The sequence below is a fragment of the Mya arenaria genome, chromosome 3 (genome assembly GCF_026914265.1).
Source record: "Mya arenaria isolate MELC-2E11 chromosome 3, ASM2691426v1".
Lineage (NCBI taxonomy): Eukaryota > Metazoa > Mollusca > Bivalvia > Myida > Myidae > Mya > Mya arenaria.
In genome coordinates this window covers 51,498,722-51,642,900 of record NC_069124.1, presented here as the reverse complement: position 1 = coordinate 51,642,900, position 144,179 = coordinate 51,498,722, and the positions used below count along the sequence as shown (strand labels likewise).

The 144,179-nt window shown below is 35.3% G+C and overlaps 10 protein-coding genes across 16 annotated transcripts in view; 7 read left to right on the top strand and 3 right to left on the bottom strand.

Moving 5' to 3' along the window:
- LOC128227109 (ATP-binding cassette sub-family A member 9-like) overlaps positions 1-17,547 on the bottom strand; it is a 29,911-nt gene extending 12,364 nt beyond the window's left edge. The window contains exons 1-22 of one of the 2 annotated variants that reach the window (XM_052937319.1): positions 17,180-17,547; positions 16,878-16,987; positions 15,493-16,241; positions 15,162-15,348; positions 14,667-14,837; positions 12,301-12,448; positions 11,900-12,080; positions 10,652-10,710; positions 10,273-10,406; positions 9,775-9,921; positions 8,462-8,581; positions 7,724-7,862; positions 6,926-7,016; positions 6,173-6,312; positions 5,617-5,727; positions 4,762-4,926; positions 4,350-4,507; positions 3,681-3,798; positions 3,099-3,232; positions 2,178-2,453; positions 1,617-1,748; positions 281-433 (exon numbers count right to left, since the gene is read on the bottom strand). In XM_052937319.1, coding sequence (XP_052793279.1) covers positions 281-433; positions 1,617-1,748; positions 2,178-2,453; positions 3,099-3,232; positions 3,681-3,798; positions 4,350-4,507; positions 4,762-4,926; positions 5,617-5,727; positions 6,173-6,312; positions 6,926-7,016; positions 7,724-7,862; positions 8,462-8,581; positions 9,775-9,921; positions 10,273-10,406; positions 10,652-10,710; positions 11,900-12,080; positions 12,301-12,448; positions 14,667-14,837; positions 15,162-15,348; positions 15,493-16,241; positions 16,878-16,987; positions 17,180-17,183 — 3,627 coding nt within the window. In that variant the 5' untranslated portion in view covers positions 17,184-17,547. Of the gene's footprint in view, positions 1-280; positions 434-1,616; positions 1,749-2,177; positions 2,454-3,098; positions 3,233-3,680; positions 3,799-4,349; positions 4,508-4,761; positions 4,927-5,616; positions 5,728-6,172; positions 6,313-6,925; positions 7,017-7,723; positions 7,863-8,461; positions 8,582-9,774; positions 9,922-10,272; positions 10,407-10,651; positions 10,711-11,899; positions 12,081-12,300; positions 12,449-14,666; positions 14,838-15,161; positions 15,349-15,492; positions 16,242-16,877; positions 16,988-17,179 lie in introns of those variants that run through there. The other variant, XM_052937320.1, reaches the window with a different exon arrangement.
- Positions 17,548-19,525: 1,978 nt separating this feature from the next.
- LOC128227116 (G2/mitotic-specific cyclin-A-like) lies at positions 19,526-25,612 on the bottom strand. 2 transcript variants are annotated; one of them, XM_052937336.1, is made up of 9 exons: positions 25,537-25,612; positions 25,186-25,380; positions 23,962-24,184; positions 23,688-23,806; positions 23,213-23,436; positions 22,786-22,990; positions 22,130-22,243; positions 21,534-21,667; positions 19,526-20,710 (listed from the first exon to the last, which is right to left on the bottom strand). In XM_052937336.1, the coding sequence occupies exons 2-9, from the start codon at positions 25,348-25,350 to the stop codon at positions 20,644-20,646; spliced, it is 1,251 nt and encodes a 416-aa protein (XP_052793296.1). In that variant the 5' UTR covers positions 25,351-25,380; positions 25,537-25,612; the 3' UTR covers positions 19,526-20,643. The 2 variants fall into 2 exon arrangements, with proteins under 2 accessions (XP_052793296.1, XP_052793295.1); XM_052937335.1 differs by lacking the exon at positions 25,537-25,612 and having other exon boundaries at positions 25,186-25,516.
- A 5,277-nt stretch (positions 25,613-30,889) lies between these two features.
- Positions 30,890-55,460, bottom strand: LOC128226112 (ankyrin-2-like). The gene is made up of 6 exons (XM_052936004.1): positions 55,355-55,460; positions 53,759-54,786; positions 44,933-45,949; positions 36,151-36,416; positions 34,924-35,032; positions 30,890-34,142 (listed from the first exon to the last, which is right to left on the bottom strand). Exons 2-6 carry the CDS (start codon positions 54,776-54,778, stop codon positions 33,135-33,137), a joined length of 3,420 nt encoding a protein of 1,139 aa, XP_052791964.1. The 5' UTR covers positions 54,779-54,786; positions 55,355-55,460; the 3' UTR covers positions 30,890-33,134.
- A 2,042-nt stretch (positions 55,461-57,502) lies between these two features.
- On the top strand, positions 57,503-73,226 carry LOC128227110 (heat shock 70 kDa protein 12A-like). Of its 3 annotated transcripts, none has more exons than XM_052937323.1 (14): positions 57,503-57,572; positions 58,062-58,133; positions 59,010-59,063; positions 59,465-59,509; positions 66,848-66,937; positions 67,484-67,573; positions 67,853-67,891; positions 68,416-68,457; positions 69,462-69,523; positions 69,884-70,027; positions 70,341-70,493; positions 70,851-71,084; positions 71,746-71,872; positions 71,999-73,226. In XM_052937323.1, the coding sequence occupies exons 2-14, from the start codon at positions 58,094-58,096 to the stop codon at positions 73,042-73,044; spliced, it is 2,166 nt and encodes a 721-aa protein (XP_052793283.1). In that variant the 5' UTR covers positions 57,503-57,572; positions 58,062-58,093; the 3' UTR covers positions 73,045-73,226. The 3 variants fall into 3 exon arrangements, with proteins under 3 accessions (XP_052793283.1, XP_052793282.1, XP_052793281.1); XM_052937322.1 differs by having other exon boundaries at positions 57,523-57,599; XM_052937321.1 differs by lacking the exon at positions 57,503-57,572 and adding an exon at positions 57,596-57,662.
- A 1,378-nt stretch (positions 73,227-74,604) lies between these two features.
- Positions 74,605-83,770, top strand: LOC128227114 (heat shock 70 kDa protein 12A-like). Its single transcript, XM_052937331.1, has 11 exons — positions 74,605-74,816; positions 76,521-76,569; positions 77,264-77,290; positions 77,446-77,499; positions 77,882-77,941; positions 78,479-78,510; positions 78,780-78,926; positions 79,219-79,371; positions 79,802-80,020; positions 81,799-81,922; positions 82,410-83,770. Exons 2-11 carry the CDS (start codon positions 76,539-76,541, stop codon positions 83,438-83,440), a joined length of 1,878 nt encoding a protein of 625 aa, XP_052793291.1. The 5' UTR covers positions 74,605-74,816; positions 76,521-76,538; the 3' UTR covers positions 83,441-83,770.
- Positions 83,771-85,838: 2,068 nt separating this feature from the next.
- On the top strand, positions 85,839-94,787 carry LOC128227113 (heat shock 70 kDa protein 12B-like). 3 transcript variants are annotated; one of them, XM_052937327.1, is made up of 12 exons: positions 85,839-85,905; positions 87,398-87,444; positions 87,671-87,697; positions 89,145-89,189; positions 89,425-89,463; positions 89,861-89,923; positions 91,190-91,221; positions 91,791-91,937; positions 92,078-92,230; positions 92,435-92,653; positions 92,780-92,903; positions 93,378-94,787. In XM_052937327.1, the coding sequence occupies exons 2-12, from the start codon at positions 87,417-87,419 to the stop codon at positions 94,409-94,411; spliced, it is 1,911 nt and encodes a 636-aa protein (XP_052793287.1). In that variant the 5' UTR covers positions 85,839-85,905; positions 87,398-87,416; the 3' UTR covers positions 94,412-94,787. The 3 variants fall into 3 exon arrangements, with proteins under 3 accessions (XP_052793287.1, XP_052793290.1, XP_052793288.1); XM_052937330.1 differs by lacking the exon at positions 85,839-85,905 and adding an exon at positions 86,262-86,361 and having other exon boundaries at positions 89,428-89,463; XM_052937328.1 differs by lacking the exon at positions 85,839-85,905 and adding an exon at positions 86,262-86,361.
- Positions 94,788-103,858: 9,071 nt separating this feature from the next.
- LOC128226111 (heat shock 70 kDa protein 12A-like) lies at positions 103,859-104,704 on the top strand. Its single transcript, XM_052936003.1, has one exon. It carries the CDS (start codon positions 103,859-103,861, stop codon positions 104,702-104,704), a length of 846 nt encoding a protein of 281 aa, XP_052791963.1.
- Positions 104,705-114,228: 9,524 nt separating this feature from the next.
- Positions 114,229-114,759, top strand: LOC128226110 (heat shock 70 kDa protein 12B-like). Its single transcript, XM_052936002.1, has one exon. The coding sequence runs from the start codon at positions 114,229-114,231 to the stop codon at positions 114,757-114,759; it is 531 nt and encodes a 176-aa protein (XP_052791962.1).
- A 2,737-nt stretch (positions 114,760-117,496) lies between these two features.
- On the top strand, positions 117,497-123,390 carry LOC128227119 (circumsporozoite protein-like). Its single transcript, XM_052937338.1, has 2 exons — positions 117,497-117,525; positions 122,832-123,390. The coding sequence occupies exon 2, from the start codon at positions 122,837-122,839 to the stop codon at positions 123,341-123,343; it is 507 nt and encodes a 168-aa protein (XP_052793298.1). The 5' UTR covers positions 117,497-117,525; positions 122,832-122,836; the 3' UTR covers positions 123,344-123,390.
- Positions 123,391-124,671: 1,281 nt separating this feature from the next.
- On the top strand, positions 124,672-126,231 carry LOC128227117 (heat shock 70 kDa protein 12A-like). The gene is made up of 2 exons (XM_052937337.1): positions 124,672-124,781; positions 124,956-126,231. Exons 1-2 carry the CDS (start codon positions 124,676-124,678, stop codon positions 125,987-125,989), a joined length of 1,140 nt encoding a protein of 379 aa, XP_052793297.1. The 5' UTR covers positions 124,672-124,675; the 3' UTR covers positions 125,990-126,231.
- The last annotated feature ends 17,948 nt before the right edge of the window (positions 126,232-144,179 follow it).

Genomic DNA, 144,179 nt, shown 5'->3' with positions numbered 1-144,179 from the left:
GTAATGTTAAAATATGATGTTGGTTGATGCCGTGTAATTTTGGTATAAGAAACAGTATTACTTACTTATAAGTAAAATAAATGGTCAAATTGCATTTTGTATTTTTGTGTAAAGTACTTTTAATATATAGGCCCTAAGGCACATGTATCTTATTCTTATGTACATCTATGTGAACTTTGGAGGTCTGGTAATCCCATATATATTTTCTTAGCATTTCAAATGGGTTTATGAAAAGTAGAGGCTTTTTGGCATTGAAGTATTGCAAAGTATACAAACTTACCATAATTATCATAAGAGGATGAAGAACCTGTGCCATTACCCACTTCTTAAAGATGAACGAGGTCACATAGACAAATAGTACACTGGCTGGCATATATGTGAGGCATATCAGGAGTAGGGTTAAAATGGCTCCTCCATGGCTTAGGCTGGGCACCTGTAAATTGAAGTACGGAATATATGTGAGGCATATCAGGAGTAGGGTTAAAATGGCTTCTCCATGGCTTAGGCTGGGCACCTGTTCATTGAAGTATATATGTGAGGCATATCAGGATAGGGTTAAAAATGGCTCCACCATGGCTAAGGCTGGGCACCTGTTCATTGAAGTATATATGTGAGGCATATCAGGATAGGGATAAAAATGGCTCCACCATGGCTAAGGCTGGGCACCTGTTCATTGAAGTATATATGTGAGGCATATCAGGATAGGGTTAAAAATGGCTTCACCATGGCTAAGGCTGGGCACCTGTAAATTGAAGTACGGAATATATGTGAGGCATATCAGGAGTAGGGTTAAAATGGCTTCTCCATGGCTTAGGCTGGGCACCTGTTCATTGAAGAATATATGTGAGGCATATCAGGATAGGGTTAAAAATGGCTCCACCATGGCTAAGGCTGGGCACCTGTTCATTGAAGTATATATGTGAGGTATATCAGGATAGGGTTAAAAATGGCTTCACCATGGTTAGGCTGGGCACCTGTTCATTGAAGTATATATGTGAGGCATATCAGGAGTAGGGTTAAAATGGCTTCACCATTGCTTATGTTGGGCACCTGTAAATTGAAGTATATATGTGAGGCATATCAGGAGTAGGGTTAAAATGGCTTCACCATTGCTTAGGTTGGGCACCTGTAAATTGAAGTATATATGTGAGGCATATCAGGAGTAGGGTTAAAATGGCTTCACCATTGCTTAGGTTGGGCACCTGTTAATTGAAGTATATATGTGAGGTGTATCAGGAGTAGGGTTAAAATGGCTTCACGACCGCTTATGCTGGGCACCTGTAAATTGAAGTACAGTCAAAACTTGTTATGTCAAAGTCGTGGCGACCTAGGAAAAAGGTTTAGAGATAAACATCTGACACATCCGAAATACATAAAAATAGCACCAAACCCAACACATTTGAGTCCGATTTATGACTGATGTTTACATCCTTCATGAGCCTTACCTGAAATGCCACTGATAGGATTGTAGCTTCACACCAATTCTTCTATGAGCCGTACCTGAAATGCTACTGCTCGGGTTGTAAGTTCACAACATTCCTTCAGAAGGAATGAGCCCTACCTGAAATGCCGCCACCATGTTATTTAGTTCACACCAACACTTCCATGAGTCCTACCTGAAATGCCACTACCAGAATAGTGTACAGCAGGACTAGTACAGCAAACTTGATCATGTCCAATGTTGCGTAGCTAACCCAGTAAAGCCACCATGGTAACCCAGCAATGCGCAGCTGGCTTCGTATCTTATCCTGAAAAAGAAAATTACAAGACCTTTTGCAATTTTACTTGTCAGAATAAAAATTGTGTGTGTGTGACTGCCTACCTGTGTGTGTGTGCCTGCATGCATGCGTGAGTGTGTGTGTGTTTCTAAATGCTTGTGGGGTTGCATGTTACTGATTGTATGAATTACTAAGTGTTTCTGACAGGGATTAAACTGACCAAAAAAGACTCGCTGCTCCAGTAGACATATTACATGTATCTAAATTAGAAAGCTCAAAACATTCATGCAAGGGTGAGTATTTTGGAAATGAACTGTGCTTAATTTACATTTGGGACAACAAATCACAAAATCTGCCTGTTTCGGTCAGTATAGAATCCAAGATGTTAGTATATATGTGTGCATATATGTGATGTTAGACAATATTAATGCAGGGTTAGTTCACAAGCTGTCCTCTTACCTGTCTGTCTTTGACAATGTCCAATCCCATCCTTGTTTGTAAAAATACGAAGGCAAGAGCAAATGTATTCAGGCCAATAATGGACGTAATAGAGTATGGTGATAACGATGATGGCCACAGCATACTGCTAATGCTGACACTATAATCATGGTGTGAGATCCCCGACAGATGTGCTAGTCTCTTCAGTAGGCAGTTGCTCATGAGATTAATTAAAACGGGGATGGCGTGAATGGCACTATCATTATACAACAGAGTGAACTCAAGGCCTGAAACTCTCTGAAAAAAGGATTAGAACATTTCTTATTCTGCATCATCAGTGTGTGTATACTACATGATAAATTACGTCATATATGCTACGTCGGAAGGCAATATTTTGCTTAAAATGAAGACTTAAATCAAAGGTAACTTTTCTTTTACAACACTAAATGAAACAAAGGGCAGTCTATGCCGCTTAAAGAGTCCCGCATTTGTTTTATTACCGAAATTTGATAAAGTCATTAGTCTCATCAAACACTTCGACAAACCTTTTTCCAAAATCATGTTTTGACAGTGCTCCGTCAGACGGTTCTTATTGTGAACAGGTTTGTCGAAGTGTTTAAAGAAACTAAACTCTCAATTAAACTCTGGTAAAAGATCGAAGGCAGGGCTATGTAAGTGTGTAGACTGCGTGTTTCGTTTCAAGTGGTGAAAAATAGTGAGTTATCATTGTTTAAAGTTTTTTTCAAATCAAATATTGCCTTCCGACATAGCATTTATGATGCAATTTATCACATGGTATACACACACTGATCATAGATAAATGCCCAGTGTCAATAAAACTATGAAAGTATACTTTCCATGTGATGCAAATTCAAAATCGACATTCCTGTGTGTGAAATACAGGTACTCTTAATATTCATGAACATCTAAATGAAAGGGTACTTTATCATCCATCTGTAGTTTAGTTAAGTTGATGCCCAAGTAATGTGGTGCAAACTTTGTGTCCAAAAGATCGGTGGAATCATCAAAATTAGCTCTCACTGATGAAAGATCGCTCAGAAAGCCCCCTATGGATTCTGAATTTTACAGAAAAGTAAACATTCAATAACCTGACATGATACTCTCATCCATATATGCATATGGCCTGGAAATAGATGTTTTAAAACCTTCTTGAATAGGGTAAATAATCCCTCCCACCAACAATCTGAGGGACAATTACTCATTTTTTTCAAAATCATGTTTAAATTGGTCATATTACTCATATCAATAAGAATATCTTAAAAGAAAATAATTCTTATAATAACTTTCATAATCTAAAACACATCTAGGAGTATGTGTATAGAGAAAATCTCCATCTAACAGAAAATAAATATTCAATTAAAATTCTACTTGTATTTGTTTTGATTTGTTTAAAATAAAAAATCATTTTATTGGATCAAAGGATATGGCTATTGAAATAAAGGCAGACTAACAGCAAATCAATTAAGTAAGTGCTACACAAAAATCATTACTCAACGTACTAACCTGAAGTATCTGGAACAAGCGTACCAGGAGTTTTACCATACCTTCCCTCATACGGCATAAATCCCTTCATGGTTGTATAGTAAAATGCTTTCAAGGCAAATTCATTGGGATGCTCACCCTTGAAATGTAAATGACATGTATATGAGACGAAAACATAGTGTGGTAATTTTTCAGCATACAACTACAAAATGTTTCACTAATAAATAAGCAACAAAAGTTATACCTGTATTAATTTAACAAACCCTTGAGCCCCATAAAGATCGTAAGTTCAAAGACTGTGAATTTCTAGGCATTACCCCCATTTCGAAGTAAAATGATAACCATTACAAAAAATATCATTAGAACATTTGTATTATAGATTCTGCCCAGAACTGGGTGTACCTGAGCACTTTTAAGCAGCGTAAGATCTATGACTAGGCCTAAATTATAATTTTGTACTCAAATTAGTGCCTGGTTCCTGAATTTTTGACTCCACAAAACAATCAACTCTGTTATACAAATAATAAACATAAGTCCCTCTTGTGTCCATAGACCAGTTAATAGTATCAAACAAGCAATATTTCATTCCAAGTAACTATGGTTCAGATTTCCAGGAAGCGTTTTCACAAAAAAGCTGATTTTGTTGAGCTGAAAACCAGCAATAAAAAAAAGTAAAAACATTTAATTTACCCTAGGAACTTTTCCCAGCACCATTGAGAGTGAAAGGCCTGATATCATCAAAAACATTGGGATAAATACTTGGAGTAAGAGCTGGCCCTTGTTTCTTTTATCATTTAGTATCCTCATCCACAACACAGCTTTGAACTGCTCCCATTTGAGTTGTTTTCCTGTAAATTTTAGAGCAAATGAATAGCACTCACTGACACATACAAATTTTTCATTCAAACAAATATAAAATACAAGTAGACCAGGTGACAAAGTATCCACAATAACTCCAAGAAAATTTGTCATCTATAAACTGTCAAAGATATTTTATGATTTTTTCACATAATCCGAAAATACACTTTCCATTATCGTAAAAAATGTACCATACTTATTTATTTATTTATTTTCTAAATACCAGCTGATAGTTTTATAATACCTGATAGAAGTTTCCCACAATGAAGTTTTGAAAAGTCTGTCTCATTATAGTTGTCTTCATCCTCAACCTCCAATTGGCTACTGCTTAGCAACTGCTCGTCATCTTTGTACGGCACAGGGTGTTTATTTTTCAGATCCTTAAGCTTCGAGTTTTCACCTTCTTTCCCTAATGAAAAGACAAATTGAGATATACATTACTTTCTTATTTCATAAGTTATAACTGCAAAATGTCTCTTTTTAAAGACCAACCAGCTCTAATGACTCAATATGAAAAAATAAAGGAAATATATATTGGGATTACCCACATGGGAAAAATCTAAGATGTTCAAACATATATCCAGCACCTACAAGACGTATACGGGATAACTGCAAAGTTCAGATCCTACTGGCCACATTTGTAGTTTATAAATACAAACCAAACTTTCAAGGTAGGATATTTCAGTGAAAATGTCTATTAAGCCTTTATTTACTCCAATGGTTTACTGTTTTCAACCCTTCCAGGGGAACTTTTCCTCATGAACTCTCCAAACCAAAACCAGGGTTTATATTCATTAAGCTTCATAGTGAATATTTTAAACTTCAAAATTTTTGACAACAAATATTTTAAATACCCTCTATCTTTTTATCAAATGTATTCATATGCATTGAAAAAAAAAATCTTGCTTTTATCATACTTATGGCAGACATGTGAACTCTACCAGTAGTAGGCATAGCCTGAGGTTCACATGTCTTCTTTTGGTGTAAAATCATTATTTGTTTTCTTAGTAAATATGGCCGAAGAACCAAGAAAACAGACTCAACGAATCAGCTTTTGTCACAATTGGGTCAAAATTAATAAGAGGTGATATAAACAAACCAATTTGTAGGAAGACTTCCTCCAGTGTTGTCATGGAGATACCATAGTTGATCACACCGAGGCTCTTCCAGACTGGCATGGCCATCTCCTCCTCCAGCCCAGCAAAAAGTGCTTAAATTATGAAACACAAAATAAGGATTATTTTTTTGCAATATCTGACAACATTATTATGTCAAAGAAAGACATTATGTTAAATAAGAAAATATGCATACTCATTCGTATTCAGAAACAATGGAAATTGTAAAGCTTGGATGGAAACGCTAACAATGACACAAAAGTTGACAATGTCAGGGGACTTACTAACGGACTTATGTATGCGTAAGTCCAATATTTTCGTAAGTTATTGCGTAAGCAAGTTTTTTCTCTCCGTAACTTGGTTTTACTAAAGATATACCTATGAACGTAAGAATTTGCGTAAAATTATGCCAGAAAAAGGTTTCCATAACTTTTTTCCAAATAGCTTAAATATGGCCAACAGAAGGCATCCTACATGTGGTCAACAATGCAAGCAAATCTAAGCATCAATGAGATTAAACACCGTATTACACCGTATTACCTGGAAACTTGCTGACCTGTGTCAACGGTAACACAAAATCCACTTCCTTTTTATGCACCTTGCCAATCTTAAGTCCGGGAATGAACTTCGATACATAGCTATGAACATCTTCATGGGTTGTGTCTGCTCTCAAAACTACGCTGTAAATGATATTGAAATAATTACAAAAAAAACAACAACCTATTTTTATGTATTTACATAAATGTTTAAATGAAAGAAATATAAATTGGATAAGATTTATTTTTATTTTTGACCTTAATAAAACAAACTCTTAGACCTCAAAGACTTCTAACATAAATAAATGGCAAATGTTTGACATTCAGAATAAACACAAAATCTAAAAGCAGCTTTACTCCCAAATTAGATTTACCACAATTGATACAATTGTTTTAGTATGGCAAAATGGATGAATTAATGTCAAAAACAATGGTGCTTATGAAGGATACAGAGTTTTATTTGAAAGTATTGTGCAGAAAACACCTTATGAGACGATAGAAGATAAAAGTAAATATTTTAGCACTCACAAATCCTTTAATATATTTGCATCTTCAGCTATCAAATAACAATCTTGTTTATCAGTACCAGTAATAAATATTTTCCATAAACCCATTATTTATTAAGTAGTTTAAGGTTTATCACTCAAAATTATGTTTGTTATACATGTGTATGTATTGGTTTTGAATAAGAGTGACACTTTAATGTATGGATTATTATCAAATTTTGTTTAAGCGTAAATTAATTTTCAAAACTTACTTTAAATGATACCCAATGCCAAATCTATTCTTCAGAAAAACAGAAGAACCACAGCATTTGAGGGTTCCCTTGGTTATAATAGCCTTCCTGTCTGAAATTATACATGATTGCATCTTAAGTATAAAGGAATTGGCAAATATGAAAAATGCTGTTTTTCTTCAAATAAAGAAACTGAGTCTCTACTCAATTATTTACTCAATTGGTTTTACCACATAACAATCTGGTATAGTTCAAAATCTTTAATATTTTGACTCTATTACAGGCAAATTACCATATCCCATAATATTTGGTCAATATTTTGAAGAAATTTGTTTTTACAGAAAGAAATTTGTCTGAGTTACTGGGTATTACTCAATGTTTATAAGTTGTACTCAATTGTTTTATGCAAAATTGAGGACCTTCTTGAGATGGGAAACGACCCATTTTTCTTTTTAAAATTTGGCGAAAAGAAATCAGAATTCAAAACAGGCCAAATAAATCCTTTTCTTTTATATCATATATAGGATTGAAATAATGTACACAGTCAGTTGAATACTAGGGAAGATTTGAGAAAATAGGCCAAGGTTTGTAGATAAAATTTTTTCCTATGCCTGAATTTTTTTCATCACATAAGAATCATCTTATTTTGACATCAAATTATTGAAAAAATCATTTGTTCATTTATATCAAAATTGTCATCATCATAATAAACCTTAATAGATATTTTTAATACATAATTTGTGCAATTACTTTTGAGGTCAATGCAAGCTAGTAGAACTCAATCTTTTTTTTCACTAGGGTGACACGTTCATGCCCTACCTGCCAGTATATCAGCCTCCTCCATAACATGGGTGTTAAGGACAATGATTCTGCCCTTCTTTAAGCCCTTGAGAACTGACCAAATATGTCTACGTGAGTCAGTGTCAACCCCTGCAGTTGGCTCATCCAAAAAGAGTAGCTGAAATAGAGGAGAGACTATCATGTTGAGTGTCATTTATATTTAAAGTCTGTTTTACCTTATTGAATTATAAAATATGAATCAACAAGTTTATTCCGTACAAATTTTATTTTAAAGGGACTAGACTTCAGATGTTGCAAGAAAAAAAGAAAATTGTCAAAAAACTTCTTGTGTACCACACATTGAATATTACTTAGTAAAGTATCACATCAGTTACGATACATGAATCTTCCGTAGTTTTTGCATATTTTTACATTCCAAAATTTACTGGGGTTGTCTACCATGCAAATCCAGTTAATTTAAAAATAGTGTTGTTGTATGTATCTGTACTAACCACTTGACTTGCACATGCTAAATATACATTACCATAAACTGGAAAATCATTATACGCTTATTTTAAACAGGTTAACATAGATGAGATGGTAACAAAATATTATTTTAATCATGTAATATCATGTAGTATTTTCGGCCTCATACTAGCTTGTATTGTCTTGTGGAAAAAATGTCTTTGCCGATATAGTGGATCATCTGGTGTCTAGCCCCTTTAAATAGCTAACTGTAAGTTATAATGTGTAAATGGAAGTTAAACATAATGTTACCTTTGAATCTCCTATGAGAGCAATTGTCAAACACAGTTTCCTCTTCTGTCCCCCACTCAATGCTGATGATAGAGTGTCCTTCTGATCAGTCAATTTTACCCTCTCTAGTGCCAATTTAACCTTAAATTAAATCAGAACACGGTACAAACACAGTAATGACACAAATCATTAAGTTAATTTATAATCAATTTTTCATTTAAAGGTTATAATGATTTCATGACCTTCCCTTCAAATTTTCATCATAACACAGAAAATCTTACAACAAGCAAATAAATATCATATTATTAATCAAAGCATATTCCAAAATAGTCTTTCATAATTAAATAGTCTTTCACAATGAAGCCATCATAAACATTAACTTACACATACGTATAGTACAGTAAGATTATGAAATCGAACCAATGTGTAGAAACTTATGTATGCATTCATCAGGTTTATTTACAGCCAATTATTGCCAATGCTGAAAAATAGCAGGGAGTCTGGAAGTTGCATGCCCCCTTAGGATAAAGGAGCAGACCCCTGGATAAAAGAGGTTTTGGGCACTTTATAGACCTTCCAAAATAAATCTCAGCAACACATTTAGGCTTTTAAGAGACCTTTAGAGACCCCCCTTTCTCCCCACTGAAAATAATCATAGGATTAACATCAACCTCAAAGATACCCTAGAGCCTCTAAATCCAGATTTCCAGATGAATCCAGAATCTTGGAACCCCTGATTCGTATGTGGTATTGAAACAGTGTGTGTATACCACGTGATAAATTACATCATATATGCTACGTCAGAAGGCAACATTTTTCTTAAAATGAAGACTTAAAACAAAGATAACTTTTCTTTTACTACACCATTTTAAATGAAACAAAGGGCAGTCTATGCCTCTTAAGGAGCCCCGCCTTCGTTTTATTACCAGAGTTTGCTAAGGTGATTAGTTTCATCAAACAATTTGACAAACCTGTTTCCAAAATAATGTTTTCACAGTGCTCCGTCAGACGGCTGTATTGAGAAAAGGTTTGTTGAAGTGTTTTAAGGAACTAAACTCTCAATCAAACTCTGGTAAAAGACCAAAGGCATGGCTCCGTAAGCGGCGTGGACTGCGCTATGTTTCATTTAAAATGGTGAAGAAATAGTGAAGTTATCTTTATTTAAAAATTGCCTTCTGGCGTAGCATTTATGAAGCAATTTATTATGTGGTATACACACACTGTTGAAAATTAATAATAATAAGCTATATATACTGATTGGCATTAAAAAAGTGAAATGCTACAACATGAAGTTTCCCTTGAATTTATCCAATAGCCAACAATATTCTGCTTACCTCTTGTTCAATCTGCTTCACTCCTTTGATGGCGGCAAATAATGTCAGGTGTTCAGCACAGGTGAGATCATCAAACAAAATGTTTTCCTGGGGACAAACACCCATCATGCTGCGAATCTTCACCATGTTTGAGGGCTGGGACACATCCTGAGTAAATGACATACACACAAAAATTAACTAATATTTCAGTACCTATAACTATGCAAATTTGAGGAAACGATAATCATTTACAGAAAGTATGCCCTAAAACAAGGTTTTTGAAATAGAAGTGTGTACAGTTTTCATATCACATAAAACATTCGACACATTGATAAAGGGAAATGTTTACAATCCCAAAAAATTAACTTCATTTTTGCTCAAATCTTTAAGACATTACACATAATCTACATTTGCCTTCGACTGAACTAGACAGTATACCCCTGTAGTTGTTGACACTATTTATTTCTGGTTTTGAACGTGCAGAACAAAATAACTTGAAACAAACAGTATCCATCTTACCAGTCCTAAAATATGTGCGGTGCCAGAGGTTGCCTTGCTAAGCCCTGTTAGAATGTTGAGAGTGGTGGTTTTACCGGCTCCATTGTGTCCTAGTATCGCTGTCACTTGGTCCTCGTATATGTCCAGGCTTAATCCTACATATAAAGTATCAGTTTAGGTAGAGAAAGGACATCCCAAACAATTTTTACTGTTTTTGTTGTTGTTTATTAAATTGAAATAGCTTTACAGTCAATTTGAGCATATTTAACATACCAAAATATTATTGCCACTCTGTTGCAGAAAGCAAGAGAAGGCATATGTCTTAAAAACAATTTTAAAGAAATTCCTAAATTCTGTTCAGTCAAATTTGTGTATAAAAATGAATAGGAAAATGTATTACCATTTACTGCCATAACTTTTTCCTTGCCTTTCCCAAAAACCGTTGTCATGTTGTTGATGCTGAAATCAAACCCCAAAACCTATACATGACAGAACTGCTTGTTTTCAGTCTAACAGTTACCTCACACTAAGGTATAAATTAGAATTATATAAATATATACATAATTATTAATCCCAGATGTTATAACAATTTGTTAGCACAACAGCTCATGACCAAGGCCACAATTAATAAATACTTTGTTTAGAGTTTCTCGACTGACTCACCATTTTTTAACCGTTGACCCAGGCATTTTTGTAGCCTTTCTGTAGTCATAAATGTTCCTTTTTTCTACCATAAAGTTAATTTTAGGTAAGGAAATGCCAAACAAACAATTTATTATTTTGGCTTTAGCAACTGTTATTAGAAAATGAACACATGAAATATATTTGATAGAAAGCACAAGATTATGTTTTCACTTCTCTTTCACCACAGTAAATCACCAACATTCTCACTCATGTAATTCCTAGTTTCTGTCTGATTTCATTGCTCACAATTTTTGCTATCTCAGTATCATCCCCAGCTCTTACCTATCCATATATAGCATGACCAGCTCTTTGAGCTCGTCCATCCCACCCACCTTATTCCCAGTTTCTGCCTGATTTACTTGCCCACTGCTTCAACCATTTCAGTATCATCCCCAGCTCTCACCTATTCATATATAGCATGACCAGCTCTTTAAGCTTGTCCATCCCACCCACCTTATTCCCAGTTTCTGCCTGATTTACTTGCCCACTGGTTCAACCATCTCAGTATCATCCCCAGCTCTCACCTATCCACATAAAGAATTACCAGCTCTTTGAGCTCGTCCATCTCAGGATCATCCCCAGCTCTCACCTATCCATATAAAGAATTACCAGCTCTTTGAGCTCGTCCATCTCAGGATCATCCCCAGCTCTCACCTATCCATATAAAGAATGACCAGCTCATTGAGCTCGTCCATCTCAGTATCATCCCCAGCTCTCACCTATCCAAATATAGAATGACCAGCTCATTGAGCTCGTCCATCTCAGTATCATCCCCAGCTCTCACCTATCCATATATAGAATGACCAGCTCTTTGAGCTCGTCCATCATAGTATTATCCCCAGCTCTCACCTATCCAAATAAAGAATTACCAGCTCTTTGAGCTCGTCCATCTCAGGATCATCCCCAGTTCTCACCTACCCATATATAGAGTGACCAGCTCTGTGAGCTAGTCCATCTTACCCACCTTATTCCCAGTTTCTGCCTGATTTCATTGCTCACAGGTTCAACCATCTCTTCATCAACCCCCGTATCCTCTTCTGTTTCTCTCGCCATATCCACAATCTCCCGTAAAGCTTTCCGTACGGAAGTGTGCAGGGAAGATGACCGGAACATGAAACAGGGGGGTTGCCCAGTGCCGTTATCTTCTGGTTGAAAGAGAGAAATAAGTCATTAAATCAAATTTCTCATAATTTCTACCAATGTTAATCTATACCTTTTTTATTTTTTAATAATCCTTTGCTCATTATTAGGACCTGTTGTTGATCTATTAGTCATATTAAAAAAAATTAAAACCCCTTTTCATCAGGGGTATAAAAGTCTTCACAATCAAGCTTAAATTAATTATTATCTTTGTGTGTTCCTTACTTGGCAATATCCTGTCAAAGACCAGTGCTAGTAGAAAATAGAGCCCAGTGTCCAGGATCAAAAACGCAAGTGGTACCAGTACCGGGAACTCTCCAGATGTAAGAGTAGAAAATGTCAGCCCAGAGCCCCCCAAGTCGAGGAAAACAGTCTGAAATATCAAGATATAAAATATGCTAATGACATTCGTTCTGCATTTCACAATAACCTGTGTGATATTTCTTTTTCTGTAAAATCCAAATAGTTACAATCAAAACAAGTACAACAAGAGCTGTCACAGAGACAGCGCGCTCGACTATTCCACCGCATTTCAGTGTAAGGATTGAAATGTTTTGGCTAAACATGCATGGATCACTGTTAGATTAGATTTCAATGCAATACATGATGTGCTGAGATATTAACATAAATGTTTTTACATGAACATTTTAACCAGATTTTTTTAGTCTAATAATAAAGGGCCATTATTTGCAAAATACAGTTATCTAACTTGGTTATTCATTTACGTTGGAAAGTTGAATACCATTGTATATAGTCTCAATGCAATACATCAAGTAATTGCTGGGATATTATCCTGTGTGCTAACATGCAAGACCTTAATCAGAATTTAGTCGCATAATAAAGAGGCAAAAATTATATAATCTAAAAGATTATTTGAATATAATGCAAACTAGAGTTATCTAACATGGTTAATTAAGTAGGTTGGATGGTTGAGTACCATTGTATAAAGTCTAAATGCAATACCTCAAGTAGTTGTTGAAATATTAACCTATGTGTGCTTGCATGCAAAAACTTAACCAGAATATCTTAGTTGAATAAAAATGGGCAATTATTTACATTAATTGCAAACTAGAGTTATCTTACTTGGTCAATTAAGTAGGCTGGATTGTTGAGTACCATTGTATCAAGTCTCAATGCAATACCTCAAGTCGTTGCTGAGATATTAACCTATGTGTGCTTGCACGCAAAACCTAAACCAGAATTTCTAAGTCGAATAATAAAGGCCTATTATTTGCATTAAATGCAAACTAGAGTTATCCAACATGGTTAATTAAGTAGGTTGGATGGTTGAGTACCATTGTATAAAGTCTTAATGCAATACCTCAAGTAGTTGCTGAGATATTAACCTATGTGTGCTTGCACGCAAAACCTTAACCAGGATTTCCAAGTTGAATAATAAAGGGCAATTATTTGCATTAAATGCAAACAAGAGTTATCTTACTTGGTTAATTAAGTAGGTTGGATGGTTGAGTACCATTGTATCAAGTCTTAATGCAATACCTCAAGTAGTTGCTGAGATATTAACCTATGTGTGCTTGCACGCAAAACTTTAACCAGAATATCTTAGTTGAATAAAAAAGGGCAATTATTTACATTAATTGCAAACTAGAGTTATCTTACTTGGTCAATTAAGTAGGCTGGATTGTTGAGTACCATTGTATCAAGTCTCAATGCAATACCTCAAGTCGTTGCTGAGATATTAACCTATGTGTGCTTGCACGCAAAACCTAAACCAGAATTTCTAAGTCGAATAATAAAGGCCTATTATTTGCATTAAATGCAAACTAGAGTTATCCAACTTGGTTAATTAAGTAGGTTGGATGGTTGAGTGCCACTGTATAAAGTCTTAATGCAATACCTCAAGTAGTTGCTGAGATATTAACCTATGTGTGCTTGCACGCAAAACCTTAACCAGGATTTCTAAGTTGAATAATAAAGGGCAATTATTTGCATTAAATGCAAACAAGAGTTATCTTACTTGGTTAATTAAGTAGGTTGGACAGTTGAGTACCATTGTATCAAGTCTCAATGCAAGAGAGTAAGACAGCATCTTTAAACATTTTAACCAAACCAAAGAATTAATCATTTTTATGCAATTGGCTGCCACAAAAAAACATCCTATCTATCCACTAGGCCTTTTTCTATGCATCCCTGGCATGAGTAAGATATTCTGTGTAAGACGTTGTCTGGTTAAAGTGTGGTTAGCATGCTTGCTTTTTATCTAGGCATCCTGGGTTCGATTCCTGGCCTTGGTGCATGTGAGTTTGGTTTGTGGTCACCAAGCCGGACAAGTGGATTTCCTCCACAACACAAGACCACACTCTCGCATATAATCACGCCAACAAGGGTAATTAATATAATGTTGTAATAACTAGTTTCGCAATCGTCGTAAAATATATAAGTTTAACTTATATTTTGGCCCTTTAATAACAGAATTGTTTTTCAATATTACAGAGCTCCTAATGTTGGTAAGCTTCTTCTTCAACTTTAAATTTCCCATTTTTGGTGGAACATTTCCATCCCCAAAATGGCTAGAAAAAGACCTACCCACTAGACTCAACTCACTTTTTGAAGTACCTATGCAAACTTACCTGGTCAATGGCAATTGCCAGGCTAAAGGGTGAAAGGAGACACAGCAGGCATCGAGCCGAGAAGGGTATAGAGTAACTCAACCCTGTAGCTGTCGGTGTCTGCGTGAATGCCACCGCGAAATACAGTATGCCAATCAGAATGGTCAAAATGTTGGTTACTGCTCCTGCAATCTGATAATAAACAAACTGTTTTTATTTTAGCATTACAGACTTGTTTACAATTGCAATTATGTGGGCAGTTGGACTAGTAACTATTGCTTAGTTACATTTTTGTTCCGACACTTGTAAAACATAACACCCATACATTATGAACTCAGTAATAGACAGGTATGTTGATTACACAGTTACACAATAACTTATCAATCATATGATTAAAAATGACAAACACATTTTTTAAACCACAAATGCCAAGACAAGCAGAAGGAACAGACAAGTAAATAATTATGAAACAGACCCCAAGTAAATAATAATAAGTAAAAAAACTATTAATCTTACCACAGTCTTGTTGAGGAAAGTTGTAATGGTAAATGAGGCAGTAATAATTGACAGCCCATACATGTATAGCATTAAAAACAGAATCAGCATGTTACTGTTGACAAATATCTGTGCCACCCAGGCAATAAAAGTTACTAACAAAGTTACTATGGCAATCAACACAGCATATACAGCAGCCCAAGAAGACCTGAAATAATATAAATGTATACAGTGTACAGAACAATCAATCAAATACTAATAATTATAAGTAAATGCATCATTGTATTAAAATTAACTTTTGAAGCACATTTCTTTAATTTTCTGAACACTTAAGATTGTCTGACTTTCTTACCAGAGTGCTACTTCCCGAAGACCCATCATTGTCATGATTTCCTTCAATTTCTTCTCTTTTTCAGCAACCAGAGTAATAACTAATACGTTAAGTAATGGAGAATAAGCTAATACAAAAAAAACTGCAGATCTTATTTGTGTGGCTTTGGTATCAGGCTGAAAGCTTGGTTTTGGCATCATCTTAACCTTTACCCGTGGAAAAATTGGTGTTTTTTTCATAATTTGCCCGACTAAGGCTGAATCAACTGCTGTTTGCAGAGCCGCAAATCCAGTATGTAGATATATGTTGGCGTCACATTTATCTTTGTTATTACTACCATCCAAAGTTCGACATTGAGACTGATCTCTGTACAGGAAATTGGCAACATCTATATCAGTGAAAGGAAACCGTATGACATAGTGAAAGTCCCCAAAACTTTGATTTCGGCCAAATTTAAAAATTATTCCAGCAAAAACATTTTCTTCACCTGATTGGTAAAAGTTTGCTGCCTTCTCTTCTGTTGAAAAGAATTTCAGTTCAATATTTTCAGCATCAAACTGTGCCTCTAAAATGTTGACTGTTGTATTCATAATATCTCGAACTCGTACATTATCAGGTACAACTAAAATATGCCCTGACAAAGGTCTATGAAGTGACTTGTTCGCTATGTTATATTCAGGGAAGCTGTGCAATTCTGGAGATGAGCGACTCTGAACCAAGGCGTTCACACTCACCATCAGTAACAGCATGTAGAGAGGTGTTAAGATTTCCTGAAAATTTAAAATTAATTAACTACATATGATTGTTGTTTGTTGTTGTTTTTATATGCTTTTGGTGGTTAACCATTGTAGTTTTATCAGTGACCTAACCAGTGAAATAAAAATAATATTTCACTGTTTCAAACAGTGAAAATATAAATTTGATATTTTTCAGTTTGAAATTTTAGCTGTTGTGTTACAAAAATCAACACACTCAGTGCTGGGACACAATTTCAATGGACAATTTTCGAAATGATGTTGCTTGTGCATACTGCTTGGCACATTTTCTCTTATAAAATGCAATAAATGTCTTTTAATACAAACTTATATAATAAAAAGACAAATTGGTTAATTCAGTGCAAGATCGGAATAAATTTCACCTCTTATACACTATTAATAATTATTTCACTCGTGGTTGGATTGAAATATAGCTTTTGGTCCTCACTTTTTGGAATATATTAGGATCTTACATAGAACCAAAAAATTATCCTTTACAGTGTATCTTCTGCCGTAAATGCAGTTTTGTTTTTTTAATCAGTCCAACTTAACAAGACTGAGATACAGTTTAATGAAGCGAAATTCAAATTACTAGTAATAATATTTTTTTTATAAAAGACCTTTTTACATATAAAAAAACAACACACAAACCTGCAGTGTATACTTCTTGTTCCTTTTCTTCAACAGGTAATTTTTCCAAACCAGAATCTTCCACTGTCTAAAAAGACTCGCTCTCTCCATCTTCATTTCAATCTTCATTTCTGAAAGTCAAATCAGTTGACTAGTGGTGTTAAGGGAACTTAATGAATGTCTGAATGTTAGAATTGTTCCCTAAACACACATTATTATGGCTATTCTTACTATATAGGTGTTCATTGTAACCATATATAAACAAATATTTATCTTTCCATTAAATATATATCCATTATGCTATAGGTTTAGAGATCACTTACTCATATTCCCATAGCCTCAAAGACGAAGTACTTGTTAATAAGACTTTGAGCATACGATTTGTAGTACTTTGCCGTGTAGTTCAATTGATCCGAATATGTGCCTATCCGAAGATGATTCTAATAAAATGATAACATGTCGTAAGGTACAGAAGATTGAAAGTGTCAAAACAATTGCTTGATAGAAATATTGATTCAATGGTTCATTATTTGATATGCATAAACTAGAGTGTCATAACATGGTTTGTGGTCAATTTCATCAATATCGTCTTCGTCTCAATAACTTCCGGTAGAACTCGTTCACCAGTAAATGTCAACAAATAAAGTCTCAAAGGTGGTACATTTGTTTTAGTGACATCACATTGCGAAGTTATCAGTTTGAAAACCGTTTCGTCGCCAAATGTTGAAATATACTGTACATATCTCTGGTTTGGCATGTTTGATGGTTACATCAATGTATTAAACCGGTTTATAACAAGTATAGGATTTGTTTGACGCAGTATGGATGCAGTCCGAAGAAAGCAATATTTTAATTGTAACGCAAAAAGAAATACCGTATCGTAAAAAGAAACACACAATGGCCCACACTTTAAGTACTGAACCATAGCAAACTATTTAAGATTTCCTAGCCTATATATAGTAATTTGTTGCCAAAATATGACCGGTGGACAACTTGTCCCAAGATTTACACGATTGGATGCAGATTTTACAAATTGGTTGCCGCAAGTTTTGATTCAATCAGGTTGAAACGATTGGCTCTTGGTTTCTTGATAAGGACTAGGGGCGGATCCAGGATTTTGGGTTAGGGGGGGCGTAACTTTTAATCACTCTAAAGGTTGCACAAGCAGATCCAGGGGCATACCTATAGTTCTAATATCATAACGAGGTTTCTATTAGGACGACTAAATGGCTTATAAAATTTGTATATTTTCGTCAAGCGGGAAAAACGAGGGAAGATACATGTATAATTGTGAACCCATGTTTAGATACTTTTACTATTCAACATATTCTAAGTGCATAGCTATCTATGTGTATCTATCAGTAGCATGCGCCTAGGATATTTCCTGGCGTAGATGTTCACAATTTGCCAAATTATTACAGTAAGGGAAGGCGGGAACGTTTAAATTGCGTGCACTCTGTGTTGTGTACGAGTACATCTCAAAAGGTAATGTTGTATAAAGATACGCAAGCGAAGAAAAAGTAGGAAAATATAGTATATTTTATTGTTTCCATACCAAAGAACATGTAAGCTCCGGGAATTTTAGGGGGGGCGTGCACGGGGTGCGCTCCCCCCCCCTGGATCCGCTAGTGAGGACTGATATTAAAAGATGCACTATTACTCCCAAACAAGATTCACCAAAATTAAAACAATTGTATAAATAAACCAGAAAGGATAAATAAATGTCGAAAATAATGGTTCTTATGAAGGATTCAGAGTTTAATTTGAAAGAAATGAGCAGAAAACACGGTATTTCTACCTTATGAGACTATAGTAGACCGCAGTTAATCTTTCAGCTTTCACCAATCATTAAATAATTATGGGTTTTCAGCTATTAAATACAAGGATACAATTTAGATATCAGTCATTAATATTTTCCATAGATGCATTATTTAGTATTTAAAGATTCATCACTCAAAATTTATGTTTGTTATACGCGTACATGGGTATGTTTCGATTTTGAATAAGTGTGTCACTATTTTTTTGCCAGATTCCTTGTGCAGAAATCTAATGTGTAGTCCTAATAAGTGTACGTTGTAAGTTGACGGATTTTTTTTACGTTTTTGATATGGCAAATCCTCACAGAATCCCGTATAACCCGACTATAATTTTAGACTACCTAATGTGATACCCTTAAAAGGCCCAGTACCAGAAATGTTCTATTTAAATCCTACAGTGTGAAATATGTGCTTGATGTAACTTGCTAAAATCATAAGATTTTATTTCACCGATAATTCACTGGATATTACTGCGCCAACAAAGAAAACTGCTCAGGTGCTATCCCTTAATGTGATAAGTCGAATTATATAAAAAGAATTTCAGTATGAAATTTTAGACCGTCTTTTTGCTAATGTTCCTATCTGGTACAGGATTTTTTTCTGGGAGTGGGATTTGTGAACCTTTTCGCGCGAATCAGCTCATTAAAATCTTTAAGATGCATATCTATATATTAAAGGCAGTTGACCTATTTATTTAAGCTTTGGAATTGATTTCCGTTCTTAAGGGATAGGGTGCTTGCTGTCCAATAACCCACCATCCAACCGGTATTTCAACGTAATACCTTAGACCCATTTTACAACTGTCATGGTCAAGGAATTTTCTATAACATAAAGTGACTTAAAAAGAAATCATAAAATTTATTAACCTTTATTGCATATAATTTCATAAATAAGTTAAAAGATAAAATCTAAGTCTTGATAAAAACTAACATACATTTGCAAGATTTAAAACTTATTTGAATTACGGTTACAGAATTTATGTTATATTATACTACAGATCACATATGGCAAGGGAAAGGAAATGTGAACAAATTTTATGAAGGTAAAATGTTCTTTACATAATATGGTAAAAGTTTTTGTCAAGACAAAGATTAAGAAGTTAAGACAGAAAAGGACACATGTAAAAACAAGCATACTATACAAATAGAAAACATGACATGCACTGATTGTAAAAATACTTGGGTTTGCCATTTTAATAAAAAAGAAGTTGTATTCAGTTTTTTAAAATAGAAATCATGATTTTGGTTATTGAATATGCATGACATTGTATTAGGAAGACACTTATATACATATTTACAAAACACTATCATTTTTTCACCACTTCATAAAAGATCTAAAAGATCCTCAGGGCATACTGTACACTCGCTAAAACATGGATCACACACAACCAAGTTGTATACCAAAATAAGCCACGAATAAAATCTGCTGTTTTCTATTGCACAGTTAAAAGCATCTGGTAATTTCCACGTCTGTTGTTCATACAAAAAGCTATGACTAAGTTTTTGACCCGAAATATCCCGTGAAGGGACTATTGAACACATTTGGGTGGCATCTTTAACCAAGTTGTACGACGCTGCAAGCCCGGGGATGGTTGGGCGGCCTGCAAACTGCCATCCAGAGTATGGCTCCTTTCACTCACCACTCTGCTCAACCTGAACATGGCCAGCACATGAATACTAGTTCATCACACAATTACATAAAAACATTATATTTAACATTTACTGTGACCATTGTTTAAAATTCAAAAAAGATTTGATATTGATAAGATTTTTGAAAGAAAAGAGCTTTGTGTTATTCATGATGTGGCCATGGGGACTGGGAGTTGTACTATAGAGGACTATTGCTGCTCCCCAACACTCCATGTGTGGCAGTCTACAGGCGGGGCCCTGACTCTACACAGTTCATTCTGCTGCTGAAAGACCTTTGGTATAAGCTTCTGTACTGGCGTAGCTGCCTCTGGGATGAGACTGCTAGACTGAGAGCAAAGTTAAACTGTGGGGGACTGGGTTCTTTGTGAAGTCAAACACCTGCTGGAATCTGAAATGTAAAAGAATACATTAATAAACATTGTAACAACCTTTTTCTGAAACTTAAACATAGTACCCCTTATGTGTGAGAAAATCAGATGTTTAACCAGAACACTGAAGTGAATAAGTCAGAAGAAAGCATAACCAACATAATAATCAAGCAGGGCTTTTTCTATAGAACCAACGGGTCCGACTATCGTCCACACATTCCCAAAGCAAAATATACTATATTTTTCCCAATCCTCAGAAAAAATTCCAAGGTGAAAAAAAAATTCTTACCAATTTTTTTATGAAAGTCTTACCTGTACTGGTTCATTCAACATCCTAATAAATTTTGTGAGGTGAAGTTCATGAGAAAATTGAATTCAGAAATCTTTGATTTTCATCACCTTCAGAGCTCAGTATGAAATATCTGACATGATTTATTGCAATAAATATTTACACCCCAAACAGGGATGTGATTGACTTGGCAGCTGGAGGGCTGAAACTTTTTCGGCCATGGGTTTATGGGGTGCTCTTTGGGTCAAAAGCGCACTGCTGTAGAAAAAAAAAAAGGCTTTTGAGGGCTCTCCTGACTTAAAACAAACTGGAAAATTAACTTAAACTGAAAGCAACCAATTTTTTTGTGTGTGTGTGTGTGTGTGTGTGTGTGTGTGTGTGTGTCTTTAGGGCCATTAGATCCACGGAATTCCGCGGACAAATCACATCCCTGCCAAAGGATATTTTTGGGGTCTTTTAAGGGAAAAATCTTATATTTTGCTTTGGGAATGGGTCCAATAGTCGGACCCTTGGGAACTAAAGAAAAAAAACCTGAAATTAATGTTTGTTCTTACTTGTCCTGCTTGTATTTCTCCTGGATGGCCTGCTGGGGGTGGGACTCGGCTGCCTGATACATTCTGTGGATATCCCTCAGACAGTCCACGAAGTGGCCAACCTCGTAACTAGTCTTCTTCACAAGGCTCTGAGGCTGAAGGCATCAGTTTACAAGTTTTATGTATACAGTTGTAATTTGAACTTGTTTCACATGAACTAGGCAAAAAAGAGTACCAGGCTGGTATTCAATCTTAACTCACTTGCTTACTTAAGTAATTTTCTTAAGTTAAATATCTCGCTGGTCAGTAAATATAAAAGCTTGATAATATTAAAAATGCTTTATTTTTTATTGATGTTATTGAATAAACATACTTTTATTCTCATATCACTTCTATTTTACTTTTAATTTGACCATGAACATTTTAAGAATTCCACTAAAGGTTAAAACATGAGTTAAGATGTTTTATGAATAGGGCCCAGATGGTAAGACCGTGCTAAGGAATGACAAAACTAAATACATAAAGGGATCAGAAGAACAGAAGGGATAAATATTAAGTCTGCTTAAAATATTGTGCACTATATACAAGCATGCTAATGAACAACTATATTTCCTCACCCATGGCTCCATGCCTAGAGAGTATCTGGCCATACACAAGCATGCAGAGGCTGTAATGCTGGGGACGTACTTAAGGAAGGAGTCCATCTCAATCAAAGTCAGCTCTGCCAGACACTGAAATTTTAACACTTGTAAGAAGGCTGCAAACAAAGTGGCTGATGCAATACAAGGTTAGGCAAAAAAATGCCTCACCTATATCTAAGAACTAAAAGTATATTGACACTTACTCTGGTTTTGAAAACATACTAGCCAATGAGGTTTTTTGATTTTCTAGGCAAAAACATAGCATACATGAGACTGCAGGTTCGAAACAAACTAGTCGTGATGTAATATTGTCTGTTAATGAAAGTGACTTTAAGAAAATTATGCAGCATCTCTTGTGAGATGAATGCAAGATGAAAATGAATTGAAATCACTGAATTTTAGATAGAATTCCGATAAATTCCCGGGATCCCAATTGTTCACTCTTAAATGTCTTCATTATGATGACATTGCTTTAATGGTTATATGATTATATGCAATACGTAATCCCATTTATATAATTGCTGGTCTTCATTTGTGAAACATGCATGTACTTATTATGTAATTCTCTCTGAATATGTTGGAGTTTACTTAAATATTTAAATTTTGAATTAATACAACTACTGAAATTATACCATGGTCAAAGACTGGAGTCTATCATCAGCATCACAGGATTTCAGGAATGCTTCACAGAACCAATTGGTTGTTGGCACAGCTACATCAAAGGCTAGAACTTTGAGGATGAGGTGTTCCATGCGCAGGATCTGTTTGGTGTCGTATGTGTCATCAGTGATGTAGACAAACTCAGACACATCTGGTGGGTAGATTTCCTCGTATTTACTGAAAAAGACCAACATCATTCAGAACATTGTCAATGGCTAGTTTTAGTAATTTGAGGATATTATTCAAGAGACATGTTCAAAGGCCCACAACCTATTCAAAAATCAAGGTGATGACAACTATAAAATAAGCCCAACATGGTTCGGATTATATAAGACTTTTAAATGTAAACTAAATAGCTGTTAAATTACTGAAGACAATAAATATTAGGAAATTCCTTACGCAGCAAGGAACATGCTTGCAGCTCCAACCAGCTGGAGTTTGCCACGGAGGACTGAGATCTTGGAGAGGAATCTGTCCACATAGTTGACAGCCAGGAAGAGTGTTTCCCGATGCAGCTTGTATTCCTCAGACACCTCAACCAGCCAGTCCACCAGGATGCTCCTCATTGATGAGGTGATGTCCTGTTGACGCTTCATGTAGCCCGGTTTGGCTCTGTTCTTTGTCTGAAGGAAAAATATGGATATGTAAAAGCAAGATAATATCAAGCCTAACATTTCATAGAAGTCTTGCTTAGTTGATGAATTACTATTTTTTTATACTCAGTGGTTCCTACGCATCTACCCAACTGCCAGCTAAAAGTATTGCTTTCCATTAGGACTACCAGCTAAAACAAATATTGCTCATTACTTGGTGAAATATAGATCAAGGTCTTAGATTTATGACTCCATATAATCTACCAAATATAGTTTCAAACCTCTGTCTCTCTGAGGTAGCGATATATGTCTGCCTCATATTCTGGAGCAGTAAGTATCACAGCTTCTCTGTCAAATGGCTTCTTTTCTTCCTCCGGGAGATCAAGGATCATAGGAGATTCTGAAAGAAATTTGTAAATATTCCGGTTTAAAGATCCATACACTCTTTAACCAGCATTCATCAATATGTCTGCACCACAGCATTTCAAGAGGTAAAAGAAACTGCAGACACATTGCAATTTCTCAGCATTACCTTTTTTAATTTTGTAAACTGACCTGATGTATCATCCAAACAGATGATCTCTGGAGAACCTGGTACAGTTGACAGAGGCAATCTTGTCTGGGCTGTGAGAGCAGCAGCGATTGCTGGGTTGATTGGTTTGGTAACTGCAGGCTTCGAAGCTTCATCAACAAAGACTGAGAACTGACTGCTCTGGCCAAACGTTTTGGATGATTTCTTTGAAAAGTTATTTTCATCTTGAAATCCATGGTCAGATGCCTGAAACAAGAAAAACTTAATTATGTAACCATATTTCACAGAAAAAAAAGGAAACTTCCCAAGTGCACAGGGGACAGAAGCATACTTAAGAAATCAATAAAAGAGTTTCTGTCCACTGTGCATTTAACTAGCTGGGTTTCATAATAAAGTGTGCCAGGCTAACAAGTCTCAACTCATTATTACATCAAATTGTTGACTTTGTGTTAACACATGGCCTAAGTATTGTGCACCAATCAGTTGCAACCACAGCCCCCAGGTCAGGGGGGATAACAGGGGAAATGGGCCGTGTTTTTACCTTACAGGGGTCCCTGTGGTGCCGGCCAATGCGGTCGTATTATCTTTATGCTTAAAAAAGCGGGGGATGGGCCTTACCAGGGTGCCTGTGTTGTGGGGGCATTTGGCGGGGATTTAACCAGCAGTTCATCTCCATATGACAGAGATTGTACCCGGGCTTTGCTGGACGGAAAGTCAAACTTTCCGCTATTCTCCGGACCGGGGGGCATGGTTACAATTGACTGGTGCATTATTTAAGTTATTGCACACATTCTTTTTGATATGCCATCAGTAGTTTATTAAAACTCAATTGGGGCATAATTGAGGAACAAATTCAGTCACATCCCCTACGTTAGTACACGTTAAGTTTTTCAGTTGACTTAACATTCATTTATAAATTTTTTTATAATGAAATCAGGCTATTCCGCAAGGGAACGGGAACAGAACCAAGATCAGCTTTTTTACATACAACTTAAAACCACAGTCTAGCTGTAGCTGTTATTTAACCAACTGCCTTGTCCACCTAGAGAACAAGAGCCAACTGTCCTTTATTCAATTCTCAGTGGGGTTACACTTTACACAGAACTTCATATAGCAAAAAATGTGAAATCAAAGCAAGTATTGATAACAAACCTGTAATGCATGCTTTTTCTTGTACAATTGGAATCAAAAGGCTTGTTTTGAACATTTTGGAATATCATTGAATTTAGAAGCATACAGAACACTACCTTTGGTTTTGCAGCTCGTGAAGGTTGAACTCTCAGATTTGCTTGGTTCGTTATGACGCCTAGCACAGCCCTTTTCTGACCATTCTGCCCGTTGCTCCTCGTGTTAACCGACTTTCCACGCCGAGAAACCTGGTTTTCGTCTTGGTGAATGACAAACTGTGACATTTTGCTTTCAACTGTATCGACCTTCAACAACTGAAAATTATTATGTAAATTAATTCTTATCAAGAAGCAAACTGCTGATGAAAACTTTACAGCAGTTAAATTGTATACAATATCACATGTCCGTAGCACTAATTTGTTTTTAAATTTTACAAACTTGGTTCTTCGAAGAAAAAATTCAAGTGTTACCTTTTGCCTTGTCTTCGCTTTGACACTCGTTGAAATCCCCGCTTGGCTCAAACTATCCAATCAAATGTTGTTTGGCACACCACGTGAATAAAACCGACCATTCAGAGCTAATGTGATGTTCGGTAAAGTCCGATAAACTTCGTGGCTTGGCAGGAAACGGAAGTCATTCACAGGTGCTCTATGGGACGTGATAGGATTATAATTGAAATTAAAATTTTACTTGTTGAAATAATCGTCTGAGAAATTAATATTCAGTTGCTAGACAAATTCAATGAATAAGACTTAACAATATAATAACTGTTATATTGAAAGATAGATTGACAATGGTCGAAACTACATACAATAATTTTGTATTATAATGGAATAAATAAGTTATTCTCCTAAAATCTGTTATGTTTGATTCGCGACCATGAGATAGTACCCGGCAAAGTAGGATCGAACCCATGACGTCTTCTAGATTACTTTCACTCTTAAATTTAAACAAACTTTTTTAGTTTCGTCAATTGCAACATAGCTTCACGTCCAACTTAAGTTGACTGAATAAAGAGAAAATATACAAACTGTAATAAGTTTATTCGGTTTATGTCATTTACATTTAAATTATCAGCAAAGAATACCCATTTAAACAATACCAACATTGTATGGGGCATTGATTCTGGCATCAAAATTTTACATTATGGTTTAATAGTGGAATAATCATCAGGTGGGTCGGCTAGTGTATTCCTATACCGTGACTTGTAGTAGCGCGAAATATATAATTTATTTTATTGGTGGTTCATAATGTCAAGGACAACATTTATTATTGAATAGTTACATTCGCTTAGTCCTAAAAATAGATGGATCTAGCGGGGGGGGGGGGTGCCTCCAGCCTGACCTGCAAATGATGTTTATGTTAACTTTAAATTGGTATCTCAACGAAAAACTGCGATCTTTAATATATTTCTTTTACTACTGTGCTCCTCCCGCCAATTCTGACTTTCTGGGGCCGCCACTGTTGTATACCACCCAAGGCGTTAAGACGTCATTGTTTATTTCAATATTGCTCTTCGATTGGATTAGCTCGACGGCATTTAACCAATGGTATACAACTTGTTAACAATTAGTATAAAGTATGTTATCTAAGAACAAATACTCAATTGCAGAATAAACTTATAATTTTAATCGTAAATGAAATGTAAATTCAAGTATTGATCACATATTAATGAGCCGCACCGCGCGATTATGGGCCTTTGGACATTCATTGGTTATTATTATCTGACTGGATATTTGAATGAAATACATTTCGGGAAGCAATACTGAAAATCTCATGATGTTATCACTTATATTTCGAAAGATATGTGTTTACAAATAACGTGCAACATTAAAGTGGCGGTCTTATTCAAAATCAATACATACATATGTATAACAAACATACATTTTGATTGATAAATCTTTAGCTTCTTACTAAATAATGCGCTTATGGAAAATATTAATTTCTGATAACAAGATTGTAACCATTTATGTTATAGCCGAAAAAGCGCATACATATATTAAATGATTGGTTAATGTAAAAAGATTTACTATTGTCTACTATAGTTGTATAAGGTAGATACATGTATACCATGTTTTATGCTCATTTCATTCAAATTAAACTCGGTGTCCTTCATAAGAACCATTGTTTTTGACATTTATTCATATTTTTTTGAATACTAAAACAGTATTATTAATTGTGTTAAATCTTATTTGGGAGTAAGAGTGCATCTTTAACGTATCAACATTACAATTAGCGTTTCGTCTTAGTTGCTTTCTTAATACGGAATCTTTCTGGAACATAAATAAAGAAACATTTGGTGATTCATTTTTGTATCGATAACCCATAGACTATGAATTCAGTCAAAATAGGTCGGGACGAAATATGTGATTGCTATGGAAACAAGAGTTAATTAATGGTCATAACTCGTCAAGAAATTGATGCGCCAATGACAATCCCTTAAAGGAAAGAAGTCTAGAAGAAACTAATATTCATTGTATGAGAAATCATTTGTTTTGGCATTTTTTTTATTGATGATTATTTCAGGTGTAATAATTTTGTCCGAAGGCCTATATAATCACGTGATTCGGCTCATTTTAATCCTGCATTTATGTCGTAGAGCAGTAGCGCACGCTAGCGCTACTTTCTGGTTGTTGGCCTGGCCATAAATCAGTCTTTAATACATTTGTACACTTACTTCACCCATTATCTGTCATGTTTGTTCAGGGTTTTTTTTACATATCAATAGTAATTATATGTAGCAAGCATTACTATTTCAAAGAATACCAAACTTATATTGAGTTTTAACAAGACATCAAAACTCCACGTACTGAACCATCCATAACCGTTTGTGATTATATTCTAGCTCGGATAGCTCAAACTATATTAAGATTCTGCATACCGAACAATGTCATAATTCTGCCGATTGAATACTGACACATTGTTTCACAAATACACCTTTTAAAACTCCCGAAAATCGTGCAACGGTAAATTTAACTATAAATCGCAGCGCTCCCAGTTCAGGGGGTATCTTATGTCAGGCTTTGTACCACTATTCGTAGATGATAAGTAAATATTTCATTATCGTAAGCAGGCAGAATGGTGCAAATGCTGGTCACGATGAGCGTAGAAGGGTGCTACCTAAACGGACAGGGTGAAGAACCCTTCCAATTCTCTTTAGCTAAAAACCTACGCACAAAACAAAATATGCACGACATAATTAGTGTGTGTGTACCACGTTAAGGGAGCAAAATTTTGCCTTCCGACGTAGTATTTATGACGCAATTTGTCACGTGGTATACACACACTGTTAAAGGGACTCGCTAAATGCTGCGTAAAATCAGACATGTGGATTTTACCGGTGGAAGACAAAAATTATCTACCGCTTTCAGACCCTTCTTTCACTCTACCCATATCCCGACATAATCTACTGCTTTTGAAAAAGAAATACATATAAATAAAAAATGCCTAAAATTTGCATTTTACGCCCAAACTTGTCATAATGTAACGTACTACAGTCGGCTGGTCACACATTGCTGGAGGGCAGAGATTAACACCATATGTGCCTGTCATGTTCCTACTAATTAGCATCATCGGCGATTATTGGTACATTAATTGTTTTCATAGCATCCATATAAGATGGACAATCAATGGCATAGAAATATAGGCTAATGTGTATACAGTGTTAACTTAATGTACCGGTAAAGTTCAAAGACATAGATCAATAAAACAGAAGTTCACACCTCGTAGATTCGATGGCCATGCAAACACGCTGAACGAATACACCACATGTTTACAAATGACAAATGGTTAATAGTTTGTTTCACAGGGGCAGGTTGAGTTGTTTTGACACACAACGCCCCCGCCCGTTTTTTTATCATTTTTAAGTAAGAATATGATGTGGTAACTGTAACTTGTGATAACTGGTAATATATATATGTATCTTTAATTTAATTCTAATAGATTAACATTTTTTTTTAAATGATTAAAACAACAACAACAAAAAACGGGCGGGGGCGTGGTGTGTCAAAACAACGCAACCTGCCAATATGATTTGTTTAAGAAACTTCATGAAAACAAACGTTTTTTAACCACAAAACCATTTACTATGCTATATGTAAGGTTCACTATCAGATTTCGATGTCAAGAAAATTGAATCTACGGCTGGTTTGTCATAAACGAATTTTTTCCAACTTTTTATTTAGTGTTAATACAATTTTCTACAAGGAAAGTGATTTTAAATGTCAGCATATAATTGTTATATATTAAGTATTATAATTAATTAATTATATAAGTGTTTTATCAAAGAAAAGTACAACACAACACAGCTAAATATGACATTCGTACCCTTTTGCGATCGTACCAGAATAAGATGCGACCCCTGCATTGATTTTTTTAACAATACATTTATTGAGGCCATACTGATGATTTCAAATGCTTAGCTGGCTTTGTTCGTTTTTTTTTGTTGTTGTGTTTTATGAGAATTGTGACAATACAAAAAGGACACATTTAAAAGTAATTTTCTGTATGAATATTTCTATATTTTTTTACGAAAATGCATTTTTATGACGAAATAATGTGTGGCAATCATTAGGAGTGTTAATCCTTTTATACTGAAGGCTGTAACCCTTTAAAAAAAGTTGATAAATGCTCAAATACTACTATTGTCTTTTAAGTCCACGATTTTGAATAGCGTAAGTAACGCATTATTAACGTGTTTTTCTTGACTGTACCAGCGTGGGTTCGCTGCCAACTAAAACCAGGTCTTTTATTCTTTAATTGTATTAGTTCTGCAATTTCGGTATCAGTGAGTATGAAAATAATAATGATATAGCTGTTTTCAGATGAATTACCGTGAAAAATAAAGATTCAAAAAAATGAGCGAGTCTATTAAAAGTTGGGCGTGAATGTCGATGAATGAATCACTAGTGAGTGACTCTTACATTTGGTAAAATGCAAAATGGCATGCATACTGATTATTAATATAGTAATTTGGAGGTGGCTTTGCACCACTACCTAACCTCACCCTAATGACGAATATAAAAAGTTTCGCCTACGACCGCTACTGACTTGTTATTTAAAGCTGCACTCTCAGAGATATACCATTTTCCAACTTCTTTATTTTTTGTCTCGGAAAGAGCAAATTTTTGCATAAATATCTGCAAACCATTGATAAAAGATTGCTGACAAAAAACAAACAATTTTTGTCAGCAGTCTTATATAACTCATTGGTTTTCGTGGATTTTCACTAAATTTGGCTCGTTCAAAGACATAAGTTGTCAAAAAGTTCTGTGAGAGTGCAGCATTAAAGGGGCTGTCTCACAGATGATAAAATAGCGGGAAAAAAAGAAAATTGTCGAATAATGACATAAACTTGGCATCGATGTGTACAATGCATTGAAACTTACTAACTGAAGTACCATGCACATAGTTTACAATTTATTTAAGTTCAGCAGTTATTCCGTAGTTTTCCATTAAAAAAGATTACTGGGTATGTCTACCAGGTAGAATTCATTCCTTATGCGTGATTGGCTAGTCGGTGTTATCACGTGATATTACCGAGGTAGGAGTATAGCTTAATTGTGTCACCCGATTAGTATAAGCCTTAATAGCTGTTAGTAAAACGTTGAACTTCAATTTTGGCGTAGCGGGTTCGAACCCGGTCACCGACACAATTTTTTTTTACATTTTGGTACTTTTTTTACAATTATGATATCAAAGCGTAACACATTCTATAAGATAATTGTCCTGAGATTTGTTACAGAAAAATACTTTTTTTGGTGCCAATCTGTGACACAGTACCTTTAAGGATAAGGTTTGCAATAATAAAAAAATAAATGCCTGTAATGATTCAAGCTTTATTGCCATTGAATATTTGTTCTTAAAAATATATAAGTTAACAGGTAACAAAATGCCAACCAGTAGCTCAATACACAGTATTTTATAAAGTTATCATGTAAATTGTCATTGTATCAAAAGGAAGTAAAAAATACTTAGGTTAAGGATATCTAAAGACGAAATAAAATATATTTAATATATAAAAACATAAAAAAAATCCAATTATACAAATTAGACCATGGCAAAGGAAAACACATGTAAACAGATTAGTGAAATGTATAAATGTTGTTAAGCATTGCACAGATGTCAGAAAAAACAAAATTCAATGTAATTTATTAATACAAAATGTCTAACAAATTGGATCTCACATTTTATAAAGTAAACCGATAGTACAATCACTATTAAACATGAAGTAAATAAAAGAAAGCCAGGAGTAACATTCATAGGAGTTCTGTAGAAAGATATTTAAAGAAAAAAACACAAATTGATTGCTCCCTGAAATACATATCTTGAATTATCAATAAGTATGACATTTATATATACAATAGAGATTTCACACAATATGTGTTGGTGTAACAGAAAATTGACCACCTTCCTGTTAATGTAGATTAACATTCAATTATCAGAACACATTGATTAGGTTTGATTTAAAATACAACAGATTATAAAAGCACAAAGTTTTCTTTTACTAAAGCATATATAGCTCAGGTTTTAACACAAATTTCACATGCAAGTAGAGTTTGAGAAACGGACAAAGACATAACATTATATCTAGCAGTGATTTTTGGAATTATATTAACCGCCAGTTCCTTCCAAATTGGGATTTTTTTTTTACTTTGGGGAAAATACAGTCCTGCTAAAATAGCAAATGCAATAGCAAATAAACATGTTATTACTTTCCGTTATGAATAAATTATGCTGTAAAAAGCTGGTCTTATCAAGATTTGTCGAAAATGAACAAGGGGAAAACAGCCTTAAGGAGGCAGTAAATTGCACCCAAAAAATCACTGTCTAGGAATATCAGCTTTATTTGCCAATGTACAATTTGACATACTTTAACAAAATGAAATTCACCTTCTATATCAATCAAATAACACATATATATGCAAACTACAATTGAGAACATTAATTGCACAAATATGGTTGGCAAGAAAATTCATAACAATAATCACAAGATCACATCTTAACACTTTAAATCTATGTAGCCAGAAATGGCACGATCTTGTAGGTAATTCACATGTAACACCCGTAATACCAATATGTTCATTTAAACTATATAATACATCAATGTAATATTATATGTTTGATAACATATATGATAGAAATATAAATTTCAAAGGATATGATATATCACAGAATAAATACAGACACCAGAAGATTTGCCTAATGGTGTGCCCTGAAAGTCAACACAAAAAAAGAAGATGAGATTTGTCTAATCAACAAACATTTAATGAATTTTTTTATATTTGATAACATACATATGATAGAAAATCAATGGAAAGGAAATGCTATATCACAGAATAAATACAGACACCAGAAGATTTGCCTAATGGTGTGCCGGAAAAGGTCAACACAAAAAAAGCAATACATATATGCACCAAATGATTATAGAGTTTTACATATAAAAGTAAGATATTGTAACCGGATATTTAATACGATATCACTCTACTCAACTTGCTTCGAAATCAATGCGGTGGTGTCAGCCAGCAGAGAAAAGGATCGATTCAACCCCTTTCAGTTGCACATTTACATTGGTCCAGGTTGTTACATTTGGCGCACAATGTCAGACAGTATATACCTGGTACAATACTTGCTCTAAAATAGTTAATATTGATCAAGAGGTTTCGAACAATGATATCATTTCATATCTACATATAGAACACAAATGAAAATATATGTAATATTTTAAGACATGTACTGTTGTAAAATCATAATGCCAATCAACATCTCAAAGTTTGTCTAAATCAAGCATTCTTTGGTTTAACTATATTGTTAGTTAACTGTTTACAAGTATAAAGTGCAGCAGTAACACAAATCATTTTTATAAACACAAGCAAAAAGATGTAAAAATATATATATATATATAATATTATATTAAGAAGTCATTTCAATCAGCTCTGATATACCTGCAGAACATAAAAAATATATAATGTAAATGAGCCCTAATCACTTTGCTTAAAATGCTACAAATAGCACAGAATGATTTGAAAATAAGTATATCTATTCAATGATTATTTAGAATAAATACTGTTTAATCGGAATCAATCTCATCATCTCCGTAACGTGCGCCTGCTGCAGCAAGAACCATGCAGATCTCCTCCTGGTTATGAGCACGTGCCAGATCAAAGGGTGTATGCCCGTCATAGGTCCTAGTATTGATGTTACAACTTTTATGTCTTAGAAGATCTCTAACCAAAGAAATGTCACCACTCATGCAAGCGTTATGAAGAATTGTCCTTCCAGCTTTGCCTTCGATCAGATTCAAATCTACTTCCTTTTCTACCAAGCACTGTATGATGTCGTTATGACCATACATTGCAGCTAAATGCAAACAAGTCAACCCTTCATAGTTCACAATGCTGAAATCTTGTGGTATCTCCTGATTTGGAATTTCGTACTTGTTATCTTTGGTTTCATGGTACCTGACAGGCTCTGTGAGGTTCTGAACAATTTTGTACAATCCATCTCTGCAAGCTATATGAAGAGGCGTATTGCCGTCTTTGTCGCGCAAGTCTACATCTGCCCCTGCACACACTAGCTTCCGAACAACGTCCTGTTGCTTCGTTAATACTGCAAGGTGCAAGGGTGTCTGAAAAAGCTTGTTTCTTGTCGATAGCAAAGTATACGATGCAGCCTTTTTAATAAAGTCCATAATTAAACTAATTTCTTGCAATATTATAACAAGGTGAAGCAGTGTGTCACCATCCGTGTCTTGTTTGTATATTCCGGAAGCCCTAAATCTGTCAGTGGCTTTGTTTGTCTCTTTTGAAAGACATTGTGCTCTGCTTTGTGAAATAAACCGATCCTGTGACATTTCCACCGACCCAAGATTCTCACATAGCTCGTCGATGTCCCCAGCCTCAGATTCTGACACTCTGACAAGGCTGTCACTATCCATCCGCATCAGCTCTCTAACACTGGATTGTCGCGGCGACTGGGGAATAGAACGCTCCTCACAGGAAACTCTCCGACTAGACATGCTGACAACATCAGGGGCCCCACCGTCGTACTCGCAGCCTGGCTCAAGTAGTGTCATTTTCTAAAAGAAACAACAATCACGTCAATGTTTATAATTCAGATTTTAATGAAAAAAAAATTTTAAAGTCTCGGAGCAGAATGAAATTTATACTTTTAAATGGATGGTTTCCTAGGCTAGTCCTTGGAAATATCTCAAATTTTAAAAACTTTAAAATATCACATCGAACAACAATCTATATATGAAACCACGGGGCAATATAGTTATCATACAGAATAGGATGAAACATGTGACTGGGCACACAGGGGCAGGGTGCCGCGGTTGTATTGACACACCTCTATGACCACGCCCCTCCCCCCATGTTAAAAAAGGCTTATTAATAATGATGGGGTAACACTTCCTTATCATTTTTTATAAGCCTGGGATTTAAAAAAAAACATGGGGGGGGGGGTAAGGGGCGTGGTCATAGGGGTGTGTCAAAACAACACACCCTGTTCCTGTGACTGGGCAAAGCTCTACATAATAAACGTGATCAAGGCTAAGTTGTAAAGATACTTATATATAATACCTACTACGATAAATAATCTCATGCTTTTCTGAAAAGAACATGATATTTTGAATAAACGATTGTTAACGTATTTCATAACTCTAGGACGTTCTAGAAATTGAACTGTACTCAATTAATATTTTTTAGTAATCATTATCTCAAAAAATGGCAAAATTCAACATTTTAGACACAGTGAGCCAAATGACAGTGAATGAGTGATTGTAATGACAACGTTTATGTGTCAATGTTTAAAGTATAGTACACAAACAAATATGATTATTTAATATAATTACATACCTTATTTTTCACTTGTTTTATGCCATGTGTACTGTATCCTTTGAACGCTACTGTGTTTATGACAATATTGTATACATCAGTACAGTAGTGTTTATAAATACACATGACTATGAGTCACAGATCCATATTTAGAATAGAACATTTTGATTGGCAGCCGTATATTCGGCACACAACCTTGATCATGCTGCGTTCATTCTTTTAGGACGTGAATAATGTGGCGCCTGTTTATGTAACACTTAGATGAAAACAAAATAGTTAGATGATATGAAGTGAAATCTTAATAATTAAGAACGGGCGGAGTGCGCGAAGCGAACAAGCCCTTCTTAATTATTATCGGATGAGTGGCAGGCAGTAGGCGTACCTTTATAAACACCCGCGAAAGTTGATTTTCTATTAAGCCTAGCACCTATTCATTACGCCCTCTGTTACGTTACGGTAAGTACTATATAATTGATGATTTCTGGAACCAATAACAATGTACTCCTACTCCTAGATGAGTTACAAAATATTTTGGAACTTACGTTCCTACGCGGCATTCTCGCTGAAAATGACATAATCATTAAAAAGAAAATATATTGATTATCATATAATGTTCAATTTGAAGTTGTGTTGAATGATGATCACATAACCATTCCAACAATACACTAGCTACCTAAAATGCACAAAAACACGTATACATCACGTTTTAAAATTGACTCTACTGCAGGTTTCAGTCTTGCTTTAATTAACTCAACATCCTGCGTAACTGCGATACAAATGCGTGTGAAAATAAAGTAATAAGTTTATTTACTATATATATATATCTTGTGGCCCATCAATAATTCTACAGATGTAGTTTATACTATTGATTAATAGTCACCGATTACATGGCCAGGCGAAGTTTTTGCCATACCAAAGCCCCCGAATTTGAAATAAAAACCGAAGGGGGTATGGGGTGAAGGGGTTAATATGCTGTCCATCGATCTGCGTAACCCCAAATTGGCCTGATGGTAGTGATAAAAAAGCGTTTTTACCAATGATCGCTCTGATAAATATATCTATTTAACTCGCCCAGATGTTATTGAAGTATTAACTTTTGTTCTGAGCCATTCTTTTTCTAAATTTTGGTAAATATGTATGTACTGTTATGTAAGATAATACATATTGAAAATCTGTAATACCCCGGTCACAGCCATGCTGCGACCAACCGATATTTTTTAAAATTCCGGACACGGGAACAGCTCTTACTCTTGGGCCCCAGTAGAGCTCGTATGACCCGATGGACGGGCATCGTACGATGTCCGTGCAAAATTGGACACCGCGAGGCCGGCTAGAGCTTGCCGGTGCTCCCACGAGTATTGCAGGGCAGTCGCACGGTCAACGTAGGATATCCGCACGATATAACGGACACCGGGCGAGTTACTTGCGATGCCGCACGGGGCCCGCAGAGCGTTACGTTCGTCGTACGGGCTCCGTCTGATGTCCCTGACACCATCTGCTGTACCCTCTGTTGCCTAATTTGTGTTCTCCAATTTAAAGCATATTCTTCTGCATCAGGCTCGTGCATTTTCTTGGAAGCCTCCTCCTTTCCTTTTCTATAAGTACCGCTCAGTCCTTTTGGAGGCATCATGATTTAATTTGATATTAAAGATGTACTCTTACTCCCAAATAAGATTTATCATAAAAAATAATATTGTTTTAATATTGCAAGAAGGATGAATGAATATTATATACCTTATGATACAATAGTAGACCACAGCAAACCATTTAGCACTCATCAATCATTTATTATCATTCGATCGGCATGGTATGGACGCTTTCTATGTGCGTCCCGGCTACGACACAGAGGGCTTGATCAGCAATGGGCGTGATGTTGGCGCTAACCAGGAGCGTATCGGCCGCGTAAACAGGGATGCTCATGTGAATAGGCCACCTACTGCACATGGGCATTCTACTATATCTGTCATAACAAGTTATAGAAGTGATAATGCTCGTGAAAATAGTGAAGGTTTTATTGTTCAACAAAACAAGCATCGTAGGAGTTACTGTGTGTTAGGTTTGAATAGCAAAGTAAATGTGGAGGCTTTGTCAAGTGTAGTGGAAAGTAAAGGACCAACAGTGACTAGTATTAAAGTGTTTCCTTTGAGAAGGAATCCGAACAAGTGCCTTTTAAAGTTAGTTTTAGTCGCGAATAACGAGGCGGATCTTGTGCTCGACTACAACTTTTGGCCAAACTATGTTTCTTGTCGTCCCTGGTCATCAAGCGGACATAGCAATGAACGATTTCGGAAACCACCAGTGGCCAAGGAACCCATATATGAACTTCCGCCGAGGTTCAAGCGCGGGGAAGTCAGCCGTACTGCTGTGGACTGTGAACGAAGGGCTGGAACCGAAGAACTGGACTTGCGCAACCAATTTCAGCTGTTGACATACACAGTGGATTAACAGTACTTTGAGTGGAGATGTTAGTTCATAAATATAATATGTAATACCATGGCATCTAATACTTTAAAACTTTTGACATGGAACGTCACTGGAATAATGTCTAGTGGCTCCTATGTGAGTGACATTCTTAATGAAGGCATTATAGACATATTTGGGGTTTCGGAACACTGGTTGTTTCCCCACAACGTTCATTTTTTTGATTCACTATCATCTCATTACAAATATAATGCTGTATGCGATAAAGACCTTGGTATGAAAAACCATAGAGTAGGCAAAGGAGGTGTCGCAATTATGTGGAATAGACGGCTTGATAACTACATTGTTCCATTAACTATAGATGATGACCGGATTGTAGGTGTGCAGTTAGAAATGGCACCGAAAAAGTTTATTTACATATTCCAAGTGTATCTTCCTTGTACTAATCATTGTGTAAACGTATTTAATGAGTATGTTGAAAAGCTTTTTGACTTGCATTACTCGTACTGCGATAAAGGCTTGACATTGTTTATGGGTGACTTTAACGCAAAATTGTTTTGCGGTAAACCAAGTTCAAGGGATAAATATTTTGCAAAATTTTTGTCTGACTGTAACTTACATGTTGTTAACAATGCATCTTGTTTTGGTCCTAAGAACACCTTTGTATCTTATGACGGTAGCTCTGAGTCTTTTATTGACTACGTATGTATACCAGTTGAATGTATAGATCTGATAGAATATTGTGAAATAGGTGATGATTTTTCGCTGAATGTTTCTAGGCACAGGCCTATTCTATGTGTTTTTAATATGTATTTAATGGTTGGTTCAGATAATGATAGTGTTACTAGAAATGTTGTTAATTGGAACAAAATAAGTAAGGAGAATGCGGATTGTTATCAAAAAATGATTGTAAATGACCAGAAAATGCAATCTTTTATGAATAATGAATTAAGCATATCTGAAATAGACAACGCGTATACAGTGCTAAGCGATACGATGATAAATAGTGGTTTAACGGCATTTCCAAAGAAACAATTTAGAGCATTCTTAAAACCGTATTGGTCTGAGCATTTGAGACAATATCATGATACAATGTGGAAATTATGTGAGGATTGGCGACGTGAGGGTCGACCGCGAGGCAATGATTCAGAGTTTCATGTACGTTACAAGGCGGCGAAACGGGACTTTAGACGTATTCACAGGCTCTGTGTTGAAGATTATCTCAAGACGTTAGATCTTAAACTAGAGCTTTCCGCAAAGACTGACAGTGTAAAATTTTGGAAATCTTTAAACATGCGAAAGAACTCTAATGCAAGTAGTGCTAGTGAAAGTATGATATTTAATGGGCAAACATACAGAGGTAGAGAAGATCTAGTTAAACAATGGGGCTTGTACTTTAAGGAGCTATACTCTCCGTCAGTCTCTGTAACTTTTGACCCTATCTTTGAAGAAATGGTAATGTCGACTATGAATGAAACTTTTGACAGAATTGAGCCTGATCAGAAGGCCATTGTTTCAGAAGAGGTTGTTGCGGGTGCAATTAAAAGTTTGCCGCGAGGTAAAGCCGGTGGACTTGACGAGTTGGTATATGAACATTTTATTTATGCCAATAACGCAGTTATTCCTGTGTTAACTAACCTTTTCACATGCATGTTAAGAAGAGGCCATATTCCAGACAGTATGAAAAGAGGAACTATATCGACTCTTCATAAAGGAGGTAAAAAGAGTAAGAACAACCCAAATAATTATAGGGCGATAACACTGTCCTCAGTTATCTTGAAATTGTATGAAGTTGTATTACTTGATTGTTGTAGTGACCAAATACTAGACTCGCTTAGTCGGCAACAGGGTGGTTTTCAGAAAAACCTTGGTTGTATGATGACTTCATTTGTTATGCGTGAGTGTTTATATTATGCCAAGGAGAACCAGTCTAATGTGTACATCTGTTATTTGGACGGCAAGCAGGCCTTTGACCATGTATGGCACCATGGGCTACTATATAAGCTTTTAAAGTGCAATATAGACAATACAACGTTGATAGCGTTTAGAGAAATGTACAAATCTGCCACTAGCTGTGTCAAATACAAAGGTTTAGTGTCAGATGAATTCCCTGTGCTACAAGGTACCCGACAAGGAGGGAAAAGTTCCCCGACCATGTATCTACTCTATATCGATGGACTTATTCGTGAACTAGAAGCGAGTGGTTTTGGACTTTGTATGTATGACTTTAATATATGTTCACCAACTGTCGCAGATGACATGGTTTTAATGTCCTTATCAAAATCTGGCATGGACAATATGCTTCAGATTTGTTCGAATTATTCAAGGAAATGGAGATATTTCTACAACGCAAATAAATGTGCTATTGTCGTATTTAATGATCGAATTCCAAAGGTTATATGTGATCGAAAATTTACGCTAGGAGCTGAAAGTATAGATAAATCAAAGTCTTATACGCATCTGGGAATACTGACTAATAATTGTTTAAGTTCAAAAGAATCGATGAAAAATGCGTGTATAACGTTGAGAGGTGTATATCTGAAGACAATCAATAGCGGTATCCATCCCAGATCAATATCACCAGTTACACTTAGGACAATATACGAATCTGTGGTCATACCGAAGGCGTTGTATGGATGCGAAACGTGGACACAATACTGTGAAGGTGATATGCTTGGCTTGGAGCGTGCTCATCGATTTTGCATAAAACACATACAGGGATTCCATCGCAACACAAATACAGAGATTGCTCTTAGTGCCCTTAATATTACTTCGGTAGAGACTATTGTTGATTACCGGAAGTTGCAGTATTTTGGACAACTATGTAGACTGCCATGTATGTATCACGCAAAACAGATATTTGTGTATAGACTCACGAAGTTTCAGTTTTATGACGGACAGATAGTGGGATTTATTCCAGATATATTTCGGTTGTTAAGGAAATATTCACTGGAACATATTCTTATTGAATACTTGGCGTCTGGAATTTTCCCATCAAAATTAAGTTGGAAAATAATTCTGAATACAAATGTGATAAAAATGGAGAAGACTAAAATAATGGATCATATTAGAGACAAACATGGTGATGTGACAAGAGATATTCTGCGAATTGACGACTGCTCAAATTTATGGATTATATGCAGGAACACTCCAAAATTAATAAATGTATGTGCACAACTTTTAAGATATTTTGCTTCTGTACTCTCAAGACAATACCGACAGATTTGCAAAAAATGTTCACTTTATGTCGAAAACCTTAATGTGCATTTAATGTTCATATGTCATGAGAATGAGGCAAACCAAGTGAAACTGTGTGAGTCTGTGCTGGATTCGTGTACCATTGATGCCTTTACTGAACTAATAAGGTATCCAATTGAGGAACAGTGTGTTCGCATATTTAAACTAGCGACTGAGAACGATGGTGAAAAATTAAATAATGTCAGGGTGGCATATTTCCTGAAACAAGCATTAAATAGAAACGTGGCGAGTGTGTTATAGCTTAAATAAAAAAAAATGACATTGTGTATTTAATGTCTACTGAGCATTAATTATTGCAGCTATTGTTCTGTTTCACTGCAGTATATACATGAGCTTGTTGATAAAATATGAATTCAGTTGCATGTACGTTATTTCTATGACATGCACACTCTAATTGTTTTTGTTGTTGCGTAAATGCTTTATTTATCATTGAAATGTGTGTTGTAAATACGTTCTGCTCTTCATTATTGGAGGAAATAAAAGTATATCTAATTTAACTAATGCAATTTAATTCATTGTCTTTTGTAGTGTTTAAAGGCCTAGTTTAAGGAATGTTTGGCATGATAATCCCCTGCTTATTGCACTGGTGTAACAGTACGAGCCAATTTCCTGTGTATTCGTTTATTGGCTCAGGGCCATTTAAGGTCTAATTCTATAATAAAACTTCCAAAACTGCACTGCAGGATACTCAGATCGGAGATCTCATGAGAGCTAGGGATGAAGGCAAGTAGATTAAGATCAATGGGAGGTACATAACAATCCTTGATGTGCACCCTAAGTATTAAATATTCTATAGTCGTGTGTTGTTTGTGGATGTTTAATATGTTGTTGTTTCGTGTTTCTGGTTTTTGTATGTTTATGATGGTGTGCTGCGCTTCTGGCCGCGTTTGACCCTGTGTCATTGAACGGGGATTAAGTTTAAGCTTTTAACCACTGGACTCGTTTCCGTAGTTTTTCACATAAATATTAATGATGGCATATCTGCAATTTCATTGACAGACAGTGTAGGTGGTATTCTAGATTGCAATGTTATAAACCGTGTCTAATTTGATTGGAAGTAATTATTGACAAAGACGGCAATAAAGACTACAGTTTAGACTTTGTTTCGAATTGTTTGGATAAAAAAATGTTCACGCAATACTCGACTTGACTGCAGTAGGTCAAGGACACATTTTGTAATCAAAATGTTTTTTTCTAACATACTGCCCAAGAAGGCAATCAAACGTCAAGGTCATTTCAATGAATGCATGAATGAACGAACGAACGAACGAACGAACGAAAGAATGAATGAATGAATACTGTGTATATTATTACAGTTAAGATGAAAGCGCACACAGCGCTGCCAGTTTGTAACTTGTGTCACACGGAGTACCACAATGCGTAAATATTGACCAATATAGGGCCTAGTTTTTTTATGTCATTACCGACGGTTGTATTTTTATGAATCAAACTTTTTTTGTTTTATTAATATAGCTGGATTAAACAATATTGATTTTAATTTAATATTTTTAATTTCCGGATATATAAAGGATTTACTGCGTCAACAATACCTGACAAGTAGACATGTTATATAAGTTATATATGCACAAAACAAATAAAACCCACGACAGAATTGAGATTTTGTTTGAAAGAAGTTCAAATAGTAAAGTAGTATACTGGTGCGTCGACCTTGAAGGCAACGGAAACATCCTTCAAATATCGTTCGTGTTTTTTTCTATCAAAGTTATTTAGCATGCAATAGGAACTTTGAAATAACCAAACATATTAATGTTCTGTCTTACTCGCCCGAACATGGTTTGAAGAAACACGTTAGTATATCTTACGTTCACTACTGTAGTGTAAACGCATTTATACAATAATTTCATAGTTTAATTTCAAGATTTTTGTAAGACATTTTTCCCTTTATTTGATTTTCATCATACCACATATCAACCCTAACCACTCTGTTGTTGCTACGGTCGCTATCTTAAAACGGGGCGTGAACGTCTACTCTATTGTTTGTGTAACATCGACGAAACACATATTATTAGTATTCCATTTTTTCAGTTATAAATTGTTGACCAATAAGTTGAAATAAATTTTAAATAAATTACTATGGCCGGACATTTATTTGATGCGGTTATGAAATTATGGAGTCTACATCCAATCTATTTTACAACGATTCTACTTTCGATACAAAAACACGCGGTTAAGGCAGTAAAACGTGTTTTTGAGGTCGTTGTGATTTGCACGTGCTCGCAACCATCATTTCCTAAAGGTCCTCAGCAAACAGTTACATATGAGGCTAGGCCTGTATTTATTAAACTTAGTTGTTTCACCGGACTGTATATTGGAATACCTTAGGATAAGGTTTGAAATGATAAACACAATTTAAATGTCTTAAATGTTAAACGATTCAAGCTTTATTGCCATCATTGAATAATTATTTTCAAAAATATATAACAAAAACAAATTGTCCATTAGCAGTTCAAAACACAGTAACATATCATGTTAAAAATATCATTGTATCAAAAAAGATAGAACAGGTTGTAATAATAAAAATAAAATAATGAACGAGTCATGACCAGTAAAATAACACATGTAAACATATAGTAAAATGTAAAAAATCTTGTAAAGAATTGCACAGATGTCAGAGGAAACTACAATGTAACTTCATAATACAGGATGTCTAACAAAAGGTATGTACCACTATATAATTAAACTATATGATATGAATCAAAAGAAAGATAGAAATAACATTCAACTTTCCCACTCCCCTATCAACTATTTGGATTTCTGTATAAAAAATGTAAAAACAAACAGCTCAATAAATGATATCCTGCAATTTGCTTTATTTGTTTGTATTTTTTTATTGTTTTTGAATTGCTTACTTGAATATCTATCTTGAATAATTAGTATAATATTTAGATATACAATATTGAGTTAAAATAATAATATTTGTGGGTTCAGAACTAATTTATTATAAGTTAACAATTGTCTCTGAGAATAGCACCAGAAAAAATAATAACCTTCCAATTGAAGTAAGTTGATCAGAACACTTTATTTCGTTTGTTTTGTTATAGAATAGATTTTAGAACGATCGATTTTTCGACATGATCTAAGAAACAAATCTATTTTCTAACATTCTATCTCGGAATATAAGCGTGTCGTATGTCATGATACATTGGACAATTAAAAATAAATATATTCCATTTTCGCTGTCGTTCAAATTACACAATTATACGCAAAACTGCCAAATTACAATAACAAGAACAACAGTATGCAAGCATATTTAAAAAATAAATGTATATCACAATATCACATCTTTGAAAATATATATACTAGTAGCCAGTTATGGCATGGTAATAAATGGAATTCACCTGTTAAATAATACTGGTATGTTAATTTGAGCCACAAAATACATCCGTGAAATATTATCGCGTTGATCACACATAGGGAATGTTAGAATTATCCATGGAAAAGTAATGGTATATGAGACAGTGTTAGTAATATACGGGTTTCACTTTTTAATGAAGAGATGCACGATGATAATATAAATTGAAAAAAAAGCAAAGGAACACTGGGTTTGTCCAGTTATTTTGGGAAAAATTACCTTCATCAAAATTTTGTGAATAAATCCCTACAATTTCATGTTGGAAATATTAATGTAAGCATAATATCATAAAATTATGTTAAAAATGAAATACATGGTCTAAAATAGTGTACATGTACATAATATAAATTGAAAAAAATACAAAGGAACCCGAGGTTTGTCCAGTTATTTCGGGAAAAATGACCTTTATCAAAATTTTGTGAATAAATCCCTACAATTTCATGTTTGAAATATAAATGTTTGCATACTATCATAAAATTATGTTAAAAAAGCAATACATGGTCTGAAATAGTGTACATGTAAATTATTTATCAAGAGAGTCATAACACTGATATCATGTCATATTTACACATGGAACACAACTGATTATGTATAACTAATTAACTACAATACAATACAATAAAATAAAACCTTATAATGCCAATCAACATCTCAGAGTGTGTCTGCATCAAACTTTCTTCTATATAATTTCTAGTGGTTGTATACTGTTTACTAATATAAGTTAATGAGATTGCAACAATTTCCCAAAACATTTCAATAAAAACAAAGATATACATATATATTCACAAATCATTTACAATAAGCCCTGATTTACCAAAACAACAAGAGTATTTTTTTTATAACTTAAGCCCTAAACATATCATTTGAAAACAAATGTATACGTTTTTATCAAACATAACACAAACTGACATGGCAATCAAATATCTCAAATATCAATATTATTATAAAATAAATATTTCGTATATCATATCTTGTTTAATCGGAGTCAATCTCATCATCTCCGTAACGTGCGCCTGCTGCAGCGAGAACCATGCAGATCTCCTCCTGGTTATGAGCACGGGCTAGATCAAAAGGTGTATGCCCGTCATAGGTCCTAGCATTGATGTTACAACTCTTATGTCTTAGAAGATCTCTAACCAAAGAAATGTCACCACTCATGCAAGCGTTATGAAGAATTGTCCTTCCAGCTTTGCCTTCGATCAGATTCAAATCTACTTCCTTTTCTACCAAGCACTGTATGATGTCGTTATGACCATACATTGCAGCTAAATGCAAACAAGTCAACCCTTCATAGTTCACAATGCTGAAATCTTGTGGTATCTCCTGATATGGAATTTCGTACTTGTTATCTTTGGTTTCATGGTACCTGACAGGCTCTGTGAGGTTCTGAACAATTTTGTACAATCCATCTCTGCAAGCTATATGAAGAGGCGTATTGCCGTCTTTATCGCGCAAGTCTACATCTGCTCCTGCACACACTAGCTTCCGAACAACGTCCTGTTGCTTCGTTAATACTGCAAGGTGCAAGGGTGTCTGAAAAAGCTTGTTTCTTGTCGATAGCAAAGTATACGATGCTGCCTTTTTAATAAAGTCCATTATTAAACTAATTTCTTGCAATATTATAACAAGGTGAAGCAGTGTGTCACCATCATTGTCTTGTTTGTATATTTTGGAAGCCCTAAATCTGTCCATTGCTTTGTTTGTCTCCTTTGAAAGGCATTGTGCTCTGCTTTGTGAAATAAACCGATCCTGTGACATGTCCACCAACCCCATATTCTCACATAGCTCATCGATGTCCCCAGCCTCAGATTCTGTCACTCTGACGAGGCTGTCACTGTCCATCCGCATCAGCTCTGTAACACTGGCGACCGGGCATGATTGTCGCGGCGACTGGGGAATAGAACGCTCCTCACAGGAAACCATCCGACTAGACATGCTGACAACATCAGGGACCTCACCGTCGTACTCGCACCCTGGCTCAAGTAGTGTCATTTTCTAAAAGAAACAACAATCACATCAATGTTTATAATTCAGATTTTTAAAAAAAGGATAAAAGTCTCGGAGCAGAATGGAAATAATACTTTTAAATGGATGGTTTCCTAGGCTAGTCCTTGGAAATATCTCAAATTTTAAAAACTTTAAAATATCCCATCGAACATCAATCTATATATGAAACCATAGGGCAATATAGTTATTATACAGTATAGGATGAAACATGTGACTGGGCACACAGGGGCAGGGTGCCGCGGTTGTATTGACACACCACGCCCCTCCCCATATTAAAAAGGCTTATTAATAATGATGGGGTAACACTTCCTTCGTCATTTTTTATAAGCCTGGGATTTTAAAAAAACATGGGGGGGTGGTCATAGGGGTGTGTCAAAACAACACACCCAGTCCCTGTGACTGGGCAAAGCTCTACATAATAAACGTGATCAAGGCTAAGTTGTATAGATACTTATAATATCTACGACGATAAATAATCTCATGCTTTTCTGAAAAGAACATGATATTTTGAATAAACGATTGTTAACGTATTTCATAACTCTAGAACGTTCTAGGAATTGAACTGTACTGTACTCAATTAATATCTGATTGTGTTCAAAGCATTTGGTTCACTTTTTTTTATAAAATGTACCTTTTTATATCAGTTTGGGGTCATACAGTGAGATAAAAACACAAATGAAGACATACATAAAAGTTTTTATAAATAACAGCCTCCAAAAAAATTGGCAAAACACCTACACAATCAGTGAGCCAAATGCCAGTAATTGTATTGACAAAGTTTAAGTGTCAATGTTTAAAGTATAGACTTAGCGAACACAAACAATTTAACATAATGACATACCTTATTTTTCACTTTTTTGCGCTATGTGTATCCTTTGAACGCTACTGTGTTTATAACCAATTTCAATCCACTGTACTGTAGTGTTTATAAATACACATGACTATGAGTCATGATCTATATTTAGAATACATATGTCTACAGGGTGGTGCTAAAAGCCGGTACCCGGTATCACTTCGATACCGGATTAAGTGCTGCGTACCGTGATGTTATCAGATGACTAATCTCATTATGACAAGTAACATTTTGATTGGCCGCCGTACCAGTATATTCGGCCCACAACCTTGATCATGCTGCGTTCATGTATTTAGGTCGTGGATAATGTGGCGCATGTTTATGTAACAGTTAGATGAAAACAATATAGTTAGATGATATGAAGTAAAATCTTTATGATTAAGAACAGGTGGAGTGCACGAAGCGAACAAGCCCTTCATAGGCAGTAGGCGGGTCTTTATTTATAAACACCCGCGAAAGATTTTTAAATTTTAATTTAATTAAGCCTAGCACCTATTCATTACGCTCTCCGTTACGTTCGTTACGTTCTGGGACCAATAGCAATGTACTCCTAGATGAGTGACAAAATATTTTAGAACTTACGTTCCTACGCGGCATACTCGCTGAATAATGACATACTCATTAAAAAGAAAACATATATATATTCCTATGTTCAATTTGAAGTTGTGTTGAATGACGATCTTTTAACGAGTCTTTAAATATTTGGTACACTTGACAGTATGTTATGTCTTTGAATACTCAATTTGAGCCTCTGAATTGTATTGTCTTTATCAATTACCTCAATTTTTTCATGTTGTGCATGAAAATGAGTGAATAAATGTGTCAGTGACTTGACTTGACTTGACTTGATCACAAAAACCATTCAAACAATACACTAGCTACCTAAAATGCATAAACAGCACCTATACATCACGATTTAAAGTTGACTCTACTGCAGGTTTCAGTCTTGCTTTAACTGAACATCCTGCTTTATAACTGCGATAAAAAAATAAAGTAATTAGTTTATTTATTAATCTCTTGTAGCCCATCAATAATTCTACAGATGTAGTTTATACTATTGATTAATAGTTACTGATTACATGGTCAGGCGCGTTCATGTAGCTGACTCTGTACACAAATACGCAGTTGCGTTATGCAATTTTGACAGTTCGAAGTTTCTGTCTTACCAAAGCCCCCGAATTTGAAACCGAAGGGGGTAAGGGGGTGAAGGGGATACCATGCTGTCCATCATCGATCTGCGTAACCCCAAATTGTCCTTAGCTACGCACCTGTTGGTAGTGATAAAAAATGCGTTTTTACCAATGATCGCTCTGATAAATATATCTATTGGACATGTCCAGATGTTATTGAAGTATTAAATTTTGTTCTTAACCATTCTTTTACTAAGATTTGGTAAATTTGTTTACTGCTATAAAAGATAATACATATTGAAAATCTGTAACAGCCATGCTACGGGCAGCCGATATTTTTCAAAATCGCTCTAAGCCCATAGAAAATTTTCGGACTCGGGAACAGCTCGCACTCTTGGGCCCCGAGAGAGCTCGTAAGAGCATCGAAGAGATATCCGTGCAAAATTAGACATCGCAAGGCCGGATAGAGCTTGCCGGTGCTCGCACGATTATTGCAGGGCAGTCCCACGGTCAACGTACGATATCCGCACGATATTACGGACACCGATGTCGCAGGGGGGCCACAGAGTGTTACGTTCGCCGTACGGGCTCCATATGTTGTCCTTGACACCATCCGTTGTATCCTCTGTAGCCTAATCCGTGTTCTCCAATTTTAGACCTACTTCTGCATCAGGCTCGTGCATTTTCTTGGAAGCCTCCTCCTTTCCTTTACTATAAGAACCGCTCAGTCCTTTTGGATGCATATTGATTTAATGTGATATTAAAGATGTACTCTTACTCCCAAATAAGATTTGCCATAATAAATAATATTGTTTTAATATTCCAAGAAAGATGACTAAATGCCGAAAACAATTGTTCTTATGAAAGATACCAAGTGTACTGATGATTTGAAATAAATGGGCAACGGGAGTTCTACCTTATGATACAAAAGTAGACCACAGCAAACCTTTTAGCACTCATCAATCATTTATTATTTTTGCGCTTTATAATAATAATAATAATAATAATAATAATAATAATAATAATAATAATAATAACTTTGTAACAAAATAAGAGTGTCACTTTAAGAGGTGTATTCTCATATGGTGTTTTTATTGCACAGTTGATTAGATTCGCTAGAATATACATATATGTCAAACGTTTCAGGTCTCGCAGAAACGTTTTGACAGATAAATTGCTTTAACAGGATTTCAAATACCATCAATTAAGGAAAAGTTTTTACGGTCATTGTACTATTATATCTAAGTACAATAGTACTCCTAAGTCGTTCATTGTAAACAGCATAGCTCATCCCGCTTCTACGGTGTTTTTTTTTTAAACAAAATATTCGAATATAAGCCTTAATTAAACTGATTTAAGCAGCGGGAAGGACAGATAGACTCAATGAACTTAGGGGATCAAATTTAAGCCGTGTATATAAAGGCAGTAAAAAAGAAGACTGTGTGGGATTGCATTCCATATCATATCAATGAAATACTTGAGGTTAACCTATTTATGATAGTTTCATTCATAAGTTTCCTCAAATGAATGCATACTTGGATAAGTTTCTACTTTCTACTTTATACGGGATTGTTGATATAAGGGTGAGGTTGTGGACATAAACTTAATGAAGTTTGAACTCCCAGTAAATATACATTTTGATGACGGTTCCACGGCGGTGTTGTATTCCTTAGGATGGGTGTGATATGTACAAAGACACAAAGTTTTGGTTACATGTTTACTGTGTGAAGTTTGATTAACAAGTGCTATTAAAGTGTACAGCAGAAGTATATAATAAACAATACATGCAATATGGTTTATGATTAAAGGGAAGCAATGCAATTTAACTCATTGTCTATTGTAGTGTTTTAGAGAGTTTATGATTAAAGGGAAGCAATGCAATTTAACTCATTGTCTATTGTAGTGTTTTAGAGAGTTTATGATTAAAGGGAAGCAATGCAATTTAATTCATTGTCTTTTGTAGTGTTTAAAGGCCTAGTTTAAGGCATGTTTGGCATGATAATCCACTGCTTATTGCACTGGTGTAACAGTACGAGCCAATTTCCTGTGTATTCGTTTATTGGCTCAGGGCCATTTAAGGTCCAATTCTATAATAAAACTTCCAAAACTGCACTGCAGGATACTCAGATCGGAGATCGCATAAGAGCTAGGGATCATGGAAAGTAGATTAAGATCAATAGGAGGTACATAACAATCCTTGATGTGCACCCTAAGTATTAAATATTCTATAGTCGTGTGTTGTTTGTGGATGTTTAATATGTTGCTGTTTCCTGTTTCTGGTTTTTGGATGTTTATGATGTTGTGCTGTGCTTCTGGCCGCGTTTGACCCTGTGTCATTGAACGGGGATTAAGTTTAAGCTTTTAACCACTGGACTCGTTTCCGTAGTTTTTCATATAAATATTAATGATGGTATATCTGCAATTTCAATTTGACAGAGTATGTAGTTGGTATTCTGGATTGCATTGCATATGTTATAAAACGTGTCCAATTTGATTGGAAGTAATTATTGACAAAGACGGCAATAAAGACTACAGTTTAGACTTCAAAGAATTGTTTCGATTAAAAAAAATGTTAATGCAATACTCGACTTGACTGCAGTAGGTCAAGGAAACATTTTGGAATCAAAATGCTTTTTCTAACATACTGCCCAATAAGGCAATCAAACGTCAAGGTCATTTCAATGAATGAATGAATGAACGAACGAACGAACGAACGAATGAATGAATACTGCGTATATTATTACAGTTAAGATCAAAGCGCTCACAGCGCTGCCAGTTTGTAACTAGTGTCACACGGAGTAACACAATGCGTAACTATTGACCAGTATATGGCCTAGTTTTTATGTCATTACTGACGATTGTATTTTTATGAATTAAACCTTTTTGTTTGATTAACATAGTTGGATTAAACAATATTGATTCTAATTTAATATTATTAATTATTAAAGGATTTACTGCGTCAACAATACCTGACAAGTATACATGTTATATATGTATTATATGCACAAAACAAATAAAACCCACGGCAGAACTGAGAATTTCTTGAAAGAATTTCAAATACTACAGTGGTATACTAGTGCGCCGACTTTGACGGCAACGAAAACATCCTCCAAATTGTGTTCGTGTTCATTTCTGTCAAAGTTATTTAGCATAAAATAGGAATTTTGAAATAACCAAACATATTCATTTTCTGTCTTACTCGTCCGAACATGGTTTGCAGAAACACGTAAGTATATCTTACACTACTGTAGTGTAAACACAATAATAAATAATTACATAGTTTAATCCCAAGATTCTTATAAGATTTTCATCATACCACATATCAACCCTAACCATTCTGTTGTTGCCACGGTCGCTATTTTAAAACTGGGCTTGAATGTCTACTCTAATGCTTGTGTAACATCGACGAGACACATATTGATAGTATAACCATTATTTCAGCTATTAATGGGTTCACCAATAAGTTATAATAAATTTCAAATATATAAATATCTACGGCCGGACATTCTGCATCCAATCAATTTCACAATGATTCTACTTTATGATACAAAAGCGCGCGGTTAAGGAGATTTGTGTGGTCGTTGTGATTTGCACGTGCTCGCAACCACCATTAACTAAAAATGCTCAGCGTGAGGCTAGGACTGTATTTATTAAACTAAGTTGTTTCATAGGACTGTATATTGGAATACCTAAGGATTAGGGTTTGAAATGATAAACACAATATAATGATTCAAGCGTTATTGTCAGCATTAAATAGTTGTTTTCAAAAATAGATAACAAAAACAAATTGCCCATTAGCAGTTCAAAACACAGTAACATATCATGTAAAAGATATCATTGTATCAAAAACGATAGAACAGGTTGTAATTAAAACATTATTATGCCACTGAAAGTTTTTAGATTCCGTTGATTTATCGTTTAGTAATGTATAAATGTATTACTCTTTTGTATACATAGTAGTTAATTTAAACATTAAAACGACAAATACAGACTAAAAACATAATAAGTATAATAAAAATAAAATAATCAACGTGTCATGACCAGCAATATAACAAATGTAAACATATAGTAAAATGTATAAATATTGTAAAGAATTGCACAAATGTCAAAAGAAACTACAATGTAACTTCATAATACAGGATGTCTAACAAATGGTATGTTACACCATACAGTTAAACTTTATGGTATGAATCAAAAGAAAGATAGAAGTAACATTCAACTCCCCTCTCCCCCTATCAACTATGAGGATTTCTGTATAAAAATGTAAAAATAAACAGCTCAATAAATGATAACCTGCATTTTGGTTTTATTTGTTTGTATTTTTTTTTAATTGCTTACTTGAATATCTATCTTGAATAATAAGTTTGACATTTATATATACAATATTGAGTTAAAATAATAATACTTGTGGGTTCCCGAGAACGAATTTATTATATATATAAATTAACAATTTTCTCTGAGAATAGCACCAGAACAAATAACCTTCCAATTGAAGTAAGTTAATCAGAACACTTTATTTCGTTTGATTTGTTATAGAATAGATTGTATAACGATCGATTTTTGGACATGATCTAAGAAACAAAAATATTTTTCTTACATTATATCTCGGAATATAAGCATGTCGTATGTCATGATACATTGGACAATTAAAGATAAATGAAACTTATTTTCTATGTCGTTCAAATTACACAATAATACACAAAACTGCCAATTACAATTACGAGAACAACAGTATGCAAGCATATTTAAAAAATAAATGTATATCACAATATCACATCTTTGAAAATATATATAGCCAGTTATGGCATGATAATAAATGGAATTCACCTGTTAAATGATACTGGTATGTTAATTTGAGCCACAAAATAATCCGTGAAATATTATCGCGTTGATCACACATACGGAATGTTAGAAAAATCCATGGAAAAGTAATGGTATATGAGACAGTGTAAGTAATATACGGGTTTCACTTTTTAATGTACAGATGCACGATGATAATATAAATTGAAAAAAAAAGCAAAGGAACCCTGTGTTTGTCCAGTTATTTTGGGAAAAATTACCTTCATCAAAATTTTGTGAATAAATCCCTACAATTTCATGTTTCAAATATTAATGTATGCATACTATTATAAAGTTATGTTAAAAAGGCAACACATGGTCTAAAATAGTGTACATTTAAATAATATAAATTGAAAAATACAGAGGAACCCGAGGTTTGTCCAGTTATTTTGGGAAAAATGACCTTCATCAAAATTTTGTGAATAAATCCCTACAATTTCATGTTTGAAATATAAATGTATGCATACTATCATAAACATATGTTAAAAAAGCAATACATGGTCTGAAATAGTGTACATGTAAATTATTTATCAAGAGAGTCATAACACTGATATCATGTCAGATTTACACATGGAACACAATTGATTATGTATAGCTACAATACAATACAATAAAATAAAACCTTATAATGCCAATCAACATCTCAGAGTGTGTCTGCATCAAACATTCTCTTATATAAGTCTAGTGGTTGTATACTGTGTACTAGTATAAGTTTATGAGATTGCAACAGTTACCCAAAACATTTTAATAAACACAAGCACAAAGATATACATATATATTCACAAATCATTTTAAATAAGCCCTGATTTACAGAAACAACAAGAGTATTTTTTTTATAACTTAAGCCCTAAACATTGCATTTAAAAACAAATGTATACGTTTTTATCAAACATAACACAAACTGACATGGCAATCAAATATCTCAAATATCAATATTATTATAAAATAAATATTTCGTATATCATATCTTGTTTAATCGGAGTCAATCTCATCATCTCCGTAACGTGCGCCTGCTGCAGCGAGAACCATGCAGATCTCCTCCTGGTTATGAGCACGGGCTAGATCAAATGGTGTATGCCCGTCATAGGTCCTAGCATTGATGTTACAACTTTTATGTCTTAGAAGACCTCTAACCAAAGAAATGTCACCACTCATGCAAGCGTTATGAAGTATTGTTCTTCCAGCTTTGCCTTCGATCAGATTCAGATCTACTTCCTTTTCTACCAAGCACTGTATGATGTCGTTATGACCATACATTGCAGCTAAATGCAAACAAGTCAACCCTTCATAGTTCACAATGCTGAAATCTTGTGGTATCTCCTGATATGGAATTTCGTACTCGTTATCTTTGGTTTCATGGTACCTGACAGGCTCTGTGAGATTCTGAACAATTTTGTACAATCCATCTCTGCAAGCTATATGAAGAGGCGTATTGCCGTCTTTGTCGCGCAAGTCTACATCTGCTCCTGCACACACTAGCTTCCGAACAACGTCCTGTTGCTTCGTTAATACTGCAAGGTGCAAGGGTGTCTGAAAAAGCTTGTTTCTTGTCGATAGCAAAGTATACGATGCAGCCTTTTTGATAAAGTCCATTATTAAACTAATTTCTTGCAATATAATAACAAGGTGAAGCAGTGTGTCACCATCCTTATCTTGTTTGTATATTCCCGAAGCCCTAAATCTTTCCGTTGCTTTGTTTTTCTCTTTTGAAAGACACTGTCCACTGCTTTGTGAAACAAGCCGATCCTGTGACATGTCCACCGACCCCATATTCTCACACAGATCATCGATGTCCCCAGCCTCAGATTCTGACACTCTGACAAGGCTGTCACTGTCCATACGCATCAGCTCTCTAAAACTAGTGACCGGACACGAGGTTCGGGGCGACTGTGGTATAGATAAGAGCCGCTCCTCGCAGGATGCTCTTCGACTTGACATACTGTCCACCTCGATGGCCTCATATTCATTCTCGCAACCTGGCTCAAGTAATGTCATCTTTAAGTCTACAACAGAAATGGAAGAACGATGTTAGTTAGTCATAACATTAGTGATAACACATGCCCATGATTCTTACACATGCATACTTTATATTAAGTCAGTATTACTTTGCAAAGTACATACACGTGTCAAGCAGTACAACCTCTAGGCTGTTCTGGTGTCAAGCACGTGATGCTGACTCACCACAAATACAACAAAACGATGACTAATCACAAAAAAAACACAACAAAAAACGTCAAGGTCAAAGGTCAAGTCAATTTCTCAATCATTTCGTAAATAAATGCAACGCGTTGTGTTATGATCAGGGTTACTAGTATTTATATGTTCAAAAGTTCGAAGAATACTTAGATATATACAGTACAGCATAATACTCAATGGAGACAATAATTGAAAAACAAGCTCCAAAACGTTCTCAATTTTGAACCGTATAAAATCATTAAAATACGTTATTGTTTTTTTAAATGTTATTTATAAGCAACAAGGATTAAAAAAAAACGATTCTGAAAATGAACATATTAATATAAGTATGTTATTAATAATATATAATCAAATATATTGTTTAATATCGCATACCTTAATTTCCAGATGTACAACCTTCTATAACTTTTGAGTTTATAAGTGGTAAACCATGTTATGTTCAAATATATATCTCTACTTTCGTCACGATCTATTTATAGCTTATACTGGTGACGCAATTGTATGCTATCTTTCTATATCAAGCCTGAACGTACTAGTACGGTTGGCAAAACAAAATAAATAAACACACGTACGCACGTACTTGTTTGGAATATTTTTAACCAATCATAATTAAATAATAATTGCAAACTCAGCATATCATTTGTATGTCCAGTAATAAATAGTTTGTTTACAAGTCACGAGCAGATTTAAATAGAGCCCCCATCCCCGACTGATTGTCTTAAGTCAAAAATTGTTTTTTAGAGTAAACCAAAATGCACCACTGCATGTATACTACAAATAGTCAGTATGTTCCTATGTAAGTGCCACTAACTCAATGACCAAAATTAAACTAAATAAATTAAGTCTTATTATATAAGTCGGGCACCGAAATGCGCCCCAAGCTGTAACGCCAAATCCAAACCGCCCCTGATATAGGCTATTCATTCGTCAAGCAAAATATCAATTCGGTGTGAATTATACCTTTTAATATTTATTTTCTATTCGCAATTATGTCGAGATGATTAAATTACCAGTTTTATAGAGTGTTGTTTGGTTCCTTGACTCAAATCTAGTTGGAGAGCTGAGTATATGTGTTGACACACACATGTAAAGGGCAGCTGATGGTCTTGCATCTCCAGTATATATATGACCTAAGATTTGGGTCAAAAGCAGCTTAATGCCGACAATTGAGCACAAACTTAGGTGCACCTCTTTATTTAGAGGTTCCCTTTTTCATGTATCCATCTATTTATGAGATAGAGGTGCAGTATGTGACTAAATATAGTGCACATTTATTGTATAAAATAAAGATGCACCTCCATATTTTGTCCTGCACCTCTAACTATAAAGGTATAAACTAGGGATGCAAACGAATATTCGAATATTCGAATATTCGATCAAACGTTTAGTATTCGAATGTCAAAATCGGTATTCGAATATTCGATGTTTTGTTCTTGAATAAATATAATAATAATTATTTTGCCAACACCTCGGTTGTAGTGTTTTAGATTCGTTTGTCTTGTTTTTACAACGATTGGCCCATAATGCCAGACGTGTGAATGTGATGACAATACACTAAACACGCGTCATGTGTCATTAAGGGACATATCGTCGGGTCCCGGCGATAAAAAGGCCCCGTAATTTTACAATAATTGGCTGAAAGACATGTGAGACAAAAAAATATTTTCGGTAGATTGCCTCTACCAATTAAGAATTTCTGAAATAAACTAGTTCCCAAGTTGGTTTGGTTGTTCCATTTTTTTGTAGTGGTCAATCCCAGAACGAGGCTGCTCGTCCTACGGAAAGACCCTCCATTGGCACATAACAACAATTGACCAAAAATCCATCCAAGTTCCCGTTGTTTACAAATATAAAGGCAGAGGATTATAAATTAAAAGTTTTTGTTTCTATTGTTGATCATAAAGTATTATTTTTTGTCTTTCTAAAATGAGGAATTTCAGAGGCTCATTTGGTGAAATTCAGTGTCCGCCGCGCGTAGTGGTTACGACACAGTAGAGCTTAAATGCACCGGCAATTACTTTAGCGAATATTGTAATAGTTTACTACAACTTTTAAAAGATGTATTTTGGTAATCGAATATTCGAATATTCGTTCGAAAGAATTACCGAATATTCGAATATCAATTTTGCCATTCGTTTGCATCCCTAGTATAAACCTCTTAATTTAGAGGTACACCTATAATCTATATAAGACAACTGGTAGACGGCGACCTTTGACCAAGCGTAGCTGCCTATACGCTAGTTCGCGGCTGATTTCACATGATTCTGACCAAAAAAAAACAACAACAAAAATCAGCCCAAGTTGAAGTATGCGTTCTTGACTATAATGTGATTATTAAACTGTCTATTTTTCAGTACTAAATAAAGCACCGCAGAATGCTCAAATGCACCAGATTGCACCATGGTTTTCAAAATTTTCCGAAGGGGCATACCCCGTACCCCGCCCCCAACACAATTATGAATCCACATGAAAAGAAAGCTAACTACGCCCCTTTAAGCATGCGCATTCTGTTAGGTAGCATAACTTTAAATTAACAAAAATCATTCAAGTTATAAAGCTTGTGATTCGCTAAAATGTTATCGTTATCGGAAATGTAAAGTCCATTTTATATACACTAAAGGTGTTTTAAAGTTGTTGTCTGTGTTCAATGGAAGATAGAGGACTTATATTAAGATCATATTCAGTATTACATAAGTCTACGGATATCATTTAATCATTTTTTTTTAAAAATATACGAAATTCATGTTTAACTGCATGTACTCAACTTAATCCACTATACGAATCTATCACTGTTTTGTCTCACAAGCGAGGGTGGGTGGAGGGGTTATCGGTGGGCACACCCTTGAGTGGATTTAGACAATGTGCAAAGGCTGTCGTCTTAATCACAACCCGAGTGGGCTAAAAAATGATAGATGCATTACTTTCAGCCAAATATAATCATCGACATTTGCATTTTTACTTCCTTGTTCTATTTCTATGGAAAATTACTTATACATGAGATCAGGTATTTTGTTGAATATAATAACAATCCTTGTACAATTTATATCCGTTTGAATCCGATTTCAATGTGCTATCACTCTAGTGCCAGCTGGCAAACCATAATGCGAGGCTAAGATGGGGGTAAGCCAGTCCAAAGCAGAAGAGCCTAAGGAAGGTGAGATTTTACTTATTCACTCTTAAAGCAAATCACTGACAGTAAAACTAGTGTAATTAACAAGTTGAAAAACTATCAAAGGATTAATTTTCTACAAAATTAAGCTTTAGTGTAAGGGTAATATATTTCGAAATAATGGAGGAAGTAGAATAAATTCAGACGTTGACATTTATACATATTATGCCAATAGAAAACGAAACTTGAAATGTAATAGATACAGTTGCCTGAAATGACATGGCATATAAAAGATAGGAAAACTGTCTTTCAATTAATCATTACAGCACTGTAAATATAGCAACTATCACCCTGTTATGCACCAGTCAATTGTAACCACGGCCCCCAAAGTCCGGGGGTATACCCGGGATAGCCGGGGAAATGGGCCGTGTTTTTACTTTTCAGGTGAAAACGAAACTTGAAATGTAATAAATACAGTTGCCTGAAATGATATAATGGCATATAAAAGACAGGAAAACTATCTTTCAATTAATCATTACAGCACTGTAAATATAGCAACTCTCACCCTGTTATGCACCAGTCAATTGTAACCAAGGCCCACCAGGTCCGGGGGTATACCCGGGATAGCCGGGGAAATGAGCAGTGTTTTTACTTTTCAGGTAGCCCCGCAGTGCCGGGTGGATGCGGTGGTTTTGTCTTCGCGCAAAAATATAGCGAGTTTTTACCCGGGGTTGGCTGGACCGAAAGTCAAAGTCCCCGCTATTCCCCGGACCTGGAGGGGGTGGGGGGGGGGGGCGTAGTTACAATTGACTGGTGCATTAGGATTGCAAGCATGGCTGTGGCTGGGGATGAGGACTGATTTTTTTTAGATTAAATTATTTTCAAACTTCAAATAATACCCCGTCTGTTGTTTTATTGCAGATCCACCGAGGCAAGCACCTGTTGTTAGACCAAGAAGTGTGTCCAGACCTCTTGGTAGGTGAAGAATATAATTATCTAGGAGTAAAATAACGGGCATTTTGAAGAAAACAAACCTCAAACATTTGCCTTTGACATTTCCTTCGGGCAAAACAAGATAGAAAGCTTACTTCTGATATACACCATTATATATTATTATATATAATACCATTATGTTATATTTTGGTTAATTTCTTAATGCATCCTTAGCTACTAGTAATTTCATTTGCAGAGATTAAGTTTTTGTTATTTTAGTATTTTCAAATTGGTACTAATTGAACAGAAGACATTAGTTTTAAATTTCTAGCGATCAAAAACGCCACATATCATAACATAATACTGCGCTTCTTAAAGGAACAATGCATCAACATGGTATGATATAATACTGCCTTTAATATGCTGAAATGTTATCTTTTCAGATAGGCCAGACACGGCAAGACTTGATTTTCGACATACGACATCAGGTGATTGTTTTCTTTATATTTACATCCCCAAAATCGCTTAAAAATAAACAATGCAGCTCATTCAATACAAAACAAAATGAAGCCATAAGTAAGGGCGTTTAATGCAACATCTAAAAACATTCGATGTATTCCATACCATGTAAGTCAAAGGCTTTTAGAGCCCTTTTATAAGGAAGACAAATCTACAGGAAATGAAGGACATGTATAGTCCCGTGGGTAAAACATTGAGCACACAGACCGGTACTATTAGAATAAGGAATTTCTTGACGGATAAATGAACACAATTTAGTGTTCCTGTCTACAACCTCTTTCAACTGAGTAGCAATTCGTGTGTCTAAACTTTATTTTCAAATGGCATGTTTTAAACAATAAAATATATTCAATGGTAACTACAGGAACAAAACCAGAAGCTCAAAAATGTTTTTTTTTATCACACTTAAGTGTATTTTACAGTATCCAAAAAGCTTCTAGACATTGTGACCTCCAATGATTTAGATGATTCTTCTTATGAACCACTATCTTCGGATAAATGGAAATCCCGACCCGTCACCATACATTGAATGAACGCCCCGACCCATCACCATACATTGAATGATTGCCCCGACCCCGACCCGTCACCATACATTGAATGATTGCCCCGACCTCACCCGTCACCATACATTGAATGATTGCCCCGACCCCGACCCGTCACCATACATTGAATGATTGCCCCGACCCCGACCCGTCACCATACATTGAATGATCGCCCCGACCCCGACCCGTCACTATACATTGAATGATTGCCCCGACCTCACCCGTCACCATACATTGAATGATTGCCCCGACCCCGACCCGTCACCATACATTGAATGATTGCCCCGATCCCGACCCGTCACCATACATTGAATGATTGCCCCGACCCCGACCCGTCACCATACATTGAATGATTGCCCCGACCTCACCCGTCACCATACTTTGAATGATTGCCCCGACCTCACCCGTCACCATACATTGAATGATTGCCCCGACCTCACCCGTCAGCAAGCATTGAATGAACGCCCCGACCTTACCCGTCACCATACATTGAATGATTGCCCCGACCTCACCCGTCAGCAAGCATTGAATGAACGCCCCGACCTTACCCGTCACAATACATTGAATGATTGCCCCCAACCTCACACGTCAGCATGCATTGAATGAACGCCCCGACCTGACCCGTCAGTATACTTTGAGTGATTGCCCCGATCTCACCCGTCAGCGTACATTGAAAAAAAAAACGCCTCGAACTCACCAGTCAGCATACAATAAATAGCGCCCCGACCTCACCAGTCATCATACATTGAATAAACGCACCGACCTCACCAGTCAGCATACATTGAATAAACGCCTCGACCTTACCAGTTAGCATACATTGAATAAACGCCTCGACCTTACCAGTCAACAAACATTGAACAAACGCCTCGACCTCACCAGTCAGCATCGATAAATAAACGCCTCGACCTTACCCGTCAGCATCGTTGAATAAACGTCTCGACCTAACCAGTCAATATACATTGAATGAACTACTCGGCCTCACCAGTCAGCATACATTGAATAAACGCCTCGACCTCACAGTCAGCATACATTGAATAAACGCACCGACCTCACCAGTCAGCATACATTGAATAAACGCCTCGACCTCACCAGTCAGCATACATTGAATAAACGAACCGACCTCACCAGCCAGCATACACTAAATAAACGCCTCGACCTTACCAGTCAGCATACATTGAATAAACGCCTCGACCTTACCAGTCAGCATACATTGAATAAACGCCTCGACCTTACCAGTCAGCATACATTGAATAAACGCCTCGACCTTACCAGTCAACAAACATTGAATAAACGCTCGACCTTACCAGTCAGCATACACTGAATAAACGCCTCGACCTCACCAGTCAGCATACATTGAATAAACGCCTCGACCTTACCAGTCAGCATACATTGAATAAACGCCTCGACCTTACCAGTCAACAAACATTGAATAAACGCCTCGACCTCACCAGTCAGCATACATTGAATAAACGCACCGACCTCACCAGTCAACAAACATTGAATAAACGCCTCGACTTTACCAGTCAGCATACACTGAATAAACGCCTCGACCTCACCAGTCAGCATACATTAAATAAACGCCTCGACCTTACCAGTCAGCATACATTGAATAAACGCCTCGATCTTACCAGTCAACAAACATTGAATAAACGCCTCGACCTTACCAGTCACCATACATTGAATGATTGCCCCGACCTCACCCGTCACCATACATTGAATGATTGCCCCGACCTCACCCGTCAGCAAGCATTGAATGAACGCCCCGACCTTACCCGTCACCATACATTGAATGATTGCCCCGACCTCACCCGTCAGCAAGCATTGAATGAACGCCCCGACCTTACCCGTCACAATACATTGAATGATTGCCCCCAACCTCACACGTCAGCATGCATTGAATGAACGCCCCGACCTGACCCGTCAGTATACTTTGAGTGATTGCCCCGATCTCACCCGTCAGCGTACATTGAAAAAAAAAAACGCCTCGAACTCACCAGTCAGCATACAATAAATAGCGTCCCGACCTCACCAGTCATCATACATTGAATAAACGCACCGACCTCACCAGTCAGCATACATTGAATAAACGCCTCGACCTTACCAGTTAGCATACATTGAATAAACGCCTCGACCTTACCAGTCAACAAACATTGAACAAACGCCTCGACCTCACCAGTCAGCATCGATAAATAAACGCCTCGACCTTACCCGTCAGCATCGTTGAATAAACGTCTCGACCTAACCAGTCAATATACATGGAATGAACTACTCGGCCTCACCAGTCAGCATACATTGAATAAACGCCTCGACCTCACAGTCAGCATACATTGAATAAACGCACCGACCTCACCAGTCAGCATACATTGAATAAACGCCTCGACCTCACCAGTCAGCATACATTGAATAAACGAACCGACCTCACCAGTCAGCATACATTAAATAAACGCCTCGACCTTACCAGTCAGCATACATTGAATAAACGCCTCGACCTTACCAGTCAGCATACATTGAATAAACGCCTCGACCTTACCAGTCAGCATACATTGAATAAACGCCTCGACCTTACCAGTCAACAAACATTGAATAAACGCTCGACCTTACCAGTCAGCATACACTGAATAAACGCCTCGACCTCACCAGTCAGCATACATTGAATAAACGCCTCGACCTTACCAGTCAGCATACATTGAATAAACGCCTCGACCTTACCAGTCAACAAACATTGAATAAACGCCTCGACCTCACCAGTCAGCATACATTGAATAAACGCACCGACCTCACCAGTCAACAAACATTGAATAAACGCCTCGACCTTACCAGTCAGCATACACTGAATAAACGCCTCGACCTCACCAGTCAGCATACATTAAATAAACGCCTCGACCTTACCAGTCAGCATACATTGAATAAACGCCTCGATCTTACCAGTCAACAAACATTGAATAAACGCCTCGACCTTACCAGTCAGCATACACTGAATAAACGCCTCGACCTCACCAGTCAGCATACATTAAATAAACGCCTCGACCTTACCAGTCAGCATACACTGAATAAACGCCTCGACCTCACCAGTCAGCATACATTGAATAAACGCTCGACCTTACCAGTCAGCATACATTGAATAAACGCCTCGATCTTACCAGTCAACAAACATTGAATAAACGCCTCGACCTTACCAGTCAGCATACACTGAATAAACGCCTCGACCTCACCAGTCAGCATACATTGAATAAACGCCTCGACCTTACCAGTCAGCATACATTAAATAAACGTCTCGACCTTACCAGTCAGCATGCATTGAATAAACGCCTCGACCTTACCAGTCAACAAACATTGAATAAACGCTCGACCTTACCAGTCAGCATACATTAAATAAACGTCTCGACCTTACCAGTCAGCATACATTGAATAAACGCACCGACATCACCAGTCAGCATACATTGAATAAACGCCTCGACCTCATCAGTCAGCATACATTGAATAAACGCCTCGACCTCACCAGTCAGCATACATTGAATAAACGCCTCGACCTTACCAGTCAACAAACATTGAATAAACGCTCGACCTTACCAGTCAGCATACATTAAATAAACGTCTCGACCTTACCAGTCAGCATACATTGAATAAACGCCTCGACCTTACCAGTCAACAAACATTGAAGAAACGCCTCGACCTTACCAGTCAGCATACATTAAATAAACGTCTCGACCTTACCAGTCAGCAAACATTGAATAAACGCCTCGACCTCACCAGTCAGCATACATTGAATAAACGCACCGACTTCACCAGTCAGCATACACTGAATACACGCCTCGACCTTACCAGTCAGCATACAATGAATAAACGCCTCGACCTCATCAGTCAGCATACATTGAATTAACGCCTCGACCTTACCCGTCAGCATACATTAAATAAACGCACCGACCTCACCAGTCAGCATACATTGAATAAACGCCTCGACCTCACCAGTCAGCATACATTGAATAAACGCCTCGACCTCACCAGCCAGCATACATCGAATAAACGCCTCGACCTCACCAGCCAGAATACATTGAATAAACGCCTCGACCTCACCAGTCAACAAACATTGAATAAACGCCTCGACCTTACCTGCCAGCATACATTGAATAAAAGCCTCGACCTTACCAGTCAGCATACATTGAATAAACGCCTCGACCTCACCAGCCAGCATACATTGAATAAACTACTCGACCTCACCAGTCAACAAACATTGAATAAACGCCTCGACCTCACCAGCCAGCAAACATTGAATAATAGCCTCGACCTCACCAGTCAGCATACATTGAATAAACGCCTCGACCTCACCAGTCAGCATACATTGAATAAACGCCTCGACCTCACCAGCCAGCATACACTAAATAAACGCATCGACCTTACCAGTCAGCATACATTGAATAAACGCCTCGACCTTACCAGTCAGCATACATTGAATAAACGCCTCGACCTTACCAGTCAGCATACATTGAATAAACGCCTCGACCTTACCAGTCAACAAACATTGAATAAACGCTCGACCTTACCAGTCAGCATACACTGAATAAACGCCTCGACCTCATCAGTCAGCATACATTGAATAAACGCCTCGACCTCACCAGTCAGCATACATTGAATAAACGCCTCGACCTTACCAGTCAACAAACATTGAATAAACGCCTCGACCTTACCAGTCAGCATACATTGAATAAACGCCTCGACCTTACCAGTCAACAAACATTGAATAAACGCCTCGACCTTACCAGTCAGCATACATTGAATAAACGCCTCGACCTCACCAGTCAGCATACATTGAATAAACGCCTCGACCTTACCAGTCAGCATACATTAAATAAACGTCTCGACCTTACCAGTCAGCATGCATTGAATAAACGCCTCGACCTTACCAGTCAACAAACATTGAATAAACGCTCGACCTTACCAGTCAGCATACATTAAATAAACGTCTCGACCTTACCAGTCAGCATACATTGAATAAACGCCTCGACCTCACCAGTCAGCATACATTGAATAAACGCCTCGACCTCATCAGTCAGCATACATTGAATAAACGCCTCGACCTTACCAGTCAGCATACATTGAATAAACGCCTCGACCTTACCAGTCAACAAACATTGAATAAACGCTCGACCTTACCAGTCAGCATACATTAAATAAACGCCTCGACCTTACCAGTCAGCATACATTGAATAAACGCCTCGACCTTACCAGTCAACAACTATTGAATAAACGCTCGACCTTACCAGTCAGCATACATTAAATAAACGTCTCGACCTTACCAGTCAGCATACATTGAATAAACGCCTCGACCTTACCAGTCAACAAACATTGAATAAACGCTCGACCTTACCAGTCAGCATACATTAAATAAACGTCTCGACCTTACCAGTCAGCAAACATTGAATAAACGCCTCGACCTCACCAGTCAGCATACATTGAATAAACGCACCGACCTCACCAGTCAGCATACACTGAATAAACGCCTCGACCTCATCAGTCAGCATACATTGAATTAACGCCTCGACCTTACCCGTCAGCATACATTGAATAGACGCACCGAGCTCACCAGTCAGCATACATTGAATAAACGAACCGACCTCACCAGTCAGCATACATTGAATAAACGCCTCGACCTCACCAGCCAGCATACATTGAATGAACGCCTCGACCTCACCAGCCAGCATACATTGAATAAACGCCTCGACCTCACCAGTCAACAAACATTGAATAAACGCCTCGACCTCACCAGCCAGCATACATTGAATAAACGCCTCGACCTCACCAGTCAGCATACATTGAATAAACGCCTCGACCTTACCAGTCAGCATACATTGAATAAACGCCTCGACCTCACCATCCAGCATACATTTAATAAACGCACCGACCTTACCAGTTAACAAACATTGAATAAACGCCTCGACCTCACCAGTCAGCATACATTGAATAAACGCCTCGACCTTACCAGTCAGCATACATTGAATAAACGCCTCGACCTCACCAGCCAGCATACATTGAATTAACGCCTCGACCTCACCAGCCAGCATACATTGAATAAACGCCTCGACCTCACCAGCCAGCATACATTGAATAAACGCCTCGACCTTACCAGTCAGCATACATTGAATAAACGCCTCGACCTTACCAGTCAACAAACATTGAATAAACGCCTCGACCTCACCAGCCAGCATACATTGAATAAACGCCTCGACCTCACCAGTCAGCATAAATTGAATAAACGCCTCGACCTTATCAGTCAGCACACATTGAATAAACGCACCGACCTCACCAGTCAGCATACATTGAATAAACGAACCGACCTCATCAGTCAGCATACATTGAATAAACGCCTCGACCTCACCAGTCAGCATACATTGAATAAACGCCTCGACCTCACCAGTCAGCATACATTGAATAAACGCCTCGACCTCACAAGTCATCATACATTGAATAAACGCCTCGACATTACCCGTCAGTATTAATTGATAAACGGTATTTTAGTATTTAATACTATTACTATTTATGTTAACTTTGTTTCCCTTTTTGTGTGCCTTTAAGTTGGTATGCTTTGGCTTTTGGTCCTTTATAACATTAAACTCACATTGAATATGTTTGACTGCTGAGCTTGGTCCCGTAGTTTCATTTGTATGTGTTTATATGTCGATATACCAAGAAGTTTTGAACGGTTGGAATTCATATGTGCATACATTTTGATCTCTAGTAAACACAACACGTACTTCTATCCAATCACAGGATCGTTTGATGGGGCGGTAGGTGGGAAAACATTGAAGAAGATAGAGAAAGATGACGATGCGAGCTCACTTCACAGTGTCTTGACACTGGGTGAGTTTCTTTCGTTTGAGCATTACAATTTCCATGATTATAATGATATTGTGCAACAAATGCTGGTATATGCACATGTAGTTATATAACAATAATTGTGTTGTGTGACTAGAAATATAAGTCTTAAATACTTGACACCATATACTAGTACTCAAGAAAATACTTTTTATTCTAATTCCAATTTTACCCACTGATTTTTTCAAAATGTACCATTTTATATTGATAGTGTCAAGAATTATACACATTTATGTATTTGTTAAAGAGGAATTAAGTATCTATTACGGATATCATTTGGCGTTCTGAACTAAAAGCGATGCTCCTATTTGTCAGATATGGCTTATGAACATTGTGCTCCTAAGAAACCATGTTCGGGTTTGGACTCTAATGCCTATATCTCCCATGGCCTTGTTTGGCATTAACTTGATAAAAGGGAACTTCTTTGTATTATTTAGCGAAAATCAACGATTCATTCTTATTTCATGAATTGAAAAATAAGTAAGGAACTAATGGCATTCTTGCGGTCCTCTTAAAATGTACCATTTACAGGGGAAACTGATGGGGCAGTGGGCGGGAGAACGATGAAGACAGAGGAAGAAAAGAATATCGCGCGCTTCCTACATAGTCGGTCCTCGCCAGGTAAGGCCCGCGAACGATATATAATAAATAATAATAATATAATGACCATCGGCAATTGTATCTCCTTGTTTCAAATTACGTCTATTGCAAATTGTAATATATATTTTACAAATAAATATTATCCACTTATACTGACCATATTTCAAAAATACAAATTTACGACATAGCCATGAACTTTACCGGTACTTACTAAAAACAGAAACATTTTCAGAAGATAAAAAGCCTTGTGGTTTAACATGTTCTTATTTTCATTTTGTGTGTTTCATTTTTTGTATTCAGATTTATCTTACGGTCGTCGAAACGTTACTGGATATGCAAGTGAGTTTTTGAAGAAATAAATGTTTTGGATAGATCTGTTATGATTACAATGTTTTAGCAGGGATTTAAAATACGTTGTATAAACTATAATAATAAATATACCTTATATATAAGTAACATACCTTAATATAATATATATAATTACTTTTCAATAACACATTTGATAAGTATAAATAAAAATCACAAACTGAAATATTTATAAAAGGTATTGATTGATATAAAATTAAAACACATGTTAACTCATAATGCAACACTTTTCACGATTGACGAGTTTGATGAACACTCGGAAATAGGATCAGGATAGGACCATTTGACATAAAAAGTATGAACACAGCAGCCGCGGTTTGAGTGAGAATGTTCAGTGTTCAACACTGTCAATCCCGCTTAGCACCAGATTAAGCATTATTCTATCTTCTTGGATTAAAGAGACATACTTAAAGAACCCGCATGGTAACACATAAAAACCTACACTGTGTACGAATTTTTGAGTGTCTAAATTGAAATATCCCTTGTGTGATTTTCAGGTCGCCTTACACAGAGTTTGGCTTTAGATGACGACAAAAGAGGTATAAGTTCAAAAGCCTTGACCATGACCAACTTGAATTTAGTACAATATTTTATATTTGTATACTGTGAAATCATAAATATTCGTGGGATATTAATTTTTGTGGGTTTCTTGGGTGCGTTTATCCACGAATTCAAGATCCGAACGAAAACTTGACCTTATATTCAGAAGTCGTAGTGTCTATGTCGAAAGGTACACATGGAGGTCATGTATTCACATGAATATACGTGGTCACAGTATACAATTTGTAAGTAACTAAATCATTTTACTGTTAAAATGGTTTATATTATATATAATTTAACCTCAATGATAACTTATGAAGTCATGTCAAGTTTCCTTTATTTCACTCATTCCAATACAATCATGGATAAATGAGGTAATATCAGATGATAAATGTCACAAAGGCAAACGAGTCAATGATTAGAACTTGCATTCAGTGTTGTGTATGACATTATCGGAACATTAAAACAAGCTAATTATCAATCTTCTGTGCGGCACATGTGAAACGTGCTGATTATTATTTGAGCATACCCTTGCTATATTTTTACAGTCTGCGAAAACACATTCGATGGCTTCACTATTTTATATAGTTGATGTGGGTGCATCTTTTTGATCCTTAAATTAAATGACATGCGTTTCTGCACTAATTGGCATATTGTTCCGTTGTAGTGTCATTAGCTGCAAGACGTATATGATACATAGCACGATATCGGCGAAGTTGTAGACAATTTAGGATCGCAATTCCCACAGAAAATCCACGAATTTAAGAACCCGCGAAACAGTCCTTTTTCGAAAAACCACGAAATTTCAAGCCAACGAAAATGAATGATTTCACAGTAAATTATACACTTATATGTAACAAACAGTTTGGTTGAGTTTAGTTTACACTAACCTTTGTCATTTTCTCATCTGGTTACAAACATACAATTCATATTAAATTATTTATTTTTCTATCGACAATTTACAATGTACAACATATAACGCGATAACTATTCATCTGTTTAGCTGGACGTCTATTGGAACGCCGCCGAAAGGCTAGACTTTCTTCAGAAGCTAAACTTACCAAGGTTGGTTGTTGACAGCTATTACTGTTATTTTCATGACGGCTGTAGTGGAATATTATCAAAACAAATTAATAATTCAAACATGACACAGATAACTTTGTCATACTGTTTGAATTGATACTGTCACAACATCTTTGATACAAAAATATATTTTTCAGTCTTTATTTTATGCAATTATAGTCGTAGCGTTAATACACATTTTCTCGGGCTTAAACATCTGCGAGCCCTTTAAATGTGTTTATGCCCGCGTTATCCGCACTCTGGCATTAACTTCCTTGTGGGCATCCGTAGATGTTTCATCCCTATTATATCTGTCTCGTATGTACAAAATGAAACCAACATTTTATATGCACTGTAATTCAGCAAATAGTTTACAAATCAAAGAAAGAATCGACCCTTGTCTGCGCTGCCATTGATTTTGGAACCTCTAACACCGGCTACGCGTACTCGTTTAGGGCAAAGCCGAAGGAGATCATTACCAACTATTGGTACGGACATGAAATTAAGGTACGTCTTTCATATTTTACATAATAAACTCATTTAAAAAAAGTGAAAGATCATGTTTCGTTGTGTCCGAAATTGAAATCGAATCTAACATACTTAAAATACAACACGACATGGTATACTATCGATAACAACATACTTACATTGTACAAGTACATCTAAAACTCACTGTCAAGGGCGAGCGACATGTACTTATAAATGAGCTTATGTCTTGTTTTGGAAAACATCATTTGTCTACTTCAGTGTCATTAAAATGTATTATTACTGATTGAGTACCATTCTATTTTCTACAACATCAATGTTGTTGCTTTTTCAGACTCCTACAGTGGTCCTACTACATCCAGACAAATCACTTTACTCATTTGGGAAGGAGGCTAGGGACAAGTACGAAGCATTGATGAAAACAAAGTCCCACGAACAATGGTACCTGTTCGAACGGTTCAAGATGAAGCTATACACCAAAGAAGGGGTCAGTTTAGCAAACATTTTTTTTAATTTAAGACTCATTATTTTACAGGGTACATTATTTATGTATTCTTTTTCAGCACTGCAGTATTCTTTCACTTTATAATACGTTTCTTCGGGAGCATTGAATGCGTCTTAATGACCCATGTAAATAGGGTGTCGCTAAGTCTGTGCTAGTGTATGGGCAGTGTTTCATTACTTGCAATGACTAGAGTCAGTCAAACTCCTGTTTTTATGCATTACATACACTTTGTGTTTCCGGTGGATGGCCCGTCAAGAATGTATCAACGCTCTTTCATGTCTTTTGCGACACAACAATTTTAAAAACAAATGTAATTATTTTATTTCTGTTTTTCGTTAGCCGCTCGATAAGGACATTGAAATTGAAGACATCCTTGGTAAACGTATGAAGGCGATCGATATCTTCACGATGGCGATTAGATATATAAAGGATCACTTAATGAAGGAGTTGTCGGATAGCGATCGGATGAAGGAGGTCAACATCAAAAGCGAGTCTGACATCCACTGGTTGCTCACGGTCCCCGCCATCTGGAATGACCTCTCCAAGCGCTTTATGAGAACGGCTGCAAACAATGTGAATATTAAATTATAAATACTTAAAATAATACAATGCTCGGACGATTTCTTGGCCTTTTTTATCGTCTTGGGCTCTTTCAAAAAAGGTCTTAATCGATATTAGTTGTAACTTGAAATGATCTAATAGTCATAGTTTCATTATTTTACAACATATAAGAGTGAATTATAATGAACGAACACAACGTTGAGGAAATAAAACATATTTATGTGTTGTCATTTTTGACGTTTTTTTATTTAAAATTATTGAAGTTACGTTTACAATATTTTATTGATACGGCTCCCAAATACAAAACCACAACAAAAAGAAAATGGTCTTATACAATGTTAAATGTTTCCAAATATAAGTTTTTGGCTGCAAATATTATATAAAGTTATAAGTACCCTTTTTTAACATGACACAATGTTGGCGCCACCATAAGAAACCGTGAAGATATATTAACTATATGACATATTTGTGCTTGACGCTATTTCACTCACCACTTTGTTTCAAATCCATGTAAAGACACAATGCTGTGAATCGGAGTGAATACAATATTACTGACATAGGCAAAACTGTATATACACATGTAGTATACTATTAAAGATTTATAACTCTAATATCTTTTATTAATACGACATCTCTCCAACATTATTTAGCTGACTTATTGTGCATGCTTCAGGCCGGCATTCCGGATGAGATGTTGAGCCTGGCACTTGAACCAGAAGCCGCATCAGTGTTTTGTAAGGAGGAGTTGGGATTGAAGATCGTTCCTGTTGGTTGTCGCTACATTGTTCTTGACCTAGGTGGTAAGTGATTGATCTGATTTAATCCATTATTTAATTCCTCCCAAACTACATTTTTGAATCTGGATTAATTTAACAACATACTTATTCCGTTGTCTAATACATGGGTGTTTGACTTTATGTTGACAGGTGGCACAGGAGATATAACGGTGCATGAGGTAAACCCGGATGAAAGGTTGAAAGAGCTTCACCAGCCAACTGGTGGAGATTTTGGAGGCACCAATGTTGACAACAAGTTCAAACTAATACTGGTAAGACTCTTTGGAGCAGAGGTTGTCAGCAAGTTTAAGTACAACCATATGCAGGAATACTGGGAACTGATGACTGATTTTGAAATAAAGAAAAAGAAGTTTGACGGAACCGGAAGAATGATTTTAAAGTTCCCGACTCGTTTGCTAGAGTTGTATGAAGACGAAGTTGGCTTTAAACTTGAAGCAAGCTTGCAGCAAACAGTGTTCGAAGGTAAAATTGAATTCAAACTCGGGAAAATGTTCATTACAGAGGCACAGGCCAAAGAGCTTTTTCAGGAAGCTGCAACCAAAGTCCGCGAATTCACGCAAGACATTTTGGACAAAGTTGAGAATATAAGTCACATTATTATGGTCGGTGGATTTTCAGAATCACCTTATCTACAAAGTGAAATGAGAAATAATTTTGATAACTTGATTGTTCTCCCCGAGGAACCTTCTGGAGCAGTGCTGAAAGGTGCTGTCCTTTACGGACAAGATTCCGGACAAATATCTGCTCGCGTATGCAAAAAAACATACGGCATTGCTCGGATGATGAAGTTCAAGCCGGATCATCCACTACACAAGAAGATTACAATCGGCAACAGGGACTATTGTGATGACCTCTTTAATAAGCACATAGAAATCGGGACGAAGGTAAGTATTGATAGCGAAAATGACGCGAAAGAACATGAATATTTTCCACCCACTGGTCACATGAAGCAAGCGGTGTTGGAAGTTTATGCAAGTTCAAAGCGAGATCCCAAATTTGTTGACGAAGATGATTGTGAATTTGTTGGCTTGATTAAGATTGATATTGACCCGCAGGGCGATATTTGGTCGAAAATTATGGTGAAAATGCTCTTTGGTGGTACTGAACTAAGAATCAAAGTGCGAGATGTTAAACAAGGTCATGTAACTACTGCGGCTGTTGACTTTCTTGGTTGAAGTGGCCCTGACTGGCTTGATCCGAATAAATGCATTAACATTTGCTACACGTATAGTTTGCTGTGGTATGTATTTGTCTTTGTATTGAATAAAACATTTTTGGCATAATTTGCCCAAATCAATTTATAATTATACACAGTATTTGAATAAAAAATGTTTCATATCATGGCTAACGTACTTTATGTTCAATGTTTGTGTTGTTTATTTGCTCCTTTTTTCAAATGTTAACTTTTACTTTTTTAAATTATGTACTGTTCATGTCATCTAAATCAATCTTAATCCTTGCGGTTAGTTTTATTCGCACAATATACACGTCCCTATCCAGGTAAAAATCATGCAAACATTGCATGGTCATGGGAAAATTTTGATGCGCAAATATAGGTATATATTGACTTAAAACTTGAAATGAAGACGTAGGAAGGCAATCTGTACCGACCTTGTGCACACGCTCTCAGTGTAAATGATTGCACTCAGCGCTTAGCTGAGCAACTCTTATCAACATCCGTTGCACGTGTCTTGCTTAGATACATTGTGGTATCTGGAACCAATAACTAATCCTACTCACAGGTCGTATTTAGTTTCAAAGGGGTACATAGACATGTCTGCAAAGACTGTAACCACTTGAAAAAGGCCGAGAAGTATACAAAGAGACACGATTAAAATATGTTTTGGACGAAATTGAAAAATCAGATGAACTTCGACGCGATCCTTGACCACCTATTAACTGTTCTCAATGAGGTGCACTCGAAATCATTATCGTATGCGTGTGACATAATTGTAAGTCTTCACAACAAAATGTCCATGCCACTCGATTTTTTCCAAATACAATGACTTGACCAAATGGAAACTGCCAAACAGATTGTCTCGTCCTGTGCTAGATCGTTAACAGATTTTGCATTAATTTACTTATGCAGGTTATTATCGCTTAGGGTTTTCTTATTCGCCGAAACTTTTTATGTGCAGGTCACCAAAGCATTGTCGAATTTTAAAGGGATGTGCTAGTTCTGAAAAGAAAAACGTTGTAAACATAGGCATACCATGTATAGTACTTGGGTTCGAGGAATATGGATACTCGACAGACACATTTTATATTTCAGTACTCGTTATCCTATCAAATGGATGCAATATTAATTCAATGGCAATATTTATGCAAAAAACTACAGAAACAAGCTCAGTAGCAAAAAGTTTAAACATAATCCCCGTTTTAATGGCACTGGGTAAACGCCAAAAACATAGAACATAAAATCACAAACAAGAAACATGAAAGAACAGCACAGAACTCCACATACAACACAGTGCATACATACTATATATAAAAAACTATGTATGTTTATCAAGAATTGTTAGGTACCGCCTTGGAACGATCAAGCAGTAAAATGTAAATTTACTGTGGGTTTAAACCAGTTTATGTGCACAAAACTCACTCTTATACCAACAATCCATAATAAAGATAAAACGCAAAAGCTTAATCTTATCAAAGTATGGGAGAAACCCTGTAGCTGAACAATAATATTGACCCTGTTAAAATGAACAATGATTAGACATAGCATACGAGAAACACACAGCGTGCAAACATAACATACCAAGGACACGCATTAGACGATGCATGGCAAACAATCAGATGGAAGATTTGTTATCGCGCTAAATAGATAAAGCGATCGCCATTTTTGTCTCTTGTATACATTGGCCATAATTCTTACGGACACTATTCGAGTATTTAAAACATCTGAGCGAAATATTGCTGACGGTTCGTATGAAAGGATGCTACTGTGGTAAGCGATTTTCTTTATTTGTAAATAAAACTGTAAAAAAAAAACAAACGTTCGAGGTAATGATATCATACTTGTGTGTATAAGATTTACTAGATTTTCAAGGTTGGAATGAAGACCCATAAACTAATATACGTATATGTTGTAAATCGTGGAACTCGAAATGATCCAAGAACACGGTATATGATATTTTCACTCGTATTTCATTGTGTAATGTACTGAGATAAATGTTGAAAAAATGAAAAAAGAGTACATAGTATGACCTGCACGTAGGCTTAATTTCAGTTCTGATTTTATTTTTTTCAAATGCATGTGCCATTGAAACATTTCACTTGTTATATGAGTAAAAACAACAAATATACTCATTTTAAACAAAATATTCAAAATTCATGAAGTATAATATTACTTAGTTGAAGTATTTTTCGATCATTGTGTACGTATGCTTTAAATATAATTGTACGCAGTTTGGAATTTTCGTTGATGTCAAACCAAGTCCATTGCAATGTTCAACCAGTCGCTAGTAAACACTCAACCGCCATAGCGTTCTGAACGTAAACACCAAAAATACTAACAATCGAGGAAAAAGGACAGTTTGAAAAGTTTAAAAGAATGCTTTTACATTATATATACGTTGAATATCAAATATCGATGTTCTTATTAAAGAAAATGAACTCATCATGACTCTTTTTATTACAACAACCCGTTAAACACTTTCTACGATAAGGACTTATATTTAAAACTTAAAAGTATGAAGGGAAACAATGAATAACACTCAACTATCTAAGTTCAACATACCCAGAAGTTGATAAGAAGTTCATGTTTTTCAATGCATTTCAAAATGACTTGTTATTTATTTGCAAAATGTATCGCAAAGTTCGACGTTATCGTATACACAATGAAAAAACGTATAAAATAATCCTTAAACAATCAGTTCGTGTTATCAACCTGAGTTCAATACAAACCACTTTAGAGATAGAGGTATTGCATCGTGAAATCAAGGAAGTTCAATTTGAGATTTCGTTAAACAAACTTGTAAGTATAAATAATTTAATCAAGTGTCTTTACATAACATAAAGACATGCTTTAAATTACCAACTGATAACAGTTATATTTATTGCTCCTTACCGATTCAAAGGAAAGCATTTGTATATAAAGCGCCTATTTCAAGTGTGTATATACCACATGATAAATTACGTCACAAATGCTACGCCAGAAGGCAGGATTTGGCTTCGAATGAAGACTGATACCAAAGATTACTTTTCTTTTTTCACCATTTGAAATAAAACAACGGGCAGTTTAGTCCGCTTAAAGAGCCCGTCTTTCGTTTTATTGCTAGCGTTTGATTAGGTAATTAGTTTCCTTCGACAAATCTGTTTACAAAATAACGTTATGACAGTGTTACATCGGGCGGTGGTTTTGAGAAAAGGTTTGTCGAAGTGTTTTAAGAAGCTAAACTCTTAATCAAACTCTAGTAGTAGACCGAATGCAGTGGTATGTAGGCGGCGTAGATTACGCCATGTTACATCTAATATGATGAAGAAATAGTACATTTATCTTTGTTAAAAATCTTCAGTTGAAGCAAAATATTGCCTTCCGACGAAGCATTTATGACGCAATTTATCACGTTGTATACACGAACTTATTTCGGCAACGTCTTTTGTTGATTCCGTAAACAATTACCAATGAAAGTCACCCTACACATTTCAGACAGTAACGACAAACAGCATGGGCGGAGTTTGCTGCCACAAGAAATCAGGTGAGAGTGAAAAGGCGCTTCTTATATAGTTTTAACGTTCAATATTCCTATCATTTAATCATTAACGATGAAGATTTATATCTCATATGGGTCGAAACTATGTTTTTCCCATGACATGGGGGTATCATTCAAAACTACGCTTGATTTATTTTGGGAAATCAGCAGTCAACCGTTATTGATTTTAATCAGATAAAACAGTACATTTAAACAGGGGTTGGGCCAGTAGATGACATATAATCTCGACCACAAAGCTGGTAAAAGGGTTATAAGAATGCATTTAAAAATAGATAGTAATGCGGCAGGCGTTGCACTTACCCACTTATTTTTGTAAATACGTAAAAATAACCTTAAACCATTACAACACGTCAGAATGTTAAAGAAAATATTTCAATAAGAAATATCTGTTTTCTTCATGTGTTCTGTTTTAGACTGTGAATGTGTAAAATATAAAGTGATGTACGACAACGCACATGCTACTTATTGCTATTATATTTTGTTATGCATAACATTATAGTTGAAGGGAAGTAATCCCGTTTAAAATATTTGATATGCTTGTATATACATCCCATTAGTACAAATTCTCATGCTTCGTATGCACATTTATGCTTTTTGCTGTGTATTTTGGTCCGGCGGCTTTTTATTACCAATTCAACAATTTCCTTGACTTGACTATATGGAATTTGCAACATTTCAGAGACGCCACAGCGTGAACTTGCGTCAGGTAAGATTTTCATGAAATGCATATAGTTTTCAGAGTTTATTATTATTTGTTTCCTTATGCGAACATCTGTTACACTAACTAAAATTAACGCTCAAGTTAAGTTATTCATTAAAACTTAATTTAAATTAACAAAGGTACGTCAATATATGTTTTAGATGACCATTATGATGTGCTGCATTTTAAAAATGGTGTATCGGGTGAAGTTGGAGGTAAGAATGAAGAGCTTAATGTCAGCAATAAAAACAATATAACTTTAATATGTTAGAAGACATACAAGTTTTAATGATCATCAAGTTCGTGCATCATTATGTATTTTCAACAATAAGAATTATCATTATTTATCGCCAAATAAACTCTAGCATTTTCTTTAAGTACTTCATTGATCTGTTTTCTATGTTTTCGGTCTTTAGACAGCCACATATCTTCCTGGAGGACAAAAGGATGATTTTATTTTAAAAGCATTGCTTTCGAGAATGACATCGTTTGTAAAAAAATGCTTTATTTCTGAGAAGTATTTCCTTTAAAAAAAACAGTAGGTCATTGAATCCACCATATATTCGGACTTTTCTTATTTGATAACGCATTTTTCAGTTGCTTATGAACAAGGAGGAGCCAATCTTTACACAAGTTTGTCCAGCCCTGAACAGACAAGTAAATGCTTAACAGACCCCATTATTTTTTACCAAAATTAAGTCCTTAATACATTTGTGTTGTGACATAATTTGTGTATTTTTTCAAGAATGTTGAGACATTTAAAGGAGTTTATCTAAAAGAAAAAAAATATATTAGGTTGTTATGCAAATCATATAATTAGGCTTAATATAATAAGTTACCTTAGCCTGTTATGCTTAAGATATTTCGAGAAAAGCGGCTCTAGTTTAAACGAAAACTTATTTATAATATAAAAAACCACTGTAGTATGAAATTGAATTTCTCTTGATAAATATGCAAGTTGACCATAAAGGAACAAGTACAAACAAACCGATTGAATACAATCAACAAAATTTTGGTGAAAACACTTTTTGTTGTCTTCAGAGATTAACTTTAAATAGTTTGAATTTAAATTTCCACTTATCTTTTGCCTCAATGGCTTTTTAAAAATATGTTGATAAAAAACATTGCTGTTTTGATATTATTTGATGTATGATGCTCTGTCATGCATCTTAACCCTGATGGTTTGTTCCGTAGGCGACGACCAAGGACACAGAGGAGTTCCCTGTGTAAGTACAGTACCGAACATCGGCGATTGTATCATGCATTTACATTTAAAATGTTTAACACAGAATCAAAAAATAAAAGTCCATATGCTGATTGAAATCATTAGAGTCATATCTTCATTCTCATTAACATGTTTATTATGTACTTAATTTCCTCTATATTTTGACCACAAAAAATGAGACCCCCCCCCCCCCCTCAAAAAAAGGTATCCTAAATTACACCATAATTAATCAACACTCTACCGTATGGATGTTGTTTTTTTTTAATTAAGCCATCCGATGCAGAGATAAGCCGAAAGAGATCAGCATTGTTGTGTGCTGCAATAGACTTCGGTACCACGTACACGGGCTATGCATTTTCATCGAGACACGATCAGAAAAGAGTGTTCACAATGACCTCAGAGGAAGGGTCTTCAAAGGTACGTTAGTATCAATACATGTGTAACGGTACAACTCGAATAAAGCTTAAAGCATTTTCAATGTACAGCGGCCTTAAGCATAACCGGCGACTGTATTATACAGAGCATGGGTACTTGGTATTGATAGAACATTCATCATCTTAATGTGTCATCCTCTATTTTATAAGGTAGATTGATAAAATCAAACAATATTCAAAAATAGTTTTGTTGTTTACGAAGTAATCGAATGATAATATTTATACATGGATAAGGAGACGTTCCTAATTAAGCTATTTGATCATTCTTTTGTCAGGTTCCAACAGTGTTACTATTTGACCAGAACAAAACATTTCATTCGTTCGGCTACGACGCTCAAAAAAAGTATCAAGAACTATTAAGCCGGGACAACCATAGGGAATGGTACCTGTTTAAGGAATTCAAAATGACCCTTTTTCAAACAAAGGAGGTATGTCAGATTGTATTCGAGATATATTTGAAACATTTCACAGACAAACTCCGAGTGTCACAAGCGAAGGCAGTACAAGCTTTGAGTATGAACATAATACTATTTGTATGAAATATCATTAATGCATTGCAGTATGAAACATTTCCTTACTAACTAACATACTAGTATTTTTGTATTGGCAGACGGTCATTTGGACCACAGAATGTCGTTATGCGTTAAAATGCTCTAACAAAACACTTAGTTAATACTAGGTGGGAATGGATGTATGTGAATGTGAGTTTTCAAATACCATTCTCACCTTTAACGTTACGTTTCAACTCACTGACAATACAAATGGAAGACGAGTTGAGGCATTTTTAGCGTATAACAATATGTTGTGACTCCAATGATTACCGGCCGTGTTTATAACTGTGTCTATTTTATTCTTTAGCTTAAGGAAAATACACCAGTGAAAGATTTTCAAGACAAAATAGAACTTCCCGCCATTGAACTATTTTCAAGTGCAATACGATTCATTAAAAAGAAGCTCCTAGAAGATCTCGACAAGCAAGGCAATGTCGTTTGCGAGAGTGACATACATTGGGTTCTCACAGTCCCAGCAATATGGAATGATTCCGCAAAACAGTTTATGCGAAATGCAGCTACAAAGGTATCAACATGAACTTAATTTTTCAGACATATTCCCGATTTGAATTTATGCTTGTATTTACAATCAAATATTTCTATATTAAAAACATCAAAGCTGTTGATTTTGTATATATGGAAAAAATATGAGTAGAACATTAGCCTCAGCCTCGGGGTCCCTATGCCATATATATTTGCTTAATTAAAGTCAAATACAGTAAAACTGCGATCGCTCGAGGATGCCCGGGTCCGAACCGATGTTTCGAAAGACCCGAGTTTCAATTTTCCAGCCTGTTATGAAATATCTTTCAGTGTTTTTTTTTTTAAGTTTAAAGTCGTCAAACCGACTGTTTACTACGACACCGATCATGTGTTGCGTTGTGGAAATCGCTCATATGTTCAAAAGCTGTCGTATACAAAGTGTAACAGAAAAAAAATAATTATAGATTAATAAATAGTTATGTTTATTTTTACGAAAAGCACTTTTTCTGAACAAGCCACATTTAAATATGACAGTACATATTATGGCTTTAGTAAGATTTAATATTCGCAAAAAAAAACAAGGATTGATGATTGGCGCATCTTGTCTTTCTCGCAAAACTGTTCAAACTTATAATTATCTTCGCAAACGTCCTTATCAACTATCATCGGCCATGCGTAAACATTGATAAATGGTTTGTCACACCTTATCAAATTTACTTTCACCTGCAAACATTTTAACACCTAGCAATTGTTTGTTTATTTTGGAACGCGCGTTCAGGATAAAGTGTGAAATTATGACCTCGAGGGAGCCATAAGGTTTTGTACATGATTTGTGTACTTGGGACCGGCTTTTGTCCTCGACTCCTCGACCTACTTAGGTTTCGATGCAGAGTCAGTATACTTTATATGAAAATAGTAAATAAATGTTCGGGACCAAGCTCCGACCTCGAGGGACCGCCGGTTCTCGAACGACCGCCTGTTCGAACGACCGCAGTTTTACTGTATCAATCTCAATCTGAACTCATTTTGCCTCATAACATTAAAAGGTATCAAAAAGAAAATGAATACGTTTTTACAGTTTTTAAAAGGATATTCTCTGATAGAATGTGTTGATAAATACCTTGATTTGATTTGTCATGAAAACACTTAAAATAGAGTAAAATCACATACTTTTTTAAGAAAAATGAGCTGTACTCAATTACATTAATTGCTGTAGAATAGTTTTGTTTTGGTTCTTGACTAAAGTATTAAATCACCATATTCTATGAGAGAATGTACATTTTAATAGTGTAACACATGAGTTGAGTTGGAGATTGAGACTTGACTGAAGTGTTTTTGTGATATTTGGGACGGAAATCCGGGAATCGATTCTGGATCGCTTGATTGCCGACCCATTGCAATAACCATTAGACAACTGAGACAGTGCCATTTTTACTGCGCATTTTCTATGTTTGTTTCATGGGGCGTGTCTCTTTTTTTATTTTCTGTTTGTTTACCGTCTGCATGATGAATTTAAAATCTATACACGTGCAGGTCATTGACTAATTTGTCGGGGATAAGAGTAAAAATCCAAGTCTAACATATAAAGTCGCGATCTAAATTTAAAACGTCATCTGAAATTACGAGCTAAAAATAGCTCTGCAAATATATTACCTGTGTAGCAGAGAACGTGTCGTAGCAGTAGTATAATGGCTACGGCAAACCGATCCGAGTTCATTTCCCGGTTGCGGTGGCTATTGTTTTACATATAATTTACTATGTATATTTCAGGGAACTCGTCGCCTTCTCGTTTGTCTATATATATGAAATACTGATTTTCAGGCTGGTATATTGGACGAAATGCTTTCTTTAGCGCTGGAACCAGAAGCAGCTTCCGTTTACTGCAGAGAAACATTTTCTTGTGTTGGTAATGTAGGAACGAGATACATTCTTCTTGATCTCGGTGGTAAGTACACGTTTTTTCATATATATAATAATTAATATCGTTAAGATGGTCATTTAACTTCGAAGCCATACTAAATTGACTATCAAAGCTTACCTTTCCGACTGGAAAAACAACAGTACCTTTATTATTTTAATTTTCTATACAACAATTGTGTATAGAAATGTCGATGTCACCAAAGAAAATCATGAAGAAATCAGGTCCATATACAACTAAATTTGAGCTTCTCCCGCTACTCATTACTGTTATACATTTAATCTAAAAACCCCCAAATCTTTCGCCTTTAGATTTTGGTTTAAAAAAGGCCGAAAGCTTAAACTCCCGATGAGGCTTAACATATGAACAAGAAGGCATGCCTCAGTCTTGATATACGTAATGCTTTGTTTAATTCTTCATCATTGAATAATTCTCGAACCATGACGTTATTTTTTACACGTAGCTTGCGTCTCTGAATGAGTTTTATTTCCTAATCCAAAAGTGTTGTTTCCAGGTGGTACGGCGGACATAACATGTCACAAAGTTGTAGATGGTGGGCTAAAGGAGTTAAAAATACCGGAAGGGGGAGGGTTTGGAGGGACGGACGTGGACGCAAAATTTAAAAGACTCCTCGTAGATATTTTTGGTTCAGCAGTTAAAACATTTAAAGAAAAATACTTGAACGAGTATTGGGAAATGTTGGCCGACTTTGAGATGTCCAAACGAAAATTTGATGGGAATGATCAACTGATAGTAAAGTTTCCTGCGCGACTTGATGAAATATATGGAGAACATGAAAGTATCGATGACGTTTTGCAGAGAGCAGGCTGCTCTGAAGACATCAAAATAAAACGCGGCAAAATGCATATTTCAAAAGACAAAGGACAATGGATATTTGATGAAACGATAGATCAAATTATCGAAAGAACGCAATCACTTCTTAACGTGCTTGAAAATGTTGACTATATAGTATTAGTTGGCGGGTTTTCAGAGTCAAAATACCTTCAAACCAGAATGAAAGCGGAATTTGGGGATAAAGTTGTAGCGCCAACAGAACCAAGAACTGCTGTTATGAAAGGTGCCGTGTTGTTTGGTCAGCGTCCTACAGCTATACAAACAAGAGTATCAAAGTATACCTACGGTATCGCAACTATGGAACATTTCAAGCCTGAAATACATTCAGAAAATAAACGTATCGTGATTGATGGGCATGATTATTGCGATGACATCTTTGAAAAGCATGTCACAATTGGACAAGAGATAACTGTCGGACAAAACATGAAAGAGATGACCTATCATCCAACTATAGATGATCAGGCGCATTTTGTCTTGCAAGTGTTCGCGAGCTCTACTGAGAACCCCAAGTACGTGACTGATGAAGAATGTCAGCAGATCGGCTTGTTGCTTGTGGAAATAGACACAGGGGGCAACAGAAACTTTGAAATTAAAGTAAAACTGGTATTTGGTGGAACCGAGATACAGGTGGAAGTTCGGGATGGACTCGGAAACTTGATTAAAGACGCGAGGATGGACTTCTTAGGCTAGTTAAGCCAGTGTAACCTGGGTGAATTATGTGATTCGTAGTGTATTTAGACAGCATTTGATTCCTGATTAATCTCAATATATTTTGAGCATGCTGATACGATTACCTTAATGCAACAAAATTCAAAGCATTTATGTAAATAGTAGCAAAAACACGCATACAAATATAGGTTTATTAGGACTAGATGAACATTTAAGGTCTCAGACAAATTCCACCAAACTGAAAAAAGGCAATACGAGTGCCTCTATTATTAAACAATTATTAGAAAAAAATACTCATGTTATTAAAAATCTGAGATTTGGTACATCGTATGAATAAAAATAAATATTAGATTGCGGGGGTTTCCCGTGCCTTTGTTTCAAAACCCAATGAATTCTTCAATTTCATGCAATTCTGATTTAAGGACGCCGGTTTAATGTTCACCTATAAGCTGTAGTTACTCATACTTCATCTACAATATAGATGTCTACTAAATTGCTATATCTCAAAAACTAGATGTCAGGAACTTAATTGGTAAAGTTGAGCGATATGAGTTATAAACAACAAATATCTGCCCCCTGCATCAAAGAAGTATTATTTCTATATGGTAACCATTCACAAATAGTGCGCATTGCAGTGAAGATTGTTCATCAGGAGCTGGTATTTTCGTTGATCGTAAACGCTTCCTCTTTAAAAACAATGGACAGTATATGCCTTAAGCAATTGACGTTGTCTTAACTTTTGATGATACTGTCATTCAATAAATTTGAGGTTCTTTACCCTACAAGACAATGATTTTTAACTTTCAGTTGATTTTAGGTTCTCGTGTCGTGCATGTACCAAGTAGACAGTAGATATCTTACACATTTTAATGTTTTTTTTAAGAAATATTTCTGATCTTTTTAGTTATCCGATATTTCTTTACAGTAAACTTCAGCTCTCTTTCAGTTAGAAACATACACATCAAACTCAATACCAATGTTTTCCATTGATCAACAAAAGATGTACAAATGACGTTATAATTTTTATGTTTTATTTGTCTGTTTAATATTTACAATAAGTACATGTAGTAAATAATACTTAATATCAAGCTTTCCATTGTCATTAAATCATAGTGATCAGTTGAATATAACAATGTCCTGAAAATATACAAAACAAAAACCTAAATGGTTTTTAACAGGTACATGATATGTTTCTTTAAAAACAAAGCAAATATCGTCTCTAAGCTACTCATGTTATCAATCCTACGCCACTACTGGTAACAATCCCTCTTCCATACATGTAATGTATCTCATTCCACTAGCGGAATCATGGGCGCACTCCCTCCCCTAAAATTGCCCAAGTTTACTTTTTACTTCAATATACGAAGACAAATATTAAAGAATGCCCAAAATGCCACATTTCGGATTAGAACCTGTTGAAACTTTCTTTATGTTGTTCCCCCTTACTCCCTGTCAACGTTTTAAACCAAATTAATTTTGGCTCTGAGGTAGGGGCGCTAGTCAAACGATTCACCCATAAGTAACGCCCCCTCTAACATCAAATCATGGATCCGCATTCAGTGCCATCTTGGTACAACTCAAAAGTGTTTCAGTGGCATGGTAGATTGATCACTGCAGGTTAAACAATAATCTATTTAAACGTCATTCCGAGATCTTACTGCTATCAACGCTGTCGATGATGGTAAGCTGGTCCAAAAGCTGCTAGAGTTTGTCATGGAGGAGCAAATACATTCAACGGATTTGAAAGGCAACATAAATATCAGTGTAATTCCTCTGGTGTAGATGGGGACTTGCCTGAAATTGTCTCCTATCATAATATCAAACAGGCCGTATAATATTCAGTATGGTACATCATCTATAACACAAAGTCGGATAAACCCCCCACAAAGGATAGATAGGAGCGGGTTTAATAAATTATAAACTAGACATGGAATCAATACTTACCAGCGACAACGTATGTTTCGTATCAGAAATCGGTTGATTCTCCTGCATGTTTCTTTCAGTTATAGAGTATTATGATTGCAAATGGTTGCACATGTCACTTAGCTAAGCCAACTTTCATCAACATTCGTTGCATTTGTAAAAAATCGTTTTCACATCACGGTGTATGTAAGGAAATGGAAACATTAAGAAATACAAGTACAATACCCGAACATGAAACCAACCTGTTTAGAGGCACAAGGAGCAAGGACAACCGAAAAAGGAAATATTCTAGTCTATGGTATATCAATATAAAAGTTACATAGCAAGTATCAGTGTGACAAGAATCCAGAAGAACGACACACATACTTTATTTTCCAATTCATCGTCTCTTATCAAAAATATTTATGTATTGACAGGGTATTACGGACATGTCGTATCAGACCGTATCAATCATCCGGTTAGATAAAGCTTATCTTCTTTTACCTTGCCTATAAATATTTTAGACTATGTTTGTTTTGGGCGTTATAATACTGTTTTTTTCGGATGCCGATGTTATCACTTTGGTAAGTCAGTTTTGCTTAAATTTTTATATAAAATGATTAAATATGGCAATGAACATTTTCGTTAACAGTCGAATGTAACATTTAAACACATTATATCCGAACCAGAACCAATTAGACATCGATGTCTGTGGTATATATCTACAAGATAGAAATAGGTGCCTAAGAGTTTTGATACTTTTTAATGTTAACTCCACCAGTTTTTTATTTGCAGGTACTTTTTTCGGAAAACGAAACATATATAGATTCAAATTCAATCGATAGTAAACTAACATCTGATCAAACGTTTGATATCGTCGAGATAGCGGTGTTTCATTGTGTTTCATTTTCTTATCTGTTGTGAACAAGGAAGTCGAATAGGAACAGCTACGTGATAATTAAAGCATGGTTTTGAATTTTGGATAAAATGATATTTATTGAATCTATTCCAAACCATTGTAACTGGACGTGACTATTTTGGTAATGTAATTAACGATAATTAAATATATTTATGTTATATTTAGATATTATATTTAGATACAATAGTTAGCTATATATCACCAGCATTTCGGCTGTGATACCTGTATGTAAGTACAGTATATAATAGTTATTAATTATTACATAAATGTATACATTAGGTACGTAACGGTACTAGTTTTACTTTATGAGCCTGTCTCTGTGAAAACCCTTGATATGTTTGGATAAATCAACCATGTGCCTTAATTAAAGAATTCCGAACTAAAACTATGTTTTTTTTTTTCAAATTTATGATTTTAAGCAGTGCGCCTGTCCTTTCACATGCGTATAATGATTTTTTTTCGAAGTATATCACAAAAAAAGTTTTTCAACCCCGAAAGTATTCACATTTATTTATAAATGATAGTTGATAAGCTAAAGGAGTAAACAATGTGTACACCATTCGGACGTTAACAATTTGCGAAATCGAATTTCGGACTTTCCTCATATATATGTACATATGTGACCCTTTTCATTGTCAAAGCAAGAATCCAAACTATCTCAGGATTGATATAACAAAAGCCAAATGTTTGATAGTTTAAATTACGTAAAACGACCTGACGAATAATTGAAAGAGGAATCATGTTTTTTAGGAAAAAGAAAACGATTTTTTGGCATGGTAACGAGTATTAAACAACATACGATAAATGGCAATTTCGATCCCATTTTCTTCGCAGAAGAGCATGCAATAACATCAAACACAATTAAATCGCTTTTACGGCCATACCAAAACTTATGTTTTCACTTAGTTCAAATACTTTTGTTATAGTTGTTGTGAAGTCGACCAGCAGCCCATTGATGGTGCACTCTATTTGATATCTTATTAATGTATTGGTGCATTTTTAAAGCACCGATCATTCATTACCTTGAAAAATTGAAAAGGTAAGTCCACTCGCAAACTCTTTTATTTACATTGGAACCGGGCCAAACGAACGCATTCTTATTTCGATTGGCTGCATGCTATCTTTTAAAAGCTGCCCCTTTTATTTCATCTTTTCAGACAATAAGAAATACCGGCCATGGGTGGATTATGCTGCCGCCAGAAAAGTGAATATGTTACACTAGCTTTTTCATTATTCCTATCAGTGTGTAAATATTTATTTTACAAGTTTAGTGTTATTATAAATAGTATTGTTATATTCTCTTCTTAGAGCAGGCAAGTGTAATGCTTTGAATTTGGCACAATTCTTGTCATAATGTTCCGTCGAGCATTTTTTTTTATAAAAAACGTTCATTACATGCATGCTTCTTTTAAAACACGTATTAATTTCAGAGACGCAAGAACCTTATATTGTGCGAGGTAAGACATTTCTTAGAACAATTGTAAACAGTTCCACGAGTATCGGCAGTAAATGACGTATTATAAGTAAGGCATATATTCTCAGATAAACTTAAAAAAACACTCAATTATGTTTGGTTCATACATAAGAACAATCACTAAATGACTATTTATTCGGTCAGCTAATATAACACTTTCATTTGAGAGACGGCGCAACATATTATCTTGCGTTAGGTTAAATTTAAGTAATACATATATTATTGATAATAAATTATAATCGGTTTCCATTCATGAACGTGACCAAAGCCGTTTCAGTGTGATGCATATAAAATGTGTTATTGTTTTGGTTCGTGTGATTTTGACCATATGTATGTGTAATGCCCTGGATCCGTTTTGTAGTCATGAATTGAAATGATCTCAGTATGTATACCCATTTATAGATATATCTATCTTGATGCTTTACATAAATGATTTGCCTCTTTCTCGTACAATTGCGTCACTTGAAAATGTTAGTGCCGCATATAGGTTCTTAAAAATGGCACTCATGAAACTGCATAGGAATGTTGGCAAGCGTGTTTTTTATATAACAACAAGTTTTGTGACATTACACTCTGTCTAAAAAAGTTACATCCCTTGACTATGCAACAGAAATGCAAGTGATATTTGTATTTGGCCGTTTAGTACTTAAAGTAAGTTGATTAGTTCCCATTAAGCCTTTTAAGCAATTCCATTGTCTTGAAGTTGATGCAAGCTCCAGTTATGCATACATGTGTTTTCGGTGTTTCCATTGACCGTTCAAAGGCATTACCTAAACATTTATAAGCATTTGCTTCGTATGTACATGACGTTCTCGTTTGTGTCCATGGTGATCGTAAACAAATCGTGACAAATGTTGGGACCGGGTTAGGTTGGATATTGAGAGTCTACAAGGTCTTAACCATGTGCTTCTAAACAGTGTTTTCGTTTACAATGCTAGGCGTGTCCCTGTCGTTTTCATTGCATTATAACTTTATAAGCAACAATGGTCTAAACACATTGTGTTGCGGGCTGCGCATTATTGACCTACAGCCATGAAACTTTATTGTGTCTATTAAGTCTTAATCGTATGCTTCTAAACAGTTTATTCGTTTAAAATACTTGCTACTAGGGGTGTCCCTGTCGTTTCCATTGCATTATAACTTTATAAGCAACAACTGAACATATTGTGTCGCGTGCTGCGCATAATTGACCTACAATCATGAAACTTCATTGAGATGTATTAGTTTTGTTATTTTGCTTCATACGCGTGGGTATTGAAATTAAGCCTGTGTTAAAAACAAATTGAAGTAAGGAACAAGATCAGGTTGTTGCCATCTGTGAAAATAAAAAAAATACGTCTAAGATGTTTTATAAAACGAGCCCCTGAAACATAGAATATGATTCACCCTGGTGTTGTTATGACTATGCACAATTATCTTATCTATTTTAGATAATGTATATAGTGAACTGCCTCATGACTCCAGAAGAAATACAGGTAAAACAAATTTGAAACAGGAAATGATATAAAAACCACAACATAATAGCTTTAGTACATCACATATTTTTTTGTTTACCTATTTTAAAGTCATTGTTATGAAAAATCACCGAACCCCCGAGAATAATCTACGGGGATTCATTAGAAAAAATAACCTCCATTATGGAAAAAAACACGTAGAATACTGACTCTCTGTAGAACGTTTTGTGTTTGCTTTATATTCGTCCTTTTTTAGCAGGTGCGGCCTTGCCCGAAGAATCATTGTATGAAACAAGTAGGTTGATGTTTCTGCGTAGTATTACAATACCATATGGATCGTGTAGCCGTGCCACGTTAATAGTCAATGGCGTTGTTCTTACCTTGCCTAGAGCATTTCTCATTCAAACATTAGAAACTTTGGTAACAATATATATTATAGTAAAACGAACAGATACATTCTGACGGTATGGCACTTTAATAATCAAAATGTCACTTTGACGGTCGTCACACATTTTACTATATGTAAAAGCAAAAGTCATTTATAATTCAATTATGATCGTTGAATAAAAAAAACAACACTTTTATGAAACATATCATTCGATAAAAAAGTAAAAATGATATGTATGTTCAAACTTATTATATACGAAACACATGCGTTTAACAAGTCGTACTAAAATGTGTTTGTTTTCCAGTTGCCTATGCACCAGAAAGCATCCACTCTCTTCATCCAAGTGCGCCCGGCCTAGAAGAGACAAGTAAGTTTTGCCAGAAATTATTGGGGACATCTTATGAACAAGTGTGCGACAAAATAAAGTAAGATTTAATTAAATTAAAATAATTATATAGTGAGTCTCACAAAATGAATTGAATCTTTTACAGACAAAATGAAATAAATATTTGCCTTAACTGACAAATAAAGTTATTGGTTTGAAACGGACATTACAACTAATCAGATATTTTGCTAACAAAAAGCGACCGTACGATAAGTGCGTAATAAGATGGCCCCATAAAATAATGACCAAACACTACCAACATATCAGTAACATTTATCATTTATAATACAATCTTAACCAGAATAATATACATCGTTAAACCTAAACGAATACCTCATTTTGAAGGTAATAAATAAAATTTGGTCACAAAAGTTTTACGTTGGATGAACATTGTTTGCCTAAAAGGTTTGGTACAAACTGAAAAAAACTGGTAAAATATACTTGCACATTATATAGGGCGCAATAAATTAATACAAAAGGTTTAAGTGCTGATGACACAGATCAACCGTTAATCGTGTGCTTTTTGAGGCTGAATGCCCTCCTTTTTAATATGAACTATTCTCGGGATTTTAGTGAGTACTCGGGACTCCAGTGTTAAATCAAAACCACCGAAATTCAATGCTTCCATCACTGTAATTTAAATGTAGCTAAATACATGAATAAATAAATTATTATTTTTCGCTTTTTGTTAAAGTGACTTATACCTTGACCACAGGTGCACATCTTCACAAGCAGACTATCACCATTTGCAGAGACAAACATCGTACTTTACTTTTGCATGCTTTTGGTAATACTAAATATAATGCTTTATATGCCTAATTTTTGGTATATCAAGGGACATAATTTTGCTGAGCACAGCCAAAAACAAAACCCCAAATGCCCGTTTTCACATGCTGGTATACGTTCCTCTTTAGTTTCATGAATCATTGATAACTAATATATTTATCGAAAATGGAATTGAAACAAAATTTAATGATTTATATGTATTTGTTATGTAAGCAATGACCATGATTCTATTCTGACTTGAGGCAGCAACTCACTATAACCCTGGTCATCAACTGCACATGATGATTAATATTCCTGTGCAGTTTCATAGCTCCAGCTCTCATTCTTTTGAAAATATGAGCAACACCACAGTAGTGCATGCTCTATATAACTCCCTTATAAGTGATGGCATAAAAATATAAAATTTGCAAGGTTATAATTCGTTTTTCTAACTCTAACTCTATGATCTGTTTTGTTGCACAGGTGAAGTCCTTGAAAATAGAACAGTAACATGTGTAAGTATAGGTCTTCAAGTACATATATAGCTGATGGTAAGAATGATGAAACGAATCGCAAACAAAATCAATTGTAATGCAGTAAAAACAACACATTGGTATAAAGGCCGGTTTTAAATGTTCCCAAAATAATTGGAATGTGTTGGATTTCACTTGTCTAACAGCCAGTTCCCGACGATATATCCGATATGGCGCGTGTATAGTGTTATCAAGTTCACACCTCTGGCATTACGGGTCCATCGTTGTAAAAACAAGACAGACGAAGATGACAGTTGTAGGAAAAAAGTTTATTAATTTATTAATTCAACAAAAACATCGAATATTCGAATACCGATTTTGACATTCGAATACCAAACGTTCGATCGAATATTCGAATATTCGAATATTCTTTTGCATCCCTAAGTAATGCATATCTTTTATATATTGATATACAAGCAAGGCATCACTAAGTTTTAATATGAAGTTTAAAATGGAAATTTAATTTTTGAAATCATTACACTTAAAAACAAGTATGCAATTCGCGTCATATTGAAGCTACTACTACCGTTTGTTCATTAACCTGATTGAAGACATCCAATGGAGAGGTCAGCGTGAAGAGATCAGCGTTGTTCTGTGCGGCCATAGACTTTGGTACCACATACACGGGCTATGCATTCTCTTCGAAACACGACCATACAAGAGTGTTCACAATGACCTCAGAGGAAGGGTCTTCAAAGGTACATACAATACTTGATCTTTGCATATTACTTATCACACCATGTGAAAGACAATGTATTATCAATTCGTTACTGCTTCCATAGGAATTTGCACAGGGGTTATTAATCATATCTAAAGTCAGTTTCTATGATAATTTTAGGTTCCAACAGTGTTACTATTTGACCAGAATAAGAAATTTCATTCGTTCGGCTACGAAGCACAGAAAAAGTATAAAGAACTATTAGACCGGGACAACCATAGGGAATGGTACTTATTTAAGGAGTTCAAAATGACGCTTTTTCAATCAAAGGAGGTATAGTTAATATGGATTTATTCTGAATATATTTAGAGCATTTCAATGAAGATATTGTAATGTACCCGTTTGGCAATGTGTCAACTACTATATAGAAATAAAACTTATTATATGAAATATCATCGAATCCAGTGTATAATGATATTTCCCATACTGACATATACGTGGGAACGTCGTCTGATATTTCAGTCCGTTTTATTTTAGCTGAAAGAAAATACACCGCTGAAAGACTTCCAAGACAAAATAGAAATGCCCGCCATTGACATTTTTGCCTGTGCAATACAATTCATCAAAACGAAGCTTCTAGAAGACCTCGCCGAGAGAGGTAGTGGCGTTCTCGAGGGTGACATACATTGGGTTCTTACAGTATCAGCAATATGGACGGATTCCGCAAAGCAGTTCATGAGGAAAGCAGCTGCTAAGGTCACATAATTAATTCAGAAATTCTGAAGACGTTTCTGCTCTTAACTTTATCATGGTCCATGCATTTAATATCACTTTGCAACAACACCTCGATAGCTCTGTTGTTCATTTTATTCCGACTTTCAGGCTGGGATATTGAACGAAATGCTTTCTTTAGCGCTAGAACCTGAAGCAGCTTCCGTGTATTGCCGAGAAGACTTTCCTTGCGTTGGTAAAGTAGGAACGAGGTACATTCTTCTTGATCTCGGTGGTAAGTACGGCTTCTTAAATGTGTATAAACATGAATCATGTTTAAGCTATTGATTTACTGTTTTGTGAAATTCTATGACCGTTAATATATTTTGATGCACGTGGGTCGTATGTCTCCCGTTCAAGTGTCTGTTGGAACATAGCTTTGTGCCATTAAACAGGACCTTTGTTTATGTTTGGCCACTTGACCTGTAGTTGAAATTGTATATTTACCACGCTCTCTAGATTATATCCAGTGATGTTGTCATAGGCTGAACAAAAAGGTCAAAGTGAACACAGGTATCTATGTCGTTTGAGATAATGAAAGCAGGAATGTTTGTTTCTGAAAACAGAGAACACCACTGAAGTAAAAAACAAACGGGGTTTTGAAATGATGCACTACCCGTAACGTTATTTTTCACGGGCGTGATGTATTGTGATCTGTAAAATTGCCTTTTGTTAGTTTCATTGTACAATATATCACTGTTGTTTGCAGGAGGTACTGCTGATATAACGTGCCACAGAGTTGAAGATGGTGGATTGAAGGAGTTACACATACCACAAGGGGGAGGGTTTGGAGGGACGGACGTAGAGGAAAAATTCAAAAAGCTCCTCGTTGATATATTTGGTTTGGCAGCAGTTAAATCTTTCAAAGAAAAACATTTGAAAGAGTTTTGGGAGATGTTGGCCGACATTGAGATATCGAAAAGAAAGTTTGATGGGAATGATCAACTTGTTGTAAATTTTCCTGCGCAATTTAGGGAAAGTTTTGGCGAACAGGAACATATTGATGATGCTTTGCAGAAAGCAGGATGCTATAAAGATATCGAAATCAAACGCGGCAGAATGTTCATTTCGAAAGACAAAGGACAATGGATCTTTGATAAAACAATAGATCAAGTTATCGAAAGAACACAAATTCTCTTAAAAGTGATTGGCGATGTTGACTATATAGTACTAGTTGGTGGGTTCTCAGAGTCAAAATACCTTCAGACGAGAATGAAAGAAACATTTGGGGACAAAATTGTAGCGCCTATAGAGCCAAGGACCGCCGTTATGAGAGGAGCCGTGTTGTTTGGTCAGAGTCCTGCTGCAATTCAAACTAGAGTATCAAAGTATACCTACGGTATCGCAACAATGAACCGTTTCAAGCCTGAAATACATTCAGAAGAAAAACGAATCGTGATTGACGGACACGAGTATTGTGATGACATATTTGAAAAGCATGTTACCATTGGACAAGAGATAACTGTCGGACAAAACATGAAAGAGATGACCTATCATCCAACTATAGATAACCAGGCACACGCTGCCCTGCAGGTGTTCGCGAGTTCAAAAGAAAGCCCCGAGTACGTGACGGATGAAGACTGTCAGCAGGTCGGCTTGGTGCTTGTGGAATTGAATACAGACCGCAAGAGGGACTTTGAAATCAAAGTTAAACTAATATTTGGTGGAACCGAGATACAGGTGGAAGTCCGGGATGGACACGGAAAATCTATTAAAGAAGCCAGGATGGGCTTCTTAGGCTAGTTCAGCAAGTGTGACTTGGCAGACTGTTTTTGTAACTGATGGTATTGTGTCAACACTTACAATTCTAAACATTCTTGATATATTTATAGCATGCTAACAGGACCACTTTTACCACAAAAATGTAATGAAATACAACATATACATATGATATGTAGCCAAAAATTACCAACGTTCGGAAAAGTGATTGCGAACGAAAATACTTATGGTTGATCAGTTGGAATGAAATAAATTTATTTTTCTAGATATATAACTTTTGAATAGTTTTCTTGTGATTTGGTATATAGGTTTACAGTACGTTTTTGTGTATATACTGCCTGTACTAATTTCTTAGTATTCTTTTCCCGGTCTTAAATATTTTGTCCGAACTGTTTTTATTAGTGAGTTACCTTCATACATGTAAGTATATTACTTCTGTAATCGGTATTTAATAAAGATTTACAAAAGAAATTCATCTATTCCTTTCCTTTCAAACCTAAAGTTTATGAATCTACCAGTCTAATTTATTAATATTATAACTTTTGCAAAACAATATCGTACAATCTGTAGTTACCTGCAGTGTTAAAAACATGTTCCCTAAAAGAATCCTAAACAATGTTTATGCTGTGAAGAAATGAATCAGAATGCTTTGCAATATTGGTACCGAAAAGACAATCAACATCTTTAAATTGCAAATAAGCGAACGTATCTAGATTGTCGGTATAGGGTCTAATCACCGCTTCTGTGCCAAAGCCATGTTGTTTGAGATAATGACAATTGTTGCAAATAGAAAACCACTGATGTCAGTAACTGCCAGGGCGGACGATGAAGAAAAAAAAGCTAATCGTTATATACGGTTTGACAACGGTTATATCCTTAATAACAAAACACTTAAAAGAGGTTTGGGAAACATTGGCTGACTTGAAGATATCTACAAGAAAATTTGATGGAACTGATTAATTGGTAGAACACTTTCTTGCCAAATTTAGTGAAGTTTATATCGATCAGGAACATATTGGTGATGTTTTGCAGAAAGCGAGTTGCTCCGAAGATATCAAAAGCAAACGCGACCGAAAGCTCATTTCAGACAAAAAGGCCAGTGGAGTTTTTTCCCTCGAAAATGTGACAGATCAAAACAGTCAACATGTCGGCTTTGAGGGCAAGGAAATAGACACCGAAAAGGGATCGATAATATGAACGGTAAGATGATGTTTAATGGAACCGATATACAGGTGGAAGTCCGATATGGCAGGAAAACCTCATTTAGGATGCCAAAATTGACTTCTTAGTTTAGTTCAGCCATTGTGAATATATTAAAAAGTATAAATGATAAATTTCGCGCTGAAGTTGTATACCTTAATAAGCCTAAAACTGCTGTATTGAGAGGAGCCGAGCTGTTTGGTCAGAGTCCAGCTACTATAAAAAGAATGTTTTAATGGACTCAGACACTTCAAAAAGGACGCTATGATAATTATTTTAGGGCAGTTTAGTCAGTGTGATCTTGATGACCGTTTTTAGGCTTATTAGATGAACATTTTATGTGTATTCACAGAAAAAATTGTTGAGGAAAGCAATTAGAAGTCAATTTATAAAAAAAACATTTAAAAAATCTTATAAGTGCTTCTTGCTTAATGTTGATACCTTCGCTGTTTTACTGAGAAATGTGTGAACTGTTTGTTCTGGTTCTTGTAGGCTTGTAAACAAAAAAGTCAGCCTTGGTCTGAGGCAGCCGGGATTAGACTCTGCCGTCTTATGAAAGACCATTGGGCTCTGCTTTTCGGAGAGGTGGTATAAGAAAGGTCTGTCACAGATAATATTACCTGTCAAACCTGGCGGCAGACGATACTTAATGCTCTCTAGCTCAAGTTCAAAGCGTCAATAGCTGTCAATTACAAGGCGCCGGTTCCCAAATAGTGCATATAACTCAAAACACACAACAATAGCGGTATAGCGAATCATCGTGCCGCCGCCTGACACAAATCCATCAAAAGGTAAGTGTGACCGTCCTAAAATGATACCGCGCGAAGATTTCTTCTTCCCTTAAGCTTCCAAAGGGTTATTCCTGTCCCGAATCGTGTAAGTGGCATTTGCCTCTGATTAGTCCAAGTGTAGCCGCCATGTTTGAAGTTTGCAAGGCTTCTTAATTATAGATGGATACTGATATAGATAACATTAACGTTCAAAAAAACAAAAATTAGATTTGCCCGGTTTTAATCATTTTAAGAGAAGACAAAGGTAGACTATGCCCCAGAGATCGAAACCCGGCTATACACCTTTATTTCCTAAAAGAAATATTATGTCCTTTATTACAGTGCACCATATTCTTCAGTCTGCACCTGATAAAACAGTTGATAATATAAGACGCATATTTTTAACCAATATCCCTTTTAAAGGCACAAGGATCGATGCTAAATTAACAAATAAAAAAATGTTAAAAATAATCGGAGCGTCACATGGAGGCGTCTGCTAATGTGTCAGCGTGTGCAGTAACCTTCAAAGATAATAGAAGCGCTTCATGGAATGATATGTAATTGTCGGGCTTGCAGATATCATCAATGCATTCCGTTCACACAGATCAGACAAATGTATCCTAATGTGTATTAGGACAGTCTGTGATTTCTTCAAAATGATGCAATCGGAGACAATTTTAAATGTTAACATAAAAAAAACACATTGAACACTGCGCAAATTTATATATCGCGACCTTCATTACTATACTATAGTTGAATCATAACATTTGCCGTTCAGGACCGCTATCATGATCATATTGAATGCAATGGAAACTCCTTAAACTAAGAGGTTGTTTTGTCCTTGGCAAGATAAAATGTTTACGGTTTTCGCACTTTAGTTCTGCTCCTGATAAAAAAGTTAAGAATTATTCAAGTGTTAATATTTCATCAATGTTAAAACATGACAAGTATTAAGAATCTAGAAAAATCGACATGCGTATTTTATCTTTCAATTCACTATATCCTGTCAAAAAGATATACATTTTAACTCTTTATGGTACGACATGTCTGATCGAATCTATTTTATCCGGCTAGATAAAGTGATATCTTTTACAAGGGTCATCAATTCTATAGAAAATGTTTTGTTTGAGGGAAATTTTACTGGTTATTTGGATGTCGGTGGTGTCAAGGTGGTAAGTCAATGTTGAGTAAATGTTTAAAATTTGAACACATAATTTTCATAAATGCTCTCGGTAATACTTAAATATAATGTAATTTATACACATTAATTATTCATTAAACAAAGTTCCTAACCAGAATCACTCCTTAAGGATTAGCATCAATGTATAAATCTGAAGTAAAAACAAATCCATTAATAGTTTTAATGTTTTTTAATGTTCATCATAACAACTTTTTATTTTATTTCATATAATATTGTACAAATTGTGTCCTGTTCGGTTAAAACGTAAATTTGATGCTAAATAACCAGTTCAATTCTGTTTCATCAATTCTACACAGACTTTTATACGAATGGCTACGATATATACATAATTTTATGTATGCAATATATTTGCATAATTGTATTCTAGAGTGGTTATAAAACAATGCTTCTATTTCCTAATGGGGATATATGTCATTGTTGAAGTAGACCTTACATTTTCTATATTGTTATCAATCCAAGGAACATACCTCTCGTTAGACTGCGTGAAATTTAATGCAAAAGCGCAGGTGATTTTAATTTTATATACTGTAAACAAACTAGATACTGTTACTATTAATGTGTATGACATGATAAACAAACGTGGTTTGTTTTATCAATATTAAAATGACACTCTTTCAAAATCAATACATTCACATGTATAAGAAACATTAATTTTGATTGATAAACCTTTAACTACTTACTTAATAATGCATTTCAGGAAAATGTTTATTACTGATAACAGTTTTTAATAGCAGAAAGCCCAAAGCTATTAAATGATTGGTAAGTGCTAAAAGATTTACTGCGTTCTACTATAGTCTCATAAGGTAGAAATGCCGTGTTTTATGCTCATTTCTTTTAAACTTAACTCGGTGTCTTTCATTAGAACCACTGTTTTCGACATTAAATAATCTTTTATATTATTTAAACAATTATATTAATTGTGATAAATCTAGTCTGAGAGTAGGAGTGCATCTTAAACATTCAGCTATGAAAAGTAAATGTCTGCCATTTTAACATTTAATGTGCACTGTGGCTTTTTATTTGTATTGGCAACAATTTGAACTTTAGTGGAGGAAGTCTTCAAAAATAAAGTTACTAAACTATTGCATATTCTGCGGACAGTTTTTATGTCATTTCTATATATGATTACAGGGCACAAAAAGACGTAAAAAAATTAAAATAAAACAATTCATAATTATCAATGTAAAGGTTTTTACAAAAACTACGAAACAAATTATTTAAGCAAATTCACCGGATGGCAGATAACTTATCTGGTAACCTGATAATATATGTGTTTTATCTTAGTAAGAGGCTTGTTCAACGAAATTACTGATAAATTACTCAAATCGGATCATTTTACCCTGACACTGAGTAGGATACGTTGTTATTTTGGTGACATTGCAGTTTTTGTTTATCAACAGTGTCGTAGGCAGATTAAATAAAGATAAATATTTAAATGACCAGGGCTGATTTTCCATATAAGTCTGAATTGTATGCAACATATTTGCATAATTGTATTCTAGAGTGGTTATAAAACAATGCTTCGATTTCCTAATGGGGATATATGTCTTTGTTTAAGTAGACCTTACACGTTCTATACTGTTTTAGCTTTGATTGGTAAATACTGTTTTAAGCAGGGCTGAATGGCAAAACAAAGCATAGAACACTCTGATGACAACAGTACAAGTCGCTAAAAAAGAAATACTTGTAGGGATAAAGGTTATGTTGTGTTTGTTTTTTATTTTCCAAAATAAATTGATATCGATGAACATACTTTAAATTAGAGGATGTTTCTTTACATCTGTGAATTATTTTACTTGTATTATTATATAAATGTTTATCATGATTGTGTTATAACAACGAAAATCCTCAATAGCGGATTGTGCACGTGCCTCCGTGGTGGAAATTCCGATCCGCCTTGTATTCACGTGAAAGATACATAACTATATTATAACGTTTATTCGAATATCTATGAAACCTCAGCACGATAATGTGTGCCGCGAACGCCTAAAAGGCCAAATGCTACAACTTGGCCAAATTAGGGACAACCTTGTTTTCTTTATAGTTTTATTCATACCTCATGGTTCTCAAATCCCACTTCGACAATATTTTGACGCCAGTCGCTGTGAAACGCCTCAAGAAAAACACACATTTTTTATATGTGTTTGGTTTTATATTTCCTTTCATACATCTTTGTAAGATTGAGTAAGTAAATAACACGTAGTATCAGGTTCTATCCTCTTACTAAACTATCATGTATACAAAACAACGGAAGTGACGTCGATGTTAAGTCATAACGCCGCGACGTCAAGTTACGTAAGTTCGCACGACATTGTGTAGTTTGAACGACGAAGTTTATCGGTTTTCTTGTTATGCATAACTGACCAATAAAGTGAATTGAGTCAATTATGGATGACCATAAGATTAAGCTAAGGTGTATATTGCATTCCAATCCATGTCGTTTCAGTCCCGTGTGATTTCGACGTTACATATTTGTTTAATACTATTAGATTTAACAAGCGTTTTGAGATTGTCCTGAATTTTACGTTTTATGCAAATGTAACTCTAGAGTTGTAACTGTAGTCACGAACTTTGTTGCACTCGAAAAGCTATTGATGGGAATCTAGTTTTGAAACACAAAATTCACGAAGGAAACAGCGTAGACTTGCAATGTTTCGCCTTCAGTATACTTCTTCTGTTATACACGTTTCTATGCACACTCATTTATCCCTGCGAACACATCTCGTCGGAATGAGTTTTATTCGAGCGTGTGAGCATCTGAATCACGTCCCGTTTTCATACAATATTTGACAAAAAAAAATTGCCAAAAAATTGACTCATTATCTATCAAATCTCATCATATACCTAGTATATAATGATCCTTCCTTGGATCTACGTACGTGACTTTTCTTTGTCTGCAACATATACTACCAGCAGAAGCACATCCTTCGTAAAATACGCTTTGTGTCACAATCCAAGGCCTCTTATTTTTTAAATACATTTTACGTCGATGATACAAAGAGAAGCTTTTTTGCTACGTGCACATGTTTGTATCCTCCACTAAGGTGTTCTCTTTATTAACGCGAGGCCTACTAAGGATAACATTGATATCAAGTATAAACCAATACATACCATTATACTATATATTTTTTTATCAATCATAACCCATTATCATTTTTTCTCACATGTAACTGTTTACATCGAACCCGAGTCAGTTACTTTTTCTATTGAATTCTGTCACTGCCAAAAAGAAAATGTAGTGTTAAGTAACTTTTATTTAAAAAAGATTTATTATGTTGTTACTGAAACAAGAAACGGGGCAAAATAAGAATAATAGATTTTTTCTCCTCAATCATTACGATGATACCTGTATAAAATGCACTATATTGTTTGATATAAAAAAATCAGATCCTTATTTGCTGCCTATAGAACCAGTTGCTAATGTGGAGGAATAGATAATACCTCCCACTTGTTCTTCTTAGGCTGATAGCTGTATCATACCCAAAGATGCCATAGGTCCAACCTGATATCTCTTATAAGATATTTGCATCTTCAAATAGTATCGTTTTGATCAAAATATGCCATGTACTAGACCTACAAAATGATATTCAACACTATGTTCAACACTATATTTTTAGGAGCATGCTTGTTACAAAATGTTAGGAATGATATGTATAATGCCCAAGTTTTTGAGTTTCAATAAGTAAGATAAATGCAAAGAAAAACAGTAAGAAACAAAATTAATGGGAATTCGAACAAGTAGATGAAATATTTTTTTATTAAAAGCTTCTATTCATTTATATTCCACTAGGTTTTTTTAGGAGCTCTGTTAATAATTGATAATTGATGGTGTTTAATCATCATATCATGCACATATTGCACAGATCCAATGGAGAGGTCAGTTGGAGGATATCCGATGAAAATCAGCGGAAAGAAAACCAATGAAGAAGTCAGCAACAAGAGATCCGATGGAGATGTCAGCGGGAAGAGATCCGATGGAGAAGTCAGCGGCAAGAGATCCGATGGAGATGTCAGCAGGAAGAGATCCGATGAAGAACTCAGCAATAAGAGATCCGATGGTGATGTCAGCGGGAAGAGATCCGATGGAGAGGTCAGATGGAAGAGATCCGATAAAAAGGTCGTCAGCGGCAAGGGATCCGATGGAGAGGTCAGCGGAAAGAGATCCGATGAAGAGGTTAGCGGGATGAGAGCCGATGGCGAGGTCAGCTGGAAGAGATCCGATGGAAAGGTCAGCGGCAAGGGATCCGATGGAGAGGTCTGCGGGAAGAGATCCGATGGAGATGTCAGCGGGAAGAGATCCAATGGAGAGGTCAGCGGCAAAAGATCCGATGGCGAGATCAGCGGGAAGACATCCGCCTTGTACTGTGCCGCAATAGATATTGGTACCACATCAACGAGAGTTGCATTCTCCTCTAAATACGATCCGAAAAAAATATTCACAATGTGCACGAAAGGACAATCAAAGGTACGTGCATTTAGGGCACTTTACTAATACGGTGCCATGAGCCCAAAGTTAAAAATATCTTTGTTTTTATGCATGCTTGGGCTGACGTAACGAGACACAACTACTCAAGAGAACAGACACAGATTATATATATATATATATATATATATATATATATATATATATATATATATATATATATATATATATATATATATTAAAAGTATCGTATTGAATCATGTACATCTCAGGGTTAATTCTTGTAAAATATGGTTAATAGTGGGGTCTAAAACTGGTTTCCGCGACCAAAACTTGCGCGATCAAAACATTGATCCGTTAGAGGTACATGTGATGGATATTTTTTCCCCAGGAAGTATCAACAACATAGGTTAAACAAGTCAGAGTGTTTAGAGAATTCTAATGAAGTTTAAGGTTTTAAATAAACATCGTATAGGCCGAATGCTAAATAGTTTTCTTTGGAAATGGTTTTCTTGATATATAATTGAAACCCGAATGATAAATGTTGGTTTTTAATCTTAGAAAACGTGTGATTTATTAAACATCCTTAATCTAATTTATGTTATTGCAAGCTTCCAACAGTGGTACTATTTGACCAGAACAAAAAGTTTCACTCGTTTGGCCACGAAGCAGAGGACAAGTATCGAGAACTATTAAGTCAGAACAACCATAGGGACTGGTACCTGTTTAAGGAATTCAAAATGACGCTTTTTCAAACAGGAGAGGTATGTTAGGTTATAATACACGTATATTGCTGTAAGTTATGGTAGCTGTTTAATGAATTCGAAAAAAATGCTTTCAATTAATGACGGTATGTATTTTGATTTCTGGGCAAATTCATATAAATAAACTAAAATGCATTGATTAAAATATTTAAGTTATCAATTAATTTAAGCCTTTTAATTAAAAAAACATGACCGTAGCTTAAGCTTTCAGTTTTAAAATATCACCGGATGCATATTTCAAAATGTAGTTTTTGAAAGCATATATATTCATTCCACAATAACATTGTTCCATAGATGTACACGTTGTTCTTTATATCCATTGTATTTTAGATGAAAGAAAATACACCTCTGAAAGATATTCAAGAGAGAATAGAAATGCCCGCCATTGACATTTTTGGCAGCGCAATACAATACATTAAAAAAGAGCTACTGGAAGATTTACACAGGATTAGCAGTTGCGTACGCGAGAACGACATACATTGGGTTCTTACAATGCCATCAATATGGCATAATTCCACAAAAATGTTTCTGCGGAATGCAGCTAAAAAGGTCGCAGTATGTAGTAATTCTTGCATTTGTAATCACTTTGCAACAACACCAATAGCTCTGTTGTATTTTTATTATTATTTTCAGGCTGGGATATTAGATGAAAGGCTTTCTTTAGCTCTAGCACCAGAAGCAGCTTTCGTCTACTGCAGAGAATATTTTCCTTGCATTGGTAAAGTAGGAACGAGATTAATTGTTCTTGATCTCCGTGGTAAGTACATGTTTTCCAATTATATAAGATATATTAAGTGAATGTTTTGAAAGATAACTGGAGTAGAGTTAGTGCTGTACTTACCGTAACATTACTATTCACGGAAATGGTGTGTCATAATCCGAACGATCCCCTTTCATGAGTATTATTTACAACCCACCTGTTTTGTTTGCAGATGATACGACGGACATATCGTGCCACAAAGTTGTAGATGGTGGATTGAAGGAGTTAAAAAGATCGGAAGGGGGGGATTTGGCGGGACGGACGTTGACGCAAAATTTAGGAGACTCCTGGTAGACATCTTTGGCTCAGCAGTTAAAACTTTTAAAAAAAATTACTTGAACGAGTATTGGGAAATGTTGGCTGACTTTGAGATGTCCAAAAGAAAATTTGATGGGAATGATCAACTGATAGTAAAGTTTCCTGAGCGTCTTTATGATATAATTTTATATGGAAACCATGAAAGTATCGATGATGTGTTGCAGGAAGCTGGCTGCTCTGAAGACATCAAAATAGAACGCGGCAAAATGCTTATTTCAAAACACAAAGGACAATGGATATTTGATGAAATAATAGATCAAGTTATCGAATTTCTTTTTATAATGCTTCAAGATGCTGAGTATATAGTATTAGTTGGCGGGTTTTCAGAGTCCAAATACCTTCAAAAAAGAATGAAAGCGGAATTCGGGGATAAAGTTGTAGCTCCAACAGAACCAAGAACTGCTGTTATGAGAGGTGCCGTGTTGTTTGGTCAGAGTCCAGCCTCTATACAAACAAGAGTATCAAAGTATACCTACGGTATCGCAACTATGGAACATTTCAAGCCTGGAATACATTCAGAAAATAAGCGTATCGTGATTAATGGGCATGAGTATTGCGATGATATCTTTGAAAAAATTGTCACCATTGGACAAGAGATAACTGTCCGACAAAACATGAAAGAGATGACCTATCATCCAACTATAGATGATCAGGCGCATTTTGTCCTGCAAGTGTTCGCGAGCTCTACTGAGAACCCCAAGTACGTGACAGATGAAGACTGTCAGCAGATCGGCTTGTTGCTTGTGGAAATAGACACAGGGGGCAACAGAGACTTTGAAATTAAAGTAAAACTAATATTTGGTGGAACCGAGATACAGGTGGAAGTCCGGGATGGACACGGAAACTTGATTAAAAACGCGAGGATGGACTTCTTAGACTAGTTCAGCCAGTGTAACCTGGGTGAATTATTTGATTCATGGAGTATTTAGACAGCATTTGTATTCCTGATCAATCTTGACATATATCAGCATGCTGATAGGATTACTGTAATGCAAGAAAATAGCATAGTATTTATGTTAATAATAGCAAAAACACGCATCCACATATAGGTTTACTATGACTAGATGAACATTTAAGGTCTCATACAAATTCCACCAAAGTGATTAAAGGCAATACCAGTGCCTGTATTATTAAACAATTATTAGAAAAATTACTCATGTGATTATAAATTTGAGATTTGGTATATCGCATGAATAAAAATAAATATAAGATTGTGGGGGTTCCCCGTGCTTTAGTTTCAAAACCCAATGAATTTTACCATTTCATGCAATTCTGATTTAAGGACGCTGGTTTAATGTCGTATCCTATAAACTGTAGCTACTCGTACTTCATCTACAATATTAATGTCTACCAAATTGCATGCTCTAAAAAAACTAGATATCAAAGAACTTATTTTTTTTTTAAGTTGGGTGGTATGAGTTATAAACAACAAATGTTTTCGCTCCGGCGTCAAAGAAGTATTATTGCTATATGGTAACCATTCACAAATAGTGCGCATTGCAGTGAAGATTGTACATCAGAAGCTGGTATTTTCGTTGATTGAAAACGAATCCTCTTTAAAAACAGCTTAAAAGGGTTATATGCCTAAAACAATTGACGTTGTCTTAACTTTTGACGATCATGCTATTCATATATCAATTAATTTGAGGTTCTTTTCCCTACATAATGTTCATATATCAGTTGATTTTAGGTTCTCGTGTCGTGCATGTACCAATTGGAGAGAAGATCTCTTACACTTTTTGAAGACTTTTACGAGATCTTTTGAGATATCCGATATTTCTTAACAGTAAACTTCAGCTCTATTTCAATAAGAAACATATACATTTACCTCAAATTCAATACAAATATTTTCTTTTTATCAACAAAAGGTGTACAAATGACGTCGTAAATTTCAAGCTTTCCATTGCCATTAAATAATAGTGTTCGGTTGAATATGACAATGTCCTAAAAATAAACATTACAAAAAACTAAATGATTTTAACAGGTACTTAATATGTTTCTTTAAAACACAGCAAATAACGTCTCTGATCTACTCATGTTATCAATCCTACGCCACTACTTGTAACAATCCCTCTGGCAAACATGTAATGTATTTCATTTCACTAGCGGATTCATGGGGAGTGGGAGCCTCGTGCACTTCAACCCCTAAAATATTTACTTTTTATTTCAATATAAGAGAAAAAGATTAAAGAAATACGCCAAAATGCACCATTTCGGATTAGAAAATGTTGAAATTTTCTTTATGGAGTACCCCCTTACTCCCTTTCAACATTTTAACCCAAATCAATTTTGGTTCTGATGGAGGGACGCTAGTCAAAAGGTTACCCCACCCCTCTGACATCAAATCCTGGATCCTACTTGGTACAACTCAAAAGTGTTTCAGTGGCATGATAGATTGATCACTGCTGGTTAAACAATAATCTATTTAAACGGCATTCCGAGATCTTACTGCGATCAACGCATTCGATGCTGGTAAGCTGGTCCAAAAGCTAGCTCTAGAGTTTGCAATGGAGGAGCAAATACATTCAACGGAATTGAAAAGCAACATAGATATCAGTGTGTTTCCTCTTGTGTAGATGGGGACTTGCCTGAAACTGTCTCCTATCATAATATCAAACAGGTCGTAGATAATCCAGTATGGTACAGCATCCATAGCTTGGCGTTGGAGACGGCGCTGTGCAAACAGCAATACATACAAATTGCAGGATAATATAATAGTTTTTGCAAATATTTTGTTAAAGTTGGATAAATGCCCCACAAAGAATAGATAGTAACGGGTTTTATAAATTATAAACTAGACCAGGAATCAATATCTACCAGCGACATCATATTTCGTACCAGAAGTCCGTCGATTCTCCTCCATGTTTCACTTCACTTTTAGAATATTATGATTGCAAATGGTTGCACATGTCGCTTAGCTAAGCCAACTCTCATCAAAATTCGTTGCATTTGTAAAATTCGGTCTTCACATCACGGTGTAGGTAAGGCAATGAAAACATTAAGAAGTAAAAGTACAATACCCGAACATGATACCAAAATCCTGTTTAAAGGCACAAGGAGTAAGGAAAATCGAAAAAGGAAATATTCTAGTCAATGTTCCATCAATATAAAAGTTACATAGCAAGTATCAGTGTGACAAGAATCCAGAAGAACGACAAACATACTTTATTTTCCAATTCATCGTCTCTTATAAAAAATATTTATGTATTGACAGTGTATTACAAATATGTCGTATCAAACATATATCATCCGGCTAGATAAAGCTTATCTTCATTTACCTGGCCCATAAATATTTTAGACAATGTTTGTTTTCACGCAATGATACTGTTTTTTTCGGATGCCGATGTTATTAGTGTGGTAAGTCACTCATGTTTTAAATAAAAATAATTAAATATGCCATTTTCGTTAACATTCGAATTTATCATTTAAACACATTATATCCGAACCAGAATCAATTAGACATCGATGCCTGTGGTATATATCTAGTAGATAGAAATCGGTGACTAAGGGTTCTGATGGTTTTTAATGTTAACTCCACCAATTATTTTTTTTATTTGCATTTACTTTTTCGCAACACGAAACATATATAGATTCAAATTCAATCGCTGTTAAACTAATATCTAATCAAACTTTTGATATCGTCGAGATAGAGGTATTTTATTGTGTTTCATTTTCTTAACTGTTGTGAACAAGGAAGCCGAATACGAACAGATACTTGTTGAAATAAATTAATTGAATTTTGGATAAAATGATATTTATGGAATCTATTCCAAAACATAGTTACAATTGCAATTGGACGTGCTTATTTTGGTAATGCGATTAGAGACAATGGGATATATTTATTGTATATTTATATATGTTATATTTCGATTTCGATTGTGATACTCGGATGTTATTATGTACATACAAGTTATAAATAATTGCGTAACTTTATATATTCGGTACGTAACGAAACAAGTCTGCTATATGAGCTAGTGTCTGTGAAAGCCCGTGATATGTACGGATATATCAACCATGTGCCTTAATTAAAGAATTCCGAACTAAAACTATGGTTGTTGCAAACTAATTATTATATTCAGTTCTTCTGTCCTTTTCACTTGCTCAAACTGATTATTTCAAACTATATAACATGTTTTTCAAGTCCGAAAGTGTTCACATTTATTTAAAAATGATGGTTGATTAGCTAAATGGGGACGTTAACAATTGGAAAAAACGGATTTTGGACTTTCCTCTTATATATGTACACATGCCACGCTGTTTGTTATCAACGCAAGGATACAGATTGTCTTAGAATTGATATAACAAATCTTTGATAGTTTAAATTACATAAGACAAAATGATGATGAATTAAACGAGGAATCATGCTTTTTAGGGAAAACGCATTTTGGCATGACTGCAATGCTAGGGGTTTTAACACCATACGGTAAATAGCAATTTCGATCGCTTTGTACATCGCAGAAGAGCATGCAATAACAACACACTCATTTAAATCGCCTTTACGACCATACCAAAACGCATGTATTGACTACTTCATTTGTTTGTTATAGTTGTTATGAAGTCGACCGACAACCTATAGATGTTGCACTTAATTTGAAATCTAATTGATGTATTGGTGCAGATTTAAAGCACCGATCATTCAATTCTTTAACCAATTGTAGAGCTTTAGTCCACCCGCAAACAAATGTTTCATTGATTTAGATTGGAACCGGGCCAAATGGAAGTATTCTCTTTCCGGTTGAGGGCATGTTTATCTTTTTAAAGATGCTCCTATTATTTAATCTTTTCAGACAATACAAAATATCGGCTATGGGTGGATTATGCTTTCGCCAGAAAAGTGAATATGTTACCCTAGCTTTTTCATTATTCCTATCATTGTTTATATATTTATTTTACTAATTCAGTGTTGTTATAATATAGTGTTAAATTCTCTAATAAGATCAGACAGGTGTAATGCTTTGAATTTAGCACAATTTTATTATTATTTTCAATCGATAATTTATTTTACAAAAACGTTCATTACATGCATGCTTCTTCAACAACACATGTTAATTTCAGAGACGCAAGAACCTATATTGCTCGAGGTAAGACTTTTCATATTACACTTGTAAACCAATATCGGCAGTAAATGACGTATTATAATTAAGGCATATATTCTCAAATAGACTGGAAGAACACTCAATAATGTTTGATTCACACATAAGAACAACCACTAAATGACTATTTATTCGGTATATATATATATATACCGCTTAATGCACATACTTTATATAGTAAAAACGTACGGGGGGATTGTGCGTCTATTAGGTCTTAACTGTATGCTTCTAAACAGTGTATTTAAAAATACTTGCTACTAGGGGTGTCCCTGTCGTTTTCATTGCATTATAACTTTTTTCAAGTATGAATGGTCTGAATATATTGTGCCGGAGATTGCGCATTATTGACAAACAGCCATGAAACTTTATTGGAATGTATTATTTTTGTTATTTTGCTTCATACTCGTGGGCATTGAAATTAAGCCTGTGGTAAAAATAAATTAAAGTAAGATTCAAAATCACCTTGTTGCCATCTGTAAAAATCAAAAATACAACTAAGATGTTTTATAAAACGACCCTCTGAAACACAAGTATAAGATTGTCCTTGTTGTTACGATTGTAATGACTATGCACAATTATCTTATCTATTTTAGATAATGTATATAGTGAACTGCCTCATGACTTCAGAAGAAATACAAGTAAAATGAACTTGATACTGGAAATGATATAAAAACCACAACAATATAGCTTTAGTAAACAAGTCACCTATTTTAAAGTCATTGTTATGAAAAAATCACCGAACCCCCGCCCCCGAGAATAATCACCGGGAAAAAATAAGCACCAGTATGGAAAAAAACACGTAGAATACTGACTCTCTGTAGAATGTTTTGTGTTTGCTTTATATTCGTTCTTTTTAAGCAGATGCGGCCGTGCCCGAATAATCAATGTATGAAAGAAGTGAGTTGATGTTTCTGCGTAGTATTACAATACCATATGGATCGTGTTGCCGTTCCATGCTGATAGTCAATGGCGTTGTTCTAACCTTGCCTAGAGAATTTTTCATCCAAGCATTACAAACGTTGGTAACAATTTATATAATAGTAAAACGTACAGATTCATTCTGACAGTATGGTACTTTCGACGGGCGTCACATTTTTACTATATGTAAAAGCAAAAGTCATTTATAATTCAATTATGATCGTGGAATTAAAAAATAACTATTATGAAACATATCATTCGATAAAAAGTGAAAATAATATATATTTTCAAACTTATTATATACCAAACACATGTGTTTAACAAGTCGTAATAAAATGTTTCTTTTCCAGTTGCCTATGTACCAGAAAGCATCCACCTTCTTCATCCAAGTGCGCCCAGCCTAGAAGAAGAGACAAGTAAGTTTTGCCAGAAATTATTGGGGACATCTTATGAACAAGTGTGCGACAAAATAAAGTAAGATCATCAATTTCAATTAAGTTATATAGTGAGTCTTACAAAATAAATTGAATCTTTTACAGAAAAAAATGAAATAAATTTTGCCTTAAATGACAAATCACGTTATTGGTTTGAAATGGACATTACAACTAATCAGATTTTTTGCTAACAAAAAGCGACCGTACGATAAGTGCGTAATAAGATGGCCCCATAAAATAATGACAAAACATTACAAACATATCAGTTACATTTATCATTTATAATACAATCTTAACCAAAATAATACATCGTTAAACCGAATGAATACCTCATTTTGATGGTAATAAATAAAATTTGGTCACAAAAGTTTTACATTGGATGAACATTGTTTGCCAAAAAGGTTTGGTACATACTGAAAATGAATAAAATAAATACAAAAGTCATTTTTTTTCACACCATTAACTACTTTTGTATTGTTCGAAATAAATGTGATGAAAATGTGCGATTCATATACTATTTCAGATGTGTCTGATGTTAACGGGGAGTATGCAGAAGTTTCAAGTAAAAAACTAAATACGCTGATTATTGTACTAGTTTGGCACAGATAATCATGCATTTATGATTAGCCATTGCAATTCACCATGCATTGTCTCATGGATACCCATGAACTCGGTAAGTTACGTATGACCAATAATATGTAGGAGATGAGGGATGCATATACGTTTGTAGGGATTACGCAAAATCCTTAGGTTTCAAGTGCTGATGACACAGTTCAACCGTTAATCGTGTGCTTTTGAGGCTGAATGCCCTCCTTTTTAATATGAACTATTCACGTCCTCTTATTGTGTACTCGGGTCTCCTACAGTGTTACGCCGAAAATCAATGCTTGCATTACTGTAGTTTGAATTTAGCTAAATACATGAATTATTATTTTTCAGCTTTTAGATAAAGTGACTTAAACCTTGTCCACAGGTGCACAAGCAGACTATCATCATATTCAGAGACAAACATCGTACTTTACTTTTACTAACATGCTTTTTGTAATACTAAATATAAAGCCTTATATACCTAATTTTAAGTATAATATAATTCTGCTGAGCACAGCGCCAAAAAGAAAACCCCAAATGCACGTTTTCACATGCTGGTTTACGTTCCTCTTTAGTTTCATGACTCATTGATAACTCACATGTTTATCGAAAACGGAATTGAAACAAATTTAATGCTTTATATGTATTTATTATGTAAGCAATGACCATGATTCTACTTTGACTTAAGGCAGCAACTCACTATAACCCTGGTCCTCGACTAATCATGCTGATAAATATTCCTGTGCAGTTTCATAGCTCCGGGTCTCATTCTTTTGAAAAATATGAGCGACCCCAAAGTACTGCCTGCTCTATATGCCATATAATCACATAGCCAAGGACCATAACTTTTAAATAAAATTTCAAAACAACACACACAATCCAAGGTTCTAATGACGAGCGTACGGAAGAACGCACAGAAAAGTGCAAATCTATATAACTCCCTTAAGAGTGATGGCATAAAAATATAAAAGATACAAGGTTATTATTCGTTGTTCTAACTCATGATATGTTTTGTTTCACAGGTGACGTCCTACAAAATAGAACAGTAACATGTGTAAGTATAGGTCTTTAAGCACATATATAGCTGATGGTAAGAATGATGAAACGAATCGCAAACAAAATCAATAGTAATGCATATCTATAATATATACATATATATATAAAAGCCAGGCATCACTTAGTTTTAATATGAAATAGAAAATTGAAATTTATTTTTTGAAATCATTACATTTTAATCCCGACAAACTTAAAAACAAGTATGCAATTCGCGTCATATTGAAGCTACTATTACCGTTTGTTCATTTACCTGATTGAAGCCATCTAATGGAGAGGTCAGCGTGAAGAGATCAGCGTTGTTCTGTGCGGCCATAGACTTCGGTACCACATACAAGGGTTATGCATTCTCTTCGAAACACGACCATAAACGAGTGTTCACAATGACCTCAGAGGAAGGGTCTTCAAAGGTACATACATTTAGTCTTCTTTGCATATTACTTATCACGCATAGTGAAAGAGAATGTATAATCAATTGGCAAACATGTAGGATTTTGAACAGGGTTATTCATCATATCTAAAGTCAGTTTCTATGATAATTTTAGGTTCCAACAGTGTTACTATTTGACCAGAATAAAATAATTCATTCGTTCGGCTACAAAGCACAGAAACATTATAAAGAACTGTTAAGCCGGGAGAACCATAGGGAATGGTACCTGTTTAAGGAATTCAAAATGACGCTATTCTATAGTATAGTATGTATGGCTTTATTCTGAACATCTTTAGAACATTTCACTTAATATATAGTAATGTACCATGTTAACAATGTGTCAAATATATAGAAATATAACCATTTGTATCAAATATAATCGAATGCAGTGTATAATGATATTTTCCCATACTGACATGTACGCGGGAACGTCGTCTGATACTTCGGTCCGTTTTATTTCTTAGCTGAAAGAACATACACAGCTGAAAGACTTCGAAGGCAAAATAGAAATGCCCGCCATTCACATTTTTGCCTGTGCAATACGATTCATCAAAAGGAAGCTGCTAGAAGACCTCGCCGAGAGAGGTAGTGGCGTCCTCGAGGGTGACATACACTGGGTTCTTACAGTCCCAGCAATATGGACGGATTCCGCAAAGCAGTTCATGAGGAATGCAGCTGCTAAGGTCGCATCATTAATTCATAAATTCTGAAGCCGTTTCTGCTCTTAACTTTATCATGGTCCATGCATTTAATACCACTTTGCAACAACACCCCGATAGCTCTTTTGTTCATTTTATTCCGACTTTCAGGCTGGGATATTGAACGAAATGCTTTCTTTAGCGCTAGAACCTGAAGCAGCTTCCGTGTATTGCCGAGAAGACTTTCCTTGCGTTGGTAAAGTAGGAACGAGGTACATTCTTCTTGATCTTGGTGGTAAGTACGGCTTCTTAAATGTGTATAAACATGAATCATGTTTAAGCATTCCTGTTTAAGCTATTGATTTACTGTTTTGTGAAATTCTATGACCGTAAATATATTTTGATGCACGTCGGTCGTGCGTCTCCCGTTCAAGTGTCTGTTGGGCCATAGCTTTGTGCCATTAAACAGGACGTTTGTTAATGTTTACCACGCTCTCTTCGTTATATCTAGTGATGTTGTAATAGTCTCAACAAAAAAGTCAAAGTGAACAAAGGTTGTTATCTATGTCGTTTGAGATTATGTAAGCAGAAAAGTTTGCTCCTGAAAACAGAACAGCACTGAAGTTAGAAACCGGGGTGTTGAAAGTAATGCACTAACCGTAACGTTATTTTTACGGGCGTGATGTATTGTGATCTGTAAAATTGCCATTTTTTAGTTTTATTGTACAGTCTATTAGTGTTGTTTGCAGGTGGTACGGCTGACATAACGTGCCACAGAGTTGAAGATAGTGGATTGAAGGAGTTACACATACACAAGGGGGAGGGTTTGGAGGGACGGACGTAGAAGAAAAATTCAAAAAGCTCCTCGTAGATATATTTGGTTTGGCAGCAGTTAAATCTTTCAAAGAAAAACATTTGAAAGAGATTTGGGAAATGTTGGCCGACTTTGAGATATCGAAAAGAAAGTTTGATGGGAATGATCAACTTGTTGTAAATTTTCCTGCGCAATTTAGTGAAAGTTATGTCGAACAGGAACAAATTGATGATGCTTTGCAGAAAGCAGGATGCTATAAAGATATCAAAATCAAACGCGGCAGAATGTTCATTTCAAAAGACAAAGGACAATGGATCTTTGATAAAACAATAGATCAAGTTATCGAAAGAACACGAATTCTCCTAAAAGTGATTGGCGATGTTGACTATATAATACTAGTTGGTGGGTTTTCAGAGTCAAAATACCTTCAAACGAGAATGAAAGAAACATTTGGTGACAAAATTGTAGCACCTATAGAGCCAAGGACCGCCGTTATGAGAGCAGCCGTGTTGTTTGGTCAGAGTCCTGCTGCAATTCAAACTAGAGTATCAAAGTATAGCTACGGTATCGCAACAATGAACCATTTCAAACCTGAAATACATTCAGAAGAAAAACGAATCGTGATTGACGGACGTGAGTATTGCGACGACATCTTTGAAAAGCATGTCTCTATCGGACAAGAGATAACTGTCGAACAAAACATGAACGAGATGACCTATTACCCAACTATAGATAACCAGGCACACGCTGTCCTGCAGGTGTTTGCGAGCTCAAAAGAAAACCCCAAGTACGTGACGGATGAAGATTGTCAGCAGGTCGGCTTGTTGCTTATAGAAATGAAAAAAAATCACAAGAGGGACTTCGGAATCAAAGTAAAACTAATATTTGGCGGAACCGAGATACAGGTAGAAGTCCGGGATGGACACGGAAACACCATTAAAAACGCCAGGATGGACTTTTTAGGCTAGTACAACCAGTGTTTCTTGGCAGACTGTTTATTCAACTGATGTTATTTTTGACAACACTTACAACTCTCAACATTCTTGATATACTTATAGTATGCTAACTGGGCCACTTTTACCGTCAAACATGTTGAAAATGTACTAAACTACAACATATATATCTATGATATGAAGTTGTAGACAAAATTCACCAACGTTCGGAAAGTGATTACGAACAAAAATACTTAAACAGTTGTAATGAAATAAAATTATTTCTTCAGACACATTTGAGATGTAATAGTATTTCGTATAACTTACGAATAGTTTTGATGTGGTTTTAAATAGAGGTTCTAGTACCATTTGTGTACATAATGCATGTTTTAATTTCTATACAGTATTATTTTCTCGGTCTGAAATATTTTGTGCGAACTGCTTTTATTAATGAGTTACCTTTATACATGTAAATACATTATTTTGTAATCGGTATTTAATAAAGATTTACAAAAAAAGCTAATCTATTCCCTTCCTTCTTATCCTAATTTTATGAATATACCTGATTGATTAATATTATTACTCTTGCAAAAGATTATTGTACACTCTGTAGCTTCCTACAGTAATAAAGCTTTTACCCCGAATATGTCACAGGTCAAAACAGTCTGGTGTCGACGATAAGATGATGTTTAGTGGAACCGATATACAGGTGGAAGTCCGATATAGACAGGAAAACTTCATTTAGGATGCCAGGATTTACTTCTTAGGTTAATTCAGTCAGTGTGAATATATTTAAAAGTATGAATGATAAATTTCGCGCTAAAATTGTACCCCTTATACAGCCCAAAACTGCTTATTGAGAGGAGCCGAGCTGTTTGGTCAGAATCCAACTACTATAAAAATAAAAGTTTCAATGGACGCAGACACTTCATTTAGGACGCTATGATGATTTTTAGGGCAGCTCAGTCAGTATGGTCCTGATTACCGATATTAGACTTATTGGATGAACATTTCATGCTTTTTGTTCACAGAAAATTAATTCTAAACAAATCATTTCAAAAATCTTATAAGTGCCTCTAGCTTCATGTTGATACCTTTGCTATTTACTGAGAAATGGGATACACTGTAAGTTATGGTTCTTGTAGGTTTTTTTAAACCAAAAAGTCCGCCGTGGTCAGAGGCAGCCGTGATTAGACTCTGACCATTGGGCTCTGCTATTCGGAGAGGTGGTATAGGAAAGATTTACAGGTCTGCCACATATAATATTACCTGTCAAAACGGCAGACGATGCTTAATGCTGGCTGGCTCAAGTTGACAGCGTCAATAGCTGTCATTTACAAGGCCCCGGTTCCCAAATAGCGCATATAACTCTAAACACACAACAATAGCGGTAAAGCGAATCATCGTGCCGCCGCCTGACACAAACCCAACAAAAGGTAATAGTGTCCTAAAACGATAACGCGCGAAGATATCTTCTTCCCTTAAGTTCTCAAGAGGGTTACTCCTGTCCCGAAAAAATCGTGGACGTGGCATTTGCCCCCGATTAAACATTTTTCGCATGACTGCTCTAAGTCTAGGCTCCATGTTTGAAGTTTGCAATGCTTCTAGATTATAGATGGATACTAATAAAGATAACATTAACGTTAAATTTGAAAAATAAATAAATAGATATGCCCGGTTTTAATCATTTAAAGAGTAGAAAAAGGTAGACTATGCGCCAGAGATAGAAACCCTTTATTTTCTAAAAATAAAAATTATCATAACACCCAATTAGCAGACGATTTGTGACACAAACACGCTTCTCAACAGACACTGTTGAACACATGAAATATTTCATCTGAAAAGTTTTATAACAATTGCTATGTCTCTGCTAAGCTATTTCATTGAATTTTTAATTCTTAACGAATATTCGAATACCCATTTTGGTATCCGAATACTTGCGTGATATCCGGATATCCGGATACTCGGATATTCGCTTCCATCCCTAATATTATGTCGTTTATTACAGTGCACCATATTCTTCAGTCTGCACCTGATAAAACAGTTGATTATATAAGACGCATATTTTGAACCAATATCCCTTTTAAAGGCACAAGGATCGATGCTAAATAAACACTTAAAGAATGTTAAAAAGAATCGGAGCGACACATGGAGGCGTCTCCTTATGTGTCAGCGCCTGCAGTCACCTTCAAAGGTAATAGAAGCACATCATAGAATGATACGTAATAGAAGGTCTTGCAGATATCATCAATGCATTCGGTTCAAAGCACAGATCAAATGTATCCTAAGGTGTATAAAGACAGTATGTGATTTCTTTAAAATGATGCAATCGGAGAAAATTTTGAATGTTAACATACAAAACACACTGAACACTGCGCAAATTTATTTCCAAATATCGTTACCTTCGTTACTATACTATAGCTGAATCATAACTCTTGCCGTTTAGATTCACTTAAACTAAGAGATTGTTTTGACCTTGGTTGGATAATAATTTTATATTTTGGCACATTAGTTCTGCTACTGACAAAAAAAGCTAAAAATTATTCAAGTCTTAATATGTTTCACCAATGTTAAAATTACATGACAAGTATTAAGAATCTAGAAAATCGACACGCTTATTTTATCTTTCAATTCACTATCTCCTGCCAAAAAGATATACATTTTAACCCTTTATGGCAAAACATGTTGATCGATTGTATTTTATTCGGCTAGATAAGGCGATGTCTTTTTCCTAGGTCATAAATTCTATAGACACTCTTTTGTTTGAGGGAAATATATTCGGATGCCGATGGTGTCAACGTGGTAAGTCAATGTTGAGTAAATTTTCAAAATTTGAACATAAACGTTCTCGTTGACAGTTAAATATAAAGTTATTTATACAGATTAATTACTTATTAAGCAACGTTCCTAACCAGAATCAATTAGGAACCTTTAATTGAAACTCCTATTCAAAATCAATACATACACATATATATCAACCATCAATTTTGACTGATAAGACTTTAATTACTTCTTAAATAATGCATTTATGAAAAAAAAACTACTTATACCTAGACTGTATTTGTGTATTTAATAGCAGAAAGCGCAAAATATGTTAAATGATTGGTAAATGCTAAAAAGATTTACTGCTGTCTACTCTAGTATCATAAAGTAGAAATACCATGTTTTATGCTCATTTTTTTCAAATAAAACATGGTATACTTCATTAGAACCATTGCTTTTGACATTTATTTATCCTTTTTGGAATATTAAAACAGTAATATTAAATCTTGTACATCTCATTTGGGAATAAGAGTGTATCACTGTCTAAGATGTCTCTGCATTAGAAACAAATCGATTAAGAGTTTTATTGCTTTTTAATGTTTATCATATCAACTTTCGTGTTATTTTCATATAATGTTGTACAAAATCAAACATATTTGGAGGCAATTCGTTTTATCAGGATGTTGAAAGTTTGAGGTATTATATTCGTTATCTGTTTTTTAAGGCATGCTTCTTTTGTTGAAACTTAATGTTTAATTAATGTTTCTATCCATTTTAAAAATAAAAACTGTAACTAAAATTAATTATTTTCGTACTATTTATATATACAAATACCATCGTTGGCTATGTATTATCAGCTGTATTACTCTTACATGATTGAGGACATACTAATAATCAACCATTGCTTACATTGTTACGTATACGTAGCTGAGATAATGTCATTAAATGCGTCATTGTTTTCGAAAACCTCTGATATATATTTTTTCTGATCATATACTTTTATTCATGAGACGCCAAATCATTCTTTGCGTCAGGTTAGATTTTAATAATAAAATACACTGAAAACTGCAGGGACAGAATAAACCCTGATTAAAGGCAAAGGGCCAAGATGCCTTCAACAATGCTTTAATGATTTGAATTAAGAACTACCGGACTCAGTTAGTGTAAGACTGGAAACTATAACAACTAACATGTCAGTACGAAAAAACGAAAACGTAATTGACCAGTTGGTTAACCGTCTCAATGGATTATATAGCCAGTGCAGCTTTACTGTAAGCTAATGTAGATTAACTTATAACTTGTTTCTAGTGTATCCATCGTCCGTATCCAATGATTTTCAACGTCACCACATTTGCAAACGTGTCCTGCTTGGTTTAAACGTAAATGTGTTGCTAAATACCCAGTCAAATTCTGTTTCATCAATTCTACACAGATTTTTATACGAATGGCTGCGATATATACATATGTATGCAACATATTTGCATAATTGTATTCTAGAGTGGTTATAAAATAATCCTTCAATTTCCAAATGGGGATATATGTCGTTGTTAACATGAACATACTATAAATTAGAGGATGTTTTTATATCTGTAATCAATCGTATTTAAAGTACCATAAACATGTTTATCATAATAGTGTTATAAGAAGGAAAATCCCCAATAACGGATTGTGCACTTGCCTCCGTGTTGGAAATTCCGATCCGCCCCGTATTCACGTGAAACAAACATATATTCTAAAGTTTATTCGGATATCTATAAAACCTAAGCATGGGTGTTCCGAACACTTCAAAGGCCAAATGCTACAACTGAGCCAAATCAGGGACAACCTTGTTTCCTGTTAAGTTTTATGCATATCTCATGATTCTCAAATCCCGCCTAAACTTTTTTGACGACAGTCGCTGTGAAATATCTCATAAAAGATACACATTTGTTTTTATATGTGTTTGGTTTTATATTTCCTTCAATACATCCTAAAGGCTAGTTGATTCAACTGATTCAAAAAATTTCTTTAGTCTATGGAAACAATGTAAAACAGACAATAACATTGTATTAATATCAAATACCTTCATACCTACGTAGACATTAACAGGCTAAATATATGTTCTATTTTCGAAAAAAAAACGTATGAAACGATATTCGTCGTTGATTTCCCTAATTCGAGCGAACCTATTTATACACCCGGAATATTTTCCAAATCACGTTGAAATATTTCTTATCATTACGAAAGAGATTACCATGGGATATAAGGTAAAAAATTAAATAGTGTTTAATATATTTTTTGTAACTTACTATTGTATCGCATATATATTAGCATTTGTTAAATAGAGATATTTAAGAAGAGAATATATACTCACAGACGTCGCCATGAGACAGTTATGGTTAAATGTCATGCTTTAAAAATAACAACAGGAGCATTTGGGTTATGAGACCAGCATTCCTGTAAGGATTCATGAGTGACGGTGCAATTCTTTTAGATGTACATTCGACACAATATTTTACTAAGCCAATGAAAAACTCTCGTTAGACTGTGTAAAATTTAATAGAAAATCGCAGGAGATTTTAATTTTATATACTGTAAACTAACTTTTGTCAATATAATAACACAAACTACTATTACTATTAATGTGTATGACATGATAAACAAATGTAGTTTGTTTTATTTATTATTAAAATGACACTCTTATTCAAACTCAATACACACACATGTATAACAAACATGAATTTTGATTGATAAACCTTTAGCTTCTTACTAAATAATGCATTTTTGAAAATATCTATTACTGATAACAAGATGGTATTTAATAGCAGAAAGCCCAAAGTTATTAAATGATTGGTAAATGCATCTTTAACATTCAGTCATGAAGAGTAAGTGTCAGCCGTTTTAGCATTTCGTTTGCACTGTGGCTTTTATTTGTATGGGCTACAATTTGAGCTCAAGTGGAGGAAGTCTTCAGAAATAAAGTTACAAAACTATTTTATATGTCATTTCTATATATGATAACAGGGCACAAAAAAGACGTAAAAAGTAAAAATAAAACACTTCAAAATTATCAATGTCAAGGTTTTTAAAAAAACTACGAAACAAATTATTTAAGCAAATTCACCGGATGGCAGATAAACTTATTTGGTAACCTGATTATATATGTGCTTTATCTTAGTAAGAGGCTTGTTCAACGCAATTACTTATATATTACTCAAATCGGATCATTTTACCCTGACACTGAGTAGGATACGTTTGTATTTTGGTGACATTGCAGTCTTTGTTTATCAACAGTGTCGTAGGCAGATTGAATAAAGTAAAACATTTTAATGACAAGGACTGGTAATCAATATTAATCTAAATTGTTGTTCGAACGACTTAGTTAACGAGGTCGTATTTTTGATTTCGAATGTCATAGAAAAACATATTTTCACGAGTGGCGAAGCCACGAGTGAAAATATAGTTTTTTTATGATCACGAGTGAAATTAAATACGATCTTACACTGAAATAAACAAATTTTCTGTTTCTTTTATGCTTATTTTCAGAGTTTTATTTCATTTTTTTTCTTAATTACCCCCTTTTTGAAAATGGTGTTATTTACGCCGCTACCCGTGGGACGTCCCTCACGCAAAATTATAGCTGTCAACTTTTCTATTTCCGGTTTGTTGAGAAAAGGTTCTCTGCTTTTTATTCTTATAGTTTATTTTTGCTGGTTTTTTGGTAAAGATCTTTTACGGACAGTAATCAATGAAGTTTTATAGTGCAAATATGTTCCAATAAATAGCGAAAACACTTTAATTTTAAGCGGGACATAAATACATAACCAAATTACTACGCAACCAGTTTATGATTGAAATATTATGGAACGTTTGTCACAAGTTTAATTTGTTACACAGTTTGTTTTCATTTATAAAAGTGTCTTTCAGTGCAGATGCCAAAAGGTGGTTGAACTATTTTCAGCACACACTAAGGTGGTTAAACCAAAATAGAATTACATTGAAGGCTCTTGTACAGCAAAGGAACTGTCAGGAAATTAAAATACCACATTTAAATAATGTTAAAGCAGAAACCATTGCAAAAATATGTGTTTTTGGAACATAAACGTCATAAAAAGGATCAAAATCTCGCTTCCCACATTTGTAAACAACAGACTGGCTGAAGGTTTTCCTTCAATAATTGTTTTATTCCGTAACTTAGACGCATGAAATAAAAAGCCGAATGAGGCATGATAATTGTAGAGCCGAATGCGCGTCATGATATTTTTGAAATATATACTTTATACCACTTACCAGGCGAAAATAGGTTCCAAAAATCTGATTTCGTCATGGTTTCGCCGCCATCTTGCATATCAAGCTCCAAAACCTCACTTAAACCCTTGCCGATTCGGAATACGTGTACCCCCTTGGAAAATATCAAATTGATATTTTCACTGTTGTTATTTTACTGATAAAACCCCATATTTCATCGAAAAGCATGAAAGAAACATCCTTCTTAAATACACTTAGTATCACAATACAAAGTTTCTTATTTCTTTAATTCATTTTACGACAATGATACAAAGAGAAGCTTTTTGCTACGTCAACATGTGTGTTTCCTCCTCTAGCGGGTTAGCTTTATTATTGCGAGGTCTAATCGGGATAACCAATACATACCTTTATACTATAATTGTTTTTCTCTCATTTATACCAACTAACATATTACCATTTTTTCTCTCGCTTGAACCTGTTTACATCGAACTCGAGTCAGTTACTTTTCTACTGCATTCTACAACTGCTAAAGAATATACACAAAAGCATGAAGTGTTAAGTAACTTTATTAAAACAGAATTATTGTATTAAAGCTAATAAGAATGGGCAAAAATAAGAATATTAGATTTTGTCTCCTCAATTCTTACGATGATATCTGTATAAAAAAAACAGATCCTTATTTGTCGCCTATTTAAACAATTGCCAATGTGAAGGAATGATAATACCTACCACTTGTTCTTCTTTGGCTGTTAACTGTATCATACCCAAAAATGCCATAGGTCCCACCAGATATCTCCTTTAAGTTGTTTGCATCTTCAAATTGTATCGTTTTGATCAAAAAAAGGCCATGTACCGGACCAACAAAATGATGTTCAACTAAGTTCAGCACTATATTTGACGGAGCATACTTGTTGCAAAATGATAAGGGGATATATAAAAGTAAGATACTTGCAAAGAGTAACAGTTGGAAACCGTATTAATTGCAATTCGAACAAGTATATGAAATACTTTTAATTAAAAGCTTCTATACATTTATATTCCACCAGGGTTTTCAGAAGCTTTGTAAATTATTGATAATTGATGATGTTGAATAATCATATCATGCACATACTGTACAGATCCAATGGAGAGGTCAGTTGGAAGATATCCGATGAAAGTCAGCGGGAAGATAACCAATGAAGAAGTCAGCAACAAGAGATCCGATGGAGATGTAAGCGGGAAGAGATCCGATAGAGAGGTCAGTGGCAAGAGATCCGATGGAGAGGTCAGCGGGAAGAGATCCGATGGAGATGTAAGCGGGAAGAGATCCGATGGAGAGATCAGCGGGAAGAGATCTGATGGAGATGTCAGCTGGATGAGATCCGATGGAGATGTAAGCGGGAAGAGATCCGATAGAGAGGTCAGCGGCAAGAGATCCGATGGAGAGGTCAGCGGGAGGAGATCCGATGGAGAGGTCAGCGGGAAGAGATCCGAAGAAGAGGTCAGCGGCAAGATATCCAATAGCAAGATCAGCTGGAAGAGATCCGCCTTGTACTGTGCCGCAATAGATATTGGTACCTTATCAACGAGAGTTGCATTCTCCTCTAAATACGATCCGAAAAAAATATTCACAATGTGCACGAAAGAATGACAATCAAAGGTACGTGCATTTAGGGCACTTTGCTAATACGGTGCCATGAGTCCAAAATTAAAAATATCTTTGTTTTAATGCATGCTTGGGCTGACGTAATGAGACACAACCACTCAAGACAACAGACATAGATTATATATATATATATTAAAAGTATCGTATTGAATCATCTCAGGGTTAATTCTTGTAAAATATGGTTAATAGTGGGGTCTTAAACTGGTTTCCGCGACCAAAACTTGCGCGATCAAAACATTGATCCGTTAGAGGTACATGTGATGGAGAAATTCTGTTGTTTTCCTCAGGAAGTATCAACAACATCATTCAACAAGTCAGAGTGTTTAGAGAATTATACTGAAGTTCAAGTTTTTAAATAAACATCGTATAGGCCGAATGCTAAATGGATTCCTTTGCAAATGGTTTTCTTGATATAGAATTTTAAACCGAATGAGAAATAGTGGTTTTTAATCTTAGAAAACGTGTAATTTATTAAACATCCTTAATCTAATTCATGCTATTGCCAGCTTCCAACAGTGGTACTATTTGATCAGAACAAAAAGTTTCACTCGTTTGGCCACGAAGCAGAAGACAAGTATCGAGAACTATTAATTCGGGACAACCATAGGGACTGGTATCTGTTTAAGAAATTCAAAATGACGCTTTTTCAAACAAGAGAGGTATGTTAAGTTATAGTACATGTATATTGCCGTAAGTCATGGTACCTGTTTAATGAATTCGAAAAAAAGTTTTTTTTTCTTTCAACTAATACGGTATGTATGTTGATTTCTGGGCAAATATAAGTAAACTTAAATGCATTGATTAAGATATTTAAGTTATCAAATAGCTGAAGCTTTTTAATTACAAAATAACATGACCGTAGCTCTAGCTTTCAGTTTTAAAATATCACCGGCTGCATATTTCAAAATGTAGATTTTGATAGCATAATAGTATTTCCATAATAACATTGTTCCATAGATGTACACGTTGTTATTCATATCCATTGTATTGTAGATGAAAGAAAATACCCCGCTGAAAGATATTCAAGAGAGAACAGAAATGCCCGTCATTGACATTTATGCAAGCGCAATAAAATACATTAAAAAAGAGCTACTGGAAGACTTACACAGGAGAAGCAGTTGCATACGCGAGAACGACATACATTGGGTTCTTACAATGCCATCAATATGGAATAATTCCGCAAAAACGTTTCTGCGGAATGCAGCTAAAATGGTCGCAGTATGCAATAATGTAAGTATTTGCAATCACTTTGCAACAATCAATATCAATAGCTCTGTTGTATTATTATTTTTATTTCAGGCTGAGATATTAGACGAAATGCTTTCTTTAGCTCTAGAACCTGAAGCAGCTTTCGTTTACTGCAGAGAATCCTTTCCTTGCATTGGTAAAGAAGGAACGAGATTTATTGTTCTTGATCTCCGTGGTAAGTATACGTTTTTCTTATATATAAGATATATAAGTGAATGTTTTGAAAGATTACTGGAGTAGTGTTAATGCTGTACTTACCGTAACATAACTATTCACCGGAATGGGGTGTCATGATCCGAACGATTCCCTTTCATGAGTATTATTTACAATCCAACAGTTTTGTTTCCAGGTGGTACGGCGGACATAACATGCCACAAAGTTGTAGATGGTGGGCTAAAGGAGCTAAAAAAACCGGAAGGGGGAGGGTTTGGAGGGACGGACGTGGACGCAAAATTTAAAAGACTCCTCGTAGATATCTTTGGTTTCGCAGCAGTTAAATCTTTTAAAGAAAAATACTTGAACGAGTGTTGGGAAATGTTGGCCGACTTTGAGATGTCCAAAAGAAAATTTGATGGGAATGATCAACTGATAGTAACTTTTTCTGCGCGACTTTATGAAATATATGGAGAACATGAAAGTATCGATGACGTTTTGCAGAGAGCAGGCTGCTCTGAAGACATCAAAATAAAACGCGGCAAAATGCATATTTCAAAAGACAAAGGACAATGGATATTTGATGAAACGATAGATCAAATTATCGAAAGAACGCAATCACTTATAAACATGCTTGAAAATGTTGACTACATAGTATTAGTTGGCGGGTTTTCGGAGTCAAAATACTTTCAAACGAGAATGAAAGCGGAATTTGGGGATAAAGTTGTAGCGCCAACAGCATCAAAATCTGCTGTTATGAAAGGTGCCGTGTTGTTTGGTCAGAGTCCAGCTTCTATACAAACAAGAGTATCAAAGTATACCTACGGTATCGCAACTATGGAACATTTCAAGCCTGAAATACATTCAGAAAATAAACTTATCGTGATTGATGGGTTTGAGTATTGCGATGACATCTTTGAAAGACTTGTGACTATTGGACAAGAGATAACTGTCGGACAATACATGAAAGAGATGACTTATTACCCAAATATAGATGATCAGGCGCATTTTGTCCTGCAAGTGTTCGCGAGCTCTGTTGAGAACCCAAAGTACGTGACGGATGAAGACTGTCAGCAGATTGGCTTGTTGCTTGTGGAAATAGACACAGGGGGCAACAGAGACTTTGAAATCAAAGTACAACTGGTATTTGGTGGGACCGAGATACAGGTTGAAGTCTGGGATGGACACGGAAACTTGATTAAAGACGCGAGGATGGACTTCTTAGGCTAGTTCAGCCAGTGTAACCTGGGTGAATTATCTGATTCTTGGTGTATTTTGACAGAATTTGTTTTCCTGATCAATCTCGATATATTTTAAGCATGCTGATAGGATCACCTTTACTCAAGAAAATTTATTCAAAGTATTTATGTTAATAGCAGCAAAAACACGAACACAAATATTTGTTTGTCAACACTAGATGGACTTTTCATGTCTATGAGAAATCTCACCAAAAAGGCAATACTAGTTCCTGTATTACTAAACAATTATAAGCAAATAAACTCATGTTATTAGTAATCAGAGATTTAGTATATCATGAATAAAATTAAACCTTAGATTGTTTCCCGTACTTACTTTCAAAACCCAATTATTTCTTTAATTTCTTGCAATTTTGATTTAAGAACGCTTGTTTAACATCGAATCCTTTATGGTGTAGCTACCTTGTACGTTATTTATAATATTAATGTCTACTAAATTGCTTCATCTAAAAAAAGTTCAAAGAACTAAACTAGCAAAATTTACGGCTATAAATAATAAATATCTGCGCTCCTACATCAAAGATGGAGTATTGCTATATGATAACCATTTACAATTCGTACGCTGTGTGTTTTAGTTTGTATTACAGAAACTTGTTTGTTCGTTGATTAAAGAAGCTTCCTCATAAAAAACTGCTAAAGAAGGTTATGAACAGTATATGCCTAGAATCAATTAACGTTACCTTAACCTTAGACGATAATGGTATTCATATACCAATTAATTTGAGGTTCTGTACCCTTATAGACAATGATTTTCATGTACCAGTTGATTTTAGGTTCTCGTGTCGTGCATATAGCAAATGGAGAGTATATATCTTACACTTTCTCTTCTTCTTTTTTAAGATATCTCCCTTACTTATTGAGATATCCGTTGTATCTTAACAGTGAATATTTATGCGAAAAGCTACAGAAACAAGCTCAGTACCAAAAAGTTTAAACATAAACCCGGTTTAATGGCACTGAGTAAACGCCAAAGAACATATAATCACAAACAAGAAACATGGAAAAACAACACTAAAGTCCACAAGCAGCACAGTGCATACATTATATATATATAAAAACTAGCTTTGTTTATCAAGGATTGTTAGGAACCGCCTTGGAACGTTCAGTAAAACGTAAATTTACTGGGGGTTTAAACCAGTTTAAGTGCACAAACCTCACTCTTATTCCAACAATCCTAAATAAAGATAAAACGCAAAAGGTAAATCTTATCAATGTATGCATTAACTTGCGGAAACATAACAATAAAACAAATAATAATAAACTTATAGTGAAACCCAAATAACTTCTATGATTAGAGATCCCAACGCTATCTGCAGACGGAGGAATACAATTCAGACCTATTTCAGTTAGAAACATACACATTTACCTCAAATTCAATACCAATTTTTGTTTTCTGTTGTTCCGCAATATGTGTACAAATGACGTCATAATTTTTACTTTTCATTTGTCTGTTTAATATTTTACAATTAGTAGTAAATTTCAATCTTTCCATTGCCATCAAAGAATAGTGTTCAGTTGAATATAACAATGTCCTAAATGTAAATGTAACAAAAACCTAAATGTTGTTTTACAGGTAATTGATACGTTTGTTTGAAAACAAAGCGAAAATCGTCTCTGATCTACTTATGTTATTTATCTAACGCCAAAACTGGTAACAATCCCTTTTCCAACCATATAATGCATATAATTCCACTAGTGGATCCAGGGGGAGCACCCGGTGCACACCCCTCCACCTAAAATCGACCATGTTTACTTTTTATTTCAATATAGGAGAAAACGATTAAAGAAATACGCCCAAAATGCACCATTTCGTACTATAAAATGTTACAATTTTCTGTAGAGAGTACCGCAAAACCCCCTGTCAACATTTTAAACCAAATACATTTTGGTTCTGAGGGAGGGGCGCAAGTCATAAGGTTATGCCCCTATGTTTCGCCCCTCTTACAACAAATCCGGGATACGCATTCAGGGGCATCTTGGTACAACTCGAAAGTGCTTCAGTGGCATAATACCTTGATCACCGCAGGTTAATTAGAAACCTAAACGGCATTCCGAGATCTTACTGCGATCAACGCTGTCAGTGCTGGTACATTCGACACAATCTTTTGTTAAGCCAAGGAACATTACTCTCGTTAGACTCCGTGAAATTTGATAGAAAATGAGGTAATTTTGATCTTAATTATGTAAACTGACTACACTCAATATAAAAGCAACAAATTACTGTTGTAATAGATATGTGTGACATGATAGAGAAACGCAATTTGTTGTATCTACGTAAATTTTCTTTGTCTGCAACATCTTTCACCACCAGAGACACATCCTTCTAAACAACACACAACTAAATAAACCTTGTGTCATAATTCAAAGCCTCTTTTTACATACATTTTACGACAATAATACAAGGAGAAGTTTTTTTCTACGTCTACATGTTTGTATCCTCCACTAAGATGCTGTTTTTTTTATTTATGCGAGGCCTACTCGGGATCAATTTGTTGATAATTGATAATTGATACTTTTTAATAGCTATGTCATTGCATATACTGTACAGATCCGATGGAGAGGTCAGTGGGAATATATCCAATGAAATTAAGCGGGAAGATAACCAATGAAGAATGCAGCGGTAACAGATCCAATGGCGAGAGATCCGATGGAGAGGTCAGCGGAAAGAGATCAGGCCCCAATTTCTCGAAACTTCTTAAGCTTAACAGGCTTAAGTAACTTATTTCAATTAGACAAAATACATACTGAAATTAAATTATGATAAATGAAAACTGGAAGAGATACGATGGAGATGTCAGCGGGAAGAGATCCGATGAAGAGGTCAAAGGCAAGCGATCCGCGTTATTCTGTGCTGCAATAGATCTTGGTACCACATCCACGAGATGCGTATTCTAAAATTACGATCAGATACGAGTTTTCAAATTGTTCTCAGAAGTCGACTCAGAGGTACGTGCATTTTGGGCACTTTACTAATACGGTGCCAAGATCCCTAAAGTAAAAAAACACACCTTTGTTTCAGCATGATCGGGCCGACGTAGCGAAACACTACTCTACAAGACGACAGACAAAGATTACATATATATATCTAAAGTATCGTTATCGATACATGTACATGTTGATGTCAATTCTCATGTAAAATAAGGTTACAGGTGTGGTCTTTCGGCGCGACCAAAACTTTCGCGATCAAAACATTAAACAATAAGAGGTACACGTGATAGAGAAATCTTGGGTGTTTTGCTTCAGTAAATATCAAACAATATCATTAAATAAGTCAGAGTGTTTAAAAAATACCAATGAAGTTCAAGGATTTAATTGAACATTGATTAGGCCGAATGTTAAATGTTCACGAAGTCCCGATCATGTTTTTCCTTTGCAAATGGTTTTCTTTTTAGAAAATTTAAGACCGAATGATAACTGTTGGTTTTTAATCCCTGAAAACGTATGATTTATATACCATCCTAAATTAAAGCATGTTCATTATATTGCAAGTTTCCAACAGTGGTTCTATTTGACCAGAACAAAAAGTTTCATTTGTTCGGCTACGCAGCAGATAACAAGTTTCAAGAACTCGTACGCTTGGACAACCATAGTAAATAGTACCTGTTTAATGAACTCATTACGCTTTTTCACTCAAAGGAGGTATGTAAGTTTATATTATATTGCCATAATTTTACCTGTTCAATAAATTAAAAAAAAAAAGTTTTATTTTTTCAATTAATGGCGGTATGTTTTCTGTTTCTGGGTAAATTCACATTAGGAAAAAGGCATTGTAACTTTTTCAGTTAAAGAACATGAACGTAGCATACTCAAAGGGCTACTAGCTTTCTGTTTTAATATATCACCGGATGCATATTTCAAAATATTGTTGTTGTTTTGAAAGCATAAAAGTCATTGCACAATAACATTTGATCAACACGTTGTTATTTATATCCATTTAGATGAAAGAAAATACAACGATTGATGGGAATGACCATCTGATTGTAAAGACTCCTTTTAGACTTGCTGAAATATATGGAGATCATAAAAAATCGATGATGCTTTGAAGAGAGCAGGATGCTCTGAAGATTTCAAACTAAAACGCGGCAAGATGCATATTTCAAAAGGCAAAGGACAGTGGATCTTTAATGAAACAATAGATCGAGTTATCGAAAGAACGCAATTACTTCTTTACGCGCTTGAAGATGTTGACTATATAGTATTAGTTGGCGAGTTTTCAGAGTCAAAATACCTTCAAACCAGAATGAAAGATAAATTTGTGAATCAAATTTTAACATCTTTAGAACAGAACCAAGAACTGCTGTTATAAGAGGAGCCGTTTTGATTGGTCAGAGTGCAACTGCTATAAAAGATAGAGTAGAAAAGTATACATACGGTATCGCGATAGTTAACCATTTCAAACCTGGAATACATTCAGAAAATAAACGTTTCCAGATTGATGGACATGAGTAGTGCGACGACATCTGTGAAAAACATGCCTCTATCGGACCAGAGGTAACTGTCGGACAAAACATAACAGAGATGAACCATCACTCAATTATAGACAACCAGGCGTATGCTGCTCTGCATGTGTTCGCAAGCCGAAGAGAAAACCCGGAGTACGTGACAGATGAAGATTGTCAACAGGTCGGCTTGGTGCTTGTAAAAATGGACACAGGCGACAACAGGGACTTTGAAATCAAAGTTAAGCTGTTTTTTGTGAACCAGAGATACAGGTGGAAGTCAGGAATAGGCACGGCCACATGATTAAAGTGGTGAGATAGGATATGTTAGACTAGTACAGCCTGTCTGGCGTGGCTGATTTATGGTGTTTATGGTACATTTCGACAACTCGAATTCCTGACCAATTTCGATATGTTTAAACTTTTAAACAATTTTAACAGTCCTGAACGCAAGTAAATTCAAAGTTATTATGTCAATAATCGCAGGCGAATTACCACACAAATGCATGGTTGTTATGATTTGATAAAGACTTTAGGTTTCAGACAGAAACTATGGATTACATATGGTGGGGTTCCCTACTATTTTGTTCTCTGGGCATGCATTAATCTTTAAATAATTAAATGATCCTATATTCTGGATGAATTACTTATATAAATGTTTTGCCTTTCCACATTTAAATACGTGATACTATTGTAATCGGTACATAATAAAAGTGAAAGAGGTTTTAAGAAATTGAATTCTTAATTTCTGGAATTCTATGAAATTACCAAACAGTTAAAATGATTTTAGAACGCTGTTCTATTCTTCCGATACAAACTATTATATATCGGATACTTATCAAGGAACTGAATAAGTAAAGCATTGCTTTATTAGCACCGATAAAATAAAACAGAAAACAATACGAGCAGTCACATGCTGCCGAATTAAAAACAGTATCATTTTCGGCAAATGACAAAAGATTATATTTGAAAATGACTAAACAAAAACCGTACCAAGAGTTATGGTTTCAGTAAAGTTTGAAGTAAATACCTAAACAACTTTTCAAGAAATGCTCAAGACGAAAATATGAAAAATTACGACGGGCAATTACTAAAAATATTATGTACCTAGAGTTATGGTTTCTATGCACTACACTTATCCTCAATGAGATCTATCTGTAAATGAAGTTTGTGGTCAGTTCCTTTAAGAATTCAAGTTATGATCCGGACAAACAATAATTATGAAAATTAACAAAAGGCAACACATATAAAAAACATACTCTACCCAGAGTTATTGTTCCTTTGCACTGCAACTTTCTTCATTGAGATTAATATTTTATTTGAAGTTTGAAGTCAACTCCTCAAAGATTTTCAAATAATGCTTTGGAACAAAAATTTAAGAGCAGAAATAATAAAAAAATATTATGTAATTTAAACTGCTTTATTGACATTATCATAAACAGTAATGTACAACGATGAGGTTGTTCCTATGATTTTGTCAATCCCTACCTACGTTCATCAAAAGCAGGAATAGGCTGCTAATGAGCTTTTGGTATTTTCTGTTTAGTTTGCCTACCATGATCTGTTGTTCCTTGTAACATCTGCTTTGAGATAAGGCCAGTATAAATGGTTAAGTATCTTATGATTGGTTTTGGTTACAACCTAAATGACCTGACCTTGGTGTTTCAGGAGCTTTCCGTGCGATATGACTTCGGGACCAAAATTTGGTGGTTTACAGTCCACTCATCTTCATCAGAACTCATTCTTTTTTGGAAACATACTGGGACCTGTAAAGTTTCATCTTCGCCAAAAGCCCTTTCAAACAAAATGGTTATCTCAGAATCATATTGTTATACCTGGATAAGCTGTAACTTTGACAAAGTGTCATAGCCTAGGTCATTTAGGCCTCATCTGCATGTTAATTTATTCAAGGTTGACGATCCAGCTTGCAGTCTACATGAAGAAGCTTATATGGATTATGGCTCATTAAGCAAACAACATTAAACAATGTGAATCGAGTTACTTAAATAAGCACATACACAAGTGTCATTGTTTTAGCGATGTAATATTGTCAACTAAATAGATGAAATTTGGATAGAAAACATGATCTCTATATTACAATACCTGAAAAACGAACCACCCGCGGCCCCTTCCTCGTACACGGGTCCTCGTCATTGCCCCTCTGAAGCACAGTAGCATAAATTCTAACCAATATTCTGTTTAAAGGCACCAGCATTAAGGCCAGGTAAACACTTGAAGACAGACACACAAGAATCAGAGCGTCTTATGGAGGTGTTTGAAAATGAAAATCAGCTGATGCAGTCACACTTAAAAGGATATAGACACGCATACAAAACGTTATTGAATGACTTGCAGATACAAAAGGGCATTCTCTATAAAACGATGACCAACCAAATGTATCCTGAGGTTTAACAAGACATTGTGTAATGGGTCTTCAAAAGTATGCGTACTAAACAGTGCTCATAGTTTTTTTTCCAAATATCGCGAATTTCACAACAATTGTAGATAGGGGAAGAGGGTGTTTCGTACTAGGCTGGATCATATAAGGTGTCCGCGCGATCTAGTTCTGTCCCTGCCATGCACTTATAAGTAGCCTAATGCTACATTAAAGTTAATTGACACTCGTATTTCGTCTTCCCATTCACTATCACTTATCGAACAGACATAAATCTTGACCTTATATCACAAAAATATGTGATTGATTATATTTTATCCGGCTAGATAAAGCTATCTCATTTACCTGGGTCATCAATTCTGCAGACAACTTTTGGTGTGAGCGAAATATTTCTTGTAATTTGGATGTCGGTGATGTTAACGTGGTAAGCCATTTTCGTTTAAATGTTTCAAATTATCTCAAATATCATTCTTGGTAATAGTCGAATATAAAGTATTTATACATGTAAGTTACTAATATTGAAGAGGTCCGAATCAGCATCAACCAGAAACCTGAAGGTTTAAAATCGAATCTAACGTGCTCCTCCTGTAAAAGGAAATTGGTGTTGAAGACATGTGATGCTTTGTTATGCTTACCGTGATAACTTTCTATTTTTATTTGCATATGCTTTTGCGCAACATGAAACATTTATGAATGGAAATTTAATCGCTGTCATTTCAAAATAATGGTTTGTTTTATCAAACTATTTTCGTCGAGATAAAGAAGGCCGTTGTATTATTTGTAGAGAAGAAGGAAGTTAATTAGAACATGAAGCGTCATGTTGTTTTGTTTTGTTTTTAATTTTGAATAAATATATATTTATTGTTTCCATTCTGAATCATTGTTACTATAACCGTGATTGATAATTTAAGCAATTAAACTATACACAAATAACATTGTTGCCTATATGTTATCATCATTTCGACTGGAAACTCTTATGTTATTGTGGACAGACTATATCAATTATTGCTTACATTTATGTATACGTGTGGTACTAGTTGTACTATATGAGCTAGTCTCTTTGAAAACCCGTAATATGCCGGTATATATCAACCATGTGCCTTAATTAAAGATTGCCTAATTGAAACTATGTTTAAGGTTAATTTTTGAACTCGTTCATCTGATCTGCTTATTAAATTGTTTTTGGGTATTTGTTTCAAATGATATATATTTTTCAACTCTGAAAATGTATTTATTTGTAAATATTAACTGGGTGGATACTGGAGTATTGATGAACCTTAAACTACTTACTAAATAATGCATTGTTGCAAAATATTAACTACTGATAACAAGATTGTAACCGTGGATTTAATAGCAGAAAGCGCAAAAATATTAAATGATTAGTTAATGCTAAAAGATTTACTGTGGTCTACTATAGTCTCATAAGGTAGAAATACCGTGTTTTATGCTCATTTCTTTCAAATTAAACTCGGTATCCTTCATAAGAATCATTGTTTTCTATATTTATATATCCTCGTTGGAATATTAAACCAATATTATTAATTGCGGTAAATCTTATTTGGGAGTAAGAGTGCATCTTTAAAGGACTCGCTTATTTTTGGTACTCTCGGTAATGCATCTGAAAACACTTAAATTATAGCTATTTAACACTTTCAATCCGAATTCGCAGAAAGATTAGTCTAAAAGAATAAAAAAAAAATCCGGTTGTAGTGGGTTGCGAACCAACGACGATACAGTAAAGTGATAAATGAAAACTGACATCAAAAAGTCACGCCCACAAGGACTCACATATAATTTAATCTTTAAACGTTTTAATGAATTGCGTTTCTAACGCTTTTCAAAATAATCCCCTTCAAAGACAATATTTGAGCATATATTAATATTTGATGAATGGTTTCAGCCATCAGAATATTAGTTTTAGTTTTGCATTGTTTGTATGATGAAATAAAGTGTGGCAATTCATTAGGAGTGTTAAAATTAAGATACCAACATCTATAACCCTTCAGCAAATGTTGATATTTGCTAAAATATTTGATGTTTAAACACCCTCAGAAACAAATTGATTAAATCATATTGTATTAGAAACGCAAGTATGTACAAGTTAAACGACCTAATGTTATCAAAACACGTAGGCACACTGAGTAGCTAAGGTAAATTTATGAATCAAGCATTTTTGATAAGAAACTCTTATATTAATAACATCGTTTCGATCTCTGAAGTATCATGTCATTTGTTTATCGCCAATTATATCTTTTTTATTCTATTTATTATATATCTCACATTTTTTATTAATCTATCTGTCTGTCTGTTAATAACCCTAATGGTCACTTAATAACGGCATTTTTTTGCGTGATTGGTTAGTTTACATCATCAATATATTGCGAAAAGTTCAAATTTTACATACCTATTGTGGCCTGGTGGCCTTGTTTTAATGCGTCTGTTTTTGTTTCAATATTGACTTTACCTTCGTGGGTTCGCAACCCACTAAAATCGAATTACGTTTATAGTCGAACCCCGTTGGCTGGAACTCTTAGGGACCGATGAAAATACATCTGAAAATTGGAAAAGTTTACTGTCAGTTTAAATAAATCGGCCCTTGGCATCTAGTTCGAGTCAACTAGGAATTCAAGCCAAGCGATTTCAAGGCAACGGGGTTCGACTGTAAATGCTATTATCCTTTACCCGGAAAACTAATTGTTGGTCCAAAACATGAGCGAGTGTCTTCAATACAAATCGGAACAATTGAAAACAGTAGTTTCGTACTCTCCTCGTAAATATGTACAAATATAACCCTGTTTATAGTCAAAGTAAGCATACAATTTATACCAGAATTGATATTACCGAGGCCAAATGTTTGATAGCTCTTAACATATTAGGTAGAAACAAGAATGACAATTTTGACTATAAATGGAAGGAATGATACTTTGTAGGGAAGGTACATGCTGTATTGACATGGTTGCTATAGTTACAAGTACAAACACACATTTATGGGACACACCGTGTCCAGTCAGGGAATACATCTCCAAACTACGACAATTGTATCACACCCCCTCCACCCAAGTCTCCGGCACAAGTCGCCCAGACACAACCCGTGATTCCCGAATTGGTCCAGATGCCTTCCAATCTCGCCCCGCCACAGCGCTCGGCATCTAACATTCTCTCTTCAAGTGATGCGGAATCTGGAGATGATCAAATTGATGGAGCAGTGGCAGCCCATCTTCCAAGCAAGCTTTAGGACGATGGATATCATCTGCATACAAAAAAATACATTCGCCTCATTTCCTTATCACTTCATTTATTTTACCCGGTCTAGTGTATTTAGGTGAATTATGTACTCTTCAGTTCAGATTGGTTGAGCCAACTGCACATTTATGCAGATAAATTATCTACCTATACCTTGTTTATTCAAATGATGTATATTTGTGTTACGGTATTCAATAAATGCCCACTTACATATCTATTCTGGCCTTTTGTTGATAATTTACTAGCTAGGGCTATGAGAGGCATGGTTTAACATTAATGGGACATAAACACATAATTTATATGACAAAGGAGATATAAATTGATTTATATTGTGCATGTGTATATTTTGATAACAGTTTGGACAGGCTGAGAGGCAAAGCAGTGTTGGGTTCTGTTAACGAAACATATATCAGTATAAAATAACCTCAGCGCAACGGAAGCAGCATAGCAAGCATGCGCGGACTTGGTTTGGGACTTTCTTATACGTCCAACTTTATGGGACTTTTACCCATTACTTACACTATTATGTAATCATTATCATACAAGTTATGCGGACTGGGTTGCAAATGCACCAGTCTTTTTCAAAATAAATTCCGGCAGATGCAATATGCATCAGCCCTTTTCAATCCAATTGTGTGTTAGTATTTACTCTCCCATAAATAAACTTTGGATGTGAGAGCGCAAATATAAAAGTATTTATGTAGCTTGCTCCAGCAAACAAGCTTTGCGTGAAACCCCAAAAAATCATTAACCATCTCCTCCACAACAACCATACGTTAAAATGGTTCTAGTCAAACTTGTATCAACTATCTACACTTTTGTATTATCCATTGGTATTTCTATTCACACGTTTGTATGTAAAAGTACTGTTACCATTTCTGCATAGTTCTATACTATTTACTATTGGTTGCGATTTTGGGCGCCAAATAAGTCATCAACATATTGAAATGTTAAGTTTACTTGAAAACAATAGTAGGATTTATATTGAATACGAGGTAACTAAAAAAAGTTTTATTCCCGTTGAGTACATGTGTATGTTTATACACATTTAGCTTCCCCTAATCTTTTATCTTTTCAGCTAATAAGAAATATCGGTCATGGGTGGAGTATGCTGCCGCCAAAAAAGTGATGATGTTACTCTTTTCAAGTTTTTTTTTACTTAATCCTTTCATTGTTAAAAATATATTTTTTTAACAATTTCAATTTAAAAATATATTATGATATATGTATTTTTTTTCGATGCCAGCATTCTTTTTGCGATAATTTAACTTAGGTACATTGTTAGTATCATTTTCAGTCGATCAACTTTTTTTATAAAAAAGTTTAAAACATGCAAGCTTCATTTACAACACATGTTCATTTCAGAGACGCAAGAACGTTTTATTGCACGAGGTAAGTTTCGGCAAGTGACACTTTTAAACAGTTAACCTTTCCCACCAATGTCTGCACTAAATCATGTTTTAAAAGTAAGGAATATAATTTCATATATAATTCTATAAGTATCACTTTTTATTTGTTCATGCACTATATTATTATTTAATCGGTCAGTTAATAATACACTTTCATTTCAGAGACGTCGCTACATGATCTTGGGTCAGGTAAGATTTAAGTTACTGTAAATGCATACAAATGGTAATAAATGATTTATTTTGTTTCCATCCATGCATCTGTTCCAAAGTTATAAGTTCCAAACCATTCCACACAAATTCATGAAATTTCATAGGAATATTTGCAGGCGTGGTAAAGTGTGCACCTGAAATTTGTATAACATTTCTCTTTTTCTAACAAAAGTTAAGGCCCTTGATTTAGTAAAGAATTGTCTGCAGAAGTATTTTATTGCACGAATGCTCCAAAAGCTATGTCGGATACTTGTCTTTGGATGACTTATCGTTGGCACTGGATATCCGGCTTCATTCATTCTTTTGCAGGTAATGTTTGTATTTGGTCGTTAAGTACTTGAATATTTATTAGTGCATATGATTTATCTTATTCATATTCATCGTCTACATGTTAAAGCTCATTTTGATTATGCATATACTATTCAGTGTATCAATATTAGCGATGTTTTACAAATATTCAAATAGGCATCAAGCTATCCCATGGCTTTTTAACCCTGAACCCTTAAACAGTGTAAAAATGACATTTATATAATAATGACCCCCACACCTACAATATTGACCCCTATATTATTATGCGCCGGCGGTCTTAGTTCTATAAAGAAAATGACCTCTTTCCCCCAAAAACATATATACTAAGCAATATTACTAACCTTTATTACTTCCTTTAAAATGAAACCACCGCCCATTCGTCCAGATCTTGTACCTATACTATCACAATAACACAATTAACATGATAAACCCTTAATACTGATGTTGCTACTCTTACTGCTGCAAATTCTTTCTCAACTTTTACTACAGCTACAACAATACCACTTTTTAAAAAGTCTGTATTAAAATTCAAGGGATTCATTTATTTAAATGATACCTGTACCTAAATATTATTTTTTATTGATTTTGATGAGGATCCTTTTGGGAATCTGAAAAGTTTATTGATATTATGACAACTTTTTAATATAGAATAATGAGAACCGGGTCAAAGGTATTTGAGGTATCAGTATATTGAATGTGGAGGCTCTGTTTTTTTCTACGTCTTGAGCTTTAGCTAAAGAATAAGGTAATAGACCACAAAAACAACAATAAATAATATACAAAATAAACCTTTAATGTTAGAGTAATAAATGTCGAAGTCATGGAAACTGGTACGTTAACATTTATACATATTTTGGCAGTGGAAAACAAAACTTATAATGTAATAAATACAGTTGCTTTAAATAATATGGCATATAAGAGACAGGAAAATTACCTTTCTTTTTCTTCATTACAGCACTGCAAATATAGCAATTCTCAACGTTATCATGATTCCGAGCATGGCTACGGGTGGGGGCGGGGATGTTTTTTTAGATTAAATTATTTACCGTCTGTTGTTTAATTGCAGATCTATCAAGGCCAGCATATGTTGTTATACCAAGAAATGTGAGCAGACATAGTGGTGGGTGTAGAATATAAATATTGCGATTAAACGGACATTATGAAGAAAACGAACTTCCAAATTTGCCTTTTTATATTTCCTTCATGCAAAACCAGATAAAATAATGACTACTTTCTACTTCTGATTTACATAAAAATATGTTATTTGGTTATTTTGAAGATTTCTTAACGCTACTTGTTGCATGCATCCTAGTAATTTTACTTGCAGAAATGACTAACATCTTCATGTTTTGTTTTGCCTAACACTCGTGAGAAGATGACCTTTGTATGTAGATAATCTAGTACAAAATCACTTTACTGAAAATCTCACTTTTATTATCTTTATAATTATGTGAAGAAAGGTCATGATATATATTTTGCAAAATTGAAAGAGTCGATGATGAAACGTATGGTGCAATGAAACTTATTATGTAAGTAAGGCAAGAACGCATCGATAATTAAATAAAATCAGGAGACGAAACAAGCAAATGGTCCTACATTAATCTATGCAATATCTACATGTTTAAAATCAACATAATATTAATAAAATATAAATTTTAAATGCAGAAATAAAGAATTTGTAACTAAAGTATTTTGGAAATGATTGGAAAGAAGTTTTGAATAACTAACTAATTAAAATAGCCACATGTCATAACATTACAATGTTTCTTAAAGGAACAATGCTTTAATACCGTATAAAGGGCCGTAACTGATGTTGGAAAAACACGTGGCCCAATCCCTTTGCATGTCCTTTTTATATGAACGCAAGCTTTGTTACATTGCACTGTTTTCTGTTTCTTTGTTGTTATCATCATCATATAATGTGTAAATGTATCGTCATGCAATAAAATATGTTTAAACTCACATCGTATAATTCTTCATATAATACGCAGCAAAATATTATCATTTCAGGTCGGCCAGAAATAACAACACTTGATCTTGCAGTTTCGTCATCAGGTGATTGTTTTCTTTATGTTTAAATTAAATAATACTGCTCATTCAGTACAAAAACAATTTTTTGAAGCCTCAATCTAGGGTGGTTAAAGCAACATGTAAAACTAGTCGATGCATTTCATACCACGCATGTGAGAGGCCTTGAGAGTCCTATTTTGTGCTAGTCAAATCTAGATGAAATGGAGAACATGAATGCTGGTAGGTAATCATTTAGCACAAAGAACGGTAACAGTGCAATAAGGGATTTCTTGACCGATACATGAACACAGATTAGAAGTCAGGTCTACAATCTCTTTCAAATGAGTAACATTCGTTTGTCAAAGTTTCAAATGACATGTTTTATACAATAAAAGCTATACAATGGTAACTACATGGACAAGCCCAGACGCTCTAAAATATGTTCTGTATCACACTTAAGTGTAACTTACTGTATCCAAAAAGCTTCTAGACATTGTGACCTCCCACAATAAAAATTCTTCTTCTTCTGAAGCTCAACTTTCAGCTAATTCAACGTCTTAACCTTACCCCAGTCAGCGCATATTGAATGAAAGCCCGACATCACCCGTCAGAATGCATTGGATGAATGCTTTGACTTCACCCGTCAGCATACATTGAATGAAAGCCCGACATCACCCGTCAGAATGCATTGGATGAATGCTTTGACTTCACCCGTCAGCATACATTGAATGAACGCCCGATATCTAACGTCAGAATGTATTGAGTAAATGCCCGACATCACCCGTCAGAATGCACTGAATGTTGGCCCAACATCACCCGTCAGCAAACATTGAATGAACGCCTAGACCATACCCTTCGTTATACATTATTTGAACGCCTAGATCACACCCGTCAGCATATATTGAACGAACGCCTTGATCTTAATCGTCAACATACATTGAATGAACGCCTCGATCTTACTCGTCAACATACATTGAATGAACGCCTCGACCCCCACCTCAACCGCCGTCATACATTGAATGAACGCCCCTAACTCACCCGCCGGCATACATTGAATGAACGCCCCGACCTTACCCGCCAGCATACATTGAATGAACGTCCCGACCTCACCCGCAGGTATATATTGAATGAACGCCCCGACGTCACCCACCGGCATACATTGAATGAACGCCTCAACCTGACCCATCAGCATAAATCGAAAGAACGTCTTGAACCTACCTGTAAGCATACACAATTCGCCTCGACCAAACCCGTCAGCATAGACTGTAAAAACTAGGGATGCAAACGAATGGCAAAATTGATATTCGAATATTCGGTATTTCTTTCGATCGAATATTCGAATATTTGATTACAAAAATATATATTTTGGAAGATGTACTATTATTATTCGCTTAAGTAATAGCCGGGGCAATTTGACCCTATTTGTCGTAGCAGCGGACACCGATTTCCCCAAAGCCTTTGAAATTCGCAATTTTCAGGAAGAAAAAAACAACAATACATTATACACAGACAAACAACACAATCGAATAATTTCAATTCCGCTGCCTTTATATGTGTAAACAATGTGAAATTAGATGGATTCCTAGTCAAAAAGCGTTTTGCACCAACGTAGGGTCTTTCCGTAGGACAAGCAGCCTCGTTCTGAGATTGATATATAACTATGGAAAACCCAAAACAACTCGGGAACTAGTAAAATAATAAAACGAAAACATATCTGGATTTGACTCATCCAGTGTTCAACAAAAGAGGAAATATATCCTAAAACGCTATACTATACATTTACATTTTAAAGCGCGAACATTGTATCGAAACATGGAAAACAATTTAAAGCACATATATGTTACAACATTATTGTAGCACATGGCATTCATATCATCACGGCGATTTGAGCTATGTTGCCCAGCTTAATTTGCAGCCAAGACAAAGTATTTGTGTTAAAGCCGATTCCTAGTCAGTTATTGTAAAAGTAAGGGGACTTTTTACAGTACCCGGCGATATGTCCCTTAATGACATATGACACGTGTTTTGTGTATTGTCATCACATTCACACCTCTGGCATTAGGGGCCAGTCGTTGTAAAAACAAAACAAACGAACTTTATTAACAAAAGCAGTGTTGTAGGCAACAGGTTTTTAATTTTCTTTATTGAGAATTAGTATCATTACTCTTTTTCCGAATATTCGAATACCTATTTTGACATTCGAATTCCAAACGTTTGATCGAATATTCAAATATTCGAATATTCGTTTGCATCCTTAATAAAAACGCATCGACCTCGCCCGCCTACATATATTGAATGAACGACCGGACCTCAACCGCCGGCATATATTAAACGAAAGCTCCGATTTCACCGCTTACACACATTGAATAAACGCCACGATCTCACCCGTCAGCATATTACTGTATCCAAAAAGCCTCTAGACATTGGGAAGCACAATATTCGGCTAAATGATCTCCTTAACCGCACCCGAAACCCGCATTGAATGAACGCATCAATGTAACCAATCAGTATGCCCTGAATGAATGCCCCGACCTTACCCGTCCGCATACATTGAATGAACCCACCGACTCTCCCGACAACATAAATTGAATGAACGCGCCGACTCGCCTGTCAACATACATTGAATAAACGCCTCGACCTAACCCGTCAGCATACATTGAATGAAGGCCCTGATCTCACCCATCAGCATACACTAATTGAACTCCCCGACTTCGCCCTCAATCATACATTGAATTGACACCCCGGCCTTACCCGTCAGCATACATTGAATGAACGCCCGTACATTACCCAGCAGCATACTTTGAATGGACGCCTCGATCTTACCCGTCAGCATTCATTGATTAAACGCCTAAATTACCCTTCATTATACATTATTTGAACGCCTGGATCACAACCGTCAAATAAAAGAAATAAACGCCTCGATCTTACCCGCAAGCATACATTGAATGGACGCCCCGACCTTACCCAGTAGTAAACATTGAATGAACGTCTTGATTTACGCGTAAGAATACATCGCATGAACGCCCCGACTTTACCCGCCAGCAAACATTGAATGATTACTTCGACCTTACCCGTCAACATACAATAAATGAACGCCCAGACACTTTCCGTCAGCATACTTTAAATGAACGCCCCGATCGCACCAGGCAGCCGACATTGAATGAACTCCCCGATCTTAGCCATCATCATAAATTGATTGAACACCTCAACATCACCCGCCAGCATACATTGAATGAACGCTTTGAACTTACCCATCAGCATGCATTTCAGGAACGCTTTGAAATTCCCCATCTGGTACATTGAATAGACGCTCCGATTTCAACCGTCAGCATATATTAAAAAAAATCTCGCCAACAACAGTCAACTTACAATGTGTAAAAACCTCGACCACACCCGTCAGCATACGTAGAATGAACGCACTGACCTCTCCTGTCACCACACATTGAATGAACGCATCGATCTAACCCGTCAGCATTTTATAATAAAACCTCGATCTCACTCGTCAGCATATATCAAATGAACGCCTTGACTTAACCCGTCAGCATGCATCGAATAAACGCCTAGCTCTAACCCGTCAGCATGCATTGAATAAACGCCTCGATCTTACCCTTCAGCATACGTTGAATGAACGCCTCGAACTCATCCATCAGCATACATCAAATAATTGTTCCGACCTCACCTGTGAGCATACACTGAACGATTGCCTTGACCATACCCGTCAGCATTTATTGAATAAACGCCCAGACCTCACCAGTCATCATATATTGAATGAACGTCAAGACTTTTTCCTTTATGATTGATCATAATTAATTGATTAACGGTTTTTCAGTATTATTGCTAACTATGTTTCGTGTCTTCTGTGCCTCTTAAATGATAATGCTCTGGTCCTTTTGGTCCTTTTTACCATTAAAATCTCATTAGATATGTTTAACTGCTGGACTTGTACCTGTAGTTTAAACTTGTTTGTGTTTTTATATCGATATATCGATATACTAAAAAGTTTTTATTCTTGAATTTTGTACATCCATAAATTTTGATGTCTAATAAACACCACCCGTATTTCTATGCAATTACAGGATTGTTTGATGGGGCGGTTGGTGGGAAAACATTGAAGAAGGAAAAAGAAAAGGATAATGATGCGACCTCACA

Excerpts from the sequence above, each read along its gene's own strand:
- LOC128226110 (XM_052936002.1), top strand. The coding sequence starts at position 114,229 with ATGAAAGAAACATTTGGTGACAAAATTGTAGCACCTATAGAGCCAAGG.
- LOC128226112 (XM_052936004.1), bottom strand. The coding sequence starts at position 54,778 with ATGACATTACTTGAGCCAGGTTGCGAGAATGAATATGAGGCCATCGAG. Across the intron at positions 45,950-53,758 it reads ATGATGAGATTGACTCCGAT|AAAATGACACTACTTGAGCC; the intron begins TAAACAAGATAT and ends TGTTTCTTTTAG. Across the intron at positions 35,033-36,150 it reads AGCTCTACTGGGGCCCAAGA|AGTCATGTGTATTTATAAAC; the intron begins GTAAGAGCTGTT and ends TCTGTGACTCAT.
- LOC128226111 (XM_052936003.1), top strand. The coding sequence starts at position 103,859 with ATGTTGGCTGACTTTGAGATGTCCAAAAGAAAATTTGATGGGAATGAT.
- LOC128227110 (XM_052937323.1), top strand. The coding sequence starts at position 58,094 with ATGGGGGTAAGCCAGTCCAAAGCAGAAGAGCCTAAGGAAG. Across the intron at positions 59,510-66,847 it reads TTTTCGACATACGACATCAG|GATCGTTTGATGGGGCGGTA; the intron begins GTGATTGTTTTC and ends ATCCAATCACAG. Across the intron at positions 71,873-71,998 it reads CATTGTTCTTGACCTAGGTG|GTGGCACAGGAGATATAACG; the intron begins GTAAGTGATTGA and ends TTATGTTGACAG.
- LOC128227113 (XM_052937327.1), top strand. The coding sequence starts at position 87,417 with ATGGGTGGATTATGCTGCCGCCAGAAAA. Across the intron at positions 87,445-87,670 it reads ATTATGCTGCCGCCAGAAAA|AGACGCAAGAACCTTATATT; the intron begins GTGAATATGTTA and ends TATTAATTTCAG. Across the intron at positions 89,190-89,424 it reads TGACTCCAGAAGAAATACAG|CAGGTGCGGCCTTGCCCGAA; the intron begins GTAAAACAAATT and ends GTCCTTTTTTAG.
- LOC128227117 (XM_052937337.1), top strand. The coding sequence starts at position 124,676 with ATGCTTTCTTTAGCTCTAGAACCTGAAGCAGCTTTCGTTTACTGCAGA. Across the intron at positions 124,782-124,955 it reads TATTGTTCTTGATCTCCGTG|GTGGTACGGCGGACATAACA; the intron begins GTAAGTATACGT and ends TTTTGTTTCCAG.
- LOC128227114 (XM_052937331.1), top strand. The coding sequence starts at position 76,539 with ATGGGCGGAGTTTGCTGCCACAAGAAATCAG. Across the intron at positions 77,942-78,478 it reads GTCCAGCCCTGAACAGACAA|GCGACGACCAAGGACACAGA; the intron begins GTAAATGCTTAA and ends TTTGTTCCGTAG. Across the intron at positions 79,372-79,801 it reads CCCTTTTTCAAACAAAGGAG|CTTAAGGAAAATACACCAGT; the intron begins GTATGTCAGATT and ends TTTATTCTTTAG.
- LOC128227119 (XM_052937338.1), top strand. The coding sequence starts at position 122,837 with ATGGAGAGGTCAGTTGGAAGATATCCGATGAAAGTCAGCGGGAAGATA.
- LOC128227116 (XM_052937336.1), bottom strand. The coding sequence starts at position 25,350 with ATGTCACAGTTTGTCATTCACCAAGACGAAAACCAGGTTTCTCGGCGT. Across the intron at positions 23,807-23,961 it reads CTGTTTGGATGATACATCAG|AATCTCCTATGATCCTTGAT; the intron begins GTCAGTTTACAA and ends AATTTCTTTCAG. Across the intron at positions 21,668-22,129 it reads CTCTAGGCATGGAGCCATGG|CCTCAGAGCCTTGTGAAGAA; the intron begins GTGAGGAAATAT and ends TGATGCCTTCAG.